Raw genomic sequence first — 144,179 nt, 5'->3', positions numbered from 1 at the left:
CTTATGTTTGATACTCAAAAGCATGTAAATAAGCACAACTCTTAAAATATATAGTAAATATTCCTCCATTATTAAATTCAAAACTACTATAAACAGGTAATAACATAACAATAGAGTAGAAATTAAGGTTTTCATTCATTCACGATAAAGCTCTCCAAAAAAAAAATCCACCATATTAACAAGCCATATTCAAAGTGAACACTGAATTTGCCTTGTATAACTGTCAGCCAACTGAAATGTAAGCAGAGGCCGTACCTCATCAGAAGAGAGAAGGTAAACAGGTGTCAACGTAGGAACTTCACTTAATTCACAACTCAGGCCGAGTGATATCAGAATGTCCTGGAGAACTTCGTATCTCTTGGAATTGCTCATCTTAAGCAAATTAAAATCCTCTTCAGTTTGGATATCCACAGAATTAGTATCCAGTTCCAAATGTACCTGGCAGGATACACGCAAAGAGAATTTTAAAAATTGTTTTGCAGGATTACACATTTTATATTGGCAGAGAGATGTGCTCAACAAACTCCATCCTAACTACGGTTGCATAACTAGTGTAACTTATAAATTTCTCACATATTTATCATACCTACATTTTGGGTATAATCACCCTACTAAAGATATAGCTACTCCCTAGTTTTAACATTCAGGGATCACAGTTGCTGATATACAACAATTTTCTCTAAAATCTACATAATAAACTCATCTTCTTCTGAAGAAGTTCAAACTTGCAGATATTCATTAACTTAAACTCTTGCAAGAGGGATCTTAGAATCAACAGTAATATTGCTCATATTCTGGCTTGTGCAAACGCAGAATTACATTAATATTGAAAGACCTTTATCAGAGGTTGCACAATATCAACAGAAGTCCGCCAGAACACATCCTTACTGCATCACACATATTAAGTAGCTAAAAGCATAGCTAAAGAAATATCTCTGAACAATATCTCAGAACCCCAGGACAGGACTTCATAGATAAAAAAATCTCAGGGCTCAAGAAGTTGTTTAAAAGAAGAAATGAAATACCTTCAAGGCCTGCTTTCATTTGTTTGTTTGTTTCAAAATATTTAGAAGTTTTTGTACACTGCTTCATGCACATACATTTGATGAAAATCAAAAGCCATTGTGTTAGTTTCTCCCATTTTGCACATTTTAATTATGTTCTTCAGCTTTTATTGATGACCTGTTTCTCTGAAATTCTGAGAAATTTGCTGAAGGTAGCCAGGGTGGGTAGAACAAATGGTCAACAGAAGAGTACAGAAAAAAGGGAAACAACAAGTCTCTGTTATAGAGTGTTATAGAATGGCTGATGTCACTGTCAGCCCCCTGAAAAGAAAACAGTGAGGTTTTTCAAATCCAAACTGGAAGTCATTTGAAATTATAAAGTAACACTCTAATCCTTTTAATCTGATTTTTGAAGCTATACTGTAACACCTTTTTTTTTTTTTTTTTCCCTGGGGAAAACTTTTGCAGCATTAAGTTGTATTACAGGAGAAGACTTCATTTAAATGGTACAGCAAAGCAGGTTTTACCATGGAACTTGCAGAAATGAATAGCAATGGTATCTAACCAATTTTCCACTCCAAGTACAGATGGATCACACAGGTAGCAAAACTTCCACCAGAGTTACAAACATGTTACTATATATACCAATTTCCAAAACTGAGGATAATATCCTGCTTCCAGTTGTGACAGAGTTAACTTGCATCCTAGTAGCTGGTATGGTGCTGCATTTGGATTTAAGATGAAAATAACACTGGTCACACACTGACGTTGTAGTTCTTGCTGAGGAGTGCTTACACACAGCCAAGGATATTTCAGCTCCTCACGCTGCCCTGCTAGTGAGGAGCTGAGGTTCTACAGGCAGCAGGGAGGGAACACAGCCAGAAAGCTGACCTAAAATGGCCAAAGGAATGTCCCATAGCACATGGTGTCATGCTGAACTATAAAGCTGGGAAGAGAAGAATAGTGGCAACCACTGCTTGAGGAGTAGCTGCGCGCTTACTTGTCAGTGGATGGTGAGCACTGCACTAAGCACCACTTGCTCTGTGTACTCTTTAATCATCATTATCTTCCCTTCCTTTTTGTCCTATTTAACTACCTTTATCTCAACTCATGAGTTTTAATTTTTTCCTCCCTGAATCTCTCCCTCTCTACTTCTAAGATGCAAAATGTTACATAATTAAAAGTTTAAATACTGAAGGAAGACTCAGGGGAAGAAAAAAAAAAAAAAAAAAAGAATTGTTTTCAGCTGACCACAGCTCTCCTCTCTTCTTTTGTTCATGAAAGAAATTGTGCGGCAGTTTGTAACAACAGTCTGGGACCTTTCTCACGTACTCTTTCCAAAGAGATCTGGTTACCTTATTCCTAGAACTTTAAAGAATTTTCCTTTTAAGCTTCTTGAACATTTTATTTTACTTCCTCTTCTGACTCTCTTCTTCATCATATTTCCTATTTTCGTATGAAAGCTTTTATTTTGTCAGCATCAGCTTTTATCCAGAATTCATCAATAATTCTGCTTTTCCCGTTCCCATATCCCAAAGTCTGCAAAGTGCACAGTTGTAATACAGTGAATCTTCTAGCAGCAGAAATTGAAAGCTCTGCCTTTGAAGTGGCTTTCTTACTATGCATATCTGTTGTCTCCTCTACCATCCACAGAAATTGCACATGACCAACATGGTGAAAACAAGGACCTGCAACAGCAGTGACATTTTTCTTCCATTCTTTAGCTTTCCTGAGGATAAAGTGAACACCACTCTGTATTCAGAGCCCTTGTACATTCACTGAGACATATATCCACATTTGCCCCTTGACAAACATTCCAAAGAGCATGCCAGATCAATAAATGAACTTCTTTAAAACACAACACCATGTACCAATGAGCGAATTAATGCTTTTCAATACATAGTACCTGAGAAAGAATGGCTTCTCCTCCATTGTCTCCATAAGGCAGATGAACAATAACTACATCTTTATCAGCATTATTTAAGCAACTCAATGGCTTCACTTTGCTGCTCCCTTCCTTCATCGCTACATCAAAAATACAGCCAGTGATCAAAAGATTTAACTTCATTTCAGTACTGTCCATTTTAGTGACCACTAATTCATGAACAGTTCTCTTCAGTTTGTCTTTCCTCTTTATTTGTAAACCATCAAATGCAAAAGAGGAAGACAACCCTAGAATCTTTCCACCTTTAGATAAAAACTTCATAAACTGTTTTTGGTTCTTCTCAGAAATAGGCTTTTCTGTGGCAATGATCAACAGCACTGAATTATCAATCCATGGAGCTTTGAGAACTTGTTCCTCACGCAACTGGTAGATGGTGTAGCTGTCTGTATCAACACATTCCTGAATGACTGATTTTACTTGCTCAAAGCCCACTTTTGCAGTTTCAGAGCCAACATAAATCAATATATTAGGGGGCTTTCCGGCAAGGTTTACTCTCTTTATTCCTGTTGTTAGACAATCACCATTCTCTTCCAGTTTGTTATTGCAATCATCAGGAAGTTCTGGAATGGCTTCCACAGAGGCAAACCTGACTGATTCGATAGTGCTGTTTTCAAGCTGTAGACATTCATGACAGCTGGAAAGATGCAAGTGATGATGCTCTCCAAAACCTGTCTCTTTGTCAGATAGACTGTTGGATTCATCTTTGTGCTCATTTTCTTTTCCTAGCTTAGATTTCTCTTCTTTTGCCTCTGGATCACCTTGTCCTGCAGACTCAGCTACTCCACATTGTGTTTTAATAGTAGTTCCAAAAGTAGCAGGAGTTACTTCATTCATCTGTGTAATGCTTGCACTCTTTTTCATAGATGGTGTCACCTGTTTTAACTCCTTCAGAGTATTTTCTTGTAAATGGACAGCTGGAAGAGTTAAACAATGAGGAGTTATAAAATTTTTTTATCAGAAGATCTATGATGAGTATCACTGTATCAGCAGAATCAAGGCTTAATTTCAGCACAAGTTCAGAATACTACAAATTTTATCTGTTTGACACATCAAAACCACTCCCTCAAATAGAATAAATTTATACTCATAAAACAAGTCAGTGACTGTAATGACTATTTGTTTCAAGGAAGTATGGATGAGAGTGTAGCACTTGTTATTTACGGGAACATTTAAAAAACCCACTAACACTCATTAGCAGTGCACAAATATATGGAGAAAAACAAAACCTGAGAACTGTACACAATACTCATAAAAGTATCAGTTTGTCAGTTTTTGTACATGGACAAAAATAAAGCAAGGGAAATACTTTTGGAAAAATGCTGATCTGTTAAGGAGGGCAGAGTGGAAAACTACTATTTTGAAATGAAAGGTTTTGAAATAGGTTGCGAATAGGTTTTGAAATAAGCTATTAAAGTCATGATACTGGATAAGATGGAAATGCTGAACCACGTCTCTGGCACTGTCAAAGGCAGTAAAAGAAAAGCATTGCGTAAGTTAAAAAAAAAAAGAAAAGAAAAGAATAGATACATCTGAACTACTTACAATCTGCAGAAAGGGAGACATAATCAGCTATAGGAAATACATAGGAGCTAAAAATCCAAAGAAAAAACAAATAGCAAATGTGAATTCCTTTCCCTAAAAAGAACAGAAATGCAAAGATAAAAATTTCCTGGTAAGTTCAAATGAAAAAAAGAAGGGCAAAGATACCTACTGTGAGCAAAACTTGTAGAGCCAACTAACAGAGAAAGAGGAGAGAAAAATTATTCTTCGTATGGTAACTTATTTCTTTCAGTTTCTGAGTCACAGAAATACAAGGGCCACTCCTAAAGTAATGTCTCCTATTTTATTATGTTGGCACACAATCTCAGAGGTGGATATTGGTTGTATGGCAGCAGATGTTGAACCTTCCAACCAATATTTCACTACATTTTGTTGCCATGACAGTTCCTCCATGTGGAAAAAAATTACACCCACTGACATTCACCAATGCTTTCTGAATGTTGATGGACACCAAACAGTGGATGTGAGCGCAGTGGTACGTTTCACAAGTGGCAAGAGCAACAAGTCATCTCCACTGGAGCAAATTTTTATGAGCACGTAATGCAGGTTTTTGTTGATCGCTGATGAAAATGTATAGATAATGGTGGTGTGTTGAGAAATAATGTTTTGTAGCTGAGAATTTGCTCTATCAAATAGTGTTATTGTGCTGTTTGTATCTGTTGTAGTTTCCATGGAAGTAAGTAGGAGGCAATACTTCCAGAGCAACCTCCTCACTACAAGTCAAAATAAGCAAAAACTGATTGAATCCATCTCCAATGCCATAAGGCCAAATGCTTATTTATGTAGATATTAAGATCATATACACAGCTCTAAAACAAACACATTTTATCATTAAAAAAAAATATGTGAAAATACTCACAAACAATCTTGCATGGAACCATTCCGTTATCCATTTGAAGCCTGTCTTCCATGAATGCTATTCCAAGGTTACTGAAATTATCTACACTTGCTTCAGCAATTAACTTATATGGTTCCCCAGGTTTATAGGCCAACGGTGAACAATAGTCAGACCACTTCACAATCTAAGAATAAACCACATGCATGGTTTTCAGTTTGAAAAGGCTACAGAAAAATATAAAATATACCAACAGTATTATGTTTTTACAAGATCAACTGCAGAATTGAGAACCACCTTTTCTAAAGATTCTGGTATGGAAAAATATCACAACAACAGGCAGAGCCACAGGGATACTACAAAAGCAGACCAGCACAACTGGCAAATTAAAGTGTCAAAAATAACAAAACTATTTTATCAGAAGCATTAAGTAAGTATACAAGGTTTAAGTTGCTTGGTACATCGAGAATCCTGGTCCCTAGAAAAGCATAATGGGAACACTTGGACTTCTCCTCTCAGAGAAGGTTTGTTAAACCCAAATATATGCACATCACCCACTACTCCTGATCAGCTTTTTCTTCCAGTGCTGTGCTGCTGCCATGTCTCTTTGCCCAGAAATTCAACAAAAGGGCAACCAGTCTAGACACTCAAGGTACCTAAGAATTCTTAGAGTACACTGCTTTTGTGTCTACAAAAACCTTAATCTCTTCTCCTCCTTTGCATGCCATTCAAGCCAACTCTTCCACAGCCCCTCTCTTCATCATGTGACTCTGGGCTATTCCCTATGGTGGAAGTTAAGAATAATAACATTTTAAAGACATCCTTTCTTACACAGAGAACACACTCAAGCAGCTAATATCCACATCACCTGTAAATTGTGAGAATATATTGATATTTTTTCTTCATGGCACCAAGTAGAACATTAGGCATACTAATAAGTAAAAACTAGTTACTGCTGTCTAGTATGAATAAAGTGAATAAACAAAAGAACCTCTCAAAGTTAGGCTACTGCCAAGACATATGACCTAAAATTCTGCTAATGCAACAATCCAGAACAGAACAAATGCCCTAAGAGAACTGTTTCAAACCAGCCAGGCTTTCCTGCTACGATTAGAAATTCTCATCAAAATTCTGTCATAATACAGAACAAAAGGCTAGCTCTTACAAACTATTTATACTCCTGCTTTATGCATCCACCTCAGTTTCAGCAGAAACCAGTGAGAGATCACTGACAGCTGTTCAAAAAACATCCTTCTGTCAAGACATTCTTGTAGGCCACAGGAATAATCTATTCTTATAGTCCCTGCCTATGTTGAAAGTTAGCTGCCAGAGGTAGCAGCCAAAAGCACTTCTGGAAGTTACACTTACACAGAAAGATAATAAACAAACAAAATAAAACATCAGTCCTTTTCCACTTAAGTTTCAGTCTTTTATCTGGATTATTGTTTTTCAGTTTGATAAATTAATTGTTAATGTCTGTAGAAGAATCCCTTTTTTCATTCTAAAGAAAATGCAAACAAACAAATCAACAAGATTAAAACACACACACACAAAACAACAACCCACAACTCTGCCTAATGAAAAACCTCAAAAGAACAGCAAATCAGTGCTTCAATCCAGACGTTGCTTTTGTGGACCTGTGATATGAATTTCCCTTATCCCTCTGCCTGAGATGGGCCAGTACTCTCCAGGTGCACACTGAGACAAGGTAGAAGCAAAACAACAGGTATCCTCTCTAATTTATTTCCTACAAGCAGAACCCCCTTCCGCTTCCACTAACTTACATCAAAGACCAAAAAAAAAAAAAAAAAAAAAAAAAAAAAAAGGCATCTACAAACCAGCTAGTGTGGCTACTGCTATGAGGCCAGCTGGGACGAGGGTCAATAGGCTTCAGCAAGAAAGGCTTCAGTTCAGAACTAACTTCTAGTACCTCCAGTCCTCACAGTCTGGTCTTCACAGAGATAATGATTTTGCCTGGTGCAGCACTTAACCTGGACATCATTCCTCTAGAAGGCAAAGACTAACATGTTCCACGTGAAAAATACCTCTTGAGAGCAGACCCGTGGAGAAGGACTTGGAGGTCCTGGTAAATGAGAAGCTGGACATGAGCCAGCAGTGTGCACCTGCAGACCAGAAGGCCAGCTATGTTCTGGGCTGCATTAAAAGAGGGGTTGCCAACAGGGAGAGGGAGGTGATTGTCTCCCTCTATTCAGTTCTTGTGAGGCCCCATCTAGAGTACTGTGTTCAGGCCTGGAGCCCTCACCACGAGAAGAACATGGAACTGATGAACCATAATTACTTACAGATGCAACCGCATCTTTAACAACCTGGTAACCTGATGCCAGAAAGTAAGGATGACAGATGATTCTGTGGGGTGCTAAGTAGGGACAATTCAGGAGGACACCTAATTAGCCCCTCCAGATAGTGGTCCTAGCTTGGGGCATAAGCTATTTAGTGGAGGACTCAGTCAATTTTACGCTATTCCAGCAATCAGACTCAATGTTTTACTACTGTCTACCCAGTAATGCATGCATGGCTTTCTACCTCTTCTCTCCTTGCATCAGTGAGCAATGAGGTCCATTCTGTAACTCAACAACATTTTTCAGTATTATGAATTACAGATCAAACGTTATTTGTAAATTTCAAACAAGAATCATTACCATTTCCCAACTGCATTTTATAGAAAAACAAAGAAATTAAGAATTTGACTGTGGCCTCACTTCAATAGACTTTGAAAAAATTATCAAAATGTATTTAATATCAAATGTTGATACATTTATTTGAAGTAAAAAATAGAACTTGAGTATTAAAAGTGATTGTTTAATGACTAGATCACATTTTTATTCCCAATAACACTATAAGTGTACAAAATCTGTGATTGATTTATTCCTTCAAGCATTTAGAGTTATGCTTAATTCTATGTGCATATCAATGCTAGACTTTGCACTACTACCTTCTTTACACAAAACAAAGAGAAGTGCTTACCTCTTTTGAGGACACAGGTAATTTCTGCAAGTTATCTGCCTGAGCTGAAACACTTTCTGTCACAAAAGCTATATGTTCCGCTTCTAGTAACTTATCAGGATAAATAAGAGGAGAAATGAGAAGTAGACTCCATCTGTTTAAATCATCGAGGAGCTGAAAGAAACAGGAAAGGAAAAGTCTCTAAATGGAACATCTGATTTAATAATTCTTTTTTGAATTTTCCCCAGACCAAATTCAAATCTAACTCTTCAGCTTTACATGAACAGTCTCCACAGTTTTGCAAGGAAGAGAACTTCCATAAGCAAAAAGGGGAAATCATCCTGAACAATTAAGAGGGGACATATTAAAAGTAAAATAAAAATGGATCATCTACATCAAGATGAGTTGCTTTCAAGACAACTCAGATGCTAGCATTCAACCTTAAAGTAGAAGCATACAGCTGAGTGGGCCACTGAAGACAGCTGTGCTATTGGCACTGAGCCCTTCTTGGGTCACTTGCCACTGGACTCTGCCATTGGCAGTATGTTTCATTCAATCCAATCCTCCTCTCTCACACTTGCAGGCTGCCCTGCCTCCTTCTCCCATCTCAGTGCTGGTTCCTGATGGCGGAAGAGCACTGCTTTGAGCTTTCATAGAGACTGAGTAGGCAGTCATAACACAGCACACACACTCAGTCAGCACAGTGCCATTACCTGGCTAGCGTTCAGATGGCAATCATTACAGTTAGGTAACAGTTCTCCAAGAAACACAGTCCCACAGATAAGTAGAACACACTGTCTCTACATCCATCTGCCAAAAGATCCATCAGCCTATGAGCCATAAATAACCTAAAGACTGTATATTACATGGCTCTAATATTCAGGATAGCTAACTTGTAGTTCTAAGAATTCTTTTGTAAAGCCTGTTATGTATAAATAGCTTTATTTTTGTGGAGGTGCCTCCTAAAAATCAGTACAAAATGTAGATATGTGTATGGGAACTATTGAGTCATGGCCTGAACCACTGATTGATCACCTGAGGCAAGAACTGAGTCAGCCCTGGGAGCACATGTAAAGGCAATTCAGCTGTGTGACCAGAAGGAGCGGAGCCTGGCTGCACCTCTCCTAGACCCCGTTAAAGGGCTGACTGCCCATAGGGAAGGATCTCTTCTGGAGATTCCTCCTTGTGGAATTTTATACTGGGAGCTGAAGACATGGGTGAGCATTTCATTTTATGTTGTCTCTCTACCACGATAATCTTTCTAACTATGAACCTGTAAAATACCATCCTAACCATGCCACTCTTCTAACTGTACATTTGTTAATTGTACAATACTGTACTGACATTATTTCTCCCACCATATTTTAAAAGTTGTAAATAGTAAAAGAAATAGCTATTTTAGTACCACTATACTAGAAACACAGCTTTGTATTCCTTTGGTAACTCTATGTAGAAGTGTGAGAAAATTTCCATAAAACATACCACACATAGACATGATTCCACATGTAAATAGAAACACTGCAGTATTAGGATTTCTTTGTATAACTTAACTTCAAGAGGACAGTCTGGCTAGCTTGCCATCCAACCAGCTTTTCTGAGCATGGAAGCTGCAAAAATAAACATTTCTACCTTCCCCAGGAAAGTGAGCCAAACTATTGAAGCTTTGTATTACCTTAGATGTTCAGTTTGATTAACTGGGCGGAGGAGGGGGAAGAAAGAAACTTATTAGGTTGCTATTTAGAAACCAGCGTAGCTCAGCTAGCTTTCTAGAGGCCAAAAGCATGATAGTTTTTTTTTTTTTTTTTTTTTTTTTTTTCCTTCTTCTTCCAGTGTTCAATGGATGATGCAGCATTCCACAGCAATACTGCCTCTGTCTGTAATACAGTTAAGTCAGAACCCTCACGTTTCACAGGAACAGGGTGTAGGGCAGCAGGCCTTTTGCACAGGCAATCCAGCAAATACAGCTCATAACTTCCAAAGCACTTTTTAAAGAGACAAATACACTGTGAATAAGAGCATTGACTTTATGTCAAACATCAAGCCAAAATGCAATTCCTTTGAGATTTTCCTAACTTGCACAAACAGAAACTGACAAGCTTATGAAGTCAGTCTGCATTTAGAGCGTAGCAGACAAAAAGAAATGTGCTTAATATGCAAGGACTGGGAGAAGCTATATTAGACATGAGCAGAAGTGGAGCAAAGCATGGACTTGTTGAAATATGATTTCATATTTCACATTTACACAGAACTTTCCACTGCTTACACAGAACTCTGCTCTTGATGTTCATTACAGCACAGGACTCTGCCATTTACATAGTACTTCTCTGAAGACATGGAAAAAAAACTTGATTTTGTTTTCAAGGACTTATCAACTGCTTAACTGCCCTGTGAGAGATGCTGCCACCATCTCTTCTAAGTATGAAATAGTTCAATCATTGGATTGCAAGAAACTCCTTTTGAATCCATTCCATTTGCACCTTTGCTTGCACTGCACTGAAACCGGCCTTGCAGAGCAGTTAACTTCATAGAATTATCTCGAGTTGGAATGAAGCCATAAGGGTCATTAAGTGCAACTCTAGGCTCTGCACAGCGCCACCCAAAAATCAGCTTTCCTGCTTCTGGAAAAGCCTTTGCCAACAACACGTATCATAAATATACAGTGGTTGGCAGCCCTGTCCGTGGCAGGGGGGTTGAAACTAGATGATCATCATGGTCCTTTTCAAACCCTAGTGTTTCTATGATTTCTGTAATACTCACTTATGTAAAATGTGTAATAACTGAAATAACTTTCACAAACACATGAACAATTCTGAAAATCGGGGGGGAAAAAAAAAAAACAAAAACGGGGGGCAGGGGACACAAGCAAGATGATACCTGCCCTCAGCCTTACTGAGGCATTTAGTTACAGATAATCCCAATCTTAATTCAAATAAATCAGATGACCCGTAGGGAGGAGCGGTGCCCAAGGAGTTCCATTTCTGAGCCTGCAAGGCTGACAGCAAGCTTACCGTATCCTAAAGTAAAACTGAAACTAAGCGGAACACCTCCAGGTACTGCGTGCTTCTCTTCCACCGCTGCCCATCTGCACCAACGCGATGGCGTTTTTCGCATCGCGTTTTCCTCACCCGAGGTAACGTTCTGAGTCCAGAGAAGCAGGCAGTTTTCCATAATAAAAGCCGTACTGGCGAAGCTCGGCCACTGACGGGCGAGGACAGCGCGGCACAGCCAGGGGAGCGGACGCTCGCTCCTCCTTCGGGATCGCGGTAACGGAGGAGGCCGCCGTCCCTCGTTTCTCCCTCCCTCGCACGTACCTGCGTCTCGTCCGTGAAGAAGACTTTGTTTCCTATCCTGAGGCAGACTCGCTCTTCGGGCGGTGCTGGCCTGAGCGGAGGATGAGCCGGAGGCGCCGCAGGGCCGGCGGAGCAGCAGAAGGTGAAGGAGCAACGGGAGCGGTGGAGGCGGCGCACGGTGCGGCGGATGAGCGCGGCCGAGCAAGGCCCCCAGCGCGCCCATAGGTAGAGGTAGCAGAGCGTGATCAGCATGGCGGGCGTCCCCCCGCCCAGCCCCGCCTCCACCGGCCGGCGAGCGCCTAGCGGAGCCTCCGCCCCGCCTCCCGCCCCGCCCTCCTACCGCCTTGCTCTCCCCCCGAGCCGCGTCCGCCGGAGAAAAAGGGGCGAACCGGCTGGGCGAGCCGTCGGCCGATCTGATTGGTTGCCATAGACCACTCTGATTGGATGCCGGCGGCGGGCGGAGGTGAGCGAGGCTATAGCGGTCTGTCCTCGCGGCCGGCTGAGGCGCTTCGCGGTCTGCTAGCGCGTGCTGTTGGGTGGGAGCGGTGTTTGATGCCACGGAGTATGCGAGATTGTGCTTAGAACAACATGGCAAGGGAAAAAAAATCAATAGTAATAAAAAAGGTTATCCTTGAGGTCTCTTCTGATCCCAGCCACCCTGTGATTCACAGAATCACAGAATGGCCAGGGTTGGAAGACCACCTCAAGGATCATCAAATTCTAACCCCACTTGCCACATGCCGGGCCACCAACCTCTTCATTTAATACTAGACCAGGCTGCCCAGGGCCCCATCCAACCTGGCCTTGAACGTTGCCTATAGGGATGGGGCATCCACAGCCTCTCTAGGCAGCCTGTTCCAGCACCTCACCACTCTCATAGTAAAGAACTAAAGATTCTGTGATTGTATGATTCTACTTAGCAGTGTAGCATTGCAGGTTATGAGCTCCGCTATGCAGCCCTGCATGTCTCATGTTCCTATCTGTGATAAGGCTGCAAATTGCAGGGACTGGGTTCGTGTTTCTGCTATACAAATCTGTTTATCCCATCAGCTGCATGGGATGGGTTGTACGAAAGTGTCTAGCAGATCAGCCAAGTGTAAGTATCTGTTACTTTTTTTTCCAATACAGAAGCAAGGAATTATTCTCAGTTTCCTCAGAAATGACTCCACTTTGCCACCAGAGCTAATTTCAGAGCCTTCTGCACCTTCTGGGAGCAGCATCTCCCATTCACAAACACAGCAGGTGGAGCGATGGACCTCAGGTCCCATCTGTGCAACAGGACAGCTACCAAAGAGTACAGCAGCAACAAGATGACACACTTGTTTTCATTTGATTTGACCATATCACCAAATGAGAAACATGAAATCAGTATCCCAAGGGGCCTGTTGTTGAACTGATGAAGAAGAGTGTGTTGGGGAATAAAATGACACCATGCGCATGTGCCGTGTGCTGCAGACACAGCTTGCCACTACACAGGAAGCCAAAACGGCTTACACAAGGTATCTGCTGCTCCTCTGGCACAGGCATGAAAGTTATTGAGATGGCGAAGGATGTAGAGGGAAAAATGTATGAAGAGCGGCTGAGGTTCTTGGCTGTGCTCAGCGCAGAGCAGAGGAGCTGAGGGGAGGCCTGATGGCGGCTGCAGCTCCTCACAGGGAGCAGAGGGGCAGCGCTGAGCTCTGCTCTGTGTGACAGCGACAGGGCCCGAGGGAACGGCATGGAGCTGCGTCAGGGGAGGGCAGCTGGGGGTCAGGGAAAGGGGCTGCACCGCAGGGCGGTGGGCATGGCACTTGCCAGAGTTAAAGAAGTGTCTGGACAACGCTCTGAGACATATTATGTGATTTTTGTGTGCTGATATTTGGAGTGAGGTTTTGGAGTCACTTATCCTTATAAGTTCCTTCCAACTCAGGATGTTCTATGATTCTATGATCAGCTTGATCCCAGTGGGTATTCAGTGCATGAGTAAAAAGGGAGAGGGGAAAAAGAGAAGAAAATGTAAAAAGGCTAATAGAAATAATGGCACCAATGTGAATGCACCTGGATGATACGTAACAAGCATTTCCTTAACAGAGCACAAAGCTACATTCTTTTTTACTACTCTGAACTCAAGGCCTAGTATGCACTCAAATTTACTAAAATAGCTATTCTAAAACCACAGTGTTCTAAAAGGGTCACTATCAACATCACAGTGGCATTTTTGATAAACAAGGAACACACTGGACCTGTGCATGTTGGCATGGGAGGGAAAAAAAAAATGAAGAACACCATGAGAACTATAGCACCATGACAACCTTTTTCTTTTTTTAAATCTGCACTCACAGTGAAAGCTTATCCAAAATGGCAGAAATCTCTGACATAATTTTGATTTCCACAGAGCATGCCTGAAACAGTTAACAGTTTCAGTTGAATGATCAAACAATTCAAACAGCTCCCTCCCTTCATTTCAAGCCGAAAAAGTATCAGCATGGTGGCTCTGCTGCTATATTCCCTGTATATATTCTATAGACAGGGCAACAAAGTCTCTAGTAGTCACAATTTTCCATTATACACTGTTTCCTTATGTGGCTTTATCTTACAGGGGAAGTCAAAATACTTAGACAGGCACATCAAAAGAAGGAAAACAAGCAAAGTATACACAGCCTCAAAAGAAAGCTCTTAGCCTTGGAATTCACTTTCTCTGTAATAGTTCACTAGTACCCACATTGCTGACCTTCAGAGCACACTGCAAAACACAACTGTTTATATAACCTTTGCACGATGAGCAACATACTTCGTTTAATCCCGCTGTATTCAATGACAGCACTGAATATGATCAACTAGATTTTTATTTATTTCTCTATTTGTTTGGGATCCTTTGCTCAGGAAAAGTTCATGAGTGCATGAGAAAATTGAGTAAAAATTTCGTTATCCAAGGGAACCTATAGCAGAGAAATATACATGCAGTCACTATTTGAAGACAGTGAAATGTTGGAATATTCTCTCTAATTTGAAGCCATAAAGTTGCTGTAGGTATTCAGATTTTGATCATAGTGTAGCTTAGACTTAATCGTGAAAAGCTCTGGTTAAAATGTTAAGTATTTTATATTGGGAAACATTTTTGTATTGTTATGAAATCAAGGCCATGAACATACTAGGATATTTACTAAAATAGATATCCTAAAATAAGCATGTCAGTTTCCCCATAAAGGAGGGTGGAAGGAAGCCTTGAAAAGGAGCAGTGTGTAATATTAGCTCTCAGACTTAACAGAACACTTGCCTTTTTTTCCGACACAGAATCACAGAATGGCCCAGGTTGGAAGGGATCTCAAGGATCACAAATCTCCAACCCCCCTGCCACAGGCAGGGCCACCAACCTCCCCATTTAATACTAGACCAGGCTGCCCAGGGCCCCATCCAACTCGGCCTTGAACACCTCCAAGGATGTGGCATCCACAACCTCTCTGGGCAGCCTTTGCCAGCACCTCACCACTCTCATAGTAAAGAACTTCCCCCTGACATCCAATCTAAATCTTCCCTTCTTCGGCTTATAACCATTTCCCCTTGTCCTGCTGTTATCTACCCTTTCACTGAGCACAGTTCACAGAAAGATGTTGCAAGATATAGAAAACAGACACACAGAGATGTGAAATGGTTTACAAAGAAAATGAGGTAAATTCTGAATAAAGGGAATAAGCTAAATTTCTAATTTCTGCCTGCAGACAGGGAGGAAATAACCCCTTCCAAACAGGACAGAAAGACCAGCTTCAGTCTGGAGGGGTTAAGTCCATCTAGGCTCTCCCATATGACTCACAACAGGAAGCCTGCACTGCCATGGAACATAAAATGTTAAGAAGCCTTCCCCCCCCCCCCCACCCCCCCCCCCACTTTAAAATGAGTATTATGAAAATAGCTCTGATGTGCTTCATGAATGACTTTCAATTCATTTCTGAGGAGCTTTATATGCTATTAATGGCTCCAAATGTTTTTATGATATGTTTAACACCAGCTAATATATATGAATCTGTAAATGCTGTAGAGTTATCCTGTCTCCTGTCTGCAGCAATTCATTCTGCATATTATTTATTCTTGCAAATGCATATGTGCTTTCATTTAAAAAAAAAATAATAACTGAGTAAAACGAGTTTCCCACAGAAACACAAAATAATTATCTTATGGTCCATTTCTCTCTTGATACGCTGTCCCAAATTCCTTTAAAATCAGATCAAATCTGCCAAAGTTACTCTCAGTAAGTATTAGAAGTGTGAAAAATAAACCCTGCTTCTGGGAAAAAGAGATAACAGTATCAGTATTTTCTTTCCTTTGTCAAATACAGCTCCTCGAATTGAATTTAAATATATTTCAAGATACAGTTGTTCCTTTCAGTACCTAAAGGAGGCCTACAGGAAATCTAGAGAGAGATTTTATAAGGCAGTGCAGTGATAGGGCTTAAGCTGGAGGGGAGCCCAAAGCCCACCCACCCCAACCCCTGCCATGGGCAGGGCTGCCCCCCACCAGCTCTGCTGCCCAGGGCCCCATCCAACCTGGCCTTGAGCACCTCCAGGGATGGGGCACCGCAGCTTCTCTGGGCAGCTGTGCCAGCGCCTCACTGCCTGCTGGGGAAAGAATTTCCTCCTAACATCTAACTTAAATTTCCCCCTTTTAGTTTAAAGCCATTCCTCCTTGTCCTACCACTATCAGACCATGTAAAAAGTCAGCCTCCCCCCTGTTTATAAGCTCCCTTCAAGTGTTGGGAAGGCCGCAATGAGATCTCCCCGTGTCCTTCTCCAGACAAAACAAGCCCAGCTCCCTCAACCTGTCTTCAAAGGAGTGGTGCACCAGCCCTCTGTTCATCTTTGTGCCCTCCTCTGGATCTGCTCCAACAGCTCCCCATCCTTCTTGTGTGGGGGGCCCCAGTCTAGACGCAGTACTCAAGATGGGGCCTCATGAGGGCAGAGCAGAGGGGGTCAATCACCTCCCTCTCCCTTCTGCCCACCCCTCTTTTGGTGTAGCCCAGGATACTGTTGGCCTTCTGAGCAGCTCGCTCTGCTGGCTCATGTCCAGCTTTTTGTCCAGCAAATCTCCAGCAAAATATTAACTTATATTTTTCTACAATGTTACCAAGAGTTACAGTAGTTTATATTACAGTTTCATTAACAAAAGCTTTTTTTTTTTTTTTTTTTTTTTTAATTTGTAGCAGACTTGGTCTTGCAGGGCTTTATCAACAGATTTGTTTGATAACTTTGTATATTATAGAGAGCTGTATTTTAGTAGCTCAGGCTCCAGTTCTGCGCTAATACCCTTGTTGGCAGCTTCTGTCTAGAACTAGAAATCAATTATCCTCACATGTGGATCCGATTGCAAGATTGGGACTGTAAGCATCAGTTGTGTAATTAACTTCCTTTTTGACTATCAAGCTAAATTTGATCTAAACAAAACTAAGCTGATGCAATTACATATGTGTATTTAAGACAGTGATTTAGCAAGATAGTCAGTTATAATTTAGGTTACTTATAAAGTTCACCTTTTTTTTCTTAGTAACCATGTTACTATTTAACATACAATTTGTTATTTGAACATTACTCACCACATTGTTCATTCCAATAATTGTACTGATTTTGATACATAAATGTTAAAACTTACAAAGATTATACATATGTTTTCTTCTTTGCGTCTTTTTTTACTTAGTTATAGATTTACAAATTCTACAAAGCATTTAAACACAGGACAGAGTAGGTGTTGACTGAGAATTTTCTAATCCATATTTTCAGTGCTTTCCACAAGGTAGTTTAAGGGATTTGATCTTTGAGTTTAAACTGCATCTAGTAGTCACAGCAGGAATGGCTGTTACAAAAGTGGAGAAAATTAATGCAAAAGTTGGAGTTCAATAAATCAAATTACAGAAAATGTTACTCAAGGCTACTTCAAAAACAAAAGTACAACTGCAATGCTATTATTTTTATCAGTCAAGTAGCTAATAACAACTGTACAACTTGCATCAATGTAAGAAAATTAGTCCTTCAAATATTACTTAATCTCTTCCCTGATGGACAAAGGATATTTAATTAGAAGCAAAAATCCCATGTGCCAAGTTATGCCTTCTAATACAGAACCATTTCAGTGGAAAATGAAGTCTTTCAAGAAAGCATATCCAGTGGTCCTCATTTGTGAGTCCTGCCCTTTGACGTTGACTGAACATGTGCTACCCTCAGCTGTATCAGAGCTTGAGAAAGGGCCATGAAGGCTTATGTAATAAGAACCTGTCTCCAACAAAGAATTTTCAGTGTCCACACAAAATCACCATTTTGATGGGTTCTCCAGCTCAGTCAGCTAGAAGGGACCTAATTTGTATCAAATAATCAATGGATATTCTATGTTCAGTAAACAAAATCATTTTTCTCAGTCTGGAAAGAAAGTTGACAGCATAAAGCAATTGTACTTGGTAGATCAATCTGTTCTTTTTGTTGCCAATGTGTAAGCAGCACCACAGGAAAAATAATTCAGCAAAAGGCTCTTACAATCCACTTGCATCTCTGCAGTAGTTGCAAAATAAAGAAAACAAATGAACTGTTGCAATGAACCTTAACAATGAGAACAGATAATTTTACATATCAAGTAATAAATTGCTCTTGTACAATACAGTGGGTAACTAGTAATTTTCAATACAAATGAAAACACTGGGAAGAAAGCTTGGACTAAGACAGTTTGTGCTCAGCCTTTGTAGATTTAAAGCATATTGCATATTGTGAAATAAAACTTGCCTCAAAGAAATGATATTCATAACCCTTATTTCTTGATAGATGAAGTAATCGTTTTTGGCATAAAATTTTTTCTCCTTCCATCAAATAGCAAACAAATTAAAGAACTATCCCCAGAGTCTGAGGCAGGCACTAGGCCTGTCCTCTCACCATCACTGATTTTTGGTATCTTTTTGTGTTTTACAGTTAGAAGATGGAAAAGATTTCATTCACTGTAACATTTACTCTGTAATTAAAATTCTCTTCAAGTCTCCATTACACTTCTTTAAGACTGGATTCTGATGCATTTTCCCAAGTCATACAAGGAGTATAAAATGGCAACAGAAAGATAAAGGACACAATATTCAATGTGATTTGTTATCTTAAGTTTAATAGTCTGTTTCTCTATAATTGCTCTCACCAGGAGTCTGACCACATGAGAACAACATCTTTGAACTATTTGGAGGAGTCAAAAGAACACTCATTAAGGATGTTTCTTTCCTTTTACCTGAGGCCATGTTTGTTTTAGGTAAGTATGCTTTGGGAGTTAAGATAAAGGAGGGGCTGAGAGGCCAAGACAAGCAGCCAGCCTGCCACAGAAACAGCAGGCTTTAGATCATCAAAAACCATGGAGGGTGCAGCTGTAGATTTCTTGCTCCAGGCTACAGTGGATCACATCTGTCAGTGCTCCAGAGATGCCCAGCAACACTCACTCAATCCAAGAGAGCAGCCAGAGAGGTAAGGCAGAGACAGGCAGACTCCTGACTCCTTCCAAACTCCAGAATTACTGAAAAAAATAGGATTTCCTTAAAAAAGGAAACCACTTTAAGGAGAGAAATCTCTAAGCGTAGCTATTCCCTTTAAAATAGACTGCCAGCTATATCATAAATATCAGTAAATGGATTCCACCAGAAAGAACATGAATATGGTCACTTTAAAGACTGCCAAGAAGCTCAGACTGTAAGTACCATTTGAATGCAGTAATTCTAGATTTGTGCAGAAAACGAAACACAATTTTTAAATTCAGAAACAGCAGGCAGAAAAAGTTTAACTTTTTTAACTTTTTAAGCTTTTTTTTAACTTTTAATTTGGGACTGATATTTTGTTTTTCTGATATTTTATCCTTTTCAGTCAAGTATTTCAGAATATATTTCTAAACAAAAGCAAATGAATAATAAGCTTGCAATAACTGTTCTTTTTTTTTTTTTTTAAACTTATTTAGCTTTTGCATCTGATATAACTTTTCAATTTCCCCTATTAAAAAAATAGTAATTAGATCCAATCTCCCATGATACTTTAACGTTGTCTAATCAATAAATGATCAGGCACTCAGTGATCATAAGTAACCATTAATTAGACATAGCGCCAAAGATGAAGAGTTACTTATCATTTTGCAGCAGTGGTACATAAATAGAAAATACTTCTGTGAAATTTTAGTAGGAAATATTACCATAGTTATAAATGTACAAGTGATTATCTAGTTTGTTTAATGAGATCATACACAGAAGACAGACCAATATTGCCATAGAAATCAGACTCATCATATCAAAACAAGTCTTTTGCAACTTGGGATATATCTATTTTGTGATCAAAACGTGTTGAGGAAAAAAAAAAAAGTCATGTTGCTTTTTTTTTTTTCAAAAGACTTCAGCAGACACTAACAAAAGAACTATTTTATGGGTACTCTATGGATATTACCACAGAGAATTAATTGTGGGAACGCTATTTTATCTTAATCTTTCAGCAGCCCTGTTTTATGGAGGCCCTGGATGCCCACAGCCAGGGATGGTGAAATGACAGAGAATCAACAAATGGTGAGATTAAATTCTGGAGAAAATAATCCTTATCGAAAACAGGTGCAGAAATGAAAGCTATCGGAACGCAGCAAGCGAGGCTCGGTCTTTTAATCATTTCCTTTTTCAATTTCAAAGTACTTTCTTCAGCACTGACAAATGTTTCCAATTATGATGCTCCATGCATGGCAATGTTTAAATGTATCTCTAATTTTGTGCCAGATTTAGAATCATTAGCTGCAGAAAACACTGCTTATTAAGACAGTTTAACATCAGTTTTTATTTCTTTACAAAAATAAGAATATTCTCTGTTTGAAATTTCCACTCTTAATTCATATGTGAGATTTTGTACAGGGGAGAAAAAATTTTGGGTGAAAATAATTTTGAGGTGAAATTAAAAAAAATATCTTCAGGTGCACAGTTGTATTGATTGATTTTTTTTTTTTTTTTTTGAGGGGGATGTTGCTATAGCTAAAGCAGATAGAAAATCAACAGAAAAATCAATTTAAAAGCTCTTATTGGCAAACTCCAACTCCGAAAGGCCCACCAATTAATAACTATATTTACTTTTTCATTTAGGAAGATTTATTAGTTAAGAAGATAAAACTGAAGAGAGATATAAGCACATTCAACATAGATCCCAATACTGCAAACTTAAAAAAGTATTGAAATGGTGCTTTAGTGCTTAGTTTTGAGCACGCTAATGAGTTTTTGCAGCATCAGATTCGTGGCTACATCTTCAACTTTTTTTTTTCCCAAAGGATCAGCAGGTTAGGACAACAACTTTCCTTGGCATAAATCTTAAAATGTTTGCAATTTCTAACACATTCTAATACATGTAATGCCTTTTTTATCGTGTACTTTTTGTCTCCTGAAGGTGGAGGCTATAGCTGTACAGATCTGCTGGAGTGCCATGCTCCTGGCAGGCACCGTGGGGAAAACCTGTGGAACAGCATCATTCCCAGAAGCATCTGTAAATTTGCTAAGGATGAGAGTTGTCCTATTATCACAGGAGATGCTCAGTAATGCATAGGTACATCCCACAGCTGTGGAAAACAACAGGCATCTTCTTCAGCAAATTACTGAGGTTTCTGACTGAATCAGATTTGCAATTAATTGGCGTTATAGGATGCTGTATTTCAACCTGAAAAGTATATGCTTACAATGTATTTAGTAAATACCAATTAATGCATATATTATTTTTAAAAATATGTGTTCTGAACAGAAAATGGCAGAAAAACGGGTCAATAAAGGTAAAAAGACTAATTTAATTTTAACATAGGTATGAAAGGGGAAAAACTGCATATGGTGTCTATTATTTAACATAGATATTACGATCACACTACAATTTTCAGCCAGATCAGGAGTCCATTTTACCAGGTGCTGTGGAAAAAAAGTAAACGAGTCTCTGCTTAAAAACCAACATCAGGCTTGAGACAAAACATGTTGGCTACAAGACAGGCAGACACGGGAGAAAAGGGCCGACATGAAAGGTACAGAGGAAATTCTGTAAGATACCTTGCATGATCTGTAACCAAAGGGTTTTTTGGGGCCCATCAAAATACTCATTTGGAAACCTACTTCCTCAGAAAAACGAATGAATTGTTCTGACAGTGGCATAAGTCATCTTCGTTTTTTCTTCTTTTCACTAGCAGTTCTACCACAACAGGGTAAAATTTTACTATTTATGCAAGGTTAAGTTTATGCTAACACTAATAGATGTCTTATTGAAGATATAGTAGAGAACACATGTTCACGAGACCAAGTTATAGGAATCAGTGACTTTGGGAGATGCTTTCAGGTTTGCAGTCTTAATAGGATTTGGTAATGTTAACATTTGCAGGCTCTTACTATTATTGTGAACTTATTTTGAAAGAAATTAGTATTTGCCAAATTTTGTATTGAAATCTAAAATTCATTTTTGCTGCCTAGTTTATTCTATCAAAAATGCTTGCTTTTAAAATCAGTAAATAGAAATGTCAGATACCAGTTGTCTCTTGACTTAATTGTTGGATTCTTAATGCACTCATGGGATCTCTGATTACAACTAAGCTTGCTTAGACTTGAACATTCCACCTCCAATCTGCTGCCTAGTATAGATAGAGGTGTATTCTATAATACCTTAAACCCCCCAGTCTCTTAAACTGACTGAAAATCCTTTCAATCACTGAAGTTCTGTTTGGTGGCATTACTAGACCACCAATCTAAAAACAGATATTCTATACAGCCTTAGGCAGAATGTACAATACTTCATAGCTTTATGGTTCATACAATATACAAGTTGAAACTGTTTGTTAAATGCACAGCTATGGGCAGCGTACAGGCACAAATAATATCTGGACAATGGAATAAAAAAACTCAGAATATCAAAGAAAGGAACATAGTCACATAATTTTACAGTTGTTTGTAGAAGAAAAGAGTGAAATCTTCATTTTTAACCTATTCTATATCATAAGCGTGTCTCTTTACAGTCACAACCAGATGGTCAGCTAACAAATTTTAGATCAAAAGGAGCCCTGGGGTTTCAACATCCAGTGAGGTGAGTTAAATACCATCACTCGATTCAGGGAAGAAAACATGCTGAAAGAAAATATTTCTTCTAGGGAAATTATTACTTTGTCTCTGGAGTGTCGTTTTGTCACGGTGCATTTTAACAACTCACCAAAATTTGTTGATATTTATCTTCCCACAAGGAAAAATGCCCAGGCTGAACAGAACATGAAAGAATACTCCAGTAATGAAAATGAGAAAAAAGTCACCTTAAAAAAACATCCAACTTAATCTAATTTGTATCTCCATATAATATATAATAACATAATAATAATATATAATATCTTACATGTTATTCCAAATTTACAAATGCCAGATAGTGAACATGAACAGATACTAGTGCCATGTGATTTGTTACCCATATTTGTCTTGAGTCTGCTGAAATTTGTTCTTTAATAAAAATTGAATTCCAGGTAATCTTTTCCTCTATTTCCTATTCTTGGAGGAATTACAAGTCTTTCCACTCCCATTTAAATTCTGTATGGTTTAATGATACAGAAATCCCTGATGTGAACTTGTAATTACAAGAGGAAAATTAATGGAAAATCCCTCTTTATTACAAGCAAATTTTAAATTAGTTGAAAACTGGCAAAAGTGGAACGAAGGAATAGATGTGCACACATACGCATGCAAAGCTCATGAACATATGTAAAAAGACCAAACAAAATTTTGCTTTAGTGGAAAAACAGGTGAAAACCTGAATTGTAAATTAATACTTATTCAAGATTAAAAAAAAAAAAAAAAAAAAAGTAATTCTGAAATAAATCTCTTCCAGTTGAAGACACTAAAAAAAAACTAAGATCAACCTCTGTGCAAGAGGCAACCCACCCCTATCTTATTGTGGTGTCTTAATCTTAATTCCAGAATCACATAACGTTCTTCAGCCTTCTTGCAATCACACAGGACATGTCCATGTACTGTGCTAAAACAAAACAAAAAATCTCAAGCACACATCACTGCCCTGTCAACACTTTATCATGGAGGGACCTTAGATAAATATATTACAAAATATGAACAAAGCAACTGAGGTAATTTGAAGTTAATAGTACATTTTAGTCAGCAACTCTTATTTTAAAGGAGAAGGAGCCCCAGGATTTTTCTGCCTTCAGAGAAAGAAAAAAAATAGATTTTAATAGCCAAACTACGTTAGCTGTCTCATGATTTTAATTTTTCTCTTTCAATATGCTTTCTTATCAGACTTTATTTGCCTAAATCCAAATGCCAAAAGTTTCTTAATAACATTGGAGAGAAGGTTCTGGCTAACTTTCCAGTACAAGCGACAATTCACTTCTACAATGATGACACTGACTCTGAAGAAGATGAGGAAGAAACCAGTTCCGCCTAGTAACTAAAAATTACTTGCCTTTCCAAATACATAATTAAAAAATTAAGAAAGGAATTAAAAGGAACTGTCAAGAATGTCTGTACAAACATCTGACTGAAGAAAGAAGCACATCAGAGCTCATATGAAGACTATTTATAGCTAACTAAATAAGAAGAATGAGTCAATGCAACTGGAAACAGAGGAAATCCTTTTGTGTTTCAAAAGACTTTTAAATAAAACCCTGAAACTTACTAAAAGATCATAATGTTCTCAATTGTGTTGGTTTAAACAACAGTTGGATTAAGAACATGAAGAACATTGCATTTAGTTACTTTCTTTTACATGCAGCATGAAAATAGGACTGGTTATGGGGCAAAATAATATAATACAAAGCCCCAAAATAAACCAAAGGCTTTGAACTGTGATGTTTCTAAGAATTTAAGTAAGAAGTGATTTCAAATGCAAAGAATATTTCATATCATTTCTGTGGAGCACATTTATTCTGATTTGAACGCTGTATGCCAGACTAACCTAATTCATTTCAACTTCCCTGTCAGGACAAGTTAAATATGACAGTCTTGTGATGTCTTCTGTTTTTCTCAGACTTTCCCACTCTAATAGAGAAGTCCTTTCTATCAGTCAGAAAAGTCAATTAATGGCACATTAAAACATGTGTTACGTATGGTTGTTTTGGTCTTATTTGTTACAACATTGAAAACATATTTTTACAGTCTACTGTGCTTGAGTCTACGATTTTGTTACAACTGACTTAGTGTAGATTCCTATCTGGTGTGTATCTCACCATTTTGATATTTCTTTTACACTGATATTCAGAAAAACTTAAATTACTAATTTTCGAAAGCATCATTGCTGTAATTAACAATGTCAATGTATCTATTCCTACACAGTTAAACCATTAGGAAAGAAATAAGAGCTTGTTATAACCTGTTTTGTTTAAGCTTTTTTTTTTTTTGCGTAAATAATATGTGTGCTCAGGGAGTCAGCCATTACTTGCGTTGCTATGCCAGGATTTTTTTACATAGCGCAAGGATAAGGAGTTTGGCCACAATATGCTTCAGAATTATCTCTAACTAAAACTGTGATACTTTTCTCAGAGAAAAGGCAAAAGCAGCATCCAAGGTTCATGACCTATACTACTGTTGGTGGTGTAGATAAGGCCAGATGATTATAAGCTTGTCAGATATTCCTCTTTGTAGAATAAACTCTCAAACAAAGTTGGAGCATTATAAATTGTAAGTCTAGTAACGATTCCAAATGAGCCATCACATTAGAATGGAAGATCTTTTGCTTTTTCAGAAATTCCATTTACAAACTAGGGAGTGGATCTATTAATTAAATTTACACAGGGATACAGTAACTTCTAATATACATAATTACAATAACTAGATTAATTTGTAAATCCCAATATGACAAATGAAAATTCAGCTTTTTGACACTTTCATCACTCATTCATCATCTCCAATATATTCCCTCCCCAGCAAATGGAATTGCCACATAGACATTCTAAAGGTCATAGAGATCATAAGATTATGTATGGTCCAGTTTCAACGTCGTAGGCTTGTAGCTCATTTAAGCAGAAGAACATCCAAGATCACTTAGCAGATCAGTTACAATGACATACTTCCAATGCTAGCCAAATTATTATACATTGAGCCTCAACTTCTTCCTTGCCAGTTCTTATTCTCAGTTGGGTTCAGTCACAACATCTGATGTTTCTGCCCTGACTTTCTGAGTCCTGAGCACTTCTTACCTTTTAAGACACTTCTGTGTGCATCCATGCTGTTATTTTTCTCTCACACAAACCAATATTGCTAAAGTGCTCAGAACTCCACTGTTGTTTACTGGAATCTAGAGGGATGTGCTGAGTGTTCTATCTGCCTCCATTTTGAAAATGGTTCAGTAGCTAGGTAGTTATCTCACATCTCCACACTGAGCAGTGCTCCCTAACGAACACATTACACTGAAGAGCTATTTGCATTACACAGCATGTTAAGTTGACATGATGATGTCGCCAACTAAGGACTCATAATGTAAATGAACAATCTAACAGAAACATTCTGCAGGTTCTTCCTTACTGATCCTTAACATTCTGTGAGGCCATGCTGCTTGTTACTTTGCCCTACACAGTTTCTCTATCTGCCCTGAAGAAGCCCAACAGCGGACTATGTCCATCTGGCAAGTTTAGTACATTCTTGTAGGCACAGTCATCCAGAAAGAGCAGGTGTTTAGATTGTTGCAGGATAGGAACGAGGATCTAATATCTGTAGGGCTCAAAGACATAAACAGAGGGTAGTCTCAGTTGTAAACAAGATTAGTCTTCCTACATTAAGAAGTTTTGAGTCAAAAAGATTTGCATCAACAGGAGGGACTACATGCTACTGGTCACCCACACTGAAGTTATCATGTTTTCAAACAGACAGAGCTTTTGAAGATCTGTATGTGAAGCTGATACCCTATTCTCAGTATTAGCCTATCATCCTCAAGACACTCATTTCCTTTCTGTGGAACTCTGTGATCCTGCCCTGCACCCTCACCAGCTGGCAGCCAACCAGCTTACACTGGGCTGTAAAAAAGCATCCTGGACAACAAACAAGCAGTATGCCAGAACATAATGATTTTTGGTTGGAGAAGATTTTGAGAAAATGAGAGCATTGTTTTCAATGTATTACTTTTCAGGAGTGTTGACACAGAACCTTTGACAAAGAAAAAAGATAACAAGAATGTGGACTACGCAAACAACAAAGCAGATCAGAACTTTTCAACCTGGGAGATGTGACTGAGTATACAAATCTAGTTCTGGCTACCTGAGAGGTTTGCAGATAGCAGAGAATGACTGGCCATCAGATGAAAATAGTGAACAGTGAGTGTAAAAAGAGAGGATGTTAACTAAATTTGCTTTTGGTCTCACATGCAGCATTCTCAAATGAGCCACATCCTTGCCCATCTGATGTAGGTGTAGTTTCAGTGACACAAGCAACTGCTGTTGCAAATTCATACCTTTGAAACAAACAAAAACATAACTGACAACTTTAAAGAAATGTGTTCCTCAGAAGAGTAGAACAAACCTTGCTATTAGGAAAATGCAACTGGATGACAGATAACCATCTTACCAAAGGTAGATGGAAATACGAAAATAAATCACCTTACACATATGCAGCAGTCTGACAGCATTATATCAGCAGGCACTAATTCAGTTTCTCAGTACCACTCTGATTACATCCCATTTGCTTTCCCTTTTAAATTCAGGTAACACTACTGTACTATTTTCATTACTAGTAATATTTAGCTACAGGTATTAGTGGAAGCCAAATTATATTATTCTTTTCCCCATCATGCCAGCAATTTATTTTTTTTGTGTGTCAGATAACTCTTCATCTCTTCGTGTTACAATGTCAACATAAACTTATTTGCACACTTAAAATGTGCACTGTGATCTGTTACCTGTTTGGTAATGACTAAATAAGGACTAGAAGTGAATCAATTATAGCAACCCCGCTACTCAACTGCAGTTAACTTCCAGTTTTCAGTTCTAGTTTGTTACCTCATCTGCAGTTTGACCTTGCGAAGTTTTCAGTGACCTTAGAATCATCCATCAGTTCCAGGAAAAAGATAACAAAGCATCCCCAAATAATGACTTTATCATGAGCGTACTACTTCAAAGACAAGGCTAGCCATCTACTACCTTACAGATTAATTTGTTGGCTCTGAATCTTTGTTTCACGGAACTTCCGACAGCAGTTCCATAACTGTAATGTTTCCAGCAAATGCTACCTTTTGACTTCCGCTGTTTGTTTAAAATTCGGAAAACTGGAAGTTGAATGCTGGACAGATACGTAGACAAGGTCTATGATTTCATTTCTACTGCATGTGTTCATGTGGAAAGTCAAAAAAGGTGTATTCACCAAACAGTCTTGAATCCTACCTCCAAACTTTTAAGACAAACTTGTGAGGGATCCACATGTCTAGGAGGAGCATATCTATTATATGATGCAATATTTTTTAAGGGTTATTTTTTTACACAGTAATAGCTATTTTTCTTTTCAGCCAAATTATCATGGAAGCTATTTTCTTTCTTTTTTTCCCTGAACTGTATTTGTGCTGAGAGAATAACATCATCAACAGCACTGAATTGCTACCTCTGAAATGAGGTAATCTTCACAACAGTTGTTTTTACGAGCTCTGGAGACAAAATCTGTCCCAAGCACTGGAACGCCTAACATTTAATGACACTCCACACAGTCATGATTTCTAAACTGGATCAGCTGCTTCTAAGTTCATAATTAAGTTCAGGCATCAAAACTGTGCAGAGTACAAACAAAATCTACTTTGGCAATGTTTCTGCAAGGAAACTGTCTGAGCAAGACGATTGTTTCCAAAACTACCTCCTCAGACTACAGTTCATTTCATGAATAGAGACAGAAACACAAAAACAAAACAAAACAAAATAAAATTAAAAAAACCATTGGATTTATTTTACAACTGACTGGAAATGTAGCAGCACATCAGCAACCAGAACATTTCGTTAAGTATTTTAGCTACTCAGACTCAAGCACCAAAGTAAAAGATGCATTTTGGAACAAAGCGTGTTTATGTAGAAATTATTTATTTACTATTTTCTTTGTGAATCAGAAATACTTTATCATTTACAACCATAAAAGAAAGTGAAGCCCATATAAACTGCCTGGTAAAGAAAATATTTAGAAGGATTTTTTTTTTAAGTGTTTGAAAGGGCTTTTTGACTTAATTGCTGAACCTCTCACAGTATCTGTAGGTGGGAGCTTCAGCACGGATTTGACGTACTGGAGAAATGTCGCTCTGTACGAGGGCAAACATCTTGAAGTTTCTTACCAAACTGATTGATACATCAGGTGCAGCCAAGACAGTGGTTTGTTACACTTTTCTGGGCCAGAAAGGAGAAGCAGTGGAGAACAGGAAAAAAAGACAAATTCTGTTTAGGTCATCTTACTGTCACCTCCACCCTCCCATTTATCACAGGATGGTTTGTTCTACAGTCACGGTCGCTTCTCTTCGTGACGCTTGCCTCATTTAACTTACAGCAGCATCTTAAGGCCCACAATAAAGGAATGATAAAACGTACTACCTTACCCCACTCTCTTTCCTTGTGTACTTGCCTCCACTCATGAGATGGGATATTTCTCTCTGTTTTCTTTTCTTATTTCAGTCACTCTATCTGTAGCAACAATAAACAAACAAAAAACCGTAACTGTGCTGTCTTTTCATATATTTTACTCTACATTTTTGTGCCTTTTTAAGGCTTTGTGCCTTTGAACTTCATAACTGAGCATTTTCCTCTTCCATTACTGCTGACTAAGATAGAGTGGAAAAACACTTCTGAAATGTGTTAAATTAAATGTGTTAAAAAAAATTCGGTGGCTACACAGAGAGTTTAGCTCTGCCACTTCATATGCATATATTAAGTATTCAGTATTCAGTACAGTGCAATGCAATAAAAGACCAAAATCCAAGATGAACGCATGGAAATTACTGAAAAGAAAGGCTATTCCCAATATTATTCAACGTTTTTCAACTTTAACACCATAAATGTTATGAGTGTTGTTACTACCCTTCCCTCTACAGCTTTATCATCATTACACAAGTCTGGCAACCACAGCACTATTATTTTCTTTGGCTTTCAATCTTTCTGAGTTTGAAGCAGCCAACCTTTGTGATTTTTTTTATTACATATTTACATATAAGTACATTCTGGTACCATCAGAGGGGAACTTGTCTTATGAAATGAAGGTTATACAAGATGTGTAAATTCTCATCAGTCTCCAACACAATAAAAAAAGTAGAAAAAAAATGAGAAGTTTCTTTTTTTCTTTTCTTTTTTTTTGGTCAGAAAGGATAGAGCAATTGATCTGACTTGAAACATTACTACCGGTTGTGCTAGAAAAAGACGCCATCAAAAGTCATAAGGGTGAAAGAGGGGGCAAGTTTAGCTCTTGCTTTTATTTATTTAGGTTTAGTGTCAGTCTGAGAAGAATGGATACCCGATATCCAAAGTCTTTAGAGATGTCTGTTTTGTAAAGAAAGGCACTATTACCAACACATTTCAATCATTTCAGATCTTCTTTGAACACTAAAACTTGAGGCAAATCCATAAAAATCCCTCTAAATAACTGTAGCTGAAGTGTACTGTGCATTTACAAAAGCTGGAACTTCTCTTCCTTTTGCTGATGGAGTTGTATCTTTCACTTAATTGCAGCCATAGGCAGATGATGAAATGATGAATCCGATTCGAAACAGGCATATCCCTCAGCAAAATGCATTTATTATCCTCTACATACACTGTGTAACCTAGTTTTATTTTGATCACAGAGGCAATTTTTGAAGAGTCAATTATGATTCGTAAGTTGAAGAAAAGGTCACTACAGTGCCTTTGAAGCACCGCTACACGGGAATGACAGAAAAGCAAAGATTGAGTTTCATGCCTGCAAGTTTTACTTAAACAAATGGCCCCAGTTTGCCTACACACTTAGGTGCCTCTGTTAGTTTTCCCATAATTGTGAGGTCAGCAGTTAAATGAAATGGCAGATTCATCACTGATACAATCTTTGTCCAAGGTTTACAGTCCGTTCATTTGTGTGCTTTCAGGGCTTGGGGACATTTTCCAGTAGCTTTTCTTTATCGTGAAGGGATTTGAGAATTCTTAACAGGGGACTAAATTAATCCTTACATTAAATGGTAACAGAAATGTGGCCTTCACTAGTTGTCAATTTAGAATTAAAAACGAAATTGCTTTCTCAAGAAGCAATAGGAACATGGGACACAGAAATTCCACAGGAAAAAAAAAAAGATTACAGTCAATAATTCAGTGTCTACAACATGAATGGAGAATTGACAGAAGAGTAAATACATCTTCATGTCTGCTGATCATAAAACCTTGAATTCATCTTATAGGTGGCTATTTTAGCATGCGAATTAAAATTAATCAAAAGGCAAAAATGGGGATGGGGAAATAATAGTAACTGAGAGCAATCTGAAAAACAGAGCAACATCAAGAAGCCTACAACTCTTAAGCAAATAAACATTTTACTAATTAGCAGTCATGAAGATAAGGTACAAACAGTCATTATTATGAAATTCTCCCAAACAACTATGTATCTAAAATCTACTATTCAGAGTGAAAAGTCAAGATGCATTTTCTTCCTTAACTAAGAAGGTATTTTTTCTCATATCCACAATGCTTTCTTTTTCCTTCAAACACAGGCAGAAAGAGTAGCAAATTACTAAAGACTTAGTTACTAGCAGACCAAGAAACTACAAATTTCATATTCATACCAAACTAATTGATTGTTATCAGATCTTAAATCTTCTCACAGGAAGTGATGGTTATTTTGGCCGATTTCTAAAGAACTGGAATATCTTTCTTTACACACACATTTTCAAAAATTCCTTACTCTCTCTTATTGAAATAGAGATATTTTAATATTAAATTATTTTTTACTTAGAAGTTGTTCTATAAACTTGTAAAATGATGAGGATCTAATGACAGATCTTTATAACCAAAGCAAATGATATTGACTACTTAGGACACATCTATTGAAAGTTTGCAACAAGGTTTCTGTCTCTCAAAGAGAACAAATAAAAATTACTTCTCAGTAACACATACATGAAAGAAGATTTAATTCCATAAAATCCAGACCATTGCCTAAGCTACTGCATTTTGTGCTAAAATCCAGATTACTAAAAGGTGGGCTTGTGGGTTCTTGAACCTAGATTTCAGTATGGTAAAAAGTCATTTAAAGGCTTGTTTCTGAAAACCTTTGCAAAAAGCTTCCCTTATTCCTGGTAATATTGTCTACCCAAACTTCAGTAATGTTTCTGACATTGTCTCTCCCAGCTTTCTCCTGGAGAAATTGGCTGCTCATGGATTGGGTAGGAATATACATTCCTGGGTAAAAAATTGGGTGGCTGGCCAGGCCCAAGGAGTTGTGGTGAATGGAGTTAAATTCAGCCACAAGTGGTAACCCTCAGGGCTTAGCGTTGGGGCCTGCTCTCTTTAATATCTTGATCAATAATCTGGACAAGGAGTTTGACTGCACCCTCAATAAGTTTGCAGATCACACCAAGTTAGGTGGGAGAGTTGATCTGCTTGAGGGTAGGAAGAGGAATCTGGATAGCCACAACCAATGGGCTGAGACCAACAGCATGAGGTTCAACAAGGCTAAGTACAGAGTCCTGTACTTGGGTCACAACAACCCCAAGCAACGCAACTATGGCTGGAAAATTGCCTAGTGAAAAAGGACAAGATGTGCTGGTCAACAGCCAGCTGAACATCAGCCAGCAGCATGCCCAAGTGGCCAAGAAGGCCAATGGCAACCTGGCTTGTATCAGAAAAAGCAAGGCCAGCAGGGTTAGGGAAATGTTTGCACCCACGTACTCAGCTCTGATGAGGCCATACTTTGACTACTGTGTTCAATTTTGAGCCCCTCACCACAAGAATGAATGTTGATGAAGTGTGTCCAGAGAAGGGCAACAAGCTGGTACAAGGTTTACAGTACAGGTCTCATGAGGAATGGCGAAGGGAAACAGGCTTATTTAGCCTAAAGAAAAGGAGGTTCAAGGGAGACATCATTAATCTCTACGACTACGTCAAAGGAGTTTTTAGTAAGGCAAAGATCAGTCTCTACTCCCTGGCAGCAAGCAACAGCACAAGAGGAAATGGCCTCAAGTTGCACTAGGGAAGGTTTAAGTTGGATATTAGGAGAAATTTCCTTACATAAGGGGCTTTGAAGCACTTAAACAGGCCACCCAGGGAAATAGCTGAATCACCACCCTTAGAGGAATTCAAAGATGTGCAGATGTAGTGGTACACTCAGCAGTGCTTGGTTAACTTAACCTTTGAGGTCTTTTCCAGCTTAAATGGATTCCATGACTCTATAATGTGATGAGTAAATAATTATGTGAAGAAAAACCAAACACTATACACACGCTGTACCCAGAACAAATCTTACTGAACCACAGGAACACTGCTAACCTTAACAACATTTACAGTTTATTAATATTTACAAATGAAAACTGTACATTTACAATGTAAACACTTTAACTTACATTAAAAAAAAAAGCCTCAAGCATTTGACAAACAAAACATATTTGCTTTCCTTGAACTCAATGAAAAACAGAACTAAGCCAGGTCCAAACATTTATTTTACACTGAGTGAGAAATTTTAAGCAGTAACCTACAATTATTATAATGTAATTTTAAAATCAACAAAATGGTTAAATTAATTGATGTGCCATAATTCTCATATTAATGCAGGTTACCAAGCCACATCAGTGAAACGTACATAAATTTTGTTAGAAACACACACAAAAAATGCTGTATTATACCATGAGAAGAAGGTGCCTTTCAGCAACAAGATGTTATGTAATGTTCCTCATAATCCTATATTCAGACAGGTCTTGGTAACTACTATCTGTTATCGAAAATTCCTTTTTCAGGTAGGAAAAACATTCTGTTTACTTCACTGATGGGTATATCCCTCAATGCTGGAATTGCTTCTTCTTGAAATTTCTTCTGTTGTTGCTTCTTAGCATAGTTATCTACAGAAAATAAAGAAAACATTCCACATATTGAAGATGTTTTTTTTTCTGCTTTCAATAAACGTTACATAATGCAATGTAGCTACACAAATACTATAAATTTAGCTACTAAACGATGCTGAAAACCCCATCTTGCTGAGGTATAAGATGGTAAATCAGAAACACCTCACATCGACATATGTTAACAGAGGCCCTGAAGAAATCAACCCTGCTCTCCTGCTGGAACATCCATCAGGGACTGTACTTTGTTTAAGATGCTGTAGATGACATCAAATCATAACCAGCCACAGATAAAAAGAGTAAACAAACCCTGCAGTGAGTAGCTCACTCTGTAGCATGAGTATTTTATTTTAGATTTCTATTAAGATGCTGGCTACCCTTCCTTTATCTTAGCTTCTTGTTCCCACCGCCATACAGCTCCTGCTCCTATAACAGCATAAACATGTTCACAGGTACACACTGAACAAAAATCACTCAACATTTCCCTTGGAGAAAACAAAGATGAGAGCAGTTATTTTCCAAACAGAGCAAGACCCACATCCCACCTGCCATACAAACTCTTGGGTTGCCACTAAGTCAGAGGATGACATGAGAGATATGTACATGCCTGGATACATTCTAAGACCTGCTTCTCTAACGTTGTCTGCTTTACTAATATGGTACACTTTACCACTTGGAAATTACTGCCTAAGGTAACAAAGAAGTAAAAGTCAGGCTTGTGGGAGATCTTTTCACTCTGGTCCTTAAGTATTTCCACGAACTTTTTCTCCATGTTAAAATATTTGAAAGCTTAAAATTTGAATTATTTATGCCTACATACGTATATTTACAGAAATTATCAGTTAAATATAAAAATCTTAGAAAAAACAAGAAATCCCATACAAAAAAGATTACCTGTAATAGTATGCGTGGAGTTAAGTGGAGCTGTACTCATCATGTTAATGCCAAAAAGTAATACATAACCAATTCCCACAACAACTAATATATATGCTGGCAAAGCAACTGCCCAGTACCTGAGGAAAAAGATTTTAAAGTTTATGTACTTTCTAGTAACAAATATATAATGATGTAACAGTTTTAATGTAGTGGCTATCTTATCTAACTTTACCAATGGGCAAAGAAACAACACTTCTGGGTATGGATCATGGCTTCCCCCAAGAAGATACCTGACTACAGAATCAGTGTAACCACTTTGGTATAAACCACCAAACAGATTCATTTACAGAAAGTTTTTATTTTTTATATTTACAGCTTAAAGTCTACTGTATGTTATTCAACAAACTCTCTGAAAACAAAAATTCAAACTTATCATAAAACATCAAAATACTACCATCCGTCCCAAGACAACAAGAAATTTTTATCTTAAATGCTTATCCACATAAAATGATGTTTCACAAACATTACAGTCCTTTAGAATCAGAAAAAAACCATATATATTTTAAAAACAGTTTCACAATTTCTTATCTGGAAATCATTACACATACCCAGGCTTAACAGTTTGAGGTTGAACTTAAGAAATAAGCTTGAACTTACTTTTGAGGCCAGTATGTTAGTCCCAATGAGAAGAGCCAAGTCTCAGGAACATATGCCCAGATAAGATACAGCACTGCACAGAAGAATGAAGAGTGAAAACAGTTCAAACAACACCATTTTAGACCTCCTTCTTAATATTTTAGAGCAATACTCTCATACTGGGACATACTGAAACTACTTTGCTTTAGACAATTTAAACAAAAATAGCTCTACTAAAATATGGCAAAATACCATCTCAGAAAAATCTTGTACAGTACAGGGATAACATTTTATAGCCACTTATACAGTAACACTTTTGTATTTGCTTTAACACTGGGTAAAAACACAGAACATCCTGAGTTGAAAAGGACCCTCAACTATCGTCAGTTTCTGAAAGTACTGTCCACATTTGCTTCTCGAATACTGGAAATACTTCCTGACTCCTTGTAAGATAAAAACCAATTTCACAATGCTGAGAGATTTTACTTCCCACCAACAAATCCAGTGAAATTCAGCAAGACTTGATGAAAATAGGTTAGCAGCTAAGCAGTGACAGAAGCTACATTAATGCGGCAGCTTCCTGAGGAAGAATGGAAGCCAACTTACTTCTACTTCTCTCCTAAAGGTGCGAAAGGCTTACAAAAGACCAGCATCTCTAGCACGTAAGATATCTCCAGTGAAATGCTAAGGCAGCTGTCAAAACAGCAGCAAAATGCTTGTGTAACCCTGACCGCTTTCCTACTGTTAACCAAATTGAACCTATTTCCTTTCTCCAGTGTTTAGGTGAGGAAGATTTTTGCATCTCCTACAAAGACAGCCTGAGAGCTGGGGCTGTTCAGCCTGGAGAAGGCTTTGGAGAGACTTAAGAGTGGCCTTTTAGTCTCAGATGGAGGCTGTAAGAAAGAAGGGGACAGATGCTTTAGCAGGGTCTGTTGCGATGGCACAGTGGGAAAAGGTTTCAAACTAAAAGAGACTTAGATTGGATATAAAGATTGGATGTTACAGTAAGGGTGGTGAGGCACTGGAGCAGGTTGCCCAGAGTGGTGGATGCCCCATCCCTGCAGACACTCAAGGTCAGGCTGGACAGGGGTCTGAGCACCTGATGGAGCTGTGGGTGTCCCTATTCACTGCAGGAGGTTGGACTAGATGGCCTTTAAGGGTTCCTTCCAACTCAAACAAGTCTACGATTCCCCCTCCTCTCCATAATAGTTACTATGCAGTGGCAATATATACGATTCAGATATAAGATTTACTAAAACTAGACTGCAGGGGAGTTTTAAACTAATTTGTATCTACGATAATATGAAAGACAGCATGAATTGTAAAAGAAAGACAAAACACATTAGAATCACAGAATGTACCATATCAACCCACAGGCCAGGGAAGTAATGCTGACTCCCCCTCTGCAGGCTGTTCAACACTAACATCACCCTTCTGAGACGGCCTTGTCGGAATTACATTTGTCCCATAAGCAAAGCAACAGATTTCAATACCCAGCATACTTACTAAAGCCAAACCAAGATCCTAAAAACAGAGCAAATCCGTATATTGCCCTTTCAGGCAGCGGGGCTGGAGAGTTCTCCACCATACTCACTGATCCTTCCCTCTAACTCAGGGAAGAAACCAACAAACGGTAATAAGAAATCAGAAGGCTTAGAGAGCAAGGACGGGAGATCAGGCAGCCCGAACCTCCCGCCCGGCTACCAGGCGACGACTCCAAGTACTGCTGCCATAGGATGGCGACTGCGAAGAGGACAACGCCACCACACACGCACACGGCTGGCAACACGTGACCGCACCGTACAGTCTGAGCGACTGCTGTCATACAGACCCCCCCCCCCCCCCCCCCCCACCTTCCCAAACCGGAAGACGCGAGAGGAACGACGCCCGGCTTCACTCTTCACTCTGGATATCGCGAGCCTACCAGGCCGCCTCCGCGCATGCGCAATCAGAGACAGCGGGCGCTGTTAGTGGGCGCATGCGCACTACTGGCCAGCGAGCGGCAGTTGGAGGTTTTACGGAGCTGCGACCGCAGCGCTGAGCTGAGTTGTGGAGGGCGGGTTGTTGATCGGTTGGTTCTGGTAAGGGCTGGTGAATGATTACAGCGGTAGGTGCGGCCCTTCCATTCACGCCACAGTCCTGTGCCTCCTTCCTTGCAGCGGGAGGGAAGGGCTGTCGCCATCTCTCCGCAGCCCCCGCCTGGCTGACGCCCGGGGTGGGGGCCGGCGCCTTGGGGCCGGGCTGCGACACGTCAGTGGGAGCTGCGGGGCTTCCGGGTGGCGGCTGTCAGAGGGGTTGCCGGGCGGCTGCGGGGCTCCGAGCTCCGAGCTCGAGGTGTGCGGAAACAGCGCGGTGCCGCACCGCGGGGCTCCGGGGCAGGGCGGTACGAGGGGCTCGGGAACGGTGCAGCGAGTTAGAATTGAAAATACACTGGAGGATGTGACGTGTGGAAATAATGCAGATATTCCGAGAAACACTTGTAGGAATTTGGATAAGTCCTGTTTAACGCGGGTTGTTTGCGTCTTGGCTCCCTCCTCACCCTATTTCTCTTAATCGTTTTCTTTCAGGATCTCGAGCCATGGGTGAGCCTTTGTCTGAATCTGAGTTTGCGGCCTTCGCTTTCAGTGCTGGTTATAAATCCTGCTGTGAATTGGTGAGTGGGTTTGGAAAGAGATCTTCCATTGGGATTTCATAGAATTGTAGAATGTCTTGGGTTCGAAGGGAGGCCAAATCCCACCCACCCCAGTCCCTGCCATGGGCAGGGCTGCCCCTCACCATCTCAGGCTGCCTCCAGGGATGGGGCACCACAGCTTCTCTGGGCAGCTGTGCCAGAGCCTCACTGCCTGCTGGGGAAAGAATTTCATCCTAACATCTAATCTAAATTTCCCCCCTGTAGTTCAAAGCTATTCCTCGTTGTCCTATCACTATCAGACCATGTAAAAAGTCAGTCTCCCTCCTGTTTGTAAGCCCCCTTCAGTTAGATACTGGAAGGCCGCTATTAGGTTTCCCTCAAGCAAAAATTTCTTGTGCCACTCTCTGTATACTGCTCTCTTGCAGAAATAGTAAGGTGAATCTGAGTAGGGCACCAGAGACAGCATATCCTCTATCAGGCATTTATTGAATGCATATACAATTGTTGTAAACCCAGACAATGGTGGGTAGGTCATAATGACTGCTTAACAAATCCCTTGGTTGTGTATACTGGCCATGTATGGGATGACTTATCTAAGTGTCTCTTTAATCACAAAACATTCGCAACTGTTCACAACAGTTAGTGTGAGTTCAAGGCTGAATTGACTGCATAGTGTTTGTCTATTCTCTGTTTTTATACATAGATATATATGTATATATATAGTTGTTTTTGCTCAATAGGGCCACTGCTTATTTAGATATTTCTTTTATTTTTCGAACTGTAGCGCTTTTCTCTTACAATATTTCCACGTATGCTTTCCTTGACTCTTATTTCCCACTTCTTGCTATGCTTAAGGAATTTTCAGAATACTGAGGCAGTTAACCTTTTTGCTGCTTTTGTTCATGGATTGTTTATCTGAAGTGTTGCGAGATACAAACTAGCTGGGTGACAATTGTTGGGGAGAAATAAAAAGTATGGATAAAGCAACTTTCTGATTTGTAAAGCTGTATGAGGTTTGGGACTTAAGAAGAGGTGTTGTGGCCCTGGAACAAGCTCACCAGGGATGGCACCAAGTCTGACGGAGTTCAAGGAGCATCTGGACAAACTCTCAGACATAGGGGTTAAGTTTTGGGTGGTCCTCGGTGGAGCCTGGAGTTGGACTCTGTGATCTTTTATGGATCTCTTCTGACTCTTGATATTCTATGACCTGCACTAGGGACCATTAGTAGTAGTGTGTCTCATTTAAATTTGTTTATATCATCCAAGATATCTTCTCTGCTATGGAGTGAATAAAATATCTTAACAATTGTGTTAGTAAAATATTCTAAATGCTCTTTAAAGGGATGTATGTGCTATGCTGTTGAAAGCCCTTGATTCTGCGCAAATGCTGAATCTTGTTTCTGAAGTTTGCTTTAGTGGGAATGTCGCCTTGAGCTTGATGTGTCCAGTACTAGGTTTTGGGGACATAGGGGTGAGAGGATGAATTTGTTTGTTTTTAGTTTTGTAGCAGAATCCATCCTGTGGAGTGAATAAGACTTTCTCAGTCATCTTTAAGATGAATTGATTTTGAAATACCAGTTCATCTTTTTCTTCTCTGTGTTAGTGTCCTGGTCTGGTGAATGTGTTGATACTGCAATAATTTTATTTTTGAGAGTAAGCCTTGATTTATGTGTAGTGCTGTAGCAGTTCAGGACTATTCATTTGGGCAAGACCGTGTGATTCCTTGTCATCACCTCAGGTCAAATTAATAAGTCGTCATTGCACAATATGTTAGTGTGTCTGTGAGATCTGCTGCTGAAACAATAAAGGGCTGTGAAAGGAACTTTCTGAATGACACGCTTCATGTTTATATATTTTTCTCCACTTGTATTCTGGGATAGGTATGTGTTTCTTTGAAATGATAACGTTGCTATGCAGAGGCATAGTACATACAGTATGCATCAAATGGCACACACAGTGTTTATTAAAATAACAGATTTTGTAGGGTTTTGTAAAAGAGAAGAAAGTAACTTATTTTTCAGCTTGAGAGGCTTGCATGGAGTACTCTGCTTTAAGCACATTAAAGTATGTCGTTTAAACTCTTAAACAATTTTTGTCCATTCCTAATGATTAATCTGTGGGTATGCTTTTCAGTTCATGGCTACGTAGATACTCTTTTTATTTTCCTTAAGAGTGCAGTTGACTAGACTGTTGTGTTAGCTAACTAATAAAAATGCTTTTTTTTTGTTGTTGTTCTTGTTTGTTTGCTTACTGGCTTGCTTTCTGGCTTTGCTAAATGTGAATTATAAAGACTTGATACAAAAGGGTCTGTCAGAGGGATTTGCTAGTGCAAAATACTGCAGATCGTAAGTTTCCTTATTTTCTCCCAGAAAACAGATGACAGAATTCCAGAAATAGAGCAGATTAGGAACACTAGTATTGTTTTATTCTTTGTGAAATGGGATGGGGGGGGAAGGCTGGGGAAGTTCACCCATCTCCGATTGGACGTAGAAGACAGTGAGATGATGGTGAACGCTGAATGAGTTCTATGAAGATTTTATTACAAGCTTCTGTTCAGAACAAGTAGGTACTAAGAAATTGTTTTCTTGGCTGTGTTATCTACATTAGTATTTTAGTTAACAACTAACTAGAGTTAGTAATGACTAACTAAATTATAGTTAGTTACTGATACTGATTTAGTTGACGTGTCTGCATTAGGATTTTAGTTTGACTCAGGATGCTTTTGAAGCAAATATCCCTGGTGTCCTTATGTTCCGTGCTTTGAGAAGAGGTATAGGAGTGTGCTAGTGGGGTTCACTGAGAGAGAGACTAATCTTTAAGATGCTTTTAGGACCATAGCTAATGTGTATCAGCCATGAACAGATGTGCTGACTGTGGGAATAGACATGAAGAAGTGTGAACTATAACATCCCTTTGGAAAGTGTGTAATGTTAAAGTAGACTCCTCAGTACAAATGCTTTGCTTCATAGTTTTGTTTCCTTTTTGATCATGCTACTGATGAAGACATATAATCATAGAATCCTTAGCGTTAGAAGGGGCCTCTGAGGGCCTTCTAATCCAGCTCCCCTGCAGTGAACAGAGATGTGGCAGCTAGTTTAGGTTGCCAACATAACCACAGATCGTCATCTTTACTGATCCTATGTATCTGTGTTCTGAAAGCAAAAGTGTATTGAGAAAAGGAATTGGTGAGAGAGCTTAAAAATTGCTTCTATTCCTCTACTTCCTCTGATGTAAAGATTATATTCTGGTTTAATACTTCAAAACTCCTTAAGTAATGTATTTGCAAGATGTGCAATGTTAAGAAATAACATGTTTATCTCTAGGGTCAAGGAGTATTTGTACAACGTTCTCTACATAAACCTAAAACTGGTATGTAAACTAAACCAATATTATGTAACTTTCTTAAGCAGTGTCTGTGCTGTGCTTGCATCTTTCAATTGCTGTTTCACTTTTTTCCCCTCCTGTTGTCTGAGTAAGCTAAAATCATTTCTTCTCTGAGCAGAAGCATTGTTATATTTAATTAATGCTGAAAGAGTTCTCATCTTACTGTGCTGATGCAGTATACTACTGTGCATTTGTGAGAGCAGTGTGAGTAGAGAGTAACACTGACATATATTTAGGTGGTTAATGCTACAAGGATGGACAGGTAAGGTTGATGCTTATTACCTGTGTTTTAATTGTAACTGTATCTTAGCTGTATAAATCTAAAGACACATTCAAATGGTTCTTAATAACTGCAAAACTCTTTACCTATAATCCTTAATTATTTTTTGGACAGCTGCAGAGAAGCAGATGGCTTTAGAGTATGCCAGATTATTAAATCTGGATTCACTACAGAAATGATAATGTTTAATATGTAGGATTTCAGGTTTAATCACCAATCTCACTATGTGAGATGAATTTTTGCATTTATTCAAACTCAGATAATACTGCTTCTGCTCTGGAATTACTTGATGCCACCTCAGTAGTCCAGTCAGGACCCTTGCCTTTTAAAGGCAGCCTCCAAGGGACATGGGTTATATTTTTTGGAAGAGCCAGATATCACATATGTAATGGACTCTATAGAAAAAAGATTTTCTGATTATTTTTTTTTTCTTTTAGTGCTGAGTTGCTACATGCCACAATACATTAAATTTGTCATAGAAAATAACTAAACAGGTACAGCTAGAAGAGGCTTATGTTGTTCTTTGGAAATAGTATCTCTTCTAGCCATCAAGCAGCTCACGGCCCTTGTTAGGCTCCTTGTTAAAAGCAGGCAGCATTTATTCATTTATACTTTTATGTTAATACAGTTCAGAACATATGTGATTCCTTGGGCAAAGAATGTGAGGTCTGCCAGCACGCCCGTATTCTTATTTCCATATAAATTCCCTCCTTCAAGTTAGAAAAATAAAAACCTCGATTTATCAGGTATATTGGAAGTTTCAATCTGATTAAATAGCGCATAGGAGTGCATTGTGGCAATAACTGGTGATTTTTTGAATGTGTAGTTGGACTTTGATTACTTGTAACGCTTGAATTGTATAGTCTAGTTCTTACCTGTTTTCTTAAAGATGTTGACCCCTGTGAAGTGTGGTGCCGTCAGCCGGTTGACAAACTAAGAGAATATTGCAGCGTTATTAAAATATGCATCTTTTGGCCTCTTCTCTTCCAAAGTGAAAGTAATTATTTGGTAGCTGACTGGGGGTAAGTTCTCACAATGAGTCATCAGCCTTTGCATTTCTTTTCATCATCTGTGAAGGATAACAGATGTGACAGTTGTGCTCTCAGTAGTGGTAAAACAATCTGTAGGAGTGTTTTTACAGTGAGCTACGTTACTTAAGATCAGAAGGCATTGTTCTTGAACATAAGATGAAATTAAGAAAGGGTTTCTGAAGTTTGGAATCTACATGGGTATTTATGTGCTTACAAGGACATCTTTATATTTGAGAAGTACCAAAATATTTGTATCTTTTCGTTTTTCCCCTTCTGAAATGCTTGATTTGAGTTAGTAGCCACGTTCTTGCTTAAATCTAATCACTGTAGCTGTTAGTAGACAAGACTGTTTTACACAGTGTTATTTTTCTAATTGATAACTTTTTTGCAGCAGCTTACAGATTTTAGACTGGAATTGGAAGAAACTCTGTGAGTTAGAGCTTGTGGAAGACCTTGTTGATTTGACTAAAAAAGTGGTCGTAAGTATTATAACTTGAGACTGCATTTTAATTTAGAAATTTCCTTTTACTGGAGTGAATAAATTGATAGTCAAGGTACAGGTTTTTAGAAACTTAATTTCAGATCGTGGTTTTTCTTACAATCGGTACTTGCAGAGTCTTTTAATAGGTTTGACTGGGGCCCTTGTAAATTGCTGAGAGAGTCACATTCATGGGAAAAACAAATGGTACCTTATCTTGATGAATAAGTTATTTTTTATATACAGATATATATTTTTTTGTCAAACTGTTTTCTTGCTGAACAGATTATTTTTAAAATAGATGTTGTTGAATGCATTCATTGTTGATTTCATGCATTGACAGTGACAGAGAATGACAAATGTTTGCAGCAGATGAAGGAAAGATAGTAGGTTTTTAGAATTTAAGTACGACACTAAAAAAAAATATTGATTTACTGAAGTTCTGTGTTGAACTCTGAGTGTACTTTTCTTCTACCTTACTGTTACATTATCAGGTACTCATCTGATGGATTCATACTTGCTTATGCTCTTTGTGCTGCTCCCCCCCTTCAGGCTCTTTGAGTGCTCTATTTTCACCTTCTTGTACTTCAGGATGTCCCTGCAGTTATTCCACTTTGTCTCATGTGATGAGGTTTTGGTGCTGCTTCCCTTCATGGGAGCCTCTCACTCAGTGTTTATGAGAGGCTTTGTGTGTATTCCCATTCCCTTTGACCTATACTTTGCTTTTCTTAATTGTTCAGCCTCTATCTTCTTGTAAAAGACAGTATATCCAGTATCCAAATCTCAGGAGAGGAAGTGCTGCTGTTTTGGATATTTTTCACATTATGTGTCAGCTGGTAATTTGTGTAGATAACTACAGAAATGGCTAAAGCAGCTGGCTATCCTAACCAGGCATCATAGCATCTTCACTATTTATTTACCTTTCAACAACAGCACTTGGGGATTGGCTATTGAATACAAAAATATTTCCTGAAACTTCAAAATGGACCAGAGCTGTTACCCAAGTGGCACTGCATTAAAGAGGAACAGAAAATGTTCTTGAGTCGAACCTGAGCAGGCAACTAAAATTAACAGATGTTAACTTTTTCCTTTTTTTTTTTTTCAATCTATCTTCTAGAATGTTCCACATTTTATTGGGGGCATACTGAGAATTGGCAGCAGGCTAGAAAATGTAAGTTTCTTGAATTCTTGTAAATTGGAATGCTCTTTTATGCGTGAATATGAATGAAATATTTGTATGAATATACAAAATATTAAAATGATTACTTAAATATACAGACCTATATGTTGATGCATCCCAGTTGTTGCAACTCTGAGCCACAAAATAAAATGTGTGTGTGACAGTGTATAATCAATGAATACACAGATGTTATAATTAAGAAATATACAATGAACTTAAGCTAAGCAGGTTATCACGCTAAAGAAGAATAGATGGAAAGCATACCCTTGTCCTGGGCTCACCGAGAAGTCTCCAGGAGGAGCAATCTTCAGAAGAGATCCTTCCCCACTGGTATTCAGCTCTTAATTGGGGTCTAGGAGAGGTGCAGCCAGGCTCCACCCCTTCTGGTAGCACAGGTGAAATGCCTTCAGCTGTGCTCCCGGAGCTGACCCATGGCTCGCCTCAGGCTGTGATTCAGCAGTTCTCATACAGACAGGAGCTGTGAGATAAATGCCATTCTGTGTAAGAAGATCATAATGGGTGGGAATTCTGGGGGTGGCTTGTATGTCCTACTGCTGGTATGTTTGCTTGTCCTCTTTCTGTGCTGGTGTTTGTGTGTTACACTGAAAATCTTGGGATAGGACAGTGAGGGGAAAAAACCCCACTTCTCATATAATGACAAGGAATTGTTAGGAAACCTTTCATAGTGGGTTATGACAGATGATGAATGAAAACAAAGAAAAGTAAATGGAGAAACTCTTACGATAGTAGTAATACAATTAATATTGTGGTAAATACGTTTCCTAGTCTCAGACCCTATCTGAGGTGTTATGCTTAGCATTTACAGCTCCTTGGGGACTTACAGTCAATGGTTTCAGTTTAGTGTGGGGAGTGTAAGCATTGCTTCTCAGAGTTCTTTGCTGTGAGGAATACTGTTGATGTTCCTAATTGTAGAATTGCATTTGTTTTTTGTTTGCTAATGCACTTTTGCACCTTGATTGTTATTGGTGTGCACGTTCAAGTTGCTTCTGATTTTATTATATGTCCTGTGTTTTCTGTACTTACATACATTTTGCCCTATTTTTGTCCTTTTCTTTGTATTTGTTTCTTTTTGCTTGCTTTCTGTTTTTGAGCGTTCACCAGTTGCTTACTGCCATTGGGTCTTTGATGTCAGCTTGTGATATCTTTCGCATGCCTCTACTCCTCAACTATTTCATGTCTCCAGTTTTTGAGGCCTTTGTTCTGTTACATTTTCATTTCATGGCCACCATGGCCACTGATCAAAAGAGATTTCTGTTAGAGATGAAATAAGTTAAAACAGACAAGTAGTAAACCTGGCAAGTTGCAGTCCTGTGGCCTATTGTAAGCAATGGCAGTGCTGTATGATGAGGCTTCAGGGCTATCGATAGGATTATGCTTGATTACTGAAATGGTAAAAACCTCAGAAACTCTTTTTTGGAGGCAGATGGGAAGTATTCTAAGAGATTCTCATACAGTGGTACTGATTAAGTCTGAAGGACTGTGAATGACTGACTAAGGTTGTGATATAGGAGCATGCTGATCCATCTTCATGATCAAATTCAGCATTTGATAGAACTGTGCTTGTTAAGTTTTTCATTTTCTCTCTGTTTCTCTGGCTGTTCTTAGTTTTCCTATGCTTATTGCTTTTACTCTTCAGTTCCTAGTTTCTTCTGTCTTTTGTAGTTTAACTGAAAAAAAGAAAATTTCTGAATCAAATTTTGTGATCTGAATGGCTTCCCTGTATCCTGTTGAAAGTATGTCTGTCTGCATTTTGTGAATATGCTTTATTATGCTGCGTTTAAGTTACCTGGATATTTATATTTGTGAACTATTGCCTGTTTGAAAGGCTAACAACTTGGGATCAAGTGCCTCAAGCAAGGTGCTATAAAAAAACCTGTTTTTTGTGTTTACGCAGAATACTTTCACTATTGCCGGTGAATTATTTGTTTACCTGGTGTGTTGTTTTTTATTTAGGACTTTGTATAACATTACTGTTTTGTTTGTTGTTTTTTCCCCCTTTTCTTCAATTGCACTAGGGTTTCTTCGATGTTAGGGATGCACTTGATTGGATCAGATGTGCAGGTGATGTCAATATTCTGCAGAAGCTGGAGGAACTTGGTGATTTTGGTTGGCTCTATCTTGAAACTTTCTTTGGTGAATGTAAGTAACTCTTCTGAAGAAACAGTCATGTGGAAAGTTACCTGTATTCAAGCTATGAGATAGTAATGCTTATATTAGCTTGAAAGTGTCTGCAAGAGTGACTGGAATAAGTGTTGTTGTGTTGTTTGTTTGTTTTGTTTATTTCAAGCAGTCAAATTTTGTTTGAGTTTCTGTATGTTTTCATGTTCACAGTGCACATGCTCTTTCTGAACAGGTGTTCAGAATGGTTCCTGAGTTTGGAGTCCTTTGTGAGCTAATTGTGTGCCTGTAAGCTCTCAATCTTTAGCACAGGGATGGAATGTGACTGTAATATTAATAGGGTTTTATTGTTAAAAGTTTGACAGAGGGTTTTGTCTGTATTAATTCAGATGTTGGGCATCTTTCAAAATTCAGCTTACATAAGCTCATGGGAGATCCCATAGGCTGTTAACACTAGCAGCAGAACTTCAGTTGAAATGGCAGAAGATACCAAGCCTACTATTCTTCTTGCCTGTTGAGCAGCTTGTGTTCTGCTCTTAATCTTTGCGTATGTGCATTCTAATTCAGCTATTACAGTAAATAAGTGAGTGGTGGGAACTGGACTTGCATGTAAGCAGAAAATCTTTTTATATTTAAGTACCAGGGTATGAATTCTTTTTAACGGGAATCTTTACAGATCTTTAAAGTCCCAACTTCTTTCAAAATAAAACAAAATTTCAGTTGATTGCTTGAAAGAGGGCGAATACTTAAAGGTTTTATTGCTTGCAACAACATTTTTTGGGCTTATCCTATAGTAAGTGATACCTTAGTTTCAAACATTTGTCACGTCATTTGTTTCTAGTATTTATTTGGTATGTCAACTTTTACTTCCAAACATACAAGGGAGCACAGTTCTTACCAGAAAACAAACTCTACTTTTTGTCTAGATTAGTTTTTCATTCACTGCATTTTTTTCTTTTTTTTTTTTGTCTACAGGCAAACATTATATTACTAAAGTTGCTTTGGAAGATTGTAATTTAGTTGAAGAATTTAAAGCTGTCACCTGTGAAAACTGTAGGAAGGTAAGAGACTCTATCAGGGTGTTTGTCACTTTCATGTGTTGTGGGTTTTTTTGGCCATAAAAAAAATTGCCAAATGATCAAAGACTCAAGTTTCAAAAGCTTAAATGAGTAATTATCTAGGCATAAATTATTTCCTTGTGAGATCCTGACTTAATAAACAGAATGTTGGTTGTTTATGCTGCCATTGTACATTGGAGCTATTGGAGCACTGGAGTCTATTGCCAGCTGTTTTCTTTACTTCACATTGCAACTGAGTTTAATTACAGTGGCTTCTGAATTGTTTTTTAATTTCACAGAAGAGTGAATCTATGAAACAGAAGGGAAATGAGGAGTTCTCCCAAGGAAAATTTGATCATGCTATAATATCATATACTAAAGCCATAGAGTTTTGGTAAGAACTCAACTGGTTAACTAGATTGTGTTGTGTCATATGCTCTCAGCTTATTGGGATTTATTAAGATTTTGTTTAGCTTTGCATGAGCCACTCTAGAAATCAAATGATGTCTAACTAAAAAAAAAAAAAGTGTTACACAACTTTTTCTATTTCTTCTTGCTAGTGGTTGTTTGCACTTTTTCTTTCCAAGAGTTTCTGTTAGGTTTAGATGACTAAATAATAAGTAGAGTAAATCTGAATTCCATAAAAATTTGATATATTTTTTTTAATTTTGTCCATAGTGTTATAAGTATGTGGTTGATGGGATTAGCATTTTGCTGTTGTCTTTGTTCACATTTTGTCATATAGTACATAGTGTCACATCTCAACCCAAATTCAAGCTGATTTGAACCTTCCTGGACTTGATTTTCTTTCTCTTTCTTCTCTTACTGAGCTGATTTTTATCTGCTTCATCATCACACTTCTTCCCCAGCTAGCTGCATCCTTTTGCTTTGTTTCAAGTGGTTGGTGGATTACATAGGCAGGTTTCCCCCTCCCGCCCACTCTTCTGTAGGTACTTTGGGAGCACTGCTTTAATTCTTTGGAACTGCTCTTTGATTGGCCCAGTCAGACAGATGGTTATGAAACAAAGTGCTGGAAGCAGTGATCCAAAAGTGTTTGTGGAATGTTTGACTTAATTGGAGGTTAAGGATTGCAGAGCAAAACAAACTGGGATGTATGTGACAGTCAAGTTAGCTTTTCCATGACTCCACCAATTTCTTTTTTTTGTTTTTCCCCAAGCAAAGCTGAGATGGGAGGGAGTGTACTAGCTGTGTCTTTGGATGGCTTGAGTTGTCTTTTGATGTATCTGTCACAGCAAAGTATTGGGGGCAGAATCTAAATCTATCTATCTTTTATTCTTTTCACTTCTCTAATCTTACAAATTGCTACATAATTAAAACAGTAATGTTAATGACTTGTAAATTGCTGAGACTATTGAAGGAAACTTGTATGTAATTTTTTGCAGTGTTTATGCTATGGTGTTTGCAGACAGTTATTGGGACAACTTTTCCTTAAAGTTTCCAAAAGTAATATATATTACAAACTTTTTGTTTTCTTTAAGTCCTACAAACCATCTTCTGTATGGAAACCGAGCTCTTTGTTTAATTCTCACGAAGCAGTATAAGTAAGTAACCCTTGTTTATAATCTGAAATCTCCTGCAAATTAAACACTGAACAAAGAAAGTACTTAAAAAACTGAAGTGTACATATAGTAATTGTGATGTCTCTACCTCAGGAAACTGATATTAAGAGAAAAGAGTAATGTTAGTTGTATTCACTGGTAGTATCTAATGCTATTTAAAGTTTGCAACAGTGGGGAGGTTATATGAATGGGGGGGAAAAAAAACCCTTAGTACCAGTGAGGGCTGTGATTTATGAAACGTTTTAGAGAAGAGTGTATTTCTGGGATTATCGTTCATGAAGGCAGTTGTTAAGCTAAAAATCTTGTTTGTGACCAAGGTGGATGTATATATTTTTTTTAATATAAAGGTTTTATTGTAGTAAAACTGAAATCACAAGGGTCTGATTATTATTAATCCTGACCTAATTGTTGCAAGAAAAAGAAATAACAATGGAATTAAAAATTGACATCCACACAGTTCATAGTTTCTGCCTATTTTCCTGGTGCTGTGCTAAACTCTCTACACATAACATTTGATTTTTTACTATACATGGTACTTCTAGTGGATATTAGGTACTTTCTATTTGTTATTCTTGAAGTCCTATTTGTCTGTGTCTGGCATGTCTTTGACTGGACATTGGTGAGTAGCTAACGGCAATGAGGTCTCCAGGCCAAACCACTGGCTTTATTTGTTTCTGTTTAACTTGAAGTAGTCTTCTCAGATAATCTCAGTCATCTTCCTTGAGCGTTCCCAGTTACGTCTATTCTCTCTGCCTTTTTGCAGTGAACTGTTCTTTTATTTATCTTAAATTTTTATAGTGCTGTGTACATTGAAGTCCTGGTCTGTAGATTTTCCTGAAGTCTGAATAATAAATCTCTATTCTTTTTGCTTCCTTTTCTCTAAGGAAAGCCCTTGCTGATGGAAAAAGGGCCACTATTTTGAAGCCTAATTGGCCAAAGGTTAGTTTCATACGTGTTTCAAAATTGTCTTTTGCTAGTATTGTAAACCAAACATATGATCCCAGAGTCTGAATTACAGATATGAACACTTCCATCTACCTGTGTGATATTTGCATTTAGCTTTGCTGACAGTAGAATGAATAGAATGGGAATTTTGCATCATTCAAGCAAGCACGTAGCTTTCTTGCATATTTATGTTAAAAATGTTATTTTGGTGCACTTAGTTACATGATGTTCTGCATGTGTAAAGAAAAAAGCACTTATTTCTTCACAACGTGTTGCTGTGTTATCAGTGCTTTAAAAAGAGTACATGTCGTCCATAGAGTAATGAAAACCCTGTTTAATGGGCAAAATGTATTTCCTTGTATTCTTGGACTAAAAAAGATTAAAGAAGGGATAGTTACAGAATTGCAAATCAGTAGTTGAAGTTGGAAGGAAAAAACGGAATTGCTGTTGTCTGAAGCCAGAGGGTAGATACTCCTTCTGATGGATTATTGGTCATTCACGGGTGCAAGATTTTTTTTTTTTAGTGTGTGCAGTATTCTTACTTCATACTGTCCAGTGTGCTTCAACTGTTTGAAATATAAAGTATATCCTTATTTGAATGAACGCTTAAACTGATATCCACACAGGGTCATTATCACTTCTGTAAGGCACTGTCGTTACTGGGGGAACATGAGCTGGCTTTAGAAGCTAATGAGAGAGCTCAGGAACTGTGCAAGAATATTCTTGATGGGCTTAAGGATCTTATTCAACAAAATGAGAAGTTAAAGAAGACATTAGAAGAAATCAAAGGTAACCTTTTCTGATTTCAAGATTTGCCTTGAAAAGAAGAAATCTCATTTATTGGTAGCTTTCCTTTGAAAACAGCTAATTTTTTTTCCTTCCTATAAAACTTTCTGTAGGTACTAAAGAATATAAGCAGAAACCAAAGGATTTTCTTCTTGAGAAAAAGTAAGCAACTGCTAAATTCATTATTTTTTTTTCTAATTAACAATGTTTAGTGTAAGATTTAGGTAATATGTCATAGATGTTTACTAATATATTACAGTTTAAGGAAAAAAAATGAAAGAAATAAGACTATCAGAACTGCAGCCAGAATGTGGCCTAGTAGTAAAGAGGACTTCTAGGTTCCTAAATAAGCTATCTTCTAATGTTTTCTACTGCCAAGTAGTCTCCTTCAGTATATGAAATTCTAGTCATGTTGGAAATAACAGGAAACAGTTACAGTTGTGTATCTTTTGTCCATGCTGTTTCACATACACTGTTGAAAATGTTTCTGTAATCACGTCTCTGTTTTGTGTTGACTTCATTGTATAATTTTCATGAGGAGATTAAACTGATTCAAATCCTCGTTAGGAGACGAACTGAATGCTAGCAAATGCATTGTGGCAATGGTAAAAAAAAAAAAAAGTGAATTTTAATTAATAGGAACTTGGTTTTGTCATTTCTGTTTTAAACTCTCCAGGGAAAGCAAAAGAGTTAAAAGGGGTTCCGTATTCGTACATTCAACTGTGTTACAGCATAATCCTTAACTCTTGCATTAAATGCCTATGAAAGACTGTTTTGGTTTCTGCTGATCTACTTTTGGTGATGCAGAAAATTGTGTGTTTTTTTTTTCTTGTGTCACTTTTTTTTTTTTGTTAGAGATCTTTGCTTAAGCTAATACTGTGTACCTTGAAGGCTTAAAAAAATACGTTTGATCAAATGCTTTAAGTATGTTTGTGGCATGAGAGCTTCTGTGAAGGTAGGCTTTTATTTATTTTATTCACAGCAAATATATGTGATATATCTTAAACGTTAATATTGGAAAAATTAGGATTTTCTCTTTTTACTTTTCAGGGACAGCAGTTCTTCAGGATCTCATTTGATCATTTCTCAAGAGCAAAAAGAAATAGAGAAGGACAGAAAAGAAATGCAGTTCGGTCATGAAGGTGACCATTATCATCAAAAACATGATACCACCATAAGATATACTACAGATGGAATTCCAAGACTATCAGTATGTTAATTTTCTCCATTCTGGAATATGCCATTTAATGTGTGGCTGAAATTTTGCTCCTATAGTATATTAATAGTTGTTTACTTTCTCAGCTAAGGAGTGCCCTTAGATTGAGAGTGCTCTCAATTCAAGAGGGTTCTGTTAGTGTCTCATGGTGTAATAGAGTTCAGTAGAAGATGCTTTTGCAAAACTTAAATCATAGGCAGGGTTTTTCCTAAAGAGGAACATTTTGTACTGATGTTGCAATGCTAAGGTATTTGCATAGTTACAGGCCACTGTTTTGTTGTTCTGTGAAGCAATTCTTTCTCTCCAAAAAACAGTGTTGTTTCAATAGTACTCCTAGAAGGCTCTCGGGAGACCTCATTGTGGCCTTCCAATACTTGAAGGGAGCCTATAAACAGCTGTTCTCCCTGTTTACAAGGGTGGATAGTGATAGGATGAGGGGAGATGGTTTTAAACTGAGATGGCGAGGTTTAGGTTAGGTATTAGGAGGAAGTTTTTCACTCAGAGGGTGGTGAGGCACTGGAACAGGTTGCCCAAGGAGGCTGTGGATGCCCCATCCCTGCAGGCATTCAAGGCCAGGCTGGATGTGGCTCTGGGCAGCCTGGTCTGCTGGTTGGTGACCCTGCACATAGCAGGAGGTTGAAACGGATGATCACTGTGGTCCTTTTAACCCAGACTGTTCTATGATTCTGTGATTTATATTTAGAACTAGGATTTTGTGGTTCTCAGTCATGTGTTTTGGCTTGTGTGTTTGAAACAAGCATAATATACTATCAGAACTCAGAGTCATAGGTGTCCCAAATTGGAAGGGACCCGTAAGGATCATTGGGTCCAAGTTAATTCTTAAAATTTAAATAACTGTTTACAAGCAGAATTGTTCTACTAGATTATTTTTACTAACTTTTTGGTAAGGAAGATGCAGAAGATAAAATGAGACTTAACCCTGATCAGAGAACAAAGTTTGAGTTTTGTTCAGGATACAAACAAGGATACTCAGTAGAGAAGGATTGTCAAAGGAATCTACTGACCAAAGCCTGTAACTCTGAGTTTTAGAATATTACTTTACTGTTAAAGTGCAAAAGTTTTCTGTGTTGTTGTGGATTAAACTCAGCAAATGACCTTCTCAGTTTTTATAGGAGGGTGGGACAGTGAGTGCAGATGACGTGATAGTTAGGAAACTGAAACTAAGGTACAAAGGCAAAGGGAAGGAAACGTAAGTTGGAATAACTTGCTGGAAAGGACAGTGAGCTCCAGAACGTACAAGAAGTGCTTAAAGTTCTTGACTATCTTCTGAGAGCTTAAATCTGCCTTTGTGCATGTGAATCTTCACAATGTAGGTCTGTATGAATTTTTCTTTAAGAACGTTACTTCAAAAAAGCTGGCATTTTTAGATAATGTAAATTGTTATGAAACTAGAGAAAAGTGTGAGTATGGTTTGATTGATTGAAATTTTCTTAGGGGACGTAGTATATGATATAATTGTGATTTCATTGTTGAAATTGTAATTTGTAATGTAATTGTAATTTCCACATAGTACTGAAATCGGGAAATCAGTTTTTAAAGATTGTTTCTGTTAATAAGCAGTGAGATGACTATGAAGCTTGAATAATTATTATTTTCTCTGTGAAACCAAACTACTGTATTTGGCATTAGGTGACCAACACGCCCAGGACAGAAAACAAAGTGTGTTCTCTGGACTTTCCACCAAGTGAGTTTGTTTTATTGTTTATCAAGTCTGGGTCAGTTCTTCCTTCACTGCTGTTGTTATTAATAAGCAAGTTTATATAGTGCCATTTTCACAACAATAAGCTATTGTGTTGGTTTTATTTTCCTGTTAGGTGCATTTACCTAGTTACTCCTATTTCTGTGTCTTACTTCCTTTCCTCTTTTGTGGTTTCAGTCTGATTTATATAGATGATCTGGGAATTTAAAGTGAAACTGAAAAGTAAAATGCTAAGTCAGAGGCTGGAAATAACTTTCCTTGTTTTAAGATTGTTTTTGGATCTAAAAGGAATTAAAATTAAGAGAAAGATGTGTTATTGTTCTAGTATTCATAATTTGTTTATGATTACTAAAAGCTCCATATCGTCTTCAAGAAAATAATCTTGCAGTTAGAGAGAGAGGATATTACAAACTATTTGACAGAATGTTTTTCTATGAGCTTCAAGAGGAGGAAGCTGGTATGTTTTATTGTTCCTGTGTTTGTTTAAATTAAAAGAACATTCTGTAGAAGGACATCCTAACCCCAATTATACCACAGTCCTGGAATTACCTTCCCATGGTGAGTGTGTTCGTTTTAAGCAGGAGCAGCTCTCATCTTCAAAGTGAATTCTCCTGAGCTTTGTCTGCTTTTATCATCTGGTAAACCTATTTGAATTGAAAATGCCTAAGAGACTTGTCTGACATCCAGAAATTATTGTTAGTTATAAGGTTTATGTAGAATATTTTTTGTCTTATTGGACCCAGGTGCGTGTCTGTGTTGTTTTCCCTCCATTGACCTCTGTTGCAGTGGGTCCTTCTATAGTTCTGACCAGGGAGAAGTCTGCAGGTTGATGAAGTGCTCAGTTGTGCTCTTCTGTAGACCTCACATGCTTGAATACTTAGCTGAACAGATGCCAAAGTATGAAGCATCTCAAAAATTGATCTTAGGAAACCAATAAAGATATATTACAAAATATTATTCAAAAACCAGTAGTAGGAAAAAATAATCCTGATTTATAGACTTTGGATGTATGCAAATATCTTGAAGTACTAATTAGTTTATAATGAAATAGAAAATGTAGAAAGATTTCAAAGAAAAAGCCAAGACTAATTTGTTGAAAGGTTGTTAAGTGGTAGTGTCAGGAAAGTGGATTTATTAGCTGGTGTGCAATAAGCCTATCCACACATGCTCAGGGGAGATGCTGCTTCTTTATTGGGGATTGGGCACTGCTGGAAGTTTTCACAAATCAAGCACTGCATTTATGAATTGAATTCCCAAATACATATCTAATACAGAAGAAAAACCTATTACCTTCATAAGGTTAAACAATCCATACTCTGTCATCTGTTGGCTACTTTCCTGGCTGTCTGTGCTTCTGTGGGGTTATTTTGTGGGTATTCAGCAACCCTGATGGTCGTTTGGGGAATGTTCCTCCTTTTTTTTTTTTTTTATTCTGATCTGGTCATGTAGGAACAAGCTGAAAAGTTTTCCAATTCCCAATTCTCCAAGCGGAGCCAATTGTCCTTGATTAATCAGATAACATTGCTGGCTAGGACATCTTGCTGTAGTAGAATCAGAAGATCCTCTGTGTTGATTAAGCACAGACAGTACCCCCTGTTTTCCTAGAGAAGATTATGTCCATTACCTGCATTTTTCCCATTTGAAAGTTTCTAACATAATGTGGGTGGGATTATTAAAGGAGAGAATAGCATACGTTCCCAGGATCTAAAGCACACAGATTTTATACATTGTAACAGGTGAATATTCATACAGTTTCCATGAGGTGCCCACCTGTTCCTGGAATTGCTGTACATATTAAAATCTAATTAAAATGTAAGGTGACAGGATGAGGAGAAATGGCCTCAAGTTGTGCCAGGGTAAGTTTAGGTTGGATATCAGGAAAAACTTCTTTACAGAAAGGGTTGTAAAGCACTGGAATAGGCTCCTCAGGGAGGTGGTTGCGTCACCATCCCTGGATGTGTTTAAAAACCATTTGGATGTGGTGCTCAGGGACATGATTTAACGGAGGGCTGTTAGAGTTAGGGTAGGATGGTTAGGTCGTGGTTGGACTTAGTGATCTTCAAGGTCTTTTCCAATCTGAGCAATTCTATGATTAATGCTTCAAACGTGCTGTGTTAGTATGGATTTTTGGTGGGGGGGGGTCTTTGGTGGTCCTGAGGTTGCATGGGGAGCAGTTATCCAGGCAAAAGATTGTGTGCTACATAGGCCAGATCCCATAGATGGTCAGGAACTTATTTACAAAAAAACATGCCTGTTAACTAGGTTTCTGATTAGCAGTTCAACCTTGTTAGGGTGCCTGTACTATCAACTTTCAGTTGATAATACAGCGTACCTCCTCGAGGCTTGTGGAATGTTGAGAATCTGCTGTTAGGCTCCAGATGTCCCATTTATCTAGGGAGGAAAAAAAAAACAATGTCAGTTTGCTGAGGAGCTTGAATTAATGCTGAAGGCCCTGAATTTATTTCCAGGTATCAGTGTTAACAAGAAAAATATGAGATGTACTGTGGCCACAAGGATTTTTGAACAAGTCTGAAGCAACTGACAAGTAAAATGCCTGGGTTCATTTCTTTGTGAACAAGAAGAATAACTCATTTTAGAGAGGTTAAGGAAGAAAGAGGGATAATGAAAGAGTGAATGCAGGGAGAGAACTTCAAATTCTTCCAAGCTGAAGAGATTGTAGGATTATGAAATGTGTTGAAGTCGTTGGGGGGAAAAAAAAAAAACATGAATGATTCCCTACTTATTCTTTCTATTCTTGCTTCCTCCTCCCCCCTGATACTCATTATGTCAGTACTGATGTAGAAGGAAATATTTGATTTGGCTTTGATGTGAAAGGAGGAGTTATGCATTGAATGACTAGCTGATACATGTTTAGTGTGGGCGGGGAAGAACAACCTTCTTTTTCGTATTCTTTGTTTGCAGAAAGGCTTGTGACTTGCAGGAGGTTTCATGTAGAGGAACTTTATGCCACTGTATCTCATTTTAACAGTACTGTCCTTTTTCGTTACGGTTTTTGTTTGCATGTACTATTTTTTTGAGCATGTGTATAGTTCTGTTAAATGTATTTGTTTGTCCCTAATGAGAATCTCTATGAAAAGCAGCGCTACCTGTAGTGATACTTTAAAATGTTGGTGGGGTAAGTGAATTATGTTTGCTATTGAATTAAAAGTACTTTTTGAAATCTAAAAGTAGTGTCTTCAGAAATGAAAGTAGTGAGTAAATCATGCTCAATTATAATAAAAATAGTTCAGGGATGATCTTAACTTGGTTGTGATCACTCTTGTAAGAGTGATCATTCGTGCAGGAAATTTTTCCCTAAAATCATTTTTATTTATTGGTTTTTAATGTTAAATTCATTTAGTATGAAGTAATTAGGTGGATTAATTATTTTGTGCAAGGGAAGGTTTTTATTGCTTTATCTTCATTAAGATTTTGTTTTGGATGATATCAGTTCCTTAATGAATAGAAACTTATTTAATGAAGAGAAGGGAATAGAGTACTTATCTCCAAATGGTTAACTGATTATATGCTTGAAAGGTCTGACTCTGAAAATATTGTTTTCCATCATTTAATTGACTTCAAATTTAATGTCTTTAGAATTTGTAATGACTGTTAGTGTTACTTCGGAGTTTTGAATGTGTGTGTGAACAGTTTCAGCAGACACCTGTTCATACTCCTGTGTCACTTTCAATAAATGGTTTGTTAAATAGTTCTGAACATATTCAGTCTTTGTGACATCTGAATTTTGTTTGGATTAATTCAGATTTTCTGTAATGAAGTAGTTTTCAGTGAAAAATCAACCCTATAAGCGTGTTGAACATTCTGCTGTCCTGAATGAGATTAGTCAAATGGATAGATCTCTGTTTTTCTATGATCAATGTATTTTAATATTTTAAAATACATATTTGCTATATAAATTTAAAATGCAAGTGCATAGAAGACTTTTCTGAGTAACACAAACATTTTAAAGACTAGGTGATTATTGAAGCTTCGTATATGAAATTAACTCCTCTTTCATCTTGAACTTTGTGGTAATTGAACAATTGCTCGATTTATTTGGTAGCCATACTTTATTTTTGGGTTCAAGTGCTCTAATAGCTTAAATCCAGGTGCTGGGAATGTGTGTTGACTGTGTGAAGCAGTCCAGTGCTAGGAAACCATAGTCATCGGGAGATGACTAGAAGAGCATAGCTGGAACAGTCTTCTCTTCCAGCATACAGGTGGGATAGAGAAAGGGTTTCCTGCATGTCTTATAAAATGAATTAAGTTCAACTCGCAAAAAAACCTGCCCTCTTCATCTTAATGTAAATAGTTTGGAACTCATGTAATGTGTGATGCTCTGCAGTTCTGTAACTGAACTTGTCAGTTGCTTGTTGGTTGCCGGTGCAGAAATCCTACTTTTTGCCTTGCTTGTGAATTGCTTGTTTATCAGAAAGGAGCTCTTCACATAACTGGATTTCTTCACTGTTGCTGTTGAGTTTTTAAAGCCTTGTAAAGTTCTAACTGGAAAGTGTTGAAAATTAAACACTTCATGGCTTTGTTACAAGCATGCATATACACATTCAAGTGTCTTATGTTATTTTGTAATTCCATAGAAAACAGTTGAGTTACTTCCTGGTTTTGACCAATTGCATTAAAGCGTTAAAACATTTTTTCTTGTTCCTTGTTCCTAGCGACTTGTTTACTTTGTAGAGCAGGGTAACTAATTAACTGCCGATACTGGAAATTCTAGAGTAAGTGAGAGTTTTGCATAGTCCTTGATGCAGTTTCAGAGCTGGAAACTAACCAGTACCATGATAGATTCATTCTTCTTGTTGTAGCCCAGCGGTTTCACATAGTCAAACATTTGTAAGTTACAATCAGGGATGTTTATCTCAATGTGACTCATATGTTAGGAATTCTGATGTTAATGTGGCTTGTACTGGGCTTCTCTAGAAATGTTTTACTGAAGTAGAAGGCTTTCTGTAAAATTTATGTACTTAAGCTTGGATGAAGGCACTTTGCAGCCAAAGTGATCCATTATTACCTTTTATAAGTTGTAGTTATCATCTAGTAGTTCAAAATATTGGTGTTGGCTTTGTGTAACATACATGATTTCTTTGGCTTGCAGTCTGCATCAGTATTACAGTACAGTTACAGTATTGAAATCAGATCATACATTAGACAATCTCAAGATTATTCTGTTCATTTGAAATATCCATTTCCTTCTGTAGGGTTAGTAAATTCTATACTTACTATGTAATGAAAATAATATGAAAGTTATGTTGTAACACTCTGGCTTTTTAAAGAACTTCTCAATTCTACTAGCTCTGAATATTGTAATATTTTAGATCTGTTATTTATAAAGCAAAATACGAGTTTTAGATTTATCTTTTATTTTTTTGTATGATGGTCATTGTGTTTGAAATACTTCTTTTTTCCCATTGCAGGACAAAGTGACCAATACAAAGGAAGGTCGAAGAACAAACCTGGTGAACCTGAGAAGAAACAGTAAGAATTTTTAAAGTTATTTAGTAGAACTAAAATTATTTATTTTTTATCATTGAGTCACGAAGCAATCAAAGCGCTACAGAAGCTTGAACTTGCTGCTTGTTCTTTGCTTTTTAATTTTCTTTTTCTTGGATAAGAACAAATTTTACCTCTTAAGTCTAGTGTAGAAATAAATTATAGTGAATATGTAGGTTGCTCCAAAAGAAATACCTCCTATTTGTTTCCATGGAAATTGCAACGGATACAAAGAACATGATAACACTATTTAATAGAGAAAATTCTCAGCTACAGAACTCATTTTCAGCAAAGTCACTATCATTAGCTACTCATTCTCATCAGTGATGAGTGAGAGCCTGCATTCTGTGCTCGTAAAAATCTTCACCACTGAAAGTGACTCAGTGCTTCACAGCTGCTCTGACAGGGTTATTGCTAGGGAAAATGTTGCCTATCTTTATTGTCTGAAGCAGATGAAAGTCAGAAGGCACCAATGTTGTAGGTGTAGTAGGACAGGCCTACTGGCCACATGCTCCACTGTCTTCAAACAGGTATGGGGTCCCTAGCATTATTGTATTGCAAGAGAAAGGTTATTTTCTTCTCTGGCCTGACTCTGGAAATTGAAGTCTTCAGCCTAGTTGTCATTGCAGTGTAGTGGTCAGAGTTGATGGTTTCTGTGGGTTCCAGGAAATCCAGAAAGATCACCTCTTTCCTATCCCAAAAGACATGGCACATCACTTTACCTGTTGAGGGCTGCATCTTGAACTTTTTCTTCAGTGCGGAATTCACGTCACCACTCAGTGGACTGTCGTTCTGGCTCCAGCTCATACTGGTGACACCACATCTCATCACCAGTAATTTTCAGTAAAATTCAGGAAATTGTTACCTTCAGCCTCATAGGTTCAGTAGATCCTGAAAAATGTGCATGCAGTGTTCTTCCCGTTCCCATGTGAGCATTCATGGGTCTCACCTGGTGCACACTGTGATATTCCCGTGTCACCACCATTGTTCCCAGTGCAGTGCAGTTGACTTTCACTTCCTTAGACAGTTCCCTGGTTGTAATCTGCCAATTTGCACAGATGAGCTGACTGAGATGCTTTTCATTTTGTGGTGTGGCAGCTATGTGTGGCCCATCCAGAATGTGGCTAGTCCTTCGTGCTGCCGTTGCCACTGCTGAAATGCACCACATGCTGCCCTACTGTGCTCACATCCACTGTTTGGTCTCCATCAACGTTCAGCAAGTGTCAGTGAGTGTCAATGGGTGCTGTTTTTTTCCACTTCTAGAAATGCTATGTGGTGCCTGCATACTGAAAATCTGTGTCCAGTAGAATGTCAGACAAAGTCATTAAAGCTGGTAGTTCAACTTACCTTTGTAATAAAGGATTGGTATGAAAAGAAGACAACTGAATAAAGTATAGTTGAAAACTGATAAAACAATTCTTAATTAAAACCTAATATACACTATTGTGTATTTATATTGTTTATATCCTCTTTAGAATATAATTCAGGTTAAGACAGCAGATTGAAGTTCCCAATATTCCAACTTCATGAAGAAATTGAATTCTTATTAGAAAACTAAATATTTTATAAATCTCAGTTGAACTTCAGAAAAGGAAGGCGTAAACTTAATCTCTGCTACTTTTTTTTTTTTTAAAGTTTCCCATAAGCAAAACATGTGACATAGCTTACCAATACAATGTGTTTCCTTTGCAGCAGAAGATAATAGCAATCTTGTTCTTACTGTTACATTCAAACTTTTGTCACAGCATAACTCAGGCAATATCTTGTTTTCAAGGTCTCTTTGTACTATTTGTTCTGTGTGCCAAATCATCTTTGAAACCTTTTTCATTCTTCCTGCACTTAGTCAAAATAAGAGATTTGACCATGAAGAGAGCATTGTAAGTCAGTTTGTTTGCTGGTAGAAAAGAAGTTGTACTTAAAGAAGTTCTTTAGTACTTTCACAGAACTTGCATCTTGGCATGAAGTACATTGCTGCCTTAATCTTTAGAACATGGATACCTTCCTTGAATGTTAATCAGTATGTTAAATGGTTTGGAGCCAATATTAAATCAATTGATGTGAACAGCACTATAGATTTTATGTACAAAACACGTGCTTCTATACGTTTTAAAATTTAAGAGTGTGAAAAATGTGGGATGCGACTAATTGTGCTCTAACTACGTTCTTGGTTATAAGCTTCTTGAGCTGATATTTTCATTTTGTATTCGCATAGGGGATACAGCAAAAGAAATTGTTTACACTGACATAGAAAAGTTGAGCTTCCATTAAGTGTTGTTTGTTGAAGTGTGGATTTCTTAACTTGAAGAGGGGGCAAACCTTTAGGAAACCAAGGACCTGAACTGGATTACCTGTAGTCCAAATTAAAGTGTTACCATGAAACCTATCATCTTATAATCTGCATTTTTATATTCTTTTGTGTTCTTTTGTTTGTATAATTCTTTTTTTTCCCCCTCTGTTACTCTTTTTGAATACCACACAGCTGGAGCAGTTGAAACCTTCACGTGGCAGAGGTCCTTTATTCCATTTAACTTGGTTGCCTCTGAGTTGTTTCTTCTTTCAGTTTAGTGGGGAAATAAGCCTTGAACTTTAGAAGTCACTATGGGAACAAGTTCTCTTTAAAGTAATAGAACCATCTACAAAATTGCTTCTCTCACAGTAAAGTTTCAGACTTGGGAAAATACAGTATTTCCTAACAAGGGAGGTGTGTGGTCAGTTACACTCAAATCTCTACTTTTAGCAAGTTGCTTGGCTTCAAAAATAATTGAGGATCCTTTGACACTCTAAAGCATTTTTCCCAGGAGGTGAGTGATGCCTTTGAATGTGGGACAGAGCTAAATGTATATTGGACAATATAGTAACATTGAGGACTGAGTTGCAATGTTAGCACTGGGGATTTGATTTAGAGTTTCAAGCAGTACTCTGCCTCTGAATTATGCTTTCTCTGTTGATCAGTTGTGCGTTGACTTTGTGCTCCAGCAGGAGAAAACAAATAGCTGGAAAGAACTCCTTTCTTCTCTTCTCTGTTTTCCTTGCCTGCGCTCTGCCAAACTGCCATGTGTAATTGATATTAAGTAGATGTTGTAATTAAATAAAGGATCTTGTACTCAGAAAAAGGGGAAGAGGCCTAAAGTGTTCTTTAACCTTTGATGTTGGAAAGTCACCCGGATAGTGCCTTCATGAAAACAATTCAGTAAGGTAGAGAAGATCAAATAAAATGACTAAAATCATGGAGAAAGCCTCTACTTCCCTGAAGCCCTAGTGAATCCCAGGCCATAAGGTTGAATAGTATTGTAATCCTTTGTAAAATTCCAGTACTTCTTATTGCTGTTGTGGCAGAGTGTGCTGTGATAACCTCTGTCATATAGGCTAGTGTGTGATGTTGGTGATAAAAGTACAGGCACTTCTGTTTCTCGAGAGTTTAGGTACATGTAAAGTACATCTACAAATCTACAAATTCATAATACCCTTGTCCTGTTGTTTGTAGGGATCACCTTGATTTGAAGATAGACTCTAAAAGCATCCAAGATAAACTCTTCTGTACTGTGCACCAGGTAACTTGGGGAATTACTTAGCATATGACCTTAACTGTAAATGATTTGTTTCCTTTTAGTAATGTCCAGAATCCTAGTTCACTCAAAAACCTAGCATTTCACATTTAGCCTGATTTTTATCAGGGAACAAGGATCACATGATAGCACTGATTTATGCTGTTTCATTGCTGGTAGCCCTTTTTACTTCTCCTTTCCCCTTTCCACCACTATCTAGCCTTAATTTGGCAAAAAGGCAGCTGTCTTAGTCATGGTCCATGCTGAAATACTCTGTGCAAAATATTGTCTAGTTAGGAAAAAGAAAACTTCTGTGTGTGTGACCCTGAAGAAAATGCAACAAGATTTTTTATTTGGCATCAGGAGAAGTCTCTGTGGCTTCATAACTTCTCTCAGAATTACTTAATGCCTAAATACTTAACCTTACTAGTTATGTTTCAAATGCATGTTTTTAATGCTGAGATCATTGGGGGTTTATGCATCCATCTATCTGATAACCACCAAATACTCTGTACTTACAGTGCATAGTTTATTTGGACAATTAGTTCATCTTTAGATCAAACTTTTTTCATTCAACTGAAAGAACTTAATCAGAAATCTGCTACAGAAAAATTAAGCTTAGTTTGAATGGAATATGAATGGAGGTGTTCTCTGGTGTTCGTGCTTGCACATGACAGCAGTGTTATTTTATTCAAATTTGGGGGTTGGAGATTCATGATCCTTGAGGATCCCTTCCAACCCTGGCCATGCTGTGATTCTGTGAAGAGGAGGCAAAAACTGTTGTGGAGATGTTTTTGTATATAGGTTGCTTCAAACGTAATGCTTCATTTATTTCCATGAAAACTACAACAAAGAGCACAATAATACTGCTTGATAGAGCAAATTCTCAGCTACAAAAATACTATGTCAACACACTCACTGCCACTAACTATTTGTTTTTGCCACTGATGAACAGGAGCCTCCATGCTGCGCTTATAAAAAATCTGTCCCAGTGCAGGTGACCCACTGTTTCTCTTGCCACTGCTGGAACACCACCCAGTGCCTCACTGTGCTCACATCCACTTTTTGGTCTCCAGTGTTCAGCAAGCATCAATGAATGTCAGTGGGTGCCATTTTTTTTTCTACATGCAGTTGTTCAGTAGCACCCCTTTGTTTTATACACGTTTCCATGTCAGATGCCATCTTGTCAGAGCACCCCTTTGCTGCCATCTATCACATGGCAACAAAATTTAATGGAATATTGATGGGAAAGTTCACCCTCTGCTGCTCTTACCACCAACATTCGTCTCTGATGTTGTGAGCCAACATAATAGAAGACACTGCTTTCAGAGCAGCCCTTGTGTTTGTCCTTTGTAGCTCGGTATCACGATGAAAACAAAACATGATCAAGTATCATGGATGATCCATAAAGTACATTCTGGACATCCATTAGTTTTAGCATGCCAAAATGTTAATTCAGTTCACAGGAATACAGGAATTACAAAGTTATTGTAATCGTTAACCAGATCACTTTTTCTTGTTTGGTTTTGCTTGTGCTAGAGAAGCTTCTTAAATGATCAGAAGTATTTGTATGTTAGCACAATAATCTGCTTTCCGAAGCTAGCATTATGTTTTGTGTTTAGGTAGATGAAGGGAACAGAAGTTTCTAATTCTTCAATTGTTTGTATTAATTTAAAGTCTTACTGGTGGCAGCTTCCCCAGACTTAAGTAGGGAGCTGTAATGAAATTTTGATAACCTAATGCAATGTGAAGCCTTCAAGCATTAACTTGTAACCTAAATGGAGAAACAGCAAAGTGGGAAAAGTAATTCTCAGCTCTTTGGAAATACATTTGTGCACAAGGAATGTACAAGTGGGGGGAAAGCATATCTGCATTTTGCTATACAAAGTAATAAGATAATGCTTTACTTGAATTTGATGTTTCTAAAGAAGAAGAGGGGAGAAAAGATGCTGTTTTCATTTTGAGTAGCTGCTTTCTTAAACATTATAGGTGGATTCAGCTATGTTGCTTGAAGTGGTTAAATCCCTCATTCATGATGGTTATACAGCCTTGATGGACCAGAGGTGTCACAGTGCTGAACAGATGTTCTCACAATTGTTGAATATTATTGATCCTTCACAATTAAAGGTAAATTGAAAGGAATTAATTTATATATTCAGGTAATTGAACTTTATGCTTTCAATACTTTGTCGTATGTGAATTTGTCATCTGTCATTCTTTCCCTCCACCAAAATAAATCATTATTATTGAATTGTTGCCCATCACACTGACTACATGTTATACATTGCAGTATGTGTGTCAAGGAGCTTAAAAGTGAGAGAAATAGAGAACAGGGTAATTATGGGATCATATGATGTATCTTTGTAATGCTCAGTGTATGTGTGCATTTCTAGATGAAATTTTAAAAGTATCTGTCAAAATGTTGAATATGCAATGATTGCCCTGATAGCTTAACCTCTACTGACTGTGTTATAGAGTGAAAAGCATTTATATTGTTCTTGTCAGGTGATTCCTTGATGCAAGTATTAGAATTTCTGAGTGCGTGTGTCTAGCTGTTCTGCCCCTCAGCCATTTGTCATCCTGGATTTCTTAAAAGACAGCATCAAACAAGCAATAAAAAAAAAAAAAACCTGATATGTAGTGGTAGGTTTTATGTGACCATCTCTCTGCATGTGTACTTCAAGCTGGCTGTATCATAGTGCCAAGAGCAAGACTGTACTAACTCCATTACCAGGCAAATAATGCACCAATCCATCTGGAATTGTGACCTAGTTTATTAGGTAGAAAAGAAGTCTGAGATAAGGTGTTTGTGGGTTTTTTTCCTCTGTTTTTGTTTTTCAAATAAAAAGAAACAATTCTAAACATGACATCTAGCCAAGGTAAGTTGTGCTACGTGTAGTCAACATACTAGGCTGTAGTATTTCTAAAAGCAGACACTTCAGGATGTATCATTTTGAAATAATTAAGGCTGCCAAATGGCTGAGATAAAGGTGTAGTTAGCCTTCACTCTTTATGTCAAATGCAACATTAATGTGCTTGAAAGCTATGATAGTTTTCTACGCCTGCTGTAGATCTTCAATTCACAGTGGTCAGTAATGTACTCTTTACTAGCCAAGTGTTTTTGTGCTATTTCTATAATTTGATTTTATTTGCAGCAATTGAATCTTCGTCTTATTAATTATGTTGTAATCATCTATGGACATGCCACTTCTCTTCTTGGAATAGGACAGCCCGAGGTATGACATTAAGCCACTATCTTGCTTTTTATTTGAAGTTCTAGTTCAGATGGTTGGTCACCCATTTTTGTCTTAGCTCTTAACAGACATAAGATGAGTTGGGAAGGAAAGCTTTTATCACGGGTTGTAAAGTCATGTTTTGTAGGATTGGGTCTTCAATAGTTGTGGACAAATTAAACTACCAAATAAGAAAATTTCTTTTTAAAGTTTCAAGTGAGATTCTTAAGTATCAGTTAAGTGGTCAGTTATTTTTCTTCATCTTTGTTGTAATGTAGTTATGTAGTATTCTTTATTTAAAAAAAAAAAAAAAAAAAAAAAAAAAAAAGATGGAGACGGTGTTTTCAGGAACCAAAAGCATCAAAACAGAAAGTAGTTCCCTTACCTACAGTACTGTTTACAAATATTCAGTGTCTTGCAGTGAGTTGAAAACTAACTGGTCATTTGGAGCTCAATAAGCTTGTTACTTTTTAGATCCCTTGTTTTTAAAGTCCTTTATGCATGAACCTAAAGTTGCTTAATTTCTTTTTTTGCCCTTAGGACAAATCAAACAATAGGGCATACTGCAGGAAAAATAAGAGGAAAAAACAGAAAGTTGCTGTCTAAATATCTCATGTTTGTCTTAAATTTATTTCCAAGGCATTGATGAAGGCAGAAGACCAGTTTAAAAGAATAATTGTACATTACCAGGAAGAAAGATTTGATTGTCTGGCATACTATGGAATTGGAAAAGTATACCTCAGACAAAACCGGTTAGTGTAAAATAAAACTTCAGTATTGGATACAAAAGCTCTTTTCATTTGGGAAATGCATGTGTGAGTTGTTAATGTTTGTTTTGGGTTTTTTGTAATTAGTCTTTGTTAGTCAACAAATTCAAACATCAGGGTGATTTGTTACAACTTCAGTTTTGTTGATGTTACCATGTAATAGAAAATAAAATGTAATAGAAGGAGTTGAATCCAGCAGTCTCCAGGCAGTGGGGATGAGACTGACCAGCACGCCTCCACAGTGGAGATGAGCTCTTAGGCAAAGAAAATGATGAGCTTGGGATGCAGGCATTGGAGAGAAAGCTGAACGTATTGCGTGATCAGGGAGGATGAAGAGTAACCTTGGTTTTAGCCAAGACAGCTGTATCAGTGAGTCATTAAGTTCCCTGAGATAAATAGCAAAGAGATTCCTGAGCTAGGTAGAGGGAAGAGTGTATACATGGTTCAACCTGATCCAGCGTGTGAAAACTGGACAATTAACCGGCTTTGAAGAGAGCAGCAGGCTTGAACTGGCATCAGCCTACATATTCCTTCCTGGAAACTGGAAATGCCTGGCATTGTGACAGTGAGCACAGAGAGACTAGTAATGGGAACCGTGATTGTACTATGATTCAACTGCATATTGCGGTTACTGTCTTCACTTGTGTCATGATTTCACAGAATCACAGAATTGTAGGGGTTGGAAGGGACCTCCAGAGATCATCGAGTCCAACCCCCCTGCCAAAGCAGGTTCCCTACAGCAGGTCACACAGGTAGGCATCCAGGCAGGTCTTGAACATCTCCAGAGAAGGAGACTCCACCATCTCCCTGGGCAGCCTGTTCCAGTGCTCCGTCACCTCACTGTAAAGAAGTTCTTGCGCACATTTGTGTGGAACTTCCTATGCTGCAGTTTCCAGCCGTTTCCCCTTGTGCTGTCTCCACTCACCACTGAAAAGAGTCTGGCCTCGCCATTCTGCCCCCCACACCTTAGATATTTATAGACCTGGATCAGGTCCCCTCTCAGTCTTCTCTTCCCAAGGCTGAACAGACCCAGTTCACTCAGCCTTTCCTCATAGGAGAGATGCTCCAGGCCCATCACCATCTTCGTGGCCCTCCGCTGGACTCTTTCCAAGAGATCCTTGTCTTTTTTGTACTGGGGAGCCCAGAACTGGACGCAGTACTCCAGATGAGGCCTCACCAGGGCAGAGTAGAGGGGGAGGATCACCTCCTTTGACCTGCTGGACACGCTCTTTTTAGTGCACCCCAGTAAGCCATTGGCCTTTTTGGCTACAAGGGCACACTGCTGGCTCATGGCCAACCTGTCATCCACCAGGACACCCAGGTCCCTTTCCGCAGAGCTCCCCTCCAGCAGGTCATCCCCCAGCCTGTACTGGTGCATGCAATTATTCCTCCCCAATTTCGGTATATTGCTCCACTAAATCAAGATCTCATGAATTGCCTATGGCAGATTGACGTTGGATGCCACTGCACACACTTCCTGCCAGACAAAGCCCCAGTCATTGCTATGTAAACACAAGACAATGCCAAACTTACCAAATAAGTAAGTTTAACGTCAAACATTCAACCCTCTTGTGGAATATCTGCATGAACCTGGTCAGGATGTGCTGGACTCTGGGAGAGGATTCTTCCTTCCTGCTGCTGCAGTGTATCCAAGTTCTCTGCAAGGCACAGGAGGTGACTGTGACAAGTCTTGTGGATGTGACTGACTGCTCCTTCCTGCTGCAGTTTTGGTTGGCAGGGAGGCTGCATTTGTTTTGAAGAGGTGCACATGTGCACACATTAATACAACTGCCCAAGAGGCTACCACAGTCAGAGTACCAACCATGTAACACTGTCTGAAGGCAGGTAAAACTATAATACAGAGAGTAGTGTCCTCTGCTTCCTCTCTGGCAGGTAGAGATCAAAGGTCACTAGTGAAAATTTGTACGACCTCACTCTCCAGATTGTTGAGCACATCCATCTTCGTGGGTCTCTTGAACATTAGTGTAGGCTCTCAGTCTGCCTAATATCCATGGATGGGCTCTGGGACTCTCTATTCAGCCAGGCCTCAGGCCATGACTCTTTTATGCAGAATAGCCTTTTTTCCCAGATAACTTAATGCTCTTACATTCTATGTGCTCTCATCGTTATTGCTGCTGCTTTCTTCAATCATAGAATGAATTATGAAAGAATTATGAGCCATGTAAGAGGCACTGATATATGATCACAGAATTGTAGGGGTTGGAAGGGACCTCTTAGAGATCATTGAGACCAACCCCCCTGCCAAAGCAGGTTCCCTACACCAGGTAATCTGAACATTTTACCTGTTTTAAATTTCAGATTTTCAGATGCGCTCAATCAGTTTATGAAATCACAAACCATGATTAATCGTAAGATTGTACCTGGAGTATTAACTTGGCCCACGACATCTCAGGTGATTGAAGAAACACGAACAGAGAATTTACAGGTATGTTTAAAAACAAAAATAACAGTGCTGTTCTCTCAAATGGTCTTTCCAGAAAAAAAGCAAAAAGGATGTATTTCACAGAGCTTTGTAGTGTGACTTCTAGAGTGTCATCTTTACTTTGTTCCTCACCTCACATTGTCAAGGCCAAAGAAAGCGGTGAACAGAAGCAGGGAGAGATTCAACATGGAGAAGCCAGTGCTGCACTTCTTTTCTTGAGCACTTGTCAACTCAAAGGCTGGTGTTCGTAGAGAAGAGCTCTGTTTATGGTGGCTCTTAGAAAGCATGCTATGTAAATCATAAACTCTGTTTAAGAGTCTGTGCTTGGATATTTATTATGTAATAATGTAGTTCTGATCTGCTTCAAGTTATTCACGGGTTGCATATTATTAAACTTTGTTTTGGGTAGATATAAAGGTTGTATGAGAGTAAAGCTAGAGAAAACAAATTAGAAGTTAGAATTAGCAAAATTGTGTGATATGTATTCCAAAAATGAGACTTTCTGTAGTTCTTGGTAACTGATTGTATTGGGGGCTGTATGGTAAAATTCCTTGTTTGAGTAAAAAACTCTGTGGTTATAGGATTAAAAACTACTGTGTTGCATTGAAAAGCTTTAAAATTCCTTCTATGATTATTGCTGATGATGATTATTATAGAGACTCTTGGAGAGTGTCATACAAATATCTGGAGGCTGTGATTGGGCATTTATTTATTTCTAATAGTGTGTTATTAATTTCAGGCCAGTTCCAAAGCCATGGAACTTGTACATACTTTGCACAAAGCCACTGTAATGTACCTCACACACTGCTGAGGGAGACCTCATTAGCTCCATTGCAGAGCCAGGTCTGAGCTGTTCCTGGGAATGTACTTAATGTTATAACCCAGATCCCAGAGGTGGTATGAAATGGCAGGAGCAAGCAGTCAATTTTCATCGTGTTATATTGGGGTTGTCTGGGTTATCGTTTTTGCTAATTGAATATATAAGTATTGACATGCTATTGGAATTGTTAAGCTTGTATAAACCTGCATGCAGGGAAGTATACTCAGTTGATAGCAGTTCAAATGAACTTCAATATTTTGGTGTACAAGAACGATTTTGCATGGCTTTCACTATGAGAGAGTTGTTCTTTTGCTATTAGTTGCCTGCTGTTCAAAAAGAGATGTCTGTTTCACTGCAAAGTTCCTTAGAAGAAAACAATTGATCTTCTGTTGGTTTCTGTGCAATTTCTCTTCTATTGCTTTGTGTTTTTCAGTTGTTCTTAAAGAATTGCATTGAGGAATGCAAGTTCCCTCCAGAACCAGATGCAGTTTGTCGCTATCAGCATTGCCGTGGCAACTCCAAAATCCAAATATTTTTTACAGATCCAGACTTTAAGGTACATCTTAGTTCAAGAAAATTTGGGAAATAAAACTTTCTATCTTCCTGCTTTCAGTCCTTTTCCATATTAGAGAGCTATGAACACAACGTTTTATCGTGTCTTCAGTGAAGTTGTGCACTGTTCTGTGTTTTTAAAGATGCTAAACTTGTACTATTTTCCACTGCTAGGGTTTTATACGTATTACTTGCTGTCAGCAGTGTAGAGTGGAGTTTCATACCAGCTGTTGGAAAAAGTTGAAAACTGCAAACTACAGTGATAAGAATGACAAGGTAAGAGCTGTGTTAGACTAGAAGCATTTTATTTCTTCTTTGTCCAGTCAGTATTACAACATTCTTTTTGTTTGTGATAAGTGAGGTGCTACAGCTACATATTTTACTCATATGACAGGAAGAGAGGAAAGAGGATTCTCTTGCTGAATGGCCTAATATGCAAAGCTTGCTTTCATTTACAGAAGAGAGGCCTGGATGTGGTTAGCCTGTTTTTCTGGTGTTATTTATGTCCTTCCATGAGAAAATTTATTCCTTCTAAGGTCTTGTTGTTGAAGAAGCAATTTGACATCTATTATATCTGAAGTAATTTTACGGAAGATTATATTGGCAATCAATCTGAAATAAAAGGAAATTCTGGGAGGGTATGAGTACATAAAGTAATGGCCTTAAAGTTGACTCCTGAAAGTGAAGCTGGAGGTGGGCCTTTGCTTTGTGAATAGCAGGTATTTACCACAGGTCTAGAGCCCTTTTGGTTGGGATTCCTTTCTAGACAGCTGAGAGAGAGTGATTTGCTTGCTTCATCCAGTAGGAGTCTAAACCTATGCTAGCTTTAATTACCTCACTCACCTCAAATAAAGAAGCTCTAATCTGTATGAGAATGTAGAATTTGCATGAATTTGCATGTTTTTATGTTTTATCTTTTTCTCCTGCAGGATTTTCTTCAAGAATTATGTTTCACTCCTGACTGTACAGGCCTTATTTCAAAAATAGTTATTTTCAGTTCTTCTGGTTTGGTGAAACGTGAAGTAAGTAAAAGTTTATATAAAATATGAAAACCTTTAAAATATTTACTGTGCTGACATTGTTTAGTGGGAGCTATTGGGAATAGGTGAACGGTTGGACTGGATGATCTTTTAGGTCTTTTCCAACCTTGGTGATTCAATGATTCTATTGGTGTGTGCTGAGTTGTAATGTTTGATGAAGATATGTAGACCTTCATGAAGCGTAAGTAGCTTTCAAGTGTGCATAGTCACTGTGGTAGTATTATTTTTTTTATTGCTTTCAAAGCATCAAATTTTGTTGGGTTTCAGGAAAAATCAGTGCTGCATTGTAACCCAGATTTAATTAATATGATGTCATTTTTTTTGTAGTTTGAACAAAAGATCACTAAACCCAAGGAACCACCAAGAGCCATCATCAAACAGAAATGTTCAAGGTAAGCTCTCTAACGTTTAAGAGTAGGTTGAATCAATTTGAGGAAAAGTTTTCTCTAGGACTGAGCTTCATGCCTTTTAAAGAATTGCTAGAACACCACAAATACTTTGGAAAGCTGTTCTTGTCCTTTGCCTCTGAAAACATGTATTTGAATGAACTGATTTTGTTTTAATAGAAAATTAAATCATCTAAAAGGGTGAGTAAAAGTACCAAACAATCCAATCATAAAATTATTTAAATTAACTTATAAACCTGTAGCTCTCTGCGTTCGTTTTACAGTGAGATCACAGGAGAGAATTGATTGGTATGGCTGAAGAAATTATTGGTAACTCTCCAGTGGTCTTAGATTTTAAAAAGAATATTTGTATTTTGGTCACAGGAGACTCTTTTCAAACGTATAAGATATGAGTTAATACAAAACTGATTTGCCACAGGTCTGTACTGAGGGATACGTTGCCCGTTGCACCACTGACTTCCCAGCTATTTCAGCCAATAGCTTTTGAGCGTAAATGGCTGTAATCATCTTCAAGTCTGTCTCGCTCAAACCTCATCTCATTGTGAAATCTGTGGGTGGTGAAATAACACGTTGTTTGGGAAGAGTGTGATTTGTAGGCTCTCCGTCTTTGTCCTTCATTTGTAAGATGCTCAACAACTGGAATGCTGAAAGAGTGGGTGTTTGTTACTCCTCATAGCGGACTGCCTGTTCTGATTAAAAACAGTGTTTCAAGTTGAGTGCAGCTGGATTAGAATACCACCTTCATTTTCAGTCTGAGGTTGCAGGTGTTCTATTCTTTTGTTGCTAAAGGGAAGAACTCAGCAAGAATTTAACTGTGTGGGAGAGAAATCTGTCTGGCAAACTTTATCTGGTTGCTTAGAAAGTCTAAATGAAAACTGCATATAATAAAGCTATTTAATAAGGTGGATGCATATGCCTTTAAAGTAACTGTTTTTATGCTTTTTGTTCAAGTAGAATTATAATTAACAAGCCCAAGGGATAAAGCTGACAAGGAAATCCAAAAGTTCATGTTTGGTGCAAAATATTGAGTAAAAATTAAGGAAAAAAAAAAAAAGATTATTTCAGGTACTTATTCCTAATTCAGATGTTATTAACAAGAGTAAAAATTTCTTCAGGAATTTTGAGGATTGCATATCTGACTCATGAATGTTTGTGATCTCTCACACAATCAGATTTTTGTCCTCAAGAATCTCTGCATCAGTCTGTAGGAGACCACAGTGGTACAGTGCATCCCAATGTCCCAAGCATTCTGTTTTAGTGTTTTACAAAAATGTAACATGGTAGATGAAGCTAACAGAATGTGATGAAGAGTTCTTTAATTTTTTTCCCTTTCTTAGTACCCATCCTAATCCTTTGCTGAACTTGTAAATTTATAAAAAATATTTCCTCTTCATGAATTTACAAATTTACTAACTTAAACAAAAGGTAGCTTGACTATATTTATACTCTTCCAAATCATATTTTGCAGTAGAATGGAAGTGTATAACTGTTGTAAGACATGGAAAAAATTTACTCACCAAAGGAGTTAGGCACCTTTATCTCAAGTAACACTAGATTCACTGTTTAATTGTTTTTACCAGTTTCAGGAAGTTAAAAAGGAAAGAAGAAAAAAAAATACGAAGAAAACGTGCACGGGAAGATGCACTGAATTCTTCTAAACAGAAAATAGAAGAAAATCAGATGCAAAATGAACAGCCTCAGTACCGTAATCGCAGTGGTATGTAGAAGTACAGATTGCTGTGTTAAGAAAGCAGAAGGTACCATAGGTAATGTTCTGGGTGTCCTAAATCAAATGATAGCGGAAGAACAGATTATTAATATTGAGCATATTTCTCCCAGCACCACCCTTGAAGGCCTGCATAATCTTCCCTTAGGGACTTGAATTTCCACTTAAGATTACTTCTATTTCAGTTTTGGTTTTAATTTCTAAGTAACTGTAAGTTGTTGTATGGTCATTTAAGGTCCTCTTAAGGAATTTTTATTCTTGTTTCTGCAGCAGTAAAGGCTGTAAGAACTTGTGGAATCTCATCAGGTTCTCAGAGGATACATTTTAGTCCCCTACTCAACCAGATTCAGAGTTCTCCAGAGCCCTGCTGCCTGTTAAGTGGCATGTCACAGAGGTGCTGCTGGCTCATATCCTGGCACTTTCTCCATATAAACCTCTCACTTGCTGTCTTGTTAGTTTTTTTTCTTCTTTAACCATTTTGCTTGAGAGTGGCCCTTCCATTAGCAGCGTAGATTACTATTTTTGTTTCCTCTGGTTTTCTAAAATTATGTTCAGATCACTTGTGGGTTTTCTTTTGTTTTTTAAAGCTTAGATACCTACTTTCTTATGGCATATCTTTATTTTTAATCCTTGGATCTACTGTATAGCATTCAGTTGGGTGTTTATGGTTTGACCTCAGTGATCTTTAAAACTTCTAAGAACGCAGTACTTGTACTAAAGGTAGAACTCCCTGGTGACTGGAAAAAAGAATGAGATATCACACCTGTCTTTAACAAGGATAGAAACTATGGCCCAGGGGGGCTATCGACCTTGTCAACATCACCTCAGTTCTGGGGAATACCAAGGAGCAGATCCTCCTGGGAGCTAAGCTAAGGCACCTGAGAGAGAGAGAGAGAAAGGTGACATGGGATAACTAGCATGGCTTCACCAAGGGCAGATCCTGCATGACCAGACTTGTGGTTTTTTTATGATGGCATAACTGCGGCAGTGGACAAAGGAAAAATTAGTGACATCATCTATGTGGACTTTAGTAAGGCCTTTGACAAGGTCACCCATAATATCCTGCTCTCCAGATAGGAGAGATGTGGGTTCAACGGATGGACTGTGCAATGGATAAGGAGCTGTTTAGGAGACTGTACCCAGAGTGGTGGTTCGTGGCTCAATGCCTGGGTGGAGATCAGTGAAAAGTGGTGTCCCTCTGGAGTCAGTAATGGGACTGATGCTCTTAAATATCTTCATCAGTGTCGCTGATAGTGGGATTGAGTGCATCCTCAGCAAGTTTGTGGATGACACCAAGCTGTGTGGTGCAGTGGATGTGCCTGAGGAACAGGATGCCATCTAGAGAGACCTAGGCAGACTCAAGCAGTGGGCCCAGGAGAATCTCATGAGGTTCAACAAATCCAAGTGCAAAGTCTTGCCCATGGGTCATGGCAGCCCCCGCTTATCAGTAAAATGGAGGATGTAAGGATAGGGCACAGCCCTGATGAAAACTGCTTGGGAGTGTTGGTGAATGGCAAGCTGGACGTGAGCCAGCAATGTGCCCTCACTGCCCAGAAAGCCAACCACATCCTGAGCTGTATCCAAAGAAGCGTGGCCAGCAGGGTGAGGGAGGTGATCCTGCTGATCCTGCCCTTCTGCTCTGCACTGGTGAGACCTCAGCTGGAGAACTGTGTCCGGATGGGGAGTTCTCAGCACGGGAGGGACATGGAGCTGTTGGAGTGCATTCAGAGGAGGGCTGCAAAAGTGATCCAGGGGATGGAACACCTCTCCTATGAGGACAGGCTGAGAGAGCTGGGTGTGTTCAGCTTGGAGAGGAGAGGGCTATGGGGAGAACTGAGTGTGGCTTTTCAGTATCTAAAGGAAGGCTGTAAGAAAGGAAGAGGCAGGCTTTTTAGCAGGGTCTGTTGTGATAGAAGAAGGAGAAATGTTTTCAAATGAAAAGAGGAGAGATTTAGATTGGATATAAGGAAGGTGATTTTTACAATATGAGTGCTGAGGCAGTGGAGGAGAGGCAATGGATGCCCCATCCCTGGAGACACTCAAGGTCAGGCTGGATGGGGCTCTGAGCACCTGATGGAGCTGTAGGTGTCCCTGCTCATTGCAGGGGGAGTGAATCAGACAGACTTTAAGGATCTCTTCCAGCTCAAAGAATTCAGTGATTCTATGAAAGACAGTAAATTTAAATTGAATATGAAGAAATGTGCTTAGTATGCTTGAAATTATATCCTTCTTAGAATGATCAATTATTCTAAATGTAATATGTAGTGCCTTGGTTTTTAAAGGTGTTTTTTTTTTGTTTTTTTTTTTTTTTTGTAAAAATCTTTTCAGGCCTACATCTTTTAAAGCTGGGTGCTATCAATTAAGCTCTCAAAGTGACATTCAGTAGATGTGTGGTATTGAAGGCTAATGAAGGTGTAGTTTGATACGAGCACATCATGTCTCCACTGTTGTTCTACAGAGAACAAGAGGCAGGCTCAGGGCAAAGGTTTACTGTTGAATGTATGCTTGGATGTTCAGAAATGGGCTTTTGCTCTGGGAACTGGTGCTTGGGGGAGTTCTGTCCCTGTGCCAGGGCTGGCGTGCTGCCTGCGCAGATAAATTTGTGCAGGCAATTGCTTGAACTTCCTGTTATTGGCAAGTGAAAAATATTTTTCTCTCTGCAATCTAGTTGAGGTGCTAAGGATTACTTTGTTCCATTTCCTGAATTTAGAACCAGGTACTGTCACATTTATAATGATAAAGTAAGCTTATATAAAAAGTTAAATATTTTGTTATTTTGAGTGTGGTAAAAAAGCTAATACTTAAAAGCCACTTAGTCCAAATTATCTGTACTTTAGAATTGATGTTTTCAACTGTGTTTAAAAAAAAAAAAAAAAAAAAAAAAAAACAAAAACATGAAACCTTTTTGTTGTTTGTTTTTAAATCCCGTTGTAGATTATGCAGGTTATGCTGGTGATCAAGTCCTGCAGCGTATCATTCAAAATGCTGAGCAGATAAAAAAAGCTGTTCGTGATGCCTCCAAACTGTTAAAGGAATTACTTTCCTGGTTTGTAATCAGTGAAGAGGCTTACGCGTCATATTGCAAAACTAGCAGCAAGTCACATGTTGTGGTGGAACAGCTCATCAGTTACTTGGTTCAGGAAGAAAACAGAGTGAAAACAAGGGGTTTTATCCGTGTCCTGAGTGAGCTGGAGGAAGTGGATCCCAAATTACAGAGGTGGATGAAACACCTTAATGATTTGGGTAAGCTGTGTGTTTATGTAGTAGCACAAGAATTTACCTGGTCATTATTGTTCAGTCTACAGTTGGAAAAATAACCTCCCTGTTTCCCAGTTTGGCTTTCTTAACTTTGAAGGGTGGAAGTAAAACTTTCTTCTTGTTCTGTTACTTGATCATTGGCAGGATTTCTGGAGAAGTAGATATGGCCGTTGGTGAGAGCAGCAGCCTCTTATCTCTGCAGAGATGAACTTTTCAGAAGAAGTAAAGCATTTTAATGATGCGAGGCTTTGAGAGAAAGAAACAATATAGATAGATATTTTTTTCTTACATCCTAAAATTCCTGAATAGGCTTAAATGAGAATATTTATATATTTAATCTGGAAAGTGTATCATGGTGATTTTTTTTTTTTTTTTTTTTGGTCATTTGACTTTATCTGATTGCTTAACTTGGAAGGAATTTATTTTCATATTCTTTGGTATTGCCTTGCTGTGTAGTTTGCTGTTGAATTTATACTTGGATGAAGATAAAAGCTTCTGTTTACTTGCAGAATGGACTTAAGATGCCAAAAACTTCAGTAAAGATTCAGTATTCTAGTGTGTCCATGTCCTTCAAAGAATTTGTTCAGTTGTATTGCACTCATTGTTGACAGAGAGTATAATTAATATGAAGTTAATTTGTTGTGTTAGCTTTCATTTGCAAGATTAAAAAGGTTTTACATAATCCATTTCATCTACCATATATTTAATTTTAGGAACAAACTGCTCCTCTTTCAAGAATATCCCACTTAGAAACAAAACAAACTCTGAGGCTGAAATGAAACAATGGCTTTTTTCTGCTCTTTTAGGGTTTACAGCTACAGTGAACTTTATCCTTCAGTATGGACAGTTTTTAAAACAACTTGACTTTTCTATTTTAACTGCACTCTGGAATGAGAAGTATGGTAGTAAATTTGACTATGTGTCAAATAGTTCTGAAAGCAAAGAAATTCTCGACTATTTTTTAAAACCACCTCTAGAAAAAGTTCGTTGTTTTATATGGCTATTAGAAGACAACAGAGAAAATTTTCCATCTCTTCATCAAGCTTTAGATGAATTCTTTAATAAAGCAGGTAAGTATGCAAAGGTCTCCATTCTTACAAGCATTGAATCTTGTCTGCTTTTTACACCTCAGTTGATATACTCTGTAAAAGCTGAATCGTCTTTAATTTCTAACCTTGTATACATGAACTTGTGTGTTCAGTGCTTAAAATACTATATAGTCTTAAAGAACCAAGGCATTTTGTTGTAAGCTACATTCTGCTGGTTGTATCATGTGCCAGCACACAAGTCTATGGGTATAGGCAGTCCGTACAGAATTAGTATTTAATTTTAAGCATAAAGATTCTGTAACAAATCTTCAGTGGTGTTTGATGGAGTATAATAATTATTACTGTGATCGCATAGCTCACAGTTGTGAATTACACTAAATAGTAATATTCCAGTTTATGAGTGTGATTTTATTATCCTTTTACAGACAACCCTACCATCATATTAAAGAAGCAGGGAAATGAAGATATATTGGTATGTTAACCTAAGTATGGGTTCTGATCTAAGCTCAGAAACAAATATGTGTTTGGTGTTGAGAAAAATGTGCAAAAATGAATGAGACTCTTGCATTTCTTCACTTTTTTGTTTGTTAACATCGTCCTCGAGACCTGATTAGAGACTTACGCTTTGAAGCTTTTTAAAACAGCTTCTGTCCTTTAGTAATGCACTGCATACTCTTTTTCTTCTGTGAGTAAGTATTTGTATGGGATTTTCTCTTTGATTAAACCAACAGGAGAGCTCTTAGAGTGTGTACATTTCAAGGATGGAGATGAGGGAGTTGCAGTGATAGCGAGCGAGTCTACAGTAATGTGCTACACTGCCCCTTTTGGATGGGGCAGATACGGTGTATGGGAGTGGTGTTCACAGCAGTTTGGTGTTAGGTTGAAAAGATCTCTCTAGAAGAACTGTAGAGGAATTGGGAGGAAAAAGAAGGTGTGCCCAGTTTACAGGCAGAGAGTCTTACTGACTTGTCTGTCTACGTATTTACCATGACTGACAAGAGGCATCATTTTTCCTTGAGAGTGCTTAATTAGAACATGAAGAATTTCAGGTGCTAGCTGTGCTGTGTATTTTAACATCCAAAGCAACACATGAGAGGGTAGTGTAACCCAGCTTTGCTTTCAAATGTCATTAAATTGTAAGGATGGAATTAGAAGATCATTCTGCTAGTAAGTGTAGTAAATTTGAAGTGAGATATACTTAGCACTTGTAGTGAACAGCTTCTACTGATGCTTTTCAGATTAAACCCTTAAACTGTGTATCATTCTGAATCAATTTTGGTTAGTATGTTAGTTGCAATCCTAACTGGCAGGAATATGTCACTTCAGTCAATTACGTATTTGAAGCACTTTCAATTAGAACTATTCTAGCCTGCAGATAAATTTATCTCTACAAAACCAAGATTTGCTTTTGATACAGAATAAACTTTGTGAGTTATTAATTAATATAAATGATGAGATGTGAAATCCCTTGCTCTTTCATTGGATGAATTAGAAATTCAAGAATTAAATAAAACCTGCTACATTATATTCTACTTCATATTCCTATTTATGTCCTAAAATGATTTCTAATACTGTAATTAATTTATGATTAGTAAAGCTATGTATATATGTAATGAAGTCTTATTAAAAACTGAAGAGGCATTTTAGTTCTTGCTTATCCTAATAGGAATTTGAAGTGACAGAAACTTCTGGCAGCTCTGTTTGTTTTTGTCCCCTACAAAAATCTGTGTCGCCACAGGTTCACAGCTGCCTAAATATGCAATTTCAGATACAAGTAGTGAGTAAGCATCCAAACTACTAAGTACACTGTTCTGTCTGTATTGTGTTCAGTGTTCAAGGAGCAAAATGATGAAAAGGAACAAAACAATAAGGTTTTGCAAAGCTGTGTTCCTTTTTGTGTTGTTCAGATGAGAACATAGGAGGGAGGGACAAGATGGCATGCATGCTTAACCTTGGAAGCCTTCCTGCTCAAACCAGAATCAGAATTTTAATACGAGACTTTTAAATTTATGGACTGATTTTGGAAATGCATCATCATTTTATTATTATTGCTTTACATAATTTTATTTATTTCTGTTTCAGACAAATGGTATCAAAGGTAAAAACAAAAGCAGAAAGAAGAACTATAAGGACTCACGGGTCAGTAACTTTATAGCTGCTTACTCTAAATGGTTTTCTTTCAGAGTTACTGGAGATCAGATCTATAGAGGTGGTTTCTGTAAATATCTCGTGGAAGCTCCTTCTTGAAGTGTTTCTTTTCCTCTAGTGGAAATATATTAAGACTCAGTTAATGCTGTTCTAGTTATTTTGTTACAGGTTGAGTTGGGCAGTATAAAAGATGATTCTGCACTTAAAAAAGAAGTTATTTATGAAGATGTTGGGTTCTAACTGTGTGCTACTAACTTCAGTCTGTCCACTGTCCTCACACTTTGATCTTAACTTCCCACAGGAGAAAATAAAAAATAATCAGTGAATGCAAATCACAGACTGCACCTACATAATTGATATTTCAGCTCCGTTTTGTTTGCCAGGGATAAATAGCAAATGTGACAAAGAACTATTTACCAGTCCTCATGAGATAAACCTGACATTTTGTTTCTGTCTGCCTTTCTGAGCATTTTTATGGACCCTGACTGAAGTTGCAGGTGCTTAGTGCTAAGATAAAACGCCATTCAGTATTTTATACATTTTGCTAGCAGTAAGATGGAATCCCAAGCATAGCATCTCTTGTCCCGCTTTTCTAGAATCTTGCTTTATTGCAGTCATCTTGATTTCCTCTGTGTCCCCAACATTTTATAATTTTGCCCAAATTTCACGACAAAAATTATGATAAAAAATTGTTTTTTCTAGGATGAGATCCCTAAAAATTCAATTTGTGTGCTTTCTTTTTTTTGCAGTAGGCAAAACTCTGCCATAGAAGGAAGCTGTGTGTCTTACTAGAACTTGGCAAAAAATCAAGCACATCTAGGATTTAGATAAAATCTGTAAATAAAAATTAAAAAAGATAGGTTGGACTGGAATATTGCAGTATTATATGTTCTAAAGAAAGCTCTGAAGAAGCTAATAATTTAAAATAAAGAAGTTTTTCAGTGTGGCTTAATGCATGTAATTGTAGTTGAGTGTTTTGGTGCTCAGCATCTCACGTCTGAGCACAATAAAATTACAGAAGGAGGTTCTGTGTAAGCAAGTTACTCATACTCTTTACATTGGATCATTTTCCGAGATGAAAAGTAATGATCTGTTTTTAATTAGTCTGTTTTAGTATTATCCAGTGGAGTTAGTACAGCACCACAAGAAGAAAATACGTTTATAGAAGAAAACGCATTGTAAGTATCATCACGCACCTTTACTTTTGTTGCCCAAGCTCCAAAGTACTTTGCAGGTACCAGAGAAGACAGGCTTAGAAACACCTTAGAAAGTCTGGGTTCATATCTCAGTATTTCTTGAAATGACCTTCATTTGAGCTTCCAGAGATCATTACTTTTCTGCTTCTGGGACAGGTATGATGGATACTAGAGTTTTTAAGATGTTAGTGATCTAAGAGGTAATCAAATAATGAGCAGGTTCCATCCCAGTAAGGCTGCTAGGCCAAAAAGCTGTTCTTTCGTGTAACTTATCTTCTTTCTGTTCCACTTTACTGTAGAAAGAAAGTAGATGATAAATTTGTCAGATGAAGAGCAGCTGCTAGGACACACCTAAGCTTTATTACCATTAGTTACTATTAGTTTCTGGTTATTCTCAATTTAAGAAATTTACCAGTTCATGATTTTGGGAATAGTGCGTGTTCTACTTGTTATCTACTTGTTAGGAAATGTTTGCTACTGGGATATTTCTTAGCATCTGTGTAGCTGCCATATGCTGATGCTCTTCTCAGAATGTCATCATTTTCAGAGACATTGAGTTGTTTGTTTGTTCTGTTTTTGTTTTTGAACTCTGTAGAGGTTTTACATATTATGAACCATGTATAATCCCAGAATATCTTCGGGGGCAACTAGATGAGTTTGAAGCTGTATATGACATTTCAAACAGTAACAACTGTCAGAGACTGGATGCTAATCTAAATCAAACCTGTGAAAGTTTATATGAGTATGTATGCACTTCTGTGGTTAGCAGTTTAAAAGTTTTACTGTTTCAACTTAAATGCATGTAAATTCTGCACCTTTATGTTAGAGAATTAATGTTACAGTATTCCAAGAAAGAAGTGATGGAAGCAATTGGAATTAAGTATCTTTGGTGCCTACTGTAGAACTGATTGGCGATTACAAGCACGAAAACTCCATAATTTTGGATGAGTGCAGAAAAATTGAGGCCTTGAACTCCAACTTGTGAATCTGCTTGTAAGGAATAAAGGAAGTCTGTCAAATGACAGGCTGCAGTTTAGCTTTGAACTAGTGAGCAGGACAATTCTAACACCTGAAGGTGGAATTCAACTGTTTGTTTCATTGATACTCGTAGTCATTTCTAAATGAGAAAATTATGGCATATAACAACATAGAAAGTATATCTTGATACAATTTACTAACAGCATATTTTATGTGTCTGTCATCAGATGGCAACAAACATATTTTCCTTAGACTGTCTCTTTCTTTGTTCCTTTCAGTTCTCATTTAACTGGTATGTAGATTTCATGCAGTAACGTCTTGCCTAAATAACAGGGCTTTTGGAGGCAGCAGTATTAGGTGCAACATCCTATTAAATAACATAATTGGATAAAGGCCACAATGAAGTCCTGATGGTACATAGAGATATGTCCTATGCCCTCAGGTGGCTGCAGGTGTCTGAGTAAGACGTGAAGAAGCACCAGTATTACAGACAATTTTTATGCTTAGATGGAACACCATCTTCCAAATGGTCATTCTTCAGTAGTGCTGAAGACTTATTGCTTTCTATGTGAAATAGGGCTTGAGAATTGTATGAGAAATTGTTAATGAACAATTACTTTTTTTTTTTTTAAAGCTATTTCTCTCAGATATTGGAAGAGCATGGCCCGATGGAATTAAATAATAAGTTGCTAATTGGGGAATATGAACATTTCCCTGAAGAAGCTCGAAAGATTGTAGAAGATGAGGGTGGTTTGAAATCTTTTCTTCTGAAATCCCATCGTTTCGTTATGGTGGATAATTTTATTAGCCTAAGGCATGATATTCTTATTAAAGAAAATAAAAACAGAGATGAGACTGAAAATAATGAAGAAGGAAATTACATTGTCTGTGATGCGCAAGAAAATTCTTTGCAGAACAAGATACAGTTAAATCCAGCTGCTAAGGAATTCAAACCCCTGTCTTATCCTGAGCAACCTCATATATCAACATCTACTGACATACCATTAGAAAGCTGTGAGACTCCACAATATTTGCCCTATTCTTTGCCTACTTCGTGGCAATCAGTGCTTAGTCAGGATATTGATCCTGTTGAAAATATGCCTTATTTTTCAAAACTTTTATTTTATCGAGATTTTCAGAATCAAAGCAGATTTTTGCCACAGACTTCCTGGGGTTATCAGTGTGAAAGAACATCGCCAGTGACTTCTCCAGTGCCTCTCCTGTCAAATGTTGCCAAGCAACCTGGGTATATTTATGCTGATGGTGTTACTCATCAGGATAATGATGAATTAGCAACTTCAGACAGAAAATATGTCAGCAGCAGCTTTATACCAGCTGAAACAGAAACATTCAGAGACCCTCCGTGCCTGGTGGAAAACTCCGATAGCACATTTTATGATGACAGTTTTGCTGTTGCAAATAGTACAAATGAAGCTGAATGTGATATACAGGTGATTAAGAAGGAAAAAGAAAGCAGAGGTATACCTGTAATGAAAAACAACCCACATACAAGGATGGTAGCTGTTCAGGTAAGAGATTAAAATGGAACACTCCTTTAAAAGGAGTGTAAGTAACAAAAGATGGTGTTGAAATCTTGCATTATGTTTCTGCAGCTGTGGAAGGTGCAGCTCCTTTTGGGATGATTTCTTTATAACTTCCTGAAGGGTCAGTTGTGTGTTTCAAGAGCAGTAATACTTCAAGCTACCCAAATACAAGGAGTATTGTATAATAGTATTTAGTGTTCTCTAGTACTTATTTTTTGTTACAGAATGCACTTTGTGTGCACTTTGTGACAGGTTTCCGTGTTACAGGTACGGCAGTTTCTTACATCCGTTCCTATGGTAGCTTATCCAACATGCTAGAAGAGTGATTGTAGAGAAGTTCCTCATCTTAATTTGTTTCTCATTACTAAGGAAAGAACTTCTTATAACTGTGAGACAGTCATCTTTTTGTTTTTGCTTTCTAAATTCTGAAAGTGTTGATGTGTTTCATTGTTACCCTTATTTTTTTTTTCCCAGACTTGTTTTGTTTGCACTTACTTACTTGAAATCTTTCCCGAGCAGTTGCTGACTTGGCAAATGAATTCAGTTACTTGGCTAACAGGGCTTTTACGTTGGAAGTTCTTTTTAGTTTTTGAGCACATTTAACAAACTGTCAACAGAAGACAGCAACAGTTTTCAATTCAGTGAATTCTGGTTAGCAGAGTTTGAAAGGTCAGAATGCAACAGATATGTTTGTGGAAGTGCGGTGTGGCAAAGCATTTGCCATCATTTGGCTATGATTTTAATAGCATATTGTAACATAAACTGAATCTTCAGTATATTGCATGATTAAATTTTAAACTTCAGTTCTTTCAGTAAGTCCTTAATGAGCAACGCTAGAAGAAAACAAGCACGAATTCCAAAGGTCGTTGAGTTTAGTTGCTTTTGAGGAGATGCATCTGTGTCGTAGATCATGAGCAACAAAACACAGCTGCTCCGTGAACAGTCAGACACTGGATTTGCCAGTCTTAAGAATGCAAATAGAGTGAATCTGCCTAGATGGAGCACAGCTGTGTTTGAAGACTGTAAGAATTGTCCCCAGTATAATGCTTTGGTCAATTGAAATTGGGGAAACATTAGGGAAAAAAAGTGTTTTCATTATAGCTTCAAGTCCATTTTGGGAATATACGCAGTTTCCTGCTGCATTGTAGGTAAACCTATTTCATAATGTAGTCAGATGCGTAGAATTGTTGGTTAGATATAAAAGCTCCAGAACAGAGCTGGCATAATAGTTGCATGTGTAAACAGGAGATTTTTCTAATCAGTTAATGATTCTTTGTGTTCTAGGTGAATAATGAAGTAACTGATAGGGAAACTAATACTTTGCCTTTTCATCCATTTGAGAAGCAACAAGTAAGTTACCTGTATATTTATTTCTACATATTTCTCATGAAGAAGTTTAAAGGAGTGTCCAAGTTCATAGTAGCATGAAGATAAAGGTTCTCTGGAAATGCAATGTTCTAAAAGTTATTTTTGATTCAGGGTTACTTTCTTTTGCTTGTGTTGGGCTGCAATCTGTAATGTCCTTACAAACTTCACCTAGGCCCACAAAAAGGAGGCTTTGGAGCTTTGTACTGTAGCCATCAGATGTTGGACTATATTCTAGGGAAATTTCCTCTCAAGAAAATCTTGAAGTTTGATTTAAATTGGAAGATTTAGACTGAGACATCTCAGGCTGATGATAATGGCAACCTTACGTGTCTGTCAGAATTAAAAAATATGATCTACAGGCTCTTCATATTCCAGTCTTTTCAGACACGGATGTTCATTTCTGTTACACAGATTTCTCTGTCCTGAAGAAACAAAAGCAAAACCACCACAAAACTCCCAAACAAAACAACAACAAAAGCACACCAAAAAATCCTCACAGTCTTGAATATCAGCTAACTGACTGTCATGAGTGTTTGCTGCTCTGTGCGTAGTAGATTCTGAATTACTTTCTGTAACTAATTTATTTTCAGGGAGATATTCTACGTATGGAAAAAGAGCATCAAGTATTAAAAGAACAACTTAAAGAAGCACAGGAAAAATATGAACAATTACAAAACCGGAGCTCAGAAGAAATCAATATTTTAGAAGAGCTGATAAAGAAGGCTGTTCAAGAGAGAGGGGTAACATTTTTACTTGTGCTACAGTGGGGTTAGCAAAGATAAACTGCAGTGGCTGACAGTATTGGTTCTAATGGGTCAACACTATTTTTTGAAACTTGAATGATGGTCCTCACAGCTTTGAAGTCTTACTCAGCAGATCTGAAAATCTTTGTGTTGTCTTAAGAACACACTTAAGTGAACATAGAAAACTGGTTGCATCCATCTAGTGGATAGGTACTGGTTCTTACTCTAAAGAATAAAAAAAGCTCTGTGTTATTGACACTTTCCCTCTTCTTGAGGAGAAGGACTTCCAGTGGTCAGTGTTTTATTTGTTGGGAAGTCTAACAGACTTGTTTCTTTGAAAATGTCTGGGAGTAAGAGTAGTCCAGACATCATCATCAGCTTGTTTGCACTTGGACTGGATTGATTTTATAGTTAAAGCTGAGTGTGCTACAAAGTGTTCATTTGTCTGCATTTGAAGGGAGTTTTTCATTTAAATAAATAACTCAGGTTAGACCAAAGCCATTTTTTCCATCTCCCCTCATTATTCTTTAATAAAGAGGGGTGAGGTCTATCCTACAATATTCCTTTAATGTATTTTCCTTGTGTGTGTGTATTTTTTTGGAGTAAATTCTTACTGCATCTTGGGATCTCCTGAATTCTTGCTTTAACGTTCACAGAATCACAGACTGGTTTGGGTTGGAAGGGACCTCAAAGATCATCTATTTTCACTCCCCTGCTGTGGGCAGGGCTGCCCCCCACCAGCTCAGCTGCTCAGGGCCCCATCCAACCTGGCCTCAAGTGCCTCCAGGGATGGGGCACCACAGCTTCTCTGGGCAGCTGTGCCAGCACCTCACTGCCCTCTGAAGAAAGAATTTCTTCCTAATATTAAATCTAAATTTCCAGTCTCTTAGTTTAAAGCCATTTAAGTCCTAACACTACGTCTGTGGTAAAAAGTCTCTCTCCATCTTTGTTATAAGCACTCTGCGTATTGAAAGGCTGTAAGATTTCCCTGGAGCCTTCTCTTCTCCAGGCTGCACAAGACAGCTGCCTTCAACCTTTCTCCATAGGAGAGATGCTCCAGCCCTCTGATCATCTTTGTGTCCTGCTCTTAACCCACTCCAGCTCTTTCTTGAGCTGGCGTCAGGCCTGGATGCAGTACTCCATATGGGACCTCGTAAGGGTAGAGTAGAGGGAGACAATCTTGTGCTGAATACGTGACCTAAAAGTAAATTAAGTGAAGCTGTCAGTGTAAATTTCAGTGGCATTTCTTTTGATCATGTGTCGGCAATCTGCTCTAACTTGCATTTTAATGGAATACCATTTGCAGAAATGTTTTCTTATTTTCTGCTTTTAGATATTTAAGAAAGAAGTGGAGTGGCTTCATCAAGCTTTAGAAATAAAAGTAAAAACATGGCAACAGGAGAAAAAGGAAAGTCAAGAGAACTTAAAAGCAATGAGGAACACAGCCAAAAAGCATGTGGATACCAATGAGAGGTACCAGTTTTGAACACAGAATTACATTATTGTCCTTTTGCTTGATTTTTTTTTTTTTCCCAAAAGCAGCAGTACGTATGGCTGTTTCTAATAGACTGTGATAAATTTCATATCCACTGATTCTTTGATGTATGCAGAATGAAAACTCCGAACTTCTTGCTCTAATAATATAGTTCTGAAAGTAATTTAAATGCAACTTTTGGATTAGAGGTGCTGTCAGTTGGATATAAATATAGTTACTTAACCTAGTAAATACTAAATAACCTAATAAATACTACTTCTTCACTACTTAGAATCTTCCAGTTTTCCAGCCTCCTTTAGATCTGCACTGCTTTGTTACTTTTCTCCTTCATGACTTAACATTGTTTCCTCACTGTGCTCTGCTTTTGCTGTATGATTGGTCTGAAATTTTCAATTCATTTCAGTTTTCATGTCTTGATCCTCCTCCTCAGTCAACCCGACTAAACTCTGATCTGCGTCTTTCTTTGACTCTCTTTATCTGTTCTGCCACTTGGCATATCTGAAGGTTATTTTGGGATGCACATTTCCTTCCTTTCTAGGCTTATCGTTTCTTTCTGAGTTTGAAGTAAAACTGCAGGAACCACATAGCTGCATGTATCTCTTCTGTTTTTTACCTGTTCTTCACCCTGTAACAGAAGTCTGCAGAGCCTTCCATGGAACTTAGATAAGTAATATCTTACCACAGTCCTGTGTGCAGCAAACCCAGGTATTGTCCTGGCAAGTAGTTCTCCTGGCTCTGAAGGAATGTGAACCAGCTTCGTTCAGCCACAGTCCAGACATCTCGGAGATCACACAGAATCATAAATTTGCTCAGGTTGGAACTGACCGTAAAGATCATTAGGTCCAACTACAACCCAACCGTACTACCCTAACTCTAACAACCCTCCACTACATCATGTCCCTGAGCACCACATCCAAATGGTTTCTAAGCATATCCAGAGATGGTGACTCAACCACCTCCCTGGGAGCCTATTCCAGTGCTAAACAGCCCTTATTCTGTAGGATTTGATGTAGCTTTTCCCAAAAACATTTTAATTCCCAAAACTTTATTATTGGCTGTATAGCCAGCTAGCAGCTTTTTCACAGTAACAGTGTGTGTGAAATATGAATGTCTGCTTTAGTTCTGGTGGGTTTTTTTTTTTGGTGGTTTTTTTTTTTTTTTTGCTAATTCAGGTAAGCATTTACAGCAGTTGCCAGATAACTGATGAAGCTGACTTAATTAGCAAGTTTGTCAATCCTGTCTGTGTTTTTAATATTCTCTGTCAGTTTTACAGACTTGAAGACTTCTGTCATACAATACTATTATATTATCTTTAATATGAATAGCTTGGGCCAAATCTTTCTTGAATAATTATCATCTGGCACTTACATTGGTTACTTGCTTCTTAATTAGGAGTACATTAAGTGCACTTAGAGTATTGATATATAAGATGTACAGATTGTCACTGCTGTGTATTTGTCACTCTGGTTGTAGAGGGTCATGTATTTGCTAGCAAACATTTTTCAGAACAAGCTTAACGAATGTTCGGTTACTCTAGGTATTCAAAGACCATTGATGAGAAGGAGAAGCAGTATAACACGTGTTTGAATACATATCTTGAGACCAGGTAAAACTCTTGTACCTCTCAGCAATGTTTGTTTTTCTGTTGACTTTCCATTATTGGAGTTGTCTGTTTCACTCTGGGCGAAAGATGAGAAAAAAAAAAAAGCACTTCAGCTTATATCTCTTATTCTCAGCTAGTTTACTTCTATTTACCATGAGTAAATATTATTTTCTTTTAGATATTTAGAATCATAGAATTATTAAGGTCAGAAAAGACCTCTAAGGTCACCTTGTCCCACCGTCAGCCCATCCCTACCATGCGCACTGACCATGTCTCTCGTCATATCTCCACGTTTCAATTTTAGATACTGCTGTGATACTTAATTTTTTTTTAACCTTTTTTGTTTTGCAGTAATAAATTTGCTAATAAGAAAGTAAAACTGGAAGAACTTATTAAGAAGAGTCAAGATGTCTTCAAGGAGCATGAGAAAAGAGCTGTTAAAGCAGAGGTACAAACAAAAAAAAAAACCTGAAACACTTCTTTTACAGTCTGGATCATTTGCACTGATGGATGGGGAAGATGACTGGTGAAGTCTTATTTAAGAATTTCCCTTTAAATAGCACCTAAGACATTTTATAAGAATACATTAAAAGTTTTAATCAAATATTGACAACTGCTGTTCGTTATGTTATCCTGCAGAATTTTGCAGATCATCAGTATGTTATTATTGGCCAGTATTATAACTGTACAGAATTTGGGGCTTCTGGTATTGCCTTAACATTTAGTAATATTTCAGTTTCATACTTAGCCCTCTTATGAAGACATTTCATTAGCGAGTATTATAGGAAGATAGGATTTCCTTTGCAAAGATAAGTCACACTTAGGGAATCTGTGGCTACTTCATAATCTGACAGTCTGAATGCAATTTGGTTATTTCACTGAAAGGAGGAGTTTACTGATAAACATCAGTACTTTTGCCAAAATAGCATCTGAGATGGGAAAGACTTCTAATACACCGTATGGCATACAATTCTTTCTTCAGAGAAAAGGTTTGAAGGCTGTTGTACCTGCAGTGAGATTTTACACAAAGATTAGATTGTTGATCCACGTTGGTCTTCCACAGTACAGCATTTAAAAGGCTGCCTGAAACACTTAAAATGTATGTATGTACACAAACACATGCATTTTTAAGTTGCAGATGGAACATCTCTGCATGCATTCTGCAGTCTGTTGAAGTGAATATAACCTACTTCACCTCGCAGAGGCCTGCCAATGCCCTTGATTCTAATATGGTGTTCTGTTGTGAGTGTATGTTGTACGCTGTATCATCAAACTGTTGTTTAAGAGGATCCAGGCTTTATTTATTGTGTCTGCAATGCTTTTGTTGCACTTCTTTAAAAGCTGTTATTTTGTTACAGGTATCAGTACTCAAAAACTGGAAAGAAAGTGAATTATACAAACTGAATGGTATAGTTTCCAAAGCAGAAGCAAATCTCAAGATGTTGAAGTCACTAAGCAGGTATGGAGAGTTTACACTAGCAATTTCAGTACTACTACTTGTTAAACAAAAGCAATTACTGGATGTTTAATCATGATCGTTTTAACTAGACAAGTCAGTTTTGCTCACAAAGCGATGCTATCCTGAAACATACGCAGTCATTAAATGCAACTTTCCTGAAGCTGATTTTCTATTTTGGGCTTAAATTACCAACATGTGAGCAGCAAACTTCTCTTCTAATTCTCTCTTAGAAGATGAGGCTACTGGGAATGTTCCAGTTACTGCTATCCAGTAGCACTGGAAGAGGGCTGCAATGTAAATGAAGTGGTGAAACAAAACAGTTGGGCATTTAGCAAGAATCAAGGAATTAATATTTTAAAAACTACTTGTTCCATTTCCCTGTCTAGGTTGCCCCAAAATATTATTTTACATTTGAGAAGTCTACTTCTAAGATTGGATAGGATATAGGTGCAATTAATTTAAGTGACGTTAGCTTAAAATAGGTATAAATCTTTAACTGTGACTAAAGTTGTAAGAGTATGGTCATAAAAATAATTGAGTTCGGTTGGAGGGGACCAAAGAGCTGTCAGAGTTAATCAAGAGTTAAAACTTGTTATTGAAGGCATTGTCCAAATGCTTCTTGATTACTGACTGGGACAGGCTTCCTAGAGAGGTGACTGATGCCCCGTGCCTGTGTTAACCACCCTCACGTAGAGAAATTTTTCCTACTGCCCACTCTGAACCTGCCATGGTGCAGCTTTGTGCCATTCTGTATTCCCTGTCATCAGTGACCAAAGAGAAGAGCCTAGCACTTCCCTCTCTGCATCCTGTCCTCAGGAAGCTGCTGAGAGGAACGCAGTTGCCTCTCAGCCTTCTTTTCTGCAAAGTAGACAAATTAATGGGAATGTTGGAGTTTAACTGAAAATTTTCATTATTTCAGCAGCTCAGCTTCTTCAGTTCCTGACTTAAAGTCACAGATTAATTATTGGGAAGTATTTATTTCAAATATAAAGAAACAAATGGAGAAAGTAAAGGTAAGTCTTAAGTTCTCTTAACTAGGGATAAGTTGAATTTTGGAAATTAAAACAGAATATATAACTTAATTTTGCATTCCTTTGTTAAAATATCAATGGCTTCTCCACAAGCCAATCTGCGTTTCTTTTAATGATGAAAGAAAGTTTTGATTATAAGGCCTGACGATAAAATGTGCTTAAGTTGCAAGGAATATCTTCCGTTTTGGAAAGGCAAAATTCAAGATTACTGAATTCCAGGTTGATCAGTCTGTCAGCTCTTTTGTATTTTTTGAACTTTTAAAGTCCATGCAACTTTTTAAAAAATGATAAAATTGTCTTTTAAAGGGAAGTTGTATGGAACATCTAGGTTAAGTTTTAAAAGCTAGATGTTTCACAAATGTTTTCAGACATTAATGTACTTCCATAGAGATTAATGTTGCTGTAGGAGATGGCAGCCTTATTGTAGCCACGTGAAAGGCCTGCTGCCTTTTACTGTATGAACTACTGGAAGAGCTTTATTTAATGCTGATTTGGAGAGGAATTTGTTTTCTTTCCTCAGGTTGGGTATGAAGAAAAAATTGAGAAGGTGAAAAATGGTGTTCGAAACTGCCTCACCAAAATAGAAACTGTGGATCTTTCATCTCTTCCCAGTGTCTTAGTATGTATCTTACGTGTGATAGCAGTATGTTCAGAAATTCTGTAAGTTAACGTCAGATTGGCTGTCCATTACAGAACATGTACATGGAGAACTTGAATAGATAGCTTTGAATTCAAAGCAGTATAGCCATTCATGGAAATTAATCTGCAATGGCTACATCCCAGATAAATGCTATTAAAAGCACTTTCTTACAGGTCAGTACTTCCACAAATACTTTGCTCAAATCATGTCAGTTACTTCCAAACAATGTGTGATAGTTTCTGGTGCCAGGACAAAGTCAGTGTAAGTCAGTACTCATTTAATTCCTTATCAGCATGGCGTGGGGAGATGCATGACCATGCCGAAGTAGTCAAGCTAGCTGCAGAGATGATGCCAGCAGCCTGACTGCTGCCATTCACTGAAGCAAAATTGAAACCTGAGCACAGAGCTGATGCCCAGTCATGAAGGCAAATAGCATGCATGAGTTACTGTACCTTGGGATAGTTTGGAGAAAAGCAAAAAGGGTTCAGTCATCCTTTAGAATGGGGGAATTAAGTGCTAAGTAAAATGCATTCCTGGCACATGCGAAAATGAAATCCTCAAACGCATTACAGATGCCACAAAAGAAACTTTCTTTAAAATATGTATTCTCTGCATAAAGTCATGTTTTTTTCTTTCCTTTGTTTTTGGTGTAATTTAGACCCAAGGCTTTGTTCCAAAACTGTAGTATACTGTGGTTGTCACTACAGTTTTTCTGAACACATGCTCTTATGTTTTCTGGCCTACCTTTTGTTCCCCACTAAGATTTAGGTCTCTTCTTTTCTCCTTATTGGCACAGATCTCTTAAGACTTTGTAAATGTTCTTAGTTATCCTCTTTAGGTTACCATCATTTTAGAAGTTTGGAAGTAGAGTGATTTCTGTTCCACTTGTTATGCATTTGGCACCTGCTTTTACTGTAGTGATGGAGGAGTAACTTCTTAGAAAATGTATCTGTGGTTCTTTCACTGTCAGGGAGACCTTAAGAGACAAAACTGAATCCAAATGAAAAAGGCTTGATAAAATGGTCGCTATCCTTGACTGCTTAATTCCATCTGTAATTCTTTTTTTAATAAATTAATTCATTAGTAATTCATTTTTTAATAAAGAGGTATAAGAAACGTAGCTTGATAAACAAATCTATAAGAATCAACAAAACTAAATCTAAAGCCATGTACTAAAGAATGTGAAAATTTATGGATGTCCAAGTTAGCCTGCTGAACTGGGTAGCGATTTAGGTCTATGCAACTCTGTTGGCAAAGCTAGAAGTTGGTAATATGCAGATTGAAAAAAAAAAATAGCACATTCTCAAGCAAATACTCAATCGACCTTTTGTAGACTGTTGCTTTGTTCCAAAATGTACTCCCATTTGTTTCTTCTCATTTTAAGGAATCACAGAATGGCTGGGGTTGGAAGGAACCTCAAAGATCATCTAGTTCCAACCTCCTGCCACAAGCAGGGTCACCTACCACTAAATCAGACACTAAATCAGGCTGCCTGTGGCCCCATCCAACCTGGTCTTGTGCATGTTAGATGGCAGCCTTCTTGGAGCAGCCAAGTTCTGAAACAACAGTAGTAGTCATAGAATCACCAAGGGTGAAAAAGACCTACAAGATCATCCAGTCCAACCGTCCATGTATCACCAAAAGTTCTCACTAGTTCTTTCCATTTATGGAACACAATTGTTAGTTCAAAGAGAAGTCTTCCTGGATCATGTGAACTCCAAGATTGTCAACATGGTGCCTTTAGCTGATGTGTTTGTTTTTAATGTAAATAAGTGAATAAATATTGCACTTGGTTATATATAGTTTATATTGCCAATTAAAAGCAGTAAATTATTTTCAAATTGATGGCATTTGTGTTAAAGCAGTGGTTTCTCCCACGAACATCAAACTATACTTGAAAAACCGCAGCTGTCCAGCAGCATTCACTCCTTAGTAAATACAGAATATGTAAAGTAGCACTGAATGCATAAATGCTGCTCTTTTTAATCCTGCTTCAAGCCAGTTGTCTATGTGCAGTACAAAATAAGGGCACTTTCGTATGGCATTTTCACCTAGGCAGAAAAGTTCAGATATGATCTTCAGTTCCTCATCGTGACCAAAACATAGTGCAGTTCATGCTGCAAATGCTCAAGAGCTCTGCTCAGTTTATTTCAATTGTTTTTTCTTATGGAATCTGTTTATTTTGTAGAGAAAGCAAAGCAAAGCTGCTGTCAGTGATCCAGCCCTTGTCCCGTACTCTTCTGCATCTGCACACGCTAATTTACTTCCTGCAGCTTCAAGCTCTGAAGATCAAGGTCCAACAACTGCTTCACTTAATACCCAGGCTGGAGTGAAGCCTGCAAATGCAGAGCAAACCTTAGAATTTGCAAGTGATGGATCAGTGAAAACAAACACCAAAGCTTGGATGGGATCATATGCTGATAAAGTTTCGCTAACTTCTATGTCAAAGTTTTCAGGAATCAATACTCAGAACATACAGCCAAACCAAACCCACCAAGACGATTCAGCTACACAGATGAAGCCCTCTTCAAACAACACATTTGAAAATATTATTGCTCATCTACAAACTATATTTCCGGGCTACAGCAGGTATTTTTTTAATGCATGTAATGCTCTATTTGGTAATTGAAATTCTAAACTATCATTTGTAAAGATAGTAGAACAGAGATAGACAGAATAAAAAGAATTGATTTCTTACTGAATACTTCTTTTTCACAAAAAAAAAAAAAAAAGTTTTTTCCCTTGTTTTCTGATATACTCCTTATCATAATTGACCTACAGTGTTGACTTAATGTTCTCAATGAGAGCTGCCAGCAAATAGAAGTAGTGTTATTTTGATGAATACAGTAGCTAGATCCTAGTTACTGAGGGGTGTTAGAAATAGGTGCTTGCTGCAGTTCTGTTGAGAGGTTAGGATCTTTTACAGGCTCTTCTGCTATGAGTCAAACGTGGAAACTACAGTGTTCTAATATGCCTATAGTAGCTGTAGTGTTACCCGTCAGTAATCATGTTATTTTTCTTTCAGTTCAGAGTTTGCGGGGTTCATAAAAGATGTACAAAGAAGAAGTGGAAATACATTAAGTTTGAGCTCCACTGAAATTCTAAGCAGAGTGACAGATCTCATTCTGGACCAGCAAAATGAGGTCTGTTGTAGTTGCTGCTATTTCTACTGTGTATCTCTGACAGTGGAAATAATGCAGCACAGTCTAAAAGAGAATACAAATTTTTCCTTGCTGTCAAGCTCTGAACCGTGAACGTGCTCAAAACTCTTATCCAATACCTGTCTAGGCATCAACTTCTGTAGGGAGACCTCTGAAGTCAACATCATCTGCTTCTGCAGGACAGACGGGAACTCAGAGTGAAATAGCAGCTGCAGAAGGAAATGTTTCCAGCGCACCCCAAGCAAGGCCTGCACACAAAAGCACCTCAAGTAAAAACATGCTGCCATCTCAGCCAAATCTCCAGCCATGGGGGAATGCTGGAGCAACACCAAAAGCTAAATGGAAAAAACTAGACTATATAGTAAGTTCTCTACTGCTTTGTGAAATTCAAGTTATTACCATGGTCTTTTTTTATGAGATGTGAAATAATCGAAGTATTACGAGACAAAAAATAGTCAGACTTCTTCATTTTGTGGACAAAAACTTAAGTGGAGAGTTTGATGATAAATTGTTGCTAAGTTACTAATTGCTTTCTGTTCAAATGATATATTTTTTTTTAAATGTGTAGCCTTCCAGCGATGATCCATGCATCATATGCCATGATGAGTTAAGCAGAGACTCATGTGAACTGGAATGTGGACATAATTTTCACAGAGAAGTAAGGATTTTTTTTCTTACCTTAGTATTGCTTAGATGCTAATGTTGACTAACTCTCTGTTCAGTTATACAGTTTTTTTTACTTTTTAAAAGTTTCTCCCTCCCCTTTATCCTTCAGCATCTGAAGTTAGGAATGGCAGGACATTGTTTTCCTTTCCGTACTTTTTGCACCAAGACTTGCTATATGCAGTATTAATGTTTTGAAAAGTTTCCATTTTTAGATATTAACTAAGATGGTAATTCATCAGACTGAATTTAAGCTTACTTTGAATTCAGAATAATCCAGTCTTGGTAATCAAATTACGGATTTCTGTTTGCAGCATCCTTAGAGAAGGGGCCACTGCTATAAAGCTGCTTTTGCCACCTGATAGGAGCTGCAGGTGTAACTTCATGTATTAAGGAGGCAAAAAATTATACTGGAATAACACAATACTTCTGTCCATGACTTTTTCCCATTTCCATATTTGTTGCTCTTTTGTCACTTGCAGAATAGTTTGATGAGCAGAACATCAGAACTGGAGAATAGTTTTCTAACTGCAAATTTCATAACAAGTTGTGCAAGGGGGTACTGAGACTGTTTCCTCAGCATAATCTTCCTGTTCTTGCAGTGCATTAGAAAATGGCTTAAGGAACATTCGAGTACCTGCCCTATCTGTCGCATCCACGTTCTGTTACCTGAAGACTTTCCTGAGCTCCCTGCACGCAACAAACATGCCTAAACCTTGTTTTGTGACACTCAGTAAGATGTGGAGTGGCTGCAGATAAATAACCATCCCAACATGGCATGGAGACATGATGCCTAAGAAGAGGTGGAACCCTGGTTTTAGTGGAAATGATAGCAGAATTTGTTCTAATGCAGTATTTAACACTGAGCTGTAAGACACAGGTATTGCTGTGGCACTTACTGGATGAAGACAGCGTACTCCTTAAATCAGTGCTTCTCCTGGTTGCTGCCTTCAGCGTGTGTACCTCACGCAGTTCTGAGGCCAGGACCACGCTGGTGGGGTTCTTGCTTAGGGGAGTTTCAGTCCTTAATCTGTTTTTCTCAAAGGCTGCTTCTGTATGTGCACAGTACCTCTAAAAAGGGGGTTTTCTTTAGAGCTGATACTACACCGAAAATAAATATAAGTGGGCCGAACAATAGACTGGCAGAATTTGGAATAACCAAGCCATCACCTTCCCTGGTATAAACAATTGCAGGATTCCAATTGAGTTTCTTTAGATCATTATGAATATCGTTCGTGTAATTGCAGGTCTTTTCTCCATGTAAATTTGGAACTGATCATTCAAATTGTTTAAATGATGACTCTTAGCTATACTTTGAAGCACTAAATATTCTCTAAGTATTCTTCTGTTCATACATCGATTTTAGAATACTGTGATTCAATTCTGTAACGTAAAAATACCTTAAATTTCTCTCCTTGATGAGCTGATTTGTTTAAATTGGCACTAAAGGATTTTTGTTCTTGGTGGAGCAATATAACGCAGTTGTGTTCTGTGCACAAATGCCAGTTTATCAGCAGTGTGAGGCACATGGTACAACCAGCTGAAGGAGTGGCTGTCCTACTGCTTGAGAAGTCTGAGCGTGCCATGAGTGCCTTCTGCCTTGTAAAATTTGTTTCAGACAGCCAGAGATCCAGGTATGCCGCATGGTGTAAACACCCTCAAAATGTGGTCTGACCATTGTTTGGGCACAAGCCGTATTCAGCTATTTCAGGTTATGGCTTTAACGGATCATTTGTTTCCCCTGGTCAGTAAGTATACAGTTGATGTTTCAAAGCATCCTTTGATAAGTCAGTATGTTTAGTGAAACTTGGGTCAAAAATAAAATTACTTCTGTAGCCTCTGTGGTGGTTCTTCTCGTGTAATATGTTTGTTGATTGTGAATTCTTGATGCATAAGGTACTATCTGCCAAAGAGCTGAGGTGCTGTGCTGCCTGAAGGATGAGGTACTGTTCTGCTCTGCGTTACACTGCTTGCATCCTTCTCAGCTTGTTTTTTCTGTGTGTGAAGAGACTACAGGCAGAGCAGCCCCCACACATGCCACAGGTGATGGTGTTCTTAACCAGAACACAGCTTGACAGCACTGGCTGTTAATGTGGGGTCTTAGCATTGAACTGATATTTACATATGTTATGTTCTCGCTTGCTACCAGCTAGTCTTGTCCCTCACAGCACACATAAGCTCTCAGGTTCCTTAGGAAGGTGGATGTGGTGTTTCTTTTCCTTTTCAAAAATCTTTGCTCCTTTTCTCTTAACTCCTAAAAACCACAACTTTTACTGACAGCCAGAGGTAGGCCATTCACAGCTTTAAGGCCTCCTTTTAAAGCAGACAAAAACAAGGTCTAGTTTTATGTAAGATTGTTTTGAAGGAGATGAGGTGTCTGACCCAGGTGCACATGAGGTAGTTTATTTCCAGACTGAGGCAAGGTAAAGCAGCCTTGCTCTGTGTTCGGGAATCCTGACTCATGGCTGTACTGAATGCTGAATGATTATTCTTGTCGTGTTTGGATGCTGTTGATTTTTTTTCTTTGTATGTGGAAAGGTTGGGTACATGCTCCACAATAACAGTAGAAGTATCCATCTGCTAGAAGAGTCCAGTTTCTAATCCAGCTCTCACTTGTCAGCAGTTTATTGCAGAGTCTCACATTAATCCTTGGCTTCCAGTCAGAGCTGCCTTTCAGAGAGCAAGAAAATCATAGAGCAACAGAAGCACTTCAAAGCAGGATTTTGTCAGATGTCTCTCCTCCATTCTCAAACCATTCGTCAACCATCAGTACCCCAGGAACAACATGGTACAGGCAGAGGGGCAACCTATTAGACTGCAGTTGAAGGAGTGCTGCTGGGGATACAATAGCCAGGGGCAGGATGAATGCCAGTGCTTCTTTTCATTTAACTTTGGAATGTGTGAAGTGATGCTGCTGCTTTAGGTTTGAGCAGCAGGTGGCACTCCTGTAGACTAGAAACAGTCTAAAGTCATCTAGACTAGGAACAGGGGCTGTTGTGTTCCAGAAATCACGCTGTATTTACTGGTTCCTGATCTTAAAAAAAAAAAAAAAAAGTGTGTATTTCTAGTTAATGGGGAAAGGAAAGAGAGGGGATAGAGAATAAAGGTGTTCTCTTGTTTTTTTTAAATAAATGTAAGACATTAAAACAATACCAAATGCTTACTCCTGAAGTACAGCTGATACCAAGCCACTGCTAAACTCAGAACTACATATTCCTGCTTAGCAATACTGCTGGAAAAAGCTACAGGAAGTTGGTTTTGGCAGTTCTCTTTTTAATTTTTTTTAGGTTGTTATACATCATAGTTGATGTAACGCCCTATATACTACTTAACCTGCCTCCATCCCACGCAAATTTTGTGGAAAATTAACAACTAAAAGAAAATTGCAGCTTTTTTGTTAACTTCAGATAACATCAAAATCCATTACCTGTTCATCTGAGGAAGGTTGCTTCTTGCTGGAGTGGATTTTTTTTCCCCATCTAGTTCCTACTCTGCCAGTTTCTATGAACTTCTAAGATTTATGATTACAAAGACTTAACATATTTCTTAGTGTAAATTTGTATATTTACTTTCACAAAAGTATTTATATTTCCTTTCAAGTGCTTGTATTTGTACTTTCATATTAGTAAGTGGCAATATTAACCCACCTGTTTAAGCAGCAAATGGCCTATCTCCCTTGGAATAGTTGCTCACATCATGAATAGTTTTCTACAGGCACAAGGTGTCACAGCATAAGAGTATTTTTGGCCACTTTCTTCAGTACTTGGTGTCATCTACACTCTGAGCAGAGGGCTATGCAACAAGGCAGTGCTGCTGTTTGTCATGTCAGTCATTCCTTTTTCACATCAGAGCTGAGCTGCACAAGTCTAGTAAAGAGGAAAGATGTTAAAGTGTCCAGAATAAGTGCAGTTTGAAGCTAAAAATCTTCTGACCTTTCTTGGCACTATTTTACACAAACAGCAAAGGTAAAGCAAGGGCATTCCAGGGAATAGCCAAGGAGAAGTTACCTGTGAAGCAGTAACTTCAGTTTTAAGCACTCCTTGGAGGCAGACTCATTCCTAATTTGACCAAAATACATTTGATGTTATTTTACCTCATTACCCATTTCACATCTCTTAATTCAGTCATCGTGCACTATTCATCTCATGACACTGTGCATTGTAGTAGCACCATTTATTATACTTCCACAGGCACTATTCAGTCCTGTCCCCTCCTCAAATATATATACAGTAAACCATATTAACAGAACTGACTTCATTTAAGAGGTCTTTGAAGGACTTTGGAACAAGTGTTACGTTATGAATTAAACAGAAAAATTTGCTTCACATATTTTTATAACTTGTGAAAATATGCAAAAAAATCATTCACAATTTGTTTGAGAAAAAAAACACAAAATCTGGTTGCTGAAATCAGATACTTGACAGAGCTCTCAAGATAGTTAGTCCATGTAGGCTACCATAAAACAGGCACAGGCTTTGGGATAACTGAGAGCCCAAGAACCACCATCAGGAGGAAGGAAGTGACAAGTTTTCACTTCAAATAACAAGATAAGATAAAAATCTCATTTTGTCTCTGAATGATTTCATCCTTCTCCAGTCACTCCTTAAGTGATTCTTCCTCTGGCTATTTACATCCTGCAGAGCTTCAGTGGGAAGTTCTCTGTGATGAGATGATCATCATGCAGGAGGACAACAATGTTCACTTCAAACTCTACAGGAAAAGAAAGAGTTCCATTAATTAATCCATTCAACTGAACTGTAACAGTAAAAACAGAGCAGACACTTTCTACTCTCAGCTGCATCACACCACAGGACTCTCCCAAGCTGTTTCCACAGCCAAGTCATACAGGGATGAAAAGGTATTCCAGACAGAACCAAATTAGAGGCATCTGAGACCTTGGGCCACTGAGACCCTTGGCTTCTTACAAACTGAGTTTCTTCTGGATTTGCTTCCCTGTGACTGAAAATTGATGCCTGTTGACCACTGTGTGATCAACATAGATGACATAGAAGATCAAACAACTACAGATTAAAATGGACTTTGGTGTGAGAAACCTCATCCCAAAGCATATGCATATTTTTTTTTAGAATCACATTGAAAAGTTAAGGAACAAATTCCTGCCCACACTGTCAGAATGTAACAAGATTTTAAGGCCTTACAGAAAGTGAAGTTAAACACCAAAAAACCATATACGTGTAAATGATGAAAAAGTCTCAAAATCTACTCTTCAAATATTACATTGTGTTGGTCAGAAATAGGATCAGGATCAGGTCTGTAAAGACTTCTAAGTGGAGACAATATAAAGACAAGTAGAGTTCCCAGATGAAGGAAGGCAGAGATTACACTGAACATAGCTGTCTTTTTTGGGCACTTTCATACTTCAATTAAGACTTCAAATTCATAAAAGTAGATATGACATTAACAGCAGCCATTTCTTATTTAATGGTAAGAAATGGCCAAAGTAAACCAGAATAGTATTTTGGGGGGGGTGAGAAGGGGAAGTGGAGGGGAAAAAAAAAAAAAAAAAAAAAAAAAAAAAAATCACAGTACATCAGGTACAGAAATGCTTTTGGGGGAACAGACAACCAAGTAATGAAAGTTGGAAAGCTACCTGTGCATATTTGTCCAAGATACACAGCAGAAAAGTAACAGGAGCTTCAGGTGGGAAGGATCTTGGAAGTAGGGACTTAGACTGTAGTAACAGCTACTACTGTACTAGCAGCCTCAACGTGATGCAATTAAATTAAAAAAACAACAACAACAACAACAACAAAAAACAACCACAGGCAGCAATGAGAATTTCTGAAGTACTTATTTGAACAAATGAGAACTATCCTAAATTTTAGATGTTTGTAATGAAGATGGTAGAGTTTGGATACAGTTAGGAGGAAGTGGCCTGTGTAGATCTAGAAAGTAGAGTCAGGTACAATCTGCCTCACTTCTGAATCTATGCAGCAGGAGAATGGGAAGCAAAAAAAATAAAAATAAAAAATGCTATGGAAGGAGGGGTTCTCAGCAGTGATAGAAAGAAGGAATCTTTCCATTTTATTCTCGGGCTACTATTCAGGTGTTGAACAACACCATATTTTTTTGGCAGAAAAGTTACTCATTGATTATTCTGGTCATGTAATTCTCTTAGAACTTGCATAACAGTATCCTAACTATTTCTGATTGGAAGCACTTGGTCTCTGCTTTCTCAGTCTATATGAAATGCAGCATACTACAGTCCTGTTCATGGAACCTCTACAAGGAAATACTCGTCCTTGTTCTTTCTTGCACAGCGATTCATCCCATTACCTGCCAGAAGCTGAAGTGAAACTAGCAGCTTATTTCTAATGGAAGCTGCAAACAGAGCATAAGATCCTATCCACTTACCCACTTTGAAGTTTGTTGTTTCCAAGGTAGGGCAAGTGAACAACCTGGGAAACACCATGTATATAGGAACTGGTAAGCCTCTGCAGACATCCCCATCAGCAATCTGAATATTCTGTATCTCTGTGGCATCTCTGGCATAACCTTCTGCACACCCTGGTGAAAGCAAAAGAAATTCAGAGGGAGCGGAAGGAAAAGCAAAGCAATGGCCAAAATTCAAATATGAATTCACTGGGGGTAGGAGCAAGAAGGGAAGGGAACAGGGATATGGCCTTTTGCCCTTTGATTTGTGAGTTTTCACATGAGTGCTTCAAAACTAAGTCTTAGGGATTGAATTTAAAGTAATGTTTCAACTGTTCCACACGAAATGCAGAATTATTTTTTGCCAGTGTTTTTAGTTGTATGATTTCTGACAGTCTTGCATATTGAACATCTAAGTGGTAATTACTGCAGCATACACACGTTCCACCTATTGGGAAACTTACCACAGGTTTCCACACGCACTAACTGCAGCTCTATACTTTTGACTGCAGCTTCTGCACTCTCCACTACCAGCTCCCCTGTTAGTGGCTGCGTAATGACACAGTTTGTAGAACTGAGATGGCCTCTGATGAGAAATTTTGGAAGTGATGCTCTCTAAGAAGATGGAGGGAAAACAAACATAACTAGTCATCTACCAGAAGAGAACAGGCAGCATCACCTTACAAAATAAAAACAGGAGGGAGGAGAGAGAAAAAAAAAAAAAAAAGAAAAAAGAAAAAAAAGCTAATGATGCACAGCAAAGCATTTATTCATTCTTTTCTTGTTCAGAATCATGCAAGTAGTAAATTAAAAGTAAATAAATAAAACCCAAACAACGTACCTCTTTAACATTCTGCAAAGTTTCAGGAGTAATTGTGAAGTCTACTGGGCTCGGCGTCAGTTTCCCTTTCTGTGACTAAACAGTAATGAAACAGTTAAGCTGTAACTGATTTACAGCACACAAACACACACTCTGAATACTAACATCAATTAACAATTGGCTGTGTTAATTTTCAGAATTGTCTGCATACAAGAAGTATGTATCTGTATAACAAAAGATCTGAAATTTCCTACATTTGGTAGTAAGTAATATTATGATATTGTCTAAACAGATCTCAGCATATTGCAAATCTGAATTATAGAAACAAAACTATCAAAACTTTGATTATTTTGCACTTGCCATTGCGATAAGCCACAACATAATCTCCATTCTTAAGTTTAAAAACAAATACACCAAGTGTTTGGCTAATCAAAATGCCCTGGAAAAAAGAACACTACCAATCTTCTGAAACATACTGAATGCCATAGAAAAAAAAATTCACATTTCTGTATTTACAAATAATTACATTTTGTATGTCATGCTTTATGTTTCCTTAAATTATCATTACTTTGTAAATTTGGGCAGGGTAAATTGGAGTAATGGAGCAAGATTATTTATATGTTTAAAGAACCTTCCCTCTTCTCTTGCTATCTCTGAGCACTTTGAGCTCTTTCTGCTGCCCTTTCAGGACCAGCTCAGGCCTGTTAAGCCATCCTCATATCAAAAAGATATGAGTTGAGGGAATCTAATCTGGCACTGATGTAACAGATGTGGACTCTCAGCTTCTTTAACTGTAAAATTAGCAAAATGTGGTCCAGGTTAATTTCCCACATTGGAAGAAACAATTCTAGGGGCACATTCTTGTAGTTGTTCACTTCTTTAGATCACTTGTCACAAAACCAAGAAGTTAGTCTTCACATAAATGGCTGGCTGGGCCCTGAGCTCAGCTGTGATGCAGTCTGTGCTTTGAATCAGGAAGGCAAGTGTAATTTACCATTTGCCACGCTCTCTCCCCATCCTTATCTCAGAGAGAGACACACTGTCTTTTCCCTACATATTCTACATATTTAGAACAAGTGATCAGCACAGCAGCATCAATCAGGAGAGATCCAATTGCATGTGACTGAGAGTTGGTAGAGCACTGCTATACCGGTGGCCTTAACTTGAACTCTAAGTTAGGACTTACTCTCACTACCTAAGAATTCAAAACAGCTTCTGCTGCCCAGCTGCAAGATGGAAGATAATAGCAAAAAGATTGACTGTATTCTCCCACAAATGACAAATCCTGGCAAAGAATAAGGTTAAGGGAAATGGTACATTGAGCACTGACAGAGAGAATTATATGTTCAGTAAAACCTCATTAATTCACCTCAACTGGAAGATTTGTCATGATTTACTGACTTGTGTTCTAAGACGTGCCACAGTAGGAACATGAAATAAAATCAGGAAACTGCACAATATAATTTGTTCCCTATTTTGACAACTGTGGCTTACTTATAATATAATGATGGACTAATAAAAAGTAGTATAATACATTTTGGAAAATAATACAATCCTGCCAACAGAAGACCTCCTTTTAGCACCTAGCTAAATCTGTGGTAGTACAGAATGAAAACAGCATATTTCTACCATATAACAGCATAAGAAAGAATCTAACACTTTAATTGCTCTGTTAAAAACTTCAAGGGAATGATACAAAATAATATGTTCTAGTAAGTTCCATGTGGAAAAAGAAGAGGTATTTAGCTAGGCCTGCACAACCTGTACTGACAGCACGTGCTCTGAATGTGTGTGTAAGGCAATACAAACTAAAATGTGGAAAAAAATCTGATATAGGAACTTCCAAATAACATGCAGTAAACCATTTATTGTGAGACAGTCAAATCTCAGCCCACAGCGATATAGAAGACTGTCTCCATGTCACTGACTGGAGAGTGTGGTTATTTGTTAACTTGGATATCTAGCATATTGCCAACCATGGGCTTATATAATAAAGGTGATTAAGCTGACAAGTTTCTTCCTTCCAATTTGATGCAGTCCTAACTTTGATATTTTGGCCTGGGGCTTCAAGTCACAATTAGGCATCTAAGTGACAGAAATTATGTGCTGTCTCTCAACTAACAAACTGCCTTTTCTAGGGCAGGCTTTTGGGTGCCTGGAAGTTTTGGCTAGGAAGCATTCAAATAATCTGAAACAGCATTTAGATAAATATGTGTTCTTCTACCTACATTGTTGTTTCACTTTTAAAAATTAAATAACAGAATAAATGCAGTGCAAATCCTATTTATAATTCTACATTAAATGCAAAACAAAACCAACGGTGTTTTATCAATAAAAACTGACACGTTAGCTCTTCTGGATATTTATGTTGTTATATATGTCCTTTACTCATACATACCACAGATACAACTACTTATTGTTTTACTTAATCTTTTAACCTTACCTCCAAACTTCACTTAAAATGAAAAATAAAATAAACCAAATCAGATCCAACAAAGCACACACGCAGCCAGCCTCCCCCCACTGTGTAGTTAATACAAACTGCACTTACCACTGAGTGAACAATGAATTCACAAGTCTTGGTTAGGTCTTTTGCCAGCAGAGAACGTCGCATATCACACCGCAGGGTATACTGGCAAGAATGGGATGACAAAGAGAAAGAAGAAAGACTTATTGAAGAACTTAAGATTTCATCCATCTGTTATCTTTCAGTCCTTTGTATGGGTATATATGTATATGCAGAATGCAGATTTTAATATTTAAGGCACTGCTTACAGCAGATTTGTAGGCAATGCATATACCAATGATACAGTGGGAAGGGAAGGAGATACAAGGTATATGATTTCAGATGCCCCAAATGAAAGCTATTTTGTGCTTACAGGCCCATCCCATTTTCAAATGGTCTCGCATGTTGCATAACAGCCAGTGAGATCAAGGGACTAATTCACTGACACAGTAACACTCTTGTATGGTATGGCTTGAGCACCCAAATGACATCCAGTTAAGAGTGATTTCTGTACTGCTTCTCACCACGTTTTTGTTTAAAGAGAAGGACCTCTAAGTTCCTGCTTATCCTTCAAACTGACAAAAACAAATATACTTAAAGATGCTATGACAGAAAACTTTGTCCTCTGTTTCCATGGAAGAAGAGATACGACAGGTAACAAAAGCTCAGATTTTCTTTACAGGTAGGACTCCCTTACCTGAATATTAACAAAGACACCATGATACGTCTCATACAGAACTTTGTTGCCCTTCACATGCAGTGGAAATTCAAAAGGAATTTCTGTCTTGCCACTGGGAAGCTTCCCTGGTTTTACCATTTCAATAGTGCTGTTAATAATTTGAATAGGCTGCAAAAATAAATACGAAAGTTCAGTTTGAACTACAGTGACAGTTACATCATGTCAAATGAACCAACAATATCACTGAAGTCTAACAGGCTCCAAGAATTTTCCAAAAATTCAGATATTTTTTCCTCATACGCAGTTCTCCAGTCTTACAAGGAAATACTAACAATGTTTCATTTGGAAAAAAATGATGTATGATCTATTTAATGGTTGTAGCAAAGTAATGACCACATGCATTTAGAGAACTGAACAGCAAAGTCTGAAGCACCTGGGAAAGCAAAGTGCCATTTTCCAAATGATGACCTGTAGTATGAGTTGCAGAAATCAACAGGTACACGTGCCAGTTCAGCAGGCAGCCCTTCCCCACCACCCTGCTGCCTGCTCATCCACCACTTCTCACCCTAAAGGTTTCTCTTCTTATAAGGTTTCTTTTTGATTTATTTCTGAAATTATGGTTAGCTAAAATTTACCACTGGACCGGGAAAGCCTGATAATCATGAAATATGCACACAAATGGAACAGAGCAAGAGCAGCAGGACAGAGCAAAAGTGCCCAATAGGGAAGTAGACTGAAAATCCAGCACAGCATTACTACTGGCATCTTATTTTCATTCAAGATTCCAGTTTCTTGCAAGCAGTTTAAGTTGCTTCAGTGTCTATCTGATAAGAGATGCAATCCCTCATTATCTTACTGTTCCATTACTTACACATATTTGTCACAGTTGCCAGAACTGAAAGAGTGATCGTTGTGCTGACATTTAATGAGATAAAGCTAAACCTTCTCTATTTAGGTTTATTCCAACCTGCGTTTTTAACATGAGAAAGAAGAATGACTGAACTAAGCTCACTGTTCACTCATACTAAAAGAAGCAGCCTAACTTGCTCCTCCATGTAGCATTACTTTCTTTTGTGCTAAACTAGACATTCATCTGACCTATCAGTAAGATAATTCAAATCAATTAAACTCATATCAGAAATAAACTTGCCCTCTCCTGATCTACTAATCTAATAAATTGAATCAACCCGAATGAACAGAAACAAAGCAGCAGAAGCAGTGCTGGATGAAGAGAAAAGATTAAATGATCTCAGCCCATCTTAGTAGGGAACATCATAAAGGGAACTTTTTTTCCTCCAGCTCATAATAAAGTGTTTATTACTCAATTAGAAGGAAGCTAATCAATGAATGCTGGGTATACTAGGAAAAGGATACAAGATAACTATAAAGAAATATGATCACTGCAGCTTTGCTTGAAGGTTACACTTCTCTACAGTTTTACTTCTATTTTTCCTCTAGCAGGCTGGAACAAGAAAATTCTATTGCTTCTTCTGCTTTTCTGTTTTTCAATCAATCACAGACAGATTACTCATGCTGCAAACAAAGTAACTATGATACAAATTAAGACTTTAAAAGACCCTACACTTTGGCAAACTGTTCCACAAATACAGCTACACTGACTCTAGACATAGGCAACCTTGCCCTCAATCAATAGAGCCACATTTGTGTGCAGCCCAAGATAATTTGTCCTGCTAGATTCCAGACTTCACATTTCCAAACCTGGAGAGCAGTAGAGAGGCCTTCCAGGATTCTGTGTTCAAGCTGCTGGACTGCAGTGTCATACTGCACCGAGGAACCTTTACGGTACTCAGTAGCAAACAACCTCAACGGCCTCTGCAGAAACTATTAGTGTAACAACTGACCTGGACAGAAGTCCAATTAAACTTTGTCACCGTAGAATGAGTCTCCAATGCATCCTCCAGTAACCCTAGTATTTACGTTACTGCATTTCTGCCCTAAAGAAAACACTCCAAAATGGTGAAAGAACGTTAAGCATTTCTCTGCTTTGTATCATTCGCATACCATGAAGTACTGTAACTTCCTGAGAGCCAATAAAGAAAAATCTAAGAAAATTGAGAAAAGCTTCATGCTGAAGATATCAACCTGCACAGGTTCTTACCTTGACAGAATTGTAGAAAGCTTCAAACACACCCACACTTTTGGCACTGAGCTGCAGATTTACAGATCCTTCCATCGTCAATGAGATGCCTTGGTGCTGGATTGTGTCCTTACTTGTTATGACCACGACGCCAGAAAGAATTTCCTAGTAGGAGAAAAGACAACATCTAAACAATTGTTTAAAGCAATTTCTGGTAATGCTGTTACTCAGACAACATGCTACTCCGTTTTCCAACAACTCAACAAAGCTGTTCCCAAAGTACAGTCTAACCCTGTTAGAAGAGACAAATACTGATAACAAAATAATGTGAGGAACAGACTCCAGTTTGTTTTCTTTAAAAACATTCTCCTTCTCACAGAAGTACTTATTGAAAGTACTTATTCCAAGTTTCAATTGCGTTGCAACACTTTGAGGTTTCCCTCTCCTGGCAAATGAAAAACATCCTCATAAGCAGCCATCAGTTCAGTTGGTAACAGTTAAGTTTCATTTCCAAATCTCAGGAAAAATTTAAATACCAAAAGCAGGATGGTCAGTCATAAGGAATGGGATAGAGAGCATAGCTGTGAAAGAGATGCCTGTGCTGATGATCAGGTTAATCCGAAGAGCTGTACAGAGCAAATTAATTAATAACAACAAAAGCCAGCAACAAAACAAACAAAAACCCCACCACTCCACAGATGTTCTGCTACACAAACTTATGCCCCACTATGTGGGAAACAGTTTCAAAGCGTATCTGAATCTAAGGGTAAGATGTGTGAACCAAGAGACAGGTCACTTATCCCACTAAGAATGTATCTGCACAAGAACATGGCAACTTTTACTTACTAATTCAGAAGGTTGAACACTGAAAAAGAATTGACTGCAGGACAGCAAGACACATTTCATTTTACATACCCCATCATTTATCCTTCCCATTTCCTACAATAGAGTCCACTTCAATCCAGTATTGCACACCAAACACTCAAACGTCTGGAAACAGCAGCAAGTGATTTGAGAACTTGGAGATTTCTTAGGACTAACTCTCTCCTGGTTGATAGTAAAGCTCTCAGCCTCCACACCAAACCACAGATTCAAACAGTAACTCAGACTGCCCACTCCATGCTCGACCAGTTAGAACCAGTCTAGCTCCGTACACTTGAATGCTGCCAGCCTTTTGTCTTTACTAGTGGTACAGCATAACAATATAGAAAATGGGTCAGGCAGTTTAAAGCAGAGCATCAAGCATCACAATGAAGGCTGCCATGCTACAAATCCGAGAAGAGGACCTGCAGCAACTGGGAAACTCCAGGAACAGAAGGCACAAGCACAAAAGGACAGTGAAGAAAAGCTGACCTAAATACTGTACTGCTTTGCAAACAGGCTTTAATTAGTACCAGCAATTAGGTTATTGCTTTGAAAAGTGAATACTGCTAAACTATAAGAAGCAAGGACAGCCCTGAACGTATGAAGTGCTTCAGTAAATGAGAACAGACTTCTATCATATAGCAACAACCTATTAGCTATCACCTACACAGCTTCACACAAGAAGGTTGTATGCATTTAGGGCAGAAGGGAGAAGAATGGATTAAAATTAAATGCGATTTCTTTCTTTAAACAATAAGTATCTCCTAAGAAATAAAAGGAAATTAAAAGAAAAACCTTGAAGTCACTTTTTAAACAAGCAACTTAAAGAAGTCACTAGTCAGGAGAGAGAGTAGCATCACAAAAGAGATGCTTTAATTTTTATCTGAACTGTTCATATGCAATCAGGTTCTATCTCCATTTTACAATGGGTGTGAAAATCTACTATTCCCTCTCTTAAGAAGAGCTACTTTGTACTTTTTCATGTTCTCCCTAAACACAAAACTTTCAGTACTCTTGTCCTTCCAAGAGGTACAAATCAAAAGAACATAAACATATCAAGATGGTAAAATACTTACAGTCAGCACATCATTTATGAGAAAGCTTCTTAGTTTTGCAAAAGAAAACATAACATTTGAAAAAGTTATTTGGCATCACTAGACTAATTAGTACTGTCTTCAATTTGTATCAAAAGGTATTCATTTATCTTTAATACCCTACCATTCTCTACAACTATCTGAAAGGAGGTTGTAGTGAAATGGAGTCAGCCTCTTCTCTCAAGTAATTATGACAGGGAATGGCCTCAAGTTGCACCAGGGGAGGTATAGGTTGGGTATTAGGAAGAATTTCTCCTCAGCAAGAGCAGTGAGGCAGTGGCACAGGCTGCCCAGGGAGGTGGTGCAGTCACCGTCCCTGGAGGTGTTCAGGAGCCGTGTGGATGTGGCACTGAGGGACGTGGGCTGACTATTTGGACTGGGGGATCTCAGTTGTCTTTTCCAACCTTAAGGATTCTACAAAGGCGTAGAGAAAGTCACCAGTGAAATGAAGCCCCACTTATTACAGTGGAGTAACTTATCATCAGTTGCTTTTGCTCACTTTCTACCTTCACACTTTCCAGGAACTCCTCAAGGCTTTACCACACGATGACAAAACTTCACAAAATGGAATAATGCTAATGCCCTCCTACAAAGAATCGTTCTCCTAACGAGAGTAACTATCCACAGAAAGGACACTGCATCCCGTGAAGCTGACAGAGTAGCACATGCTACACTGGAACAAAACATTCTTGTGAGAAAACTGTTCCAAGTTAACGATCCCCAAATAAGCTCTTTATTCTTCTACTGTCAGTTCCTCACCTCTCAAACAGGCACACCTAACTGACAGAAAAGTCACAACTACAACGAACATCTGCTTCACCTAATTCAACCTCATCATCCCTTATTTTCACAGTCGTTGAGCAGAGCTATCTGTGTTTGGCTGAGGACAATTAGGGCTGATCTTTGTTCAGGAAGAAGCAATAGCGCGTAACACAGATCACAGAACCTCATCTCTAAACTCCTAAGACAAACTGCAACTTCTGACTAAACCAGGCAGCCAATCGGATTCTTTAAACATGATGTAAAGATTCAAAGGATCAAAGCACGTTAATTATTTGCTGAGAATTACTTCTAGTGTTAAAACACACACCAATTCCAACCTAACTGCTTACAGTCAGGTCTTCTTGCTTGAATAAGGCACTACAAAAAGCTTCCAGCTAGATATGATGTACTTTTAGATTGGAGCCAGTCATTTGACAGATAAGAATATTTGCTGATAAGAAATATCATATCAGCCTATTTTATTTTCAAATGACAGATACTTTTGAAAAAACACCAGCACCAAAATCAATCAAACAAACCATAAGGCAAGCTTTCAGGACCACCTGAAATCTGCCACCACGCATTTTCAAGTGTTGACAGCAACAGAAGACACCGTAATGAATGCCAGTACATACAGAAATGCTTACCAATTACCCAGCTCCAGTTTATTTTAACTATATCTTTATAGAAGCACAGAATCACAAGATTAGAAAGGACCTACAATATCATCTAGTCCAACCGTCCACCCATTACCCTTGCTACCACAAGCCACTAAACCGTATCTCATAGCTCCAAGTTTTATGAATTAAGCTTGTCACTGGTTTGGCAAAATGGGAGTCCATGGTCAGTTGGTTACCAACAAAATGCTTTAGTTTCTCTTGGGGTTCCTCTTTCCACATCACAAACCTTTAATTTCAGGACTAAGGGCATGAATTTGGCAGTTTTAGACTTCCAATTAAGTTCACTTAAGTCCTGTTTAGTAAATGTTCTTCGTTATTTTCTGCCACATGTATTATTCTACCCAACTGATCCACCAGCAGATCTTAACTTCACATTCTTCTGATTCTTTACGCAGAAAGGTACTGCATTTAATAGGAAAACCCTGCTGTATCCAACTAACAGGACATCAGACATTCAACCTCAACGTTCAGTATTACTAAGCAGTTTGCTTTGTCAGAAACAATAAAAAGCTTCTGTGTAGGCAAATTCTAACTTAAGTATATTTTGGAGTCACTTGTCATTAAAAGCCTTTTGCTGACATTAATCAAGGCATTCTTCTTTGTATACTGCATTTTTCAGCCTGCAATTCTTTTAATTATCCATTTTGAGCTAACTACCACAGATATTCCAGTCATCCTGTTAGGTTTGCTAAATAAAACACATCATTAGCTGTGACTGTCCCCCTCTCATTCTTCCAGCATTCCAAAGTTTGTTAAATTAGCCTCAATGGCTTGAAATTTTCTCTTCAATTAAAAAAAAAAAAAAAAAAAAAAAGGGGGGGGGGGGGAAAGGAGAGGAGGGGGAAAAAGGGGGAAGTCTCCTGAACACTGATCTTCTGTTCCTAGTTGCTGCAGTAAGCCTTATTTTGGTATAACAAAACTGGCCATTAAGATCTATTTTCTTTTTGTTCTTAAATCCCCAATCACTTCTCTCTTGCCTCCTAACAATCCTATTACTCTTTTTGCTCCAAGAAATGGTGAATGTGCTGTTCTTTACCTCCAGTTTAAGGCACTTGTTTCAACCAAGCTTACTCAAATTGAACTCTGGAAAAAAATAAAGGTCTTTGTTTGCTTATTTTCTCCAGTTTCTGATGATCATAAACAATGAACATAGAAACGGCTCACCAATTACCACAGCAAGTTTTTCGTTTTTAAAGCAGCAATTTGTTGCCATGCACAACTATTTTATAAATGTTATGTCTGCTTTCTCCCAGTTAAAAAAAAAATAACAATTCACATGGAAGAAAAGAAGAATTAAAAATAACAGTTATTGCCAAGATACTGCCTTGCACTAAAAAATAAAAATAAATAAAAAAATAGGAGAAGAGATTTCAACTTGGCAAGAAAGACTGTTTTGTAATGATGAAAAATGCTCAGACTCAACTGGATTTAATATAACCAAGGTCACTGTACTAGGATGAAAAGTAACCTGACCTAACCCAAGACAGCAGGGAACAGTAATTTGAAGATTGAACCATACGGCTATTTCAGCACCAAGATGAAATGTAGAGGTCTCGGCCTTATGGAGAAAGCCTACAGAAAACCACACATACCACTCTAACCTTATAAAAAGCAAAAAATGAGAAGTTACTCAGATGTTATTAATTTTCCTGGCCAGCCATTTATTTCAGACACACACATTCTTCTCTCACCAGCCTTCTCTTATATACTTTGAACTATATTTTCACCTAACAAGAATAGAAAAGAGTTGTGCAATAACATTAAAGTTCACAAACATTTATCTTTAAGCATTTCCCTCTAGAAGTTTTTTTATGTAAACTCTCACACCCTCAGGGCCTTCATTAACATGGAATTTACTACCACGGGAACCTCTGAACTTGTTAAATATGGGTCTCTCTCATATCTGTTTCCCCTCACCGCTTCCCTCTTGGGGGTAACACAGAAACACAGCAAATGCTTTCAGGAGACTGAGATGCTGAATGGCATACGCTCAACAGATCCAGAGATGCGAAAGATTTCACGCATTGTCACAGAACAGAAAACTGGAGCTCAAATGGAAGAATCAGCAGCCATTGCCACTTCTTTGGTCTATGAGGACCTAGAAGCACAAGCTGAGATTCCTCAGGCTTCTGTTCATCCACACAACTTTATCTGTTTTGTCCAGTTTCCTGCTCTCTTGGAGCTGTTCCACTCTATGTAGTCTCCATTCTATAGGCCACCCACTGCTTCTTAAAATAAGAAAGAGATCTCATTAGGCATGACTTCACTGATTGCGTGAAATCAGGGAAAACTTACAGACTTGCTTTGAAAGTCACATACTTTCAAAGGCTTAGTGTTGAAATCATAACCAACGTGAGGTGTATAATCAATGAATATACAGATGTTATAATTATGAAATAAACAAGAGAGTTTGGTTAAGCAGTTATTATATCAAAAACAGAATAAATAAGTGTGCTTACCCTTGTCCTGGGCTTGCTATGAAACTCCAAAGGAGTGATCTCCAAAAAGAGATCCTTCCCCACTGGTAGCCAGCTCTTAAATGGGTCTAGGAGAGGTGCAGCCAGGCTCCACCCCTTCCAACAGCAAAGGTGAATTACCTTCATCTAAATTGTGCTCCCAGGGCTGACTCATTGCTCGCCTCAGGTGATCAATCAGAGGTTCAGGCTGTGATTCAACAGTTTCCATATAGTGAGAAGATGATAGAAAAGGTAACTACACTATTACAAGCCTACACCATTTAGATGGGTGTTAAAGTCAAAATGACCCTCAGAAGTTACAAAATCACCAAGAGGCATGTATTAAATTAAACACACCAGAATACTACATATCAGCTCTCAGAGCAAATATTTCATACCTACTTAGGAGTGCAAGCAGACTGTCTTTAAAGCAGTCTGCTAAAAAAAAAACCAACACCAAAAAAACTCACCAAACAATTTTATGATGCGCACAAAAACAAGCACCAGGAACATTAATGGTTTCTTAACTATCCATCTGCTTAATTGTGCAAAAGTATTTACCTACACAGACAAACGTTTTCATGCTTTAATCAGAGCTATCTCATAAACTTCGTAGAACTGAAAGTTAGGGCATCTCACTGTCACCTTTTCCTACACATCCAGCACAAGTCCATTCTGATACTGATTGTTACACACACTGTGTTACACTCTATTTGAGAAGCCATTCATAAGAAAACAAAAAAGGGATATCTGATTCAACAGATTTTATTCTTATATATATTTAAGAGTCACTCCGTCCAAATTCTAGCCACTGCCCTCCTCCAGCTCACCAAGCAACACCATCACTGCAAGAAAGGCAGCAGACAACAAATGGCTGTGAAAGAGAGTTGCACTGTGAAGTCATGCTGTAATAATCATGGTTTCAGGCAAATTACGATTTCAAAAGCTTTGTGCTATTATCTTCTAATAGGCCTAGCCACTGTACAATTTGAACATCACTGGATTTGATACTCTCCAGAGGTCCCTTCTAATGCCTACAAACTGTGATTCTGTTACCATCTTCTTACATATCCAAATGCAGTTTTAAATGAGCTTGGAAAACAAAAGATCGATTCAAGCCCCAGTATCTCCACTGCCTTCATATAAGTAGCAAGACATCTATACTGGGATGAGCTATGGTTTTCACTACAGGAATCCCCTCATTTCCGAGTAGCATTGATGAAAGCATTTTTTGAAATGAAAGTTGTCCTAGACTGAAGGTATTATCAGCATAGCTGATGTCAGCAAAGCACACAACAATCAGTACATTTCTAAAAAAAAAAGCCCTAAAGCTACACGTGTTCCATGCCTAATTCAGGAGAGATTTGTAATGCCTTCCAATGCCTACGAAATTACCATCAAAAATTCATACTGTACTCCTAACACACAGCTTACTGCTGTTTCACATCATTCAAATCTCAGAATTCCAGACCTCCTTAATGAACTAAAACTATAAACCTCCTCACACGGAGTTTGAGTGACAGTAAACATACCACACAGATCTACTAATTTTAAGAATCTTACTTAATTTCAGCTTGAAGATAGAAGAAATATCCCTTTTCTTGTACTAAGATCAGTCCTGTTTGGTATGATACAAAAGCAAGCCTAGCAGGGAAACTGAAAAGAAACACAGCAATAAAATAACATGCATCAGCAAAATAATGAGAAGGTGAGAAACAGAGAAGAGCATTTACCACCAAAACATCACACCCAAAGGGATGTGTTGTTCACAGAATGACAGCTCAGCTTTATGGATGCTGCTGTCTCAATGATTCAACAACTGCAGAGCAGATGTTCCATAACCTTCCATTCAAAATTGTTTAAAGCAGTTTCCCAGCATTAAAAGCATTCAGTAAGCCAAAACACGGTTAGATGCTGTATGAGACAAACTGCTATCACAGAACCGTTAAGGTTAGAAAAGACCACTAAGATCACTGAGTGCAGCCCACCCCCTCCATGCCCACGTCCCTCAGTGCCACATCCACACGGCTCCTGAACACCTCCAGGGACGGTGACTGCACCACCTCCCTGGGCAGCCTGTGCCACTGCCTCACCGCTCTTGCTGAGGAGAAATTCTTCCTAATACCCAACCAAAACCTCCCTGGTACAACTTGAGGCCATTCCCTCTCGTCCTATTGCTGTTACATGGCAGAAGAGGCCAACCCCACGTCAGCACGTCCTCTTTTCAGGTGGCTGCAAAGGAGTGAAGCCAACTGCTCTCAAAGGGAATGAAAAAAAAGACTGCAGAAGTCACAGCATTTTTCAAGTGGCTGCAAAAGTTAAACTACACAGAATCACTTTACCACATACAACAACTACATTAGTGTAAAATTATTAAGAAATCGGTCAGAGAAAAAGAAAAAGAAAGAAAGATGAAGAATTCAATCAGAGGAAAAAGCAAAGTAGAACTGCTCTTGCCTAAAGACCGTATCTAAGAGGGTATTACTCCCCATCAGGTACAAACATCAGCACTCACCCCGCAGCGGTACACCTTGTTGGCCCGCTTGATCTTGATGTCCAGCGCCGTGCCCATCGCGCCCTGACGGGACGGGAGCGGCCCCTGCGGGAGGAAACCCACTCCCGTCACCGGCTTCCGCCCGCGGCGCTTGAGGCAGCTGGCGCCGCCAACATCCGGGGCTCCGTAGCGTCATCCCTCAGCTCGTGATTCTGCTTCCTTCCCCGCCCCTCCCCCGCTTCCTGGCACGGGGAGCGGCCCTAACGGTCGGGCTCGGCGCGGCCTGGGCGGGCTTTCCCGTGCGCAGCCGTTGTGGTGCTGCCCGCCTCGGCGGGAACCGGGCGGGGGAGGAGAGAGGAAGGTCAGTGCTCAGCGTAATGCCTAACTGCATTACGCCGAAGGGAATTACATTCTTAAGGAAAACATAAAGAGCTTGTAAATAAATACAAAAGGGCTGGAGTTGTCTCCGTTACAGTTACACGTACGACTCAGTACATTGAATTTCATAATGTGTGCAGGCTGTGCTCTGAAAGTTGTCAGCGATTTGTTTTATGAATTTAAGTAAGGCAATGCCTTGTAAAATATCAAGTGAGAAAATCTGTCAAAACAAAAACAAAAAATCTGAAGTAGAAAAATATCTGGTGGATTCACTTCAACTAATGAAGTGATTTGTCTGCCTCCACCTTGCACTGGTGCGGCCTCACCTTGGGTACTGTGTGCAGTTCTTGGCACCGCAGTACAAACAGGCCATAAAGCTGTTAGAGGGCGTCCAAAGAGGGCTATAAAAATGGGGAAGGCTCTGAGGGAAAAATGTACCAAGAGTAGCTGAGGCCGCTCGCTGTGCTCAGTGCAGAGCAGAGGAGCTGAGGGGAGGCCTGATGGCGGCTGCAGCTCCTCACAGGGAGCGGAGGGGCAGCGCTGAGCTCTGCTGTGTGTGACAGCGACAGGGCCCGAGGGAACGGCATGGAGCTGCGTCAGGGGAGGGCAGCTGGGGGTCAGGGAAAGGGGCTGCACCACAGGGCGGTGGGCACAGCCCCCAGTGCTGGAGTTCAATGAGAGTTTGGACAATGCTCTCAGAAGTAGGGTTTGAATTTTGGGTGGTCCCGTGTGGAGGCCAGAGCTGGACTTGGTGATCTTCATGGTTCCCTTCCAACTGAGGATGTTCAGTGCCTCTAATGCATGTGGCCATGTGTCAGCTCTGAGGGAAATTATTAAAACTCCCACAGATACGGAGCACAAGTGGTTAATTCCTGCAATTTCACTGGGTCCAGGACTCAGCCACCAACGTTATGTCCAGTCCCAGAGGAAATCTACAAAGTATGAATCCAAAGCATTCAGCTGAGATGTGGCAAATGCAGACCTTACCAGCCTCAGAGACACAACACCGTTCTTTCCTCATCCTACATGATGGGACCTTTTTCATTCACTCTTAAACAATTTCGTTGGTGGCAGAGGTGGAGGGGAGATGGGATCATACATTCACAGAATATCCTGAGCTGTAAGGGACCAACAAGGGTCCACAATTCCAGCTCCTGGCTCCACACAGCACCACACAAAATTCCAACCCTATGTCTGAGAGTGTCCAAATGCTCCCTCAACTCCATAAGCTCAGTGCTGTGACCACTGCTCTGGGGAGGCAGCTATGGTGAGCAGGCTTTACAGTGAATAACATGGATGTAGTGCATAGGTGGAAGGGAAAGACATTTTTCTACAGTCTTGTCTTCCAATAAGGCTTTAGGTGGCCTGGAATAGAGAGTCGTGGAATTGTTTCATTGGCGAAATTGTGAATCTTTAAAGTCTAAATGCTAGGGCTGGTTTTCATCACCTGATCTTACTAATTAGTATTATTTATTGCTATTCGCAGTGAAAATTGATAAATAATTTTTTGAGAATGGCATTTGAAAATGAATAAGCATTCCAAGAATTCTGGAGTCATCTTTATTTTATTGCCTTAGTATAAATATTTGTCCTTTTTTAGTTATTGGTATTTAGAAGATACATTTTCTTAGCTTCAAATAGCTCAAAAAATAAATACAAGTCCAGAGGTACCATGTCCTAGCAACAGCATGCAGAGATCATTCCTGAGCACGAATGGGCTCCAGAAATGGCAGGAGGGAAGCACTCAAGTGACATGAAGAACTCCAAGTTCTGTGTTTAGCCTTCTCAGCCATGTGAAGCCAAGAAGATGATTCTAGCCTGTCCCCTCTCACTCCTGTGCACACTTCAGTGCTAAAAGTGATGCTGTATTAAGGAAGAAGACCGCCAAAACACTGTGCCATCTGTGCTGCTTAAGTGCTTATGGAAAGCTTGGCCAAACAAACAAACAAAACCCAACAAAACAGTGCACATTCATAATTAGCAGCATCTTTTGTTCTGGGGAAAGAGCAGAGACTGCTGTCATTAAACATTCTGCAGAGAGTGTTTCAAAGACAGAATCTAAGTGCTAAGAGAAAGGAATATTTAGTTACGAAGGATTAGTACTGTGCTTCATAGCTAGTTCCTGTTGCTAGTCACTTTGCAACACGTATAAAGGAACTTATTTTTTCTATTTGTTTTTTACCCCAACAAAGAAGAACTGAAAAGAGTATTTGCCCAGATAGTGCAGTCGTCTTCAGAGTATGTAGATTCTCTGCCATTGCTTTCACAATCAAGTATTTATTATCCTTAGGAAACGCTTGAAGGTACTTCAGTTACTTATTTCTAGGAACTGAGGTCTCACGTCCAGAAAAAGCTCCCGTTGGTACAAGCTGTAGCTGCCCTCCTGCCTAGCAACACTGATCATCACAAACAAATCCATCTGGAGCACCCTGGCTCCCAATGAAGCAGTGTCCAAATACGGTCTCTGTATCAATAGTTCAGCAAGCATTCTTTGTGCAATTCTTCTTGCCAGCGTTGATGATAGCTTCTTCTTGACTGCAATCTTTGATTCAAGATATATTCTGTTGGAGTAGTATGCTGGTGGCTAAAATAGATCTGCAGATGCGGTCATCAGTGTTTCTAAATGTCTGGACTGAGTTAATACTAGTTAGAACATTTAGAGATGCTTTGGCCAGTTCGGAGACAAATACCATCCTCATCTCCTCAATTCACGTTTCCAAAATATGAAATCAATTTTTAATGCTTTTATTTATATATATAATGCTTTTAATTGTCCTTTCTCCTTTTAACCAGTTTTATTCACAGATTAGAAAAAAAAAAAAAAGGGTTCATCATAGTCTAATCCAGCACTTTAAGGGGAAGATTGTGAGTCCCCAGGTGATCATTTCTTACATTATTTGTTTCTGTCTTGCTACTAGTTACAGCCATAACTATATTTATTCATAAGAACTGATCTCTTCTGATTGATCAAAGTCATAAATTTTCTCTACTAAATACATTATTTACCTCATAGGGAATTATTTTGAAAATTTCAGCAAAATGACTAACAGTTTAAGCTTTAGAGCAAAGGCTTGAAATTTGGCAGGGAGTCTTCTCATTGTCAGGGGATGCTTCTTCTGTCCACTTGAAAAATCCATTCCAAATTTGGAGAAATGATGAGACTGAAAATTTTAGGCTTTGTTCAGCCAATGGGAGGTACTTCATAGCGTTGCAGCTTTATACACACCAACCACCTCCAGTCTGGAGGTGCAGGAGTGATGAAATGGGAGTAAGGGGTAGTGGGCTACGTGAAGGATTATTGCAGCATACAGGCTCCGGGCCAGGGCACCTCGCAATATTTCTTGGGTGTCAGCCAGCACTCCTGGTGCCTGGCACAAAGCAAGTGCCCTCCTGAGGGCAGGTCTTGCCACATGAAGGTGACAGCTGGTATTGTCCACAGTCAACTTAAGCAGCAGTGGTCCATGATGGGGATAAAGACATTTTTGTCCAAGGGATGAATGTGGGAATCACTGCTGTTCCATATAGCAGAATCTGGGAGGGTTTTTTGTTACTTCCCTCAGTTTCTAGGTATACATAGGTACTAGTAAGACTTCAGAGTGAAAGAATGATAGGTTTGGTAATAATAAAGTTAAGGTTACTCTGCAGACTTCAGGTGCTCTCTGTGTATGCATTTCAATGAAAAAATCATACTAAATATTTCTGTTCCTCAAAGTAGCTCTTTTATTTCCCTTCCCACTATTTTTTTATACATAGTTTTATTTAGGAGATAGGATTTGATTTAGGAACGTAGAGGATACTGTCACAAGACAGCTCTTTATTACTTAATTCATATCACTGTTACTGATGTTGGTTCATGCAGTGCTGCATTCAGCTACAAGAATAAGATTAAATATTTATTTTTATTGTTCATTCCTGTTTGTTTTTTTTTTTTCCCCCACAAAGAACTAGGGTACATATTTTGCTTTAATTCATATTGGATATAATTGTACTTGCAGAATGAGCCAAATGCAAACTTGAGTTTGAACTTCTGTCACTGTTTTTAAATTGTGTTGACCCTGAACAGGGAATGAACTAGGAGATCTCTTGTACAAGTTGAACCTAAACTGAAAATAAATGAAAAAATACATTAAATTCAGTAGAATGGCACATGCATTTGTTTTAATTTACCTTAAAATATTATTTTAAGAAATATGTTTAAATTGTTCAGAATAATCAGATTTCTTTTTTTGTCTCAACACAAGGCTGAAATTTACGCATTAATATGTATCACATTACTGCATTTGTAACTTGAAATAAGCAAAATATAACTGCCTTTGCCTAGAGAACAGCAATTTACTTAAGGAATTCAGTGGAAGAAGTTGTGCAGGTAATATGAAATCACATCTGAAAGTTCACTACTTGTCATCACAAGAATATAGAACACACACTGCTGAGAGAGATTATTAAGGCTAATAAAAGAGTTATTATAAATATTCATTCATTGAATAATTTTTGATTGCTTTATGGAAGCATATGCTTGACAAGCCAAAAAGAAATGAGACATCAGGAGTGGAAAAGCCATTCTAAGTAACACAAAAGTGCTGTACCACTAAACAACATGGAACATATTTAAATTCATTATCTTTGGTGCAGAAATCATGCCAAAGCCCCTCATCGCATCACGTAAGTGTTTGGTAGGGCTCTTGAATGCTTCAGAAACAAGGAAGATAATGAAAAAGAAAAATCTTTATCCCACATAGGAGCTGTATACACATTAAATCTGAACCACATTTTCAGAAATGCTTCTCATTCACAGAAAGTTATTTTTCTTTTAAAATTATCCTTTGAGATTTATCAGGCTTAGAAGAACCGTGCGGGATATAGACAAGGAAAGGTTGGAGAAGGCTAGTCAATGAAACTTAGTTGAAGAAGAGTCCATATAGAAGATACTAAAGAAAGCCAGATAATACATAAAGACAAAAAAAAAGTAAGAAAAAAAAAAAAGTGCTCATAGACTAGCAAATAATAGCCATAAAGTTGAAGGAGGTATGTGTACATCCATTGTACTTATCAGTTCAAGGGCCATGCTCAGCTATTAGGAAGCAAAAAACATGAGATTCTGTGCTGTTGAAATCTTCAGAGCAATTTTGTGAGAACTGCAGTTGGCAGCATGATGAGAACTCCTCTACAAGGGGTAGAAACATTGCAAACTGATTGGTCACAGGAAATGTGGGGGTACTTGTTGTGTCAGGAGGCAAAGCAGTGCTGGAAGCTGAGCTGTTGAAAAAACAGGAAATAGTTAAACACAGTTAATTCCATAAACAGGATAATATTTGGTTATGAATCCTGAAGGCTTTTAAGAACCGAGTAACATTTTTTCCACCAAAATGCATCATTTTTAACAGAATTGCCACAGATTAAATGTGATTAGCTTGTTTAAAAAAAAGGGCTAGAACTGAGTGAAAATTGCACCAAGCTTTACTCTTCTCTCAAAAGTGTTAGGAAACACAGAAAATGACATTATGGAACACTGGGGGGGGGGGGGGAGGACAGACAACCAACAGTGCATAAATCGAAAGAAGTTTTTATGTCTGACTGAGACATTCAATTGCTTTTTTTTTTTTTTTGAAAGAGTCTCGTAGGTAAAGTAAATAGTGTCAAGCAATAAGACTTTAGAATATAGAATAAGATAGCAAGCTTTAGAAATAAATTATATATATATATCTTGTAGTGCAAAACATTAATAATGGGTTTTGAGAAATTCTGTACAGTGATGCAATGTTTTTATCTCAGAATAAAAGAGCTATTGTTTTTTTCCTGATTTTTAAGTTGACAGTTATTAATTATAAAAGTAGCAGCTCTGACATTCACCCAGATTCTTTTCATTATTTCCTTTGCACACATTTTTTTTTTTGGAGGATTTGTCCTGTGTGGAGCCAGGAGTTGGACTCAATGATCCTCATGGGTCCCTTCCAACTCAGGATATTCTACAACTCTACAGCTCTCATCCACGATCACTAAACATTGTAAAGTTGTTGCTCAGTGTATACCTGGGAGCTGGATATTCCCTAACTCTCTGTGATCTGTTTTCCAACAAGTTTCATGGAGATAACAGGATTTTGGATCAATCAACTCACTAGTTTGATCTGGCTTTGTAATTTTGTTTATTAAGCCCACTGCTTTGATCAGATTACCATCATTTTCCCAGGAAACAAGCACATGTTCTTGCTAATAATCCAATATAACCTTACATTTTACATCAGCTTTTATAATCAACAACTTTTGCATAGTTACGTTTTGTAGTGGCCTCAAAGGAGACTTGTATGTCACAGAACTTTTTCATTTTTTAACAAAACTTGGTGTGACACTAGAAAAAGTAACAGAAATCGGTATCAGTAACTGATATCAATAACCTTGACTGTTAACATTTTTACTGTGATTTAGTTTTTTAAACTTCAAATGTAAAATCATGTTTATGAGTTTGTTTTTATTCAGTTATCTTTCCTTCTGCAATTGGAAGGGATTACATAAACTTAATGCCAGTGACTGGATATTCACAGCCATACTCTGCTACTCTTCTCCTACCCTACTGGTGGACTGTGGAACTACCTAAGATAATAAATAGATTTTTTTTAGCTTTCTTCTTGTAAATTAAAAATAAAACTACGGAACTTGTTCCCTGAAATGGCTTTTTCCTTTCATGTGTTATAGCTACAAAGGCAATGAGATATCATTGCAAAATGTTGAGCAATGGCATGCCTTTTTAATGGCATATTTTTCTTAGTGTTTGGATGGCAGTAATTTTAAAATGGGGTAAAGGACAGCACAGAAACTATACTTTTTAAAGTACAGATGGGTTCATAGCTTCTGTTACATCAGCAGCACAAAGGAAATTTAAAAAATGAGCTTGCAGAATGATTTGCAAGGCCATGAGGAAACTAAACAACACAGAAAACCCAAGCCCTCTCCCATTAGGTGTCTGAAGCTTTCCACAGGGCCTGTGGACCATGAAGTACATTCGTGTTTTTGCATCTGTTTTCACAGTGCAAGGGCTTAGACAAACTCATGCCAGCACTTTTCATTATGAGGAATTCAGCAGATTTACCTCAAATTTAAATGTGGGGCAGAAGATGTTAGGGAAAAAACAAATAAGTGAGACACTGTGGGGACCAGATGGCCTCCCATGCTAGAGCTCTAAGAGAAATGAGGCATCTGAGAATTGAAGTACTGAAGTGAGTGGCTCTGTTTTAAAACCCCTTTCCCTGGTAACTCAGTAGGGAATGTGCCAGCCAATTTCAGAAATGACTCCAGTGAAGTTGCAAGCAGCTATATAGAAGTAAGTTTGGTATGTTGTCTGTCTGGACAAATAATCACAGAATCACAGAATGGCCAAGGTTGGAAGGGACCTCAAGGATCATGAATCTCCAATGCCCCTGCCACATGCAGGGCCACCAACCTCCCCATTTCATACTAGACCAGGCTGCCCAGGGCCCCATCCAACCTGGCCTTGAGCACCTCCAGGGACGGGGCATCCACAACCTCTCTGGGCAGCCTGTGCCAGCACCTCACCACTCTTTCTGTAAAGAACTTCCCCCGACATCCAACCTAAATCTTCCCTCCCTCAACTTAAAACCATTTCCCCTTGTCCTGCTAAGTATTATCTGTATTATAACTATTATCTGTCCTTCTTAACAGAATCAATGGACGCACATATAAATAAAACATATTGAGGAAGACACAGCACAGCTTTTGTTACATTACCTCACATGTTGCAGATCTATAATTCTTTGGTAGAGTTAACGTGTGGACAAGGAGAGCTCCTGTTTAAGGGCTATAGGATTCCCAGTGGCAATGGCAATGAGATCCCTAGACAAAGCTTCATTAAAAAAAGAGAAAAGCAAAGGAAAAAAAAAAAAAGCCTTTATGCAATAAGAAGAAAAGGGAATGGATAAAAAAATGGCTAGAAGACAGGAAGCAGAATTAAAACAGAAATAAAGGTTAGCTTTCACAGAAGAGGAAGATCACAAGAGGAGTCTGCAGGGACCTGTGCTGTGACTTGTGGTACTTAATGTATTCATAAATGATCTGGAAAAAGAGAGTGAGCAGTGAGGTATCATAGATTGCTAATGATATTAAGCTATTCAGGTAAAGGAAAGTTAGAGGACAAATTGTGATGAAGTTAAAGTGGCTGTGAAGAACTGAAGAGCTATAGAAATACTTTACAAGACTGAGTGACTGGATAATAAAACGACAGATAAAATGTGACATAGTTAAATGCAAAGTAGTGCACATGGGAAAAAAAATTATATATACAATGGTGGACTATAAGCTGATTCTCCACTCACAAAAGAGATCTTTGGGTTCTGATGAATATTTCTCTGAAAACATCTACTCAGTGTTCCCCTGTGTGCAGAGAAAGTAAATCAAATAGCTGAAATAATTAAGAGTGGAACAGAGAACACTGTAATACATCCACCTCCGTATCAATCCATAGTACACCGTGCATTGAGTAGTATGTTCAGTCCCTTTCCTTACATCTCAAAAAGGGCATAATAGAGCTGGGAATGATTCAGAAAAGGTTTGATAAGGACAACTGAAGAAACATAATGGTTCTGCATGAGACATACCAAAAGGCTCTTCAGTCTGAAAGACAGATGACTGAGGAGAGACATGACAGAGGTCTATAAAATCACCAGTCATAGAGAAAGGATGAATGTGGAGACACTGTTACTGTTTTTCCAAAACAAGTTCAAAGGATATTAATGGAACTATTAGGAAATATGATCAAAACAAAAAAGAAGAATTCTTCACAGGATATTAAGCTGTGGAATTCTTTGCTGAAAAATATTATAAGATGTTGCAAGGTGTTAAAGCTGTAGGAGTTAAAACCCAACAAATTAACAGAAGAAAATTCCATTAAATGTAAGGAAGAAACATTATTCACACTGCAGAAGCCTCTAAACCACAAATCAGTGGACACTGGAGTGCTTGGGGACAACACATGTACCTTACTCTTACGCTAGATATGCTCTATTGCTGTTGCTGGAAACCAGATAGTAAACTAGATGAGTTTAAAGTTCACAGTATAGCAGTTCGTCATGCACATACCACAGAAAAGATTCAGACACCACAAGATTTACCATTATGAAACGATTCAGAGTCATGAAGGATTAGGAGAAACACTGATAGCTTCTGGAAGAAAAGAATCTTAATCCATAGAGCAGAAAAAAATAGTGTCAAAAGCAGTTAAGCAGTTAAAGTCAGTCACCCACGTGTAATAACTAACACTGTGTCTTTGCAGGAAAGGAACTCTGGTGTCTGTGGGTTCTGCTGGTCATCTCTGGGACAGTTGTTGGCTCCAAAGTCGTGCCACTCTGCAGGGGAAGAGAATTAACTTTGAAGGCAAGAATAAGAAAGAAAGAATACATGGTAGAAGAAAGGCTATCACTTTGTAGGACAGGAGGCCACTTCAACATCCTTCTCCAGAGAGAAATGGAAGATCTCCATGGATTGTTCAAAACATTGTATTATTCAGGTGGGCACTGCCATTATGAGAAACAGAAAAGACAGGAGTGCAACTGTGGGAGGCAAAAATGCAAGAGGGTGCATGACTGTTGCATGACAGAGATGTAATTTCCTCCCTTTGTATTTGCATACACAGAACTTCTTTTAGATGTATGGTAGAATATGGTAGAATATTATGATTCAGCCTAAATTTAAGCCTTTTTATTCAGCTGCATGAAGGTAACTTGAAGGCTGACTGTATAGGAAATGTTCATCTTACCTCCGCTGTTTGCACATTCTCCAGATTCAAGTTCAAAGCTTGCTGCTTTGAACTGTATTAGCTAAAGTTATAGTTGAATGTTCTTCTTTATCTCCTTTTTTCATCACTTAAAAATCTTTTCACAGTAAAGCTTTGTGTATTTTGTTTCAACTCAAAAGTTACTGAGAATCTTAAGGGAAAACATTTTTTACTTACATAACATGTAGGAAAATATATTTCCACGAGCCTCTGACTCAAATGTCACACAAACATAATGCAAAATAATAAATTTGGAATCTAAGTCTGAAAAAAATAAATAAATTTAGTATTTTGGTGGTGCAAGTATTTGAAATTGAAATATCCATACTGACGCAGAAATACCACTATTCACTCCAGGTGACATACAGCAAAAATTGTTTGTAGAGCTATATGAACACTGAGCTGCTACAATACTGATGGCTCTCACTGCGAAGTTCCCTCACACAACATAGCAATGGCCTTAAAGAACTTTTGGCTTTAACTGTTAAAACTATAATTGACATTTCTGTTGCAAGTGCTGTGCCATTTTGGAGGTGGTAAGTCCAGAATTCTATCCAAGAGGGGACTGGAAAGGTGACTGTATTTAGATTAGGCTGCTAAACTGTGATCCGTTACCACACATGTATAAAATCTACATCAGACAACAGATCTTGACACTTGAATAGGAATATGGCTAATTTACAAATAATTTTATTTGAAGTAATGTACTTATTCTATTAGCCATAAAAGGAAACATTTAAAAGAAGGGGTATTTTGTGCATCGTATCAGAGCTACAAGTTGCTTCTGTTGGTTCTGAAGGAGTAGAGACTTCTCACGTGTTCTCTCCAAACCAAGCGTGGCTCAGTCACTACACAATTTTGTGATACAACGGTAAGCTGCTGCTGAAAGCCCTGTTTTCTACAGTTTGTGATACTCTGTTGGGAAAAAGAACTACAAATGCCTGGAAACTTTCCCTAGTTCTGAAGAAACTTTCATGCTTTTTTTCTTTTCTTCTGTAGACATGTACAGTGACACTTGTGTGTTGGGTGTAACAAAACTGTATATTATCTCTTTGGCTAAGCAGTAGATGAGGCCTAGAGCTATCTGGGATTTGGGCAAGAATTAACAACACTGAGCTGGGTTATTTACCGTAATTTATTATACACTGATCTTATTGCTCTAAAAAGCCACATGAAAAGGACAACAAAAAGTTCCTGCTTGTGAAAAACTAGGATTGGAATAATTTTGCAGTTCTCAGCCCTTTAAACTGGCATTTTGTCTGCAGTTGCTTGTAAGTGTCCAAAACTGAAATATTACCTTTCCCAAACTAACCCCAACCTCTCCCGATTCCTTTCCTCTCCCTCTCAAAAATGAAAAAAACAAACAAACAAAAAATCAAGCCTGAAGGAACACCCGGAATCCAAAATTTCTTCCAAGCCGTTGAAGGTTGGCAAAACTATAAACAATGGAAAACAAACAAACAAACAAGGATTAGCTGGTTGTTTGCCTCAGCCTGAATGTTCTGGAGAGAAAGAAAAAAAAAATGCCAGAAAGGTTTCAGCCCTTTGTCATGATGAAGTTAGAAGGACATATGTATATTATTTTAAATTTCTGTAAAATCCTAAAACACTGTAAACAGCTTTTACTAATCAATATAGGTGCTGCCCTGATGTGAGAGAATTGTTCTGTTCCTTTCCCGTCACGGGTGCTCAAGGCTCTGAACACCACACACGCAAGTACAGCGTGTCCAAGACATGTGACATAATGCACATGTGCAGACAATGGCTCTGTAGCACACACGCACAGAGTTTGGTCTCAGCGATTACATGACGTACACAAATTGATTACATTCAGTGTCAGGCTTATTGAACCTATGGGAAACAGGGACTCGGTTTTCGTGCCAGGGCTTAAGGAGACTCAACCCTTCCTATTATCTTCCTGTGGTCGAAATGATGAAAGCCTGAAGGATCATGGTTGTCTGTGCACTGTAGGAACTTTACACTGATAAATTCCCAACTTCCTTCTCCTAATAATAAGGCAGTGGGCTAACTGGCATTACTTGTTCTAGCATTTGGTGGCATCTAAACTCTGCGCATCTACAGGGAGAACATTTCTTTTGTCTCTTTAGCATTTCTGCTGCTGAGAAATACATTAGGTTGAACATGGAAGGATAAGAAGTAGGGTTACTTTGGGCAAGAGGATAGATACAAATAGGGGAAGAAATATCTCTGGAGTGTAGGCCAGATGACACAGGAGTTTCAGCAAAAGAAGTAATAGTGAGATTAGCCTCGAGCCTCTTGCTGCTCTTGGTGTGCTTGCCGGGTTACTTCTATCAGTCCTTGCTTTTACATCTTAGATACAGCCTATGGTATTTTGCAGTATTAGGACTCTGCCTAATTTAATAACGAGTATAATTCTCAATTCTGAGTCAGACCCAGAAGTATACTGTTCAAAATGACTATGTGGGCTGGTATAAAACAGCAAGTTAACTATGGCAAAGGCCACAAGCCTCCAGTGGCTTCTCTCATATGAGCTCCTACACGGAAAGCAAGGCCTAATCATGCCTTCAGTTCAGATAGAGACAATCAGAGGTAGGGAGGTACCTGCCTTTTTAGGGCTGTCTGTTGAGCTAAGATCAACAGATGCTGTGCTAATAGCATGCTGGGCCACTTTCCACAGCACAGCTCAAGTGTGACATCTTATTTCGTCTGCTTGAGCATTTGACCAGGTTAGCCAGCTTTTTGGTGCAGCTGCGAGGTGCATGTTGTTCTATTTGGTGGCCACAGGCATTAACCCAGCAATTAAGAGTAGCATTTAGAACAGCTAAGTACTAGGAAGGAAGAGTTAACAATTATAAAATAGAAGACCTAAGTAACGTGGTAGTCTGTACTCCTTTTCATGTACAAAATAAAAGAGCACACTCTGCCCATTCCGGATATAAAGTACTTGTGTATCTAAGCACTGGTTTTGTGTGTCTCTCACAATTGGCTCTGTGTAATTAACATTTTATTAAATGAATATGAATATATGAAGGCTGCTCTGAAACTAATGCCTCCTATTTTATTATGTTGGCCCATGATGTCAGAGGAGCATGTTGGTGGTGAGGCAGTAGAGGTTGAACCTTCCCACCAATATTCCATTACATTTTGTTTCCATGTGACAGAGGCAGCAGAGGGGCAATCTGCCTAAACGGTGTCAAACATGGAAGTGCGTATGAATCAAAAATGTTTGCTAGAATGTCTTCATGTGGAGAAGATGGAACTCGGTGATATTCATCAACAGCTGCTGAATGTTTATGGAGATCAAACAGTGATATGAGCAGAGTGAGGGGTGGGTGGTATGCTTCAGCAGTGCTGACAGTGACAGTAGGTCACTTCTGCTGGTGCAGATTTTCACAAGCATGGCATACAGGCTCTTGTTCAACACTGGCAAAAATGTAAAGCTAGGCAGAAAAAATAGTATTCTATAGCTGGGAATCTGCTCTATCAAACAATATTATTGTGCTCTTTGTATCTACTGCAGTTTCCATGGAAATAAGTAGGAGGCATTACTTCTGGAGCAACCTACATATTCTAGTTCTTCAGAAGAAGTATTCAGACTTCTAAGTGTCAAATATGGGTTTTACATTGAATAGTGGTGTACCTAGAATAAACTTAAAAAATGAGTTACATTATCTTTTACATTGATTTATATAGATATATATATCTTAATTGTATTTATATTATATTACTGCAGACTCATCTTGATTAATGGAAGATAAAGTTGTGTAAAAAAAAACAACTTTTAAATAAATGTATTTGTGAGTTCTTCTGCAGTGGGATTTTGAAGTAACCTTTCACAAGTTAGTTTAGACACTGAATTTTCTATGTGCTTTCCATTTATCTTTATTATAATTTCTAAATTTGAATTAAATTTCAATTAAATTATGTTCTGCCTGAAATTTTGCTACAGAAGTCCAGTCTCACATAACTTTGTAATATCTTACAAAAAAAACCAACAACCCACTGTCGATTATATGCAAAACTTGGTTGAGGCTTACTGTGACAAACTGTTCTATGACACGTAGGTTGGAAGGGTGAAAAAATGGATCTGAGGTAGTTTTTTTAGCTTTTGTTTTTCGTAACTGAATTTTATATATCAAGAGATAAAGTTTATGTGCTACAAGCATAACTGTTATGTGCTAAAGCTTATAAACTTGATGATGTGTGCACTCATAAGCATGATATTCTGTGCATTCATAAACTGGATAGGCCTTACGCATAAAGATATCTGGATTTATGCTAATTTTATTCTCCAGAAGGGAAAGAATTTATGGGCAGTGCACTTAACACAGAATGTAGAAGCAGAGATGTAGTTTTGTGCAATCAGTGTCATAGTAAGAGAGAAGGGAGCGCCTCTTCAGATAAAGGTGAGCTGAACAGGATCGGTACTATTCACATATGTGTGACAGAAGTAACAGTAGAGGGCCTAAGATGGGCTAGATGCCAAAATGCAGCGTTGGACAGATATTTAAAGTAAAGCTAAGATTTTATGCAGCAATGTACTCCAAACATGTTGATGCTAATAACACTTTACCATTTTTAGGCAATCAGTAGCTACGACTTTGTTGGTGTGTAAACATATCCTAAACAAACCCATGTGACTACACGAGTTCCAAATAGCTGGAGAATGCTAGCCTTCTAGTCATACATACTGTGTTGTCAGAGACTTACTCAATATGCAAAGCCTGGAACTGACCTTAATAAAAAAACACGTGATCCTGCAGAGGAAAAACTTCTGCCCAGGTATCTGTTCTGTAATGCCCATGGGCCGATTTTTAACCAGAATATATTGTCAAAATCTGGTTGATCTCAGGTTTTCTCATGCTGATTTGAATGCAATTCAAGCCACTTTTTCATAGAATCATAGAATTGCTCAGGTTGGAAAAGACCTTACATCAAGTCCAACCGCAATCTAACCATATTACCCTAACAACTTTTTGCGAAAGTTTTTTTCTCAAAGACATCTGTACTAAATAAATGAATACTCAGACCTCTTGACTTCAGGTGATGAGGAAAGAACATGCATCAGCCCAGGTTTGTTTCTGGTGGGCTGCAGTCCTTGCAGGTTTTTGTCATTTCCTGAGACTGAAAGCAATCATTTGTTCAACTTTTTTTTCCTCTTCTCATACTGGAAGCACAACTGGCTGGTAACTGCACATCACAGTCCCAGCACAAGGAAATTTAGGATGGAAGTCACTAAAATTGACATGAGGACAGACAATCCCGTAGCCATTTTAAGAAGAGTAGGGATGGAAAACTCTCTAGAGAACAGTCATAGAGAATAATAGAACCATAGAATCGTTAAGGTTGGAAAAGACCTCAAATATCCCCCAGTCCCACCACCAGCCCACCCCCCCCACGCCCACTGCCCACGTCCCTCAGTGCCACATCCACACGGCTCCTGAACACCTCCAGGGATGGTGACTGCACCACCTCCCTGGGCAGCCTGTGCCACTGCCTCACCATTCTTGCTGAGAAGAAATGGTTCCTAATATTCACCAGAACCTCCCCTTGCACACCTTGTAACTATTCCTTCCCATCCTATCACTGGGTGAAGAGGCTGACCTCCACCTCACTACAACCTCCTTTCAGGTGAGTAAAGGGAGCCCCTGAGGCTTCTCATATCAGCATAATTTACTGCAAACTGTCTGGTGAACTTGTGGACCCATCCCCTCACTCTTGTACCTTCAGAGAGAACTGAGACCTGACTTGTCTACATGGAGAGCAGACTGGCTGACCTGCTTGCACAGAATTGTTTGCATGATGTTATTCTTCCCATGCCAGTCTCAGATTAGTGCCCCCATGCGTGTTTCCCCCACAGATGCTTGTGACATTCCGCCCTCACCAGACTGTCACAGCCAGCCTGCGGAACTTTCAGAAGGAATACTTATGGGATATCCTCACAGCAGCAGAAAAACCCTGCCCAGCAGCCGATCCGCTATTTTAGTAACTCCATTCTGGCAGGACTGTCTCTGTGGGACTTGACACCACAGGCCTGGTTGGCCTCACTACTGGCATGCAGTAGTGATCATGAGGTGGGCCAGAGCATTCACAGCATAAGGTCAACATCAATCCTGCTTGTCTTGCCAGTTTCCCTGGAATAACTTGCTGAGGTGAAACTGCAGGCCCCTAAAAAGCATGCCCTACCAAAAAAAAAAAAAAAAGAAAAAAAAGAAGGAGTGTTGGCCCACGTAGCAATTAGCCTACATTTGTAATGCCACAGAATATGCTCCAGGGCCAAAAGAGTGTGGCTAGACAAGGAACTGATTCTGAAACATATGTTATAGGAAAATAATGTATACACAGCTGAGTTATTTTACACGCATAGTAAAAAGAACAAATTCATTTTATTCTGGTTTTATAAGGCTGAGTTAACTTCTTGATCGGTCCCTTAGCCCATCCCTCATCATAATTTTTTAACTCCTAGTAATGATCACAGATTCACAGATGACTCTTCTGGCAGAGATCTCACATAAGAGAAACACAAAGTTAGTAAAAATTTGGTGAGATGATTGATCCTGGTCAGTTAGTTAATAATTTTTCACTATCAGAAAAGCTGAACCACAGTCTTAAATGTTAATGCTTCAGGTTAGTGTGCCAACTGGCCAAACTACACCCATAAACACTGAATAAATCCTAGTTCACGGTCACATTTGCTCAAAAGGGTCACATGCTGAAGCTTTGGGGTCATTTAGATGTGAGTGAAGTGTTATGATTAAATTAACTGAATGTCTTTTGTGTGTTTCCAAACAGGGAAAACACATTCCTCTAGAAGCTGGAAATTGAAGATGCAGAGGAATTCCTAGATGGGACATACTTGAGACTGTGTCACTTGACTTTCAAAATTATTAAAGAATCACAGTTCTTCAAGTTTCCTGATTTTGATGGAAAACTCTCCTGCACTCATACAAATTTATGCATCATAGAAAGTGGTTTCAAGAGAAGTTATATGGTACAACTTTAAATTACACTTTTTCTCTGCAGTAACACAGCCTCTTTCCTAGAGGCTTTTTCCCCAAGATTCCATTGTCTTGGGGAAGAACTTTGAAACTGGAGTGAGAACTTACCATATTTAGAAAAGAGATCTCCAGCCTGCCTCTTTACAGAGTGAGAAAAGCAAGGAATACCTAACAACCATTCAAGAGAATATAAGAGAAAATTCAAGGAGCTACACAATGTGTTTTTTTTTTTTTTTTTTTTTTTTTTTTTTTTCCAGCACGCCTCATCCTTGCTGCAACAGCAGCAATTCCAGGACCTTCTGGTCCAGAGGCGTGCCAACCTACACAACATGCAGTACTCACTGTCAATCCAAACCCTGTACTATCAAAGCCAGGCTCTGGTGATGACTCAAAAGCATATCTATCTGCATTCAGATAAGTTACTATGGCAACCTCTATGGCCTAAAAAGAGATGGACCACATTAGTTACTTAGCAGCACCTTTTTGACAGGCGAAACACAAGCTGCTCATTCCAGATGATGGTTTGATTTAGAATTAAGTCTGTCTGAGCGCTGCTGTGGAGTTCTCTGAAGTGCTAATGATGTAACCCAGAGAGAAGATCTTCTTTTGGGACTTAACTTCAGACTGCGGCCTAAAGGGACTGAGCTATATGGTGGCTTTGCCTGAGAAACACAAGTTAACAGAACAGCTGACAATCTTTTTCCCACATTCTGAAGAAATCCTTTCTGAAGATCTTCTAAGCGCGGTCTGCTGGGCTAAGACACTCTTGCAGAAGATGTGTAGGATACCAAGGATTACTTGAGTTGCTGCTGGCACAAAACATCTTCTAGATTGAAGTACATATTCAAAGTACAAATAATAAACCCTGCAGAAGTCGGAGCTCCCATGACTGATACGAAGGAAGCCTGGAGTTCTAACAGAAATGCATGCATTCCAAATGAAAAACTGCATGGTGTGAGGGCTCTTTAAGTTTTGGATTAGGGAATGAAGACTTCCAGAGACTAGGTTGGAGAGGAAAATGGACCTCTCAATGAATCAAGACTGAAAAGAGAAAAAGTTGGACATATTACCCATAATCATATTCCACTATCAGGAACCACTATGCGGTTAAAAAACAAACTAAAAACAAAGCACATCCATAGTCCGAAGCAGGAGAAAGATATGGAACCAGGCCAATAATATACCGAGCAACTTCTATAGACTTGGGAAGTACTCAGCTCCCTAACTAGAAAAACTTTTTCACCCCAGAAACAGTAGAAATAGTCTTACTGATATAATGGGTGTTCAGAAGTCCACATAGATGTCTGCTGACACAGCTATACTGCTTTAAGCCTATGGTGGAATGCTTGGTTGAATAACTAAAACGCAATCTTAATATACTAGTTGTTTGAGTAGGGTAATGAAGCCCTGGTAATCCATACAAAGTGAGGAAGGTTTTGAAATTACTTGTTGCTTCCAACATCTGTGAATCAAGATAGGTAAATCTGGCATTGCTTGTAGACTAGTAGACTGTACCCATAAGCAGAGGCAAACAAATGAAGTAACAAAAAAGCAGAACTGGTGGCTGGAGAGAGCTCCATGTAGTCCATCCATTAACAGTACGTGTCACTTGACTTTCAAAATCATTAAAGAATCACAGTTCTCCAGCCAGTTCATGTTAGTCCACCACTTTAGTACTGTTTCCTGAATAATAGTGTCAACTACCAGAAACAACTATAAAACAAGTAGACCTAACAGATCTTTACTAAACTTTACTAAGTACAAGCTTCAAAGCATGAGAAAAATGTAATTTTCACCAATTCACTGATCTGCCTTCTATTTCCTTGATAAAAGGGAGAGTAAATAGAAACATGAATATTTATTTGTGACTTTACATTCATGTTTGTGCCATATCATATGGTTCTTTCTTTGGATGATAATGTATGCATTTTTTTCTCCCTAGTAGCAATAAGTCATCAGTCTGGCAAACCCTCATTGCTACAGCATACTTTCTGTGACAGTCCTGCACCTACAGGAACTTTTGTATCCTCTGAGTTCCACTTGCAACCATTTCTGCACTGGTCCTCAGTCTTCTCTGTTGGCAGCATAGATGTAAGTGAATGCCAGCAAAACAGAGGAAGACAGGAAGGATTGTATTTCTCAGCATGTTGAAAGACAGGCAGAAGGAGAGGTGGAATACTCACTATATTTGACTCTAAGGTACTTTTCTGTCCCATTAGGGTACTGTAATTCAGCATTTTGGGTGTTGCACACTGTGTTCACTTAGTTCACCTACTGAACTAAGAAAACTTTTATATTGCTGTGCTTTCTTCTACATCTATTCTGTTTGTCATGTATGTTGTAAATTATTTTCTCTTTCAAATCTTATTCCTCCCTGTTTTCTCCTTTTTTTTTTTTTTTTTTTTTTTTTTTTTTAACTTTTTAAGTAGGTTTTTCCTCTTCTTTCCCCCCCCCCTCCCTTCCTCCCCCCAAAGTGTTTTATTTATTGTAGTTCTTTTCAACCTCAAATATTGAGCTTTCTGGTGCAGTTTGTCTTTTTGGAAGAGAAGTCCAACCAGGTATTCCTTATGAGCCCATCATCTTATTCTTAAGAAATATAACACAAAATCCTGTTTTAAAGTGTGACAGTGAAACACCAGCCTATCTCTTCCAGCTTAGGGCATTCTGTGATTCTACAAACTGCTTGTGATACTGCATTTGTAAAGCCATGAGGTATTTTGGTGATGTAATACTTGGCTGCTGCTATACCTATCTGCCTATCTCTGGCCATTTATTGCCACCTTCTCTGCTGCAAGAAAAAACTTTAAGGTAGTAATAAAAGCTAAGGGAACAGGTATCAGCAACGTGCCCTCATCTTCTCAAGGAGGCTGTCTGGAAGCTAAAAAAAAACTGTCACAGGTTAGAACTAAAATGTATAGGCCATCCTTTACTTTCTGATCTTTGTGAGCATTCCAGAAACAAATGAAAAACCAACAAACCAAACCCCAGCGCATGTTTAGGGCGGCTGTGTGTAACAGCCCATAGGGAAGCATGAAATGGGGAGGTTGGTGGCCCTGCATGTAGCAGGGGGGTTGGAGATTCACGATCCTTGCTCCTGATCCTGGAGGTCCCTCCTAACCTGGCCATTCTATGATTCCATGAAGCAGCCTTCCCTCAGGAACCCGTGACTCCCTTCACAAAGCGCACGGCAGAGCCAGCTCCTCAGCGCCTTTCATGGGAGAGGAACAAATATTTTTTTAAGCGGGAACGAGCTCTGCCCGCCCGAGCTCTGCCCGCCCGAGCCCTACCAACCCGACCCGCCGGGGGGCGCCACAACCCGCGCCCCCTTCGCGCTGCCGGCGGCCCCTGCAGGCTGGGGAGGCGCCACCATTGTGGCGGGCTGCGTCTCCTCAGCCGACCACCACCTCTCCCCCTCTCACGCTCCAGGGCCCGGCGAACCGGGTCCATCCCGACCGGCAGCAGCGCGGCCGCACAGCAAGCGTCACAGCCTCACCGAGGCCCGGGGGAGGGCGGGGAAGCAGCGGTTGCCAGGCGACGGCAGCCCCGCCTTTTACCCGTCGCCCGCTCTCTCCCTCCCCACGTCAGCGCCGTCTCCCTCCCTCCCGCCCGCCCGGGCGGGGTGGGGCAGCAGGGCGACCTGACGGACAGTTGCCACAGCGACGAGCTCGCCCCGCCGCCATTTTGTCGGTTCGCCTTTTTTTTTTTTTTTCCCAACCCCTCCCCCACCCCCGAAAAAAAAAATCAGAAAAAATCAAAAACCCTTTCCCGCCCGAGCCGTGGTGGTGGTTTTCTTTTAATTTATTTTCATTTATTTTTTTATTTTTCCCCTTTCCCGCTTTCCCTCGGAAGGTCGAGAAATACGAAGAACACCCTCATGAAAAGAAAAAAAAAAAAAATATATATATATATATATATACATGTATATCCAAAAAGGGCAATAATTCGTCCCCGAGGGTCCGCCGGAGGTTCACCCCGCGCTGCGGCGCGCTGTGAGGGAGCGGTGCCGGCGCAAAGCCGCTCCGGGAGGGAGGAGAAGGAGGAGCGGGCGGGGTGGGAGGAGGTAGAGGCAGGCTGGCTGGCAAGCAGGGGAGGGAGGGAGCGAGGAGTTCCCGGGGGCTCGGTACAGCGCTGCGCTTCCCCCCCACCCCCTCCTTCTCCACCACCACCTCCTCCTCCTCCTCTTCCCCCTCCCCCTCTCGCCGCCCGCCCGCCCGCCGCTGTCCCCGCGCTGCCAGGCCGGGGCTCAGGCCGCCGTCGACCGCCGCACCTCACCGAGCCGAGGCGAGGCCGGGCCTCGCCGTTGCCGCCGCCGGGCGCTGCGCAGGTTTGGAACGCGCGCCATTTTGTGAGCGATAGAAAATCCAGCCCGGCCAGGAAGCGCCGCGGATCCGCCCGCCGGGCCGGGCCGGGCCCCCCCCCTTCTCCCCGCCGCCCGGAGAAGAAGGCGCGCAGCGGGCAGACCCTGCGATCGGCACCGGCACCGCCGCCGGCCGTGCGGGCCCGAGCGTGGCGGAGCGGCCGGACGGACTGCGGAGCGCGCAAGAGGGAGGCGCCGCCGCGCCGGGGCCCCGGGCCGAGGCCGGGGGAAGAAGAAGAAGCTCTCGCTCCTCGCTCTCCCCGCCGCGCCGGCAGGAGAGGAAAGGAGAGGAGAGGCCGCCGCCGGGAGGAGCCGGGCCGGAGCGCGGGGCTCGAGCGGTGAGTGAGCCGGCGGCGGGGGGCTGCGCAGCGGGACCAGCGGGTGCCACCTCCCGGCCCGGCGCGGTCGAAGGGGGCGCAGCGCAGGGGGCAGCGCCGCTGCCATCTTAGAGAGAGGCGGCGGGGAATGCGCGGGGCCCGGCGGGCCGCTGCCCGGCGCTGGCGGGGCGAGGAACCGCTGCGGGCTTCGGGGCTGCCCTTCCTCCCCGCCCTCCCCTCCGCCGCCCCCTAATGGGACAGGCCTGGGCAGCGGTTGCGGCCTCTGCGGCCCTTTTCGCGTCGGTGTCCGGGAGAGGCTGCCGGGCTGCGAGCGAGCCGGGCCCCGGGAGCGGGGATGAAGGAAGGGAGTTCGCCCGGTTCCTTTCGCCCTGATGCGCAACGCCCTGCGGTGGGCGGGAGCGGGGTTTCGGCCCGGCCTGGGAGCGGGGAGAGGAGGGTGGCGGGAGCGGGGCCGTTGGAGCGGCGGGCACCTGTTGTGGTGGCCCTGCCCGCACCTTCTGCGGGGGTCGGGGGGAGTTGGGGCCGGGGCGGGAGCGCCTGCGGGAGGCCGCTGTCATCGGGTTGCGCTGGGGAGCGCGGGGAGCGGCGGCTGAGCGGCGCGCGGGGACCTGCGGGGTGTCAGCGGCTGGCTGCAGCCGGGTAGGAATGGAGCTTTGTGCTGCTGGAGGTGTTGGAGACCTTCTCTGGTGTATAGGGGGTTCTTTCTCCGGAGCGGTATTCCCTCCTGTGGCCGCAAAATCAGAAAACACAATTAAAAGCGCTGTCATTTGGAATTTCGAAATTGGTGCATTTTTGAGTTTTGGTCAGCTTTGAAGTTTAGAGTTTAGTCTGCCCAAAGGCCATGTAGGGGTCCTTTGATCATGTGTCTAGATTGCTGCTGTTACTTAGTTCTCCTGTTACCCCACAGTCATCGGTGGAAATAAACATTCATTGTTCTTTAAAATTGAAATTAATGAAGGCGGAATATCTGACTATGAAATAGATCAACAGGAATGTTTTGGACAACCTACTGCTCTAGTCCCAATGGGAGCGTGCAGGTAACTTTTGCCAGTAGGTGCACACAGTAGCTCTTACATGGCTTTAAGCATTGTAGGGGGTCTGGATAAGTTAACAGCTTATTTGGTCATTGTATTGGTAGAGCTGAAGGATTCCTCAATAATGTTGGAGGGCAAATAAACTAGTGTTTTGTTTGTACTCATACTTTATTATCTGTGAGTAACTGAGCAGAACATAACTTAACATACTGGAATAACATAGCCCAAAGAAGTTTTGGTAGAACTTGTTTCTCCTTATCTGTACTCCCCCCAACCTCTGTAGGTTGGATATTTTTGGAAAATTAATTATGCTTTATAGAATTTGAATAATAATAACACTGAAAATAACTCTGAATATGAGATAGTATTTGTAACTCTGATATATCCACATCTTGTGAACTCTGTATGTGTGTGTATATGTAGACTACTTTTGTAGGTTGTTCTTAATGTTTTTTTTGCTTATGCAAAATATTTAGAACCAGAGCCTTTTCAGTCATGATCTGAAGCAGAGTGCATATATTGGATTTACATTTGTTTTACGAATTAAAAATTGTATCAAAGTTTATGAAGCGTATTGAGTTTCAGTCATATTTTCTGAACATTTTTGACTGAGCTGTCCAATAGTGCAGTCTTCTTTGATCACAAAAAGCTTGCAGTCCCTTCTCTTAAATCGTTGTATATGCAGACATTAGGGTAGTTTAATACTGTTTCCAGGCCAATAGGTAAGTAAGTTTGTTGCAGTATTCCAGTTCCTGAATCAGTACTCAGGTGAAGGACAATTTTGGAAATTGTTGTTGGAATCCCTTCCCCCAGTGTTGGACAGTTACAGAGAAGCAGCAACAAGGATAATTTTACCTAATAGCAGCCGAATGTTTTCTATTTCAATGTCATTGAATCTTACCTGTGTAAAATAGGGATGTAATAATCAGGATTTTGTTAATTTTTAAAGCATGTGGGCTTTGAATGGATTAGGAGTTAGCATATGATGACCATGAGTAACTTCCAACACACTGGTAGATGGTTTTTGCAATGGACAAAGACATGACTGGCATCAAGTAATAACTAAAGTCTTAAAGTTACTTTTAACTGGGACATAGCTACTAACATGTATGTCACATCTTGATTCCAGTAGAGCCTTGGAAAGAAATGTGTCTGGGTTAACTGTGTTGTTAGGCTTTGCCTTAATGAATTTACTGTGAGTTTTTTTGTCATTAAAGAAATAGGTTAGTTAACGCTTTACAAAGTGTGAAAGTCCGGAATAAATTATGCTGCTGTGTATGAAACACCTGCTTGTGTGGTCATGTGCAAGAAGACCGGTTAATAAAACTCATGAAAAACTGTCCCTTATTTGCTGTGATGGCATTTTGTACTTTTATCTGAACCGAAATGGGTGGTGACTCTTAGCAAAGAAGCAAGTTCTGTTGCTATAATTAGCTTCTCTATTCAGTGTTCCTTTTAAAGTGTCTTTATTTCAGGTGCTTTCCAACCTGTAGTCCTGTAGTCAAGGTTAAAGTTGTTACAGCTGATGTTCTTGGTTAGTCTTTCTGCAGTCATTTTTAATGCCATTTGGACAACTATTTTCTAAAGCGAAGTCAAAAGCTTTCCTGAAACCTTTGTTTTATGGAAGCATGGAAAACTCCTATCACTACTGAAATCCTTCTGTAAATAGATCTTGTTGTTGTAGAATAGGATTATTTACAGAGAATTGCTGCTTTTGTCTTTATAACTGAATACAATAGATTATTTGTTAACTTACTTTACAGTTTCATTTCTTTTCCTTTTCTAGCAAGAGTTTAAGAAACTTCTTTTCCCCTAATATGTAGTAACTGTTTCACTAACTAGACTTGTATGATTAGTTAGACTTTTTTTTTTTTTTTTATCTGAGACCATTTAAAATAATACGAAAACCTTTCTGAACAAACACATCTTTCATTGTGAACTCAAGGCTGGTGAAGAAAATCAGGAATACTTTGGAAAGAGGAATGCTCTCGTTTTCCTTCCTCACATTGGTGGATCCTTCAAGAGGGAAGTTGTGGGAATTATGGTCTATTAATATTTTAAAAACACTGGAGGAAAAAAAATATCTCTAGAAACAATTATTCCTTCCAGAAAGATGTATTTGATATGTACAGTTAATTAGTAATCTCTATGAGGTGACTCAGTATGTCCATAGAATTGCAGTGACCCAATCACCAGTTGTCTAACAGTTTGTAATTGATATCCCTAGATTGTCTTTTCTCTTTGTGTGGAAGAAAGATAAAATTCTGCTTTTGATTCTGTTTTATCAAACTTGTGGGGAAAAAAAAGCTCAATTGCTTTTGCTAGTACAAATTTATTTTTTACTTTAGGATGGGTCTTCAGCACCTCAGCTGTATTTGGATTTTAGCCCCCTTCCCTTCCCTTCCCTTCCCTTCCCTTCCCTTCCCTTCCCTTCCCTTCCCTTCCCTTCCCTTCCCTTCCCTTCCCTTCCCTTCCCTTCCCTTCCCTTCCCTTCCCTTCCCTTCCCTTCCCTTCCCTTCCCTTCCCTTCCCTTCCCTTCCCTTCCCTTCCCTTCCCTTCCCTTCCCTTCCCTTCCCTTCCCTTCCCTTCCCTTCCCTTCCCTTCCCTTCCCTTCCCTTCCCTTCCCTTCCCTTCCCTTCCCTTCCCTTCCCTTCCCTTCATACCAACTGGAGGGATTGGCAGATGCAGGAGATAGTTCCCAGTCAGCTTTCCTAAGTCCATGCAGTATAAATACTGTGGAGCCTATGAAATCTAGGTAGTAGCTACTTCAGTTGACTTGTGACAGACATAATCAGTTTAATTTCATCTGTGAATATAGCATTTCTTAAATTCAAAAGCAGTGAAAATGTTTTTGTAATTAAAATAGCACAAGCTAGCAGTTACTGGTTAGCAGACTCCTTGCATTGTTTCTAGGATCTGTAGCACTTGGTATCCGAAAGCGAAACTGTGTAACTGAAAGTGAAATCAACTCTGTTAAGTGTCAGTGTTTTTGTTCCAGCTGTGAGAAACTAAGCTTTCAATTTGTGTTACATAAAGTTTGAAAGCTCTCTCTTTTTTTTTTTTTCCTTTTTCTTTTTCCCCTGAGGCAAATAAAGGTAAACTGAGTTTTGAGTCTGTTAAAGGGAAGGTTAATAATGTATTAATATGTCTGTGTGTTGAAAAGTTTTCTCTGTCGCTTTAATAACTGTTTGGATAGTGAAACAAGAGTAATGGAAACGTACAAATTGGTTTCTGATGGCAGAGTTATTCTTTCAAAACATGGTTGAAAATGTTTTGGGTGAATTTTGATGAGTTACTAAAAAAATTCAACTAGTACAATGATAGCTGGCATAAGCAAAAGTAAATATATTTCAGTGATTAAGTCCAACACGTCTGTAAACCTTTTGAAAGAAACTTTTAAATCCTAGTGACCTGAAAAACTATTGCTCATCAGTGTTTGGCTTTTTGGCTTCAAACACAGGTTGTTGTTTTGGAATCCTGTTCATCTCTGCGTGCTCAAATCTTCATTTGTGTTACAGTGAACTATGTAAATCACTGATTGCTTTTGATTCTCTTTGCCAGTGGATCTGTGCTGAGGAGCCCATCGGAGCAGAGGGCATCCACTTCCTTTGCAGAAGAAGTAGTATTGCCTTATAAATACATAAGTACATATATTCACATTTTAAAGTATGATTTTTACAAGATTTATAAATGAATTACGTGTAGAGTGTGTGTTTGATTGCAGACAAATATGTTTTTAATGCACTCTTGTTCAAAATCCAATTGATCTGGAAAGCTCTTAGTAACTCTCCTGGATCATGTCTGGTTCTGATTTCTTTCTGTTATTCTTTCTAATTTGTGGATAGGGAGGCATTAATTTAATGGTCTGCCAAAAATTGCAAGTTAGTGTTTAAAATATATTGACGTCTTTGCTAATGTTGCAAGAAGTGATTGTTGCTGGAAGATCTTGGGAGATTCCCTTTCTGTAGAGATTGCATCCTACAAATAGTAGGTTATGCTTCTGGGATAACACGGTTGAGTGTATGTTGTTCATAAGTCCTGTGTTTCTTGTGTTTAGGGTGACTTTCCTGTCAGTGGCACAGAGTGCCTTCAAAAGCTGGGATTTTTATGGCAGGCCTTATGCAGGGAAATGAGCATTACCACAAATGTTGAACATCAACATGTTTGTCTGTGTCTTCCCACTCAAGTCAGGTTTTTGCTCAAGTCAAGTTCTGTGTATGCTAAGGCTACAAACTTACCACACGTTTTTCTTTGCTCTGAAATCAGAAGTGCTGGTTCTGAGTGCAGCTCTGGGGAGGGGGCACTTCACAGTGCAGTTAGTGCAGCTTCATACTGAATGACCCTTGCATCTCCTCTAACTTCCCCTGATGGCTTATTATTTTTAATATACACTGTGTGTTACAAGCCTACTTCTAAGTGAGTAACGTCTTTTGTGAGCATCTACTAGAGACAGCATCATAAATGATGCATTTACATTGAAGGCTGGCTGGAAAAAGTACATGTGATTCTGTGTTAAAAATTATGGTTGAATGTTGTGGCGTAAGGGTGTAGTTAAAACTGTTTGGTTTTGCATTGTTGTAC

The 144,179-nt window shown here is 38.8% G+C and overlaps 5 protein-coding genes across 5 annotated transcripts in view; 2 read left to right on the top strand and 3 right to left on the bottom strand.

Annotated features, from left to right (window-relative positions):
* HLCS (holocarboxylase synthetase) overlaps nucleotides 1-11,850 on the bottom strand; it is a gene marked incomplete at both ends in the record, with an annotated part of 111,790 nt that extends 99,940 nt beyond the window's left edge. The window contains 5 exons of the mRNA XM_079549385.1: nucleotides 256-438; nucleotides 2,911-3,863; nucleotides 5,369-5,531; nucleotides 8,330-8,482; nucleotides 11,620-11,850. Of these exons, the coding sequence (XP_079405511.1) occupies nucleotides 256-438; nucleotides 2,911-3,863; nucleotides 5,369-5,531; nucleotides 8,330-8,482; nucleotides 11,620-11,850 (1,683 nt within the window). The remainder of the gene's footprint in view (nucleotides 1-255; nucleotides 439-2,910; nucleotides 3,864-5,368; nucleotides 5,532-8,329; nucleotides 8,483-11,619) is intronic.
* A 7,089-nt stretch (nucleotides 11,851-18,939) lies between these two features.
* On the top strand, nucleotides 18,940-23,999 carry RIPPLY3 (ripply transcriptional repressor 3; the record flags this gene model as incomplete). The annotated part of the gene is made up of 4 exons (XM_079546618.1): nucleotides 18,940-19,049; nucleotides 20,056-20,125; nucleotides 22,576-22,643; nucleotides 23,852-23,999. The coding sequence occupies 4 exons, from the start codon at nucleotides 18,940-18,942 to the stop codon at nucleotides 23,997-23,999; spliced, it is 396 nt and encodes a 131-aa protein (XP_079402744.1).
* A 9,439-nt stretch (nucleotides 24,000-33,438) lies between these two features.
* PIGP (phosphatidylinositol glycan anchor biosynthesis class P) lies at nucleotides 33,439-37,023 on the bottom strand (the record flags this gene model as incomplete). The annotated part of the gene is made up of 5 exons (XM_079550430.1): nucleotides 33,439-33,569; nucleotides 34,464-34,582; nucleotides 35,103-35,175; nucleotides 36,588-36,687; nucleotides 37,006-37,023. 5 exons carry the CDS (start codon nucleotides 37,021-37,023, stop codon nucleotides 33,439-33,441), a joined length of 441 nt encoding a protein of 146 aa, XP_079406556.1.
* Nucleotides 37,024-37,659: 636 nt separating this feature from the next.
* On the top strand, nucleotides 37,660-96,597 carry TTC3 (tetratricopeptide repeat domain 3; the record flags this gene model as incomplete). Its single annotated transcript, XM_079548637.1, has 45 exons — nucleotides 37,660-37,734; nucleotides 41,037-41,082; nucleotides 42,267-42,399; nucleotides 42,800-42,887; nucleotides 44,004-44,057; nucleotides 46,103-46,226; nucleotides 47,181-47,266; nucleotides 47,563-47,657; nucleotides 48,763-48,825; nucleotides 49,728-49,782; nucleotides 50,415-50,577; nucleotides 50,688-50,736; nucleotides 51,625-51,784; nucleotides 53,441-53,495; nucleotides 58,940-59,000; nucleotides 62,500-62,566; nucleotides 64,550-64,687; nucleotides 65,716-65,796; nucleotides 66,433-66,545; nucleotides 68,880-69,006; nucleotides 70,257-70,379; nucleotides 70,550-70,651; nucleotides 71,305-71,397; nucleotides 71,743-71,807; nucleotides 73,403-73,539; nucleotides 76,483-76,791; nucleotides 77,613-77,876; nucleotides 78,281-78,327; nucleotides 79,938-79,994; nucleotides 81,108-81,181; nucleotides 81,795-81,941; nucleotides 82,812-83,706; nucleotides 85,006-85,071; nucleotides 85,680-85,829; nucleotides 87,166-87,305; nucleotides 88,865-88,933; nucleotides 89,282-89,378; nucleotides 90,289-90,389; nucleotides 91,309-91,402; nucleotides 91,941-92,039; nucleotides 94,249-94,649; nucleotides 95,086-95,203; nucleotides 95,349-95,582; nucleotides 95,790-95,879; nucleotides 96,487-96,597. The coding sequence occupies 45 exons, from the start codon at nucleotides 37,660-37,662 to the stop codon at nucleotides 96,595-96,597; spliced, it is 5,916 nt and encodes a 1,971-aa protein (XP_079404763.1).
* A 3,914-nt stretch (nucleotides 96,598-100,511) lies between these two features.
* Nucleotides 100,512-116,808, bottom strand: VPS26C (VPS26 endosomal protein sorting factor C; the record flags this gene model as incomplete). Its single annotated transcript, XM_079549426.1, has 8 exons — nucleotides 100,512-100,594; nucleotides 102,260-102,412; nucleotides 102,742-102,892; nucleotides 103,119-103,193; nucleotides 105,649-105,729; nucleotides 106,301-106,450; nucleotides 108,402-108,545; nucleotides 116,752-116,808. 8 exons carry the CDS (start codon nucleotides 116,806-116,808, stop codon nucleotides 100,512-100,514), a joined length of 894 nt encoding a protein of 297 aa, XP_079405552.1.
* Nucleotides 116,809-144,179: the final 27,371 nt, after the last annotated feature.

The sequence above is a fragment of the Tetrao urogallus genome (assembly GCF_951394365.1).
Source record: "Tetrao urogallus genome assembly, chromosome: 1".
In the NCBI taxonomy this organism is placed as follows: Eukaryota; Metazoa; Chordata; class Aves; order Galliformes; family Phasianidae; genus Tetrao; species Tetrao urogallus.
Note: the sequence above shows the minus strand (reverse complement) of the source record. Positions and strands in the feature narration are given on the sequence as shown.